This window comes from Gordionus sp. m RMFG-2023, chromosome 2 (genome assembly GCF_954871325.1).
Source record: "Gordionus sp. m RMFG-2023 chromosome 2, tfGorSpeb1-WG-v2, whole genome shotgun sequence".
NCBI lineage: Eukaryota > Metazoa > Nematomorpha > Gordioida > Chordodea > Parachordodidae > Gordionus > Gordionus sp. m RMFG-2023.
The window spans coordinates 54,611,315-54,755,493 of NC_088776.1; the positions used below are offsets into that span (position 1 = coordinate 54,611,315).

The 144,179-nt window shown below is 25.8% G+C and overlaps 3 protein-coding genes and 8 long non-coding RNA genes across 18 annotated transcripts; 5 read left to right on the forward strand and 6 right to left on the reverse strand.

Annotated features, from left to right (window-relative positions):
- Nucleotides 1–12,786: 12,786 nt before the first annotated feature.
- Nucleotides 12,787–17,150, forward strand: LOC135924739 (uncharacterized). 2 transcript variants are annotated; one of them, XM_065459844.1, is made up of 7 exons: nucleotides 12,787–12,861; nucleotides 12,960–13,121; nucleotides 13,704–13,849; nucleotides 14,387–14,610; nucleotides 14,804–15,140; nucleotides 16,465–16,598; nucleotides 16,830–17,150. In XM_065459844.1, the coding sequence occupies exons 1-7, from the start codon at nucleotides 12,814–12,816 to the stop codon at nucleotides 17,144–17,146; spliced, it is 1,368 nt and encodes a 455-aa protein (XP_065315916.1). In that variant the 5' UTR covers nucleotides 12,787–12,813; the 3' UTR covers nucleotides 17,147–17,150. The 2 variants fall into 2 exon arrangements, with proteins under 2 accessions (XP_065315916.1, XP_065315917.1); XM_065459845.1 differs by having other exon boundaries at nucleotides 14,807–15,140.
- A 2,847-nt stretch (nucleotides 17,151–19,997) lies between these two features.
- Nucleotides 19,998–36,141, reverse strand: LOC135925101 (replication protein A 14 kDa subunit-like). Of its 2 annotated transcripts, XM_065460278.1 has the most exons (6): nucleotides 36,085–36,141; nucleotides 21,277–21,318; nucleotides 21,103–21,208; nucleotides 20,980–21,054; nucleotides 20,723–20,840; nucleotides 19,998–20,076 (listed from the first exon to the last, which is right to left on the reverse strand). In XM_065460278.1, the coding sequence occupies exons 3-6, from the start codon at nucleotides 21,190–21,192 to the stop codon at nucleotides 20,009–20,011; spliced, it is 351 nt and encodes a 116-aa protein (XP_065316350.1). In that variant the 5' UTR covers nucleotides 21,193–21,208; nucleotides 21,277–21,318; nucleotides 36,085–36,141; the 3' UTR covers nucleotides 19,998–20,008. The 2 variants fall into 2 exon arrangements, with proteins under 2 accessions (XP_065316350.1, XP_065316349.1); XM_065460277.1 differs by lacking the exon at nucleotides 36,085–36,141 and having other exon boundaries at nucleotides 21,103–21,278.
- On the forward strand, nucleotides 21,434–35,858 carry LOC135925100 (E3 ubiquitin ligase RNF121-like). 2 transcript variants are annotated; one of them, XR_010571530.1, is made up of 10 exons: nucleotides 21,434–21,495; nucleotides 21,537–21,604; nucleotides 21,644–21,785; nucleotides 29,467–29,621; nucleotides 29,673–29,916; nucleotides 30,668–30,795; nucleotides 31,118–31,219; nucleotides 31,446–31,610; nucleotides 35,624–35,702; nucleotides 35,743–35,858. XR_010571530.1 is itself a non-coding variant. In XM_065460276.1 (9 exons), exons 1-8 carry the CDS (start codon nucleotides 21,472–21,474, stop codon nucleotides 31,564–31,566), a joined length of 984 nt encoding a protein of 327 aa, XP_065316348.1. In that variant the 5' UTR covers nucleotides 21,434–21,471; the 3' UTR covers nucleotides 31,567–31,610; nucleotides 32,236–32,341. The 2 variants fall into 2 exon arrangements, 1 of the variants encoding a protein (XP_065316348.1); XM_065460276.1 differs by lacking the exons at nucleotides 35,624–35,702; nucleotides 35,743–35,858 and adding an exon at nucleotides 32,236–32,341.
- A 2,134-nt stretch (nucleotides 36,142–38,275) lies between the features above and the next one.
- Nucleotides 38,276–42,648, forward strand: LOC135924659 (uncharacterized). Its single transcript, XR_010571352.1, has 4 exons — nucleotides 38,276–38,337; nucleotides 38,379–38,506; nucleotides 38,937–39,033; nucleotides 42,168–42,648. It is a non-coding gene; the product is annotated as an uncharacterized LOC135924659 (long non-coding RNA).
- A 1,845-nt stretch (nucleotides 42,649–44,493) lies between these two features.
- On the reverse strand, nucleotides 44,494–48,069 carry LOC135923732 (uncharacterized). The gene is made up of 2 exons (XR_010571267.1): nucleotides 46,913–48,069; nucleotides 44,494–44,802 (listed from the first exon to the last, which is right to left on the reverse strand). It is a non-coding gene; the product is annotated as an uncharacterized LOC135923732 (long non-coding RNA).
- Nucleotides 48,070–55,157: 7,088 nt separating this feature from the next.
- Nucleotides 55,158–57,035, reverse strand: LOC135923731 (uncharacterized). Of its 2 annotated transcripts, none has more exons than XR_010571265.1 (3): nucleotides 56,956–57,035; nucleotides 56,751–56,892; nucleotides 55,158–55,286 (listed from the first exon to the last, which is right to left on the reverse strand). It is a non-coding gene; the product is annotated as an uncharacterized LOC135923731 (long non-coding RNA). The 2 variants fall into 2 exon arrangements; XR_010571266.1 differs by having other exon boundaries at nucleotides 56,751–56,879; nucleotides 56,956–57,009.
- Nucleotides 57,036–93,008: 35,973 nt separating this feature from the next.
- LOC135925480 (uncharacterized) lies at nucleotides 93,009–94,483 on the reverse strand. The gene is made up of 3 exons (XR_010571652.1): nucleotides 94,419–94,483; nucleotides 94,244–94,360; nucleotides 93,009–93,210 (listed from the first exon to the last, which is right to left on the reverse strand). It is a non-coding gene; the product is annotated as an uncharacterized LOC135925480 (long non-coding RNA).
- A 3,263-nt stretch (nucleotides 94,484–97,746) lies between these two features.
- LOC135925478 (uncharacterized) lies at nucleotides 97,747–103,689 on the forward strand. Of its 2 annotated transcripts, XR_010571651.1 has the most exons (4): nucleotides 97,747–97,763; nucleotides 97,804–97,906; nucleotides 97,976–98,108; nucleotides 103,336–103,689. It is a non-coding gene; the product is annotated as an uncharacterized LOC135925478 (long non-coding RNA). The 2 variants fall into 2 exon arrangements; XR_010571650.1 differs by lacking the exon at nucleotides 97,747–97,763 and having other exon boundaries at nucleotides 97,789–97,906.
- Nucleotides 103,690–107,878: 4,189 nt separating this feature from the next.
- LOC135923540 (uncharacterized) lies at nucleotides 107,879–111,252 on the forward strand. 2 transcript variants are annotated; one of them, XR_010571244.1, is made up of 3 exons: nucleotides 107,879–108,018; nucleotides 108,078–108,242; nucleotides 110,968–111,252. It is a non-coding gene; the product is annotated as an uncharacterized LOC135923540 (long non-coding RNA). The 2 variants fall into 2 exon arrangements; XR_010571245.1 differs by having other exon boundaries at nucleotides 108,091–108,242.
- Nucleotides 111,253–124,363: 13,111 nt separating this feature from the next.
- On the reverse strand, nucleotides 124,364–127,329 carry LOC135925102 (uncharacterized). 2 transcript variants are annotated; one of them, XR_010571532.1, is made up of 3 exons: nucleotides 127,176–127,329; nucleotides 126,956–127,107; nucleotides 124,364–124,655 (listed from the first exon to the last, which is right to left on the reverse strand). It is a non-coding gene; the product is annotated as an uncharacterized LOC135925102 (long non-coding RNA). The 2 variants fall into 2 exon arrangements; XR_010571531.1 differs by having other exon boundaries at nucleotides 126,956–127,120; nucleotides 127,176–127,318.
- Nucleotides 127,330–139,279: 11,950 nt separating this feature from the next.
- On the reverse strand, nucleotides 139,280–143,279 carry LOC135923100 (uncharacterized). The gene is made up of 2 exons (XR_010571130.1): nucleotides 142,958–143,279; nucleotides 139,280–139,612 (listed from the first exon to the last, which is right to left on the reverse strand). It is a non-coding gene; the product is annotated as an uncharacterized LOC135923100 (long non-coding RNA).
- Between the last annotated feature and the right edge of the window lie 900 nt (nucleotides 143,280–144,179).

Genomic DNA, 144,179 nt, shown 5'->3' on the forward strand with positions numbered 1-144,179 from the left:
TTTATTATTTTGACTAAAATCTTAATCGGGCCGTTTTTTTAAACGATCCAAATCAGACTTTTAATGATATTATGCATATAGATGGAGTTTGAATAGTTTTTGAGGTGCGTCATTTTCAAAAGAGGGGTTTTAAATTTTTTTTTTTAAAATAAGAATCTATTTATTTTTTGTATTGTAATTAAAATATACTGATTAATATAATAATATATTGCAATAATAAACGATATTGAACTAAGTTTTATTAGATATTTATAATTAAATTGATGTTCTACAAAAGTTATAACATATATTAAAATAAATAATAAAATTTTGTATTACTTTAGGAAAAATAAAATTATATAAATTATTATATTCCCTTTGTGGGCTATATATCTATAAATAACAATATTAATTATATTGCTGGGTAAAGGTAGATATAAAAATGTACATGATAAAATTTGATATAACCAATTTTTAAAATTGGTGACTAATCTCTAAAAATGGGGTGATGCACCCTAAGCATCTAGCTAGTTAATATGTTCAGTTTCTCGTAGCTATTATAACTATTAATTTTAAACTTCGTTTTAATATTTTAACTATGCCTTAAATCTTGCTTTCTTATGAAATTAAAGGGAAAGAAAGGCGAAAGGAAAGGTAAAAGAAAAAGGGATTGGAAAAGTGATCGATAAAGAAAGTGGGAGAAGAAGGTAAAGGAAAAGAAACTTATTTATTATGGCAGTAAAAATTAATAGTTGGTTAATTTTAGTTTATATCAGTGATGTTGATTTATAACAATGGATTATATGTCATTATTTATTATTTTTTTATAAATATAAATGGTTAAAAATTTTAGAGACTTTGGAAGAATTTATAAACTGTAAAATATAATCCATAATATTTAATGTTGGAAGTAAAATAAAAATCTTTAAAACTTAGGTTAAAATATTTTAATATTATATCATATCATTTAGTGTAATATACACATAGCAATATATATATTCTCTAATAATATTGTATAAATTCCAATGTTTTGTAATAAAATATATATATATAAGAACCAAAATTCAATGGTGGCATAGATTTTTAAAGAAATATTATCCCAGATTTATTTAAAATTATAATTTAATAATATTAACACAAACATGTTTAGAGGAAAAAATGCGGACGAGTTGATTGAAGTTAGAATGATATGAAGTAAAAGATGTACTAGAGGTTGTTTAAAATATAAATAAAACCTTATTTTTTGATGGATCTAAATATGGATCATTATACAAATACACACTTGCTTCTACCTCCTTGTCATAACATGTTACCATTATATGTAAAAAATTTAAAAACATCTAACATTATCATACTTTTTTTGGACTGTTAGAAAACTTGATGATGCATTGGATCATGTATAAAATCCAATCTTTCTAAAAATATGTATTTATAAAATATGTAATAACACATCTATAAGGTAATAGGAAAAAAACCTCCGAAAAAAAACCCCATGGAAAAAAACATGGAGAAAAGTCACCGGAAAAAAAACCCATGGAAAAACAATTCAAAAAAAAAGAAAATCGTTATTTTATAAATCTCAATTTATATTTTTCTTCCCATTTTTAGAAGTATTGTTTTTATTTTTCTGATCTTTTCTCAATTTTTTTCTTCTCAATTTTCACTTAAATTTTTTTGTATAACCTAACAATAATTAATATTGATAAATAATTTTATAAGCGAATGCCACAATCATTAACAGCTATTACACTCCAAAAAAAACACAAAATACTTACGAAAAAATATTCGAAGTAATAATGTCTAAATGTCAAGAACGGTATTTATTTCCTGATCCATTATATATATACATGGAATTCGAAAAGTATGTTATGAGCGCGGTTAAAACTGTCATTGGTATGATTATTAATATGTTAAATTATTTCTATTAATTTTTCCAATTACGGGATCACATCATAATCAGAGGGTGCTTTTAACATTTCTGTCAAAGTACCCATAGAAAAATTTAAAAGCTAGGTCTGGAAAGCCAATACAGAACCGATAAAGCACTAAGCTTCTTTTATGGCATAATGGATAGCTTAGCATTTGTTCCTTTATGTGATATGGGCAATGCAATGGCATTCCTTAGATCGTCCGAGCAATGATAAGGATATTCTTGAATATTTCGATAAAAATTACATCAATGGAGTATCAAGGGAAGTCACAAGAAGCAATTCAAATACAATTCCATCCTTAAATACTATATTAACTAGACTAAATTTGACAAAATTTGCAATAAGATCTGTTTATTTTATTGATAAATCATTATTACGTATATACAAATTTAATAATTTACTATAATAATTATATGGATCGACATAGAATATTGAAGGAAATCTCCCTCGATATTTTTATTCCCAGTACCAATTTGAATATGAACATTTTTTTCTTGTTTAAGCATTTTTTATGGAGGGTATATGAGTAATCTGGGTTAAATTATATTTTTATAATATTTTTCTCTAAAATACTAATTTGTCTATAACTTATTAAATCCAAATAAAAATAAAAATATCCGATATTATTAGATCTTAAGTAAATTCGAAAAAAATTTCGGGTTTTTTTTCCTGGGGGTTTTTTCCGGGGTTTTTTTTCCGGGATTCATCTATAAGATATGTATATTTATTCATTATTTATATTTAAAAATAGATAACTTCATATCTCCATGACATTACGTAGTGAGTACATAACGCCACGATGACATGACGTAGCGAGGACATCGGAAAATTATATTATATGTATGCGAAAAAAGGGTCATGAAACTAAGCTGGATACAAGTAGATATGATACAGTAACAATATTCAAGGTAGTTCTTCAATTATATAAATATTTTCATTTTATCCATTTGATTTTTCATAATAGATGCCCTTCAACTTGCAATAATATTAAAAAAAGGGAATCTCAAACTAATCGATTCATTTATTCAACCCAGTCGAAACTAGCATAAAAGTAGAATAATTATTTTATGAAATAGTAATTGTTGTTGATAAAAAATTCGTTGTTTCGCCAATAATATTAAATTTAAGCTATCTAATTACAATTCAATTTTCTTTTATTTTTTTTATTGATTTAGAAGCTTCACAAATATATAATTTATATAATTCTGGTAGCAATAGTGATGATTCAGATAATTCCTCTGAACAAAAAAGCCTTTGATTTTTATAACTAAAATTTGTTTATCAAATTGAAACCTTAACACCCACAGGGAAAGAGATAAAGGCGGAAATCTATGACACTTTAGCTGAAAAGCAAGTTTGTTTTTTTGTTTTATTGATTATTATTAATTAATATTAATTAATATAAATTAATATTTATATTTATATTAAACATTTTATGCTATTTTATGATATATTAGCTTCTCGTAAATTCAATTGAAACAACTATTTTTAAAATAATGTTAATGTTATTAACAATTATTATCATATAAATGATAAACTCAATCAAAAAATTTTTAAGCATCAATGCAAGAGTATATATATTTTTTACAAAATTTAAACCTCGATGGAGGCTAAGGTAACAGTTTCGCTTAAAATTTTGGTGTAGTCATTTTAGAGTAGGCTCAAAAAATGCTGAAATCGATGTCATTTAATACCCTTTATTTATACTATAATAAAGCAGAAGCGGCAAAGATTTATAAAAATTTTTAAGGGAGTTAATTTTTTTCAAAGAAAATTTGATATTTAAAATAAAAATATTAATGGTTGCAATACAATAATATATATATATTAATTAAACATTTCAATGGGTTGTTTTCTTCTCTAACCATTTTTATTGTGTTTTTATTATTTAAAGCTTCTGAGAGGTAACGAGAGAGTTTTTTTGAAAATACCTGTTACTTATGAGAGAAAATTTTATGCTTATTATCTCTTCCAAAATCTCCGGCACAAAAATGAAAAAGAAGGGAAAATTTTTTTTTTGACTATTTATAGTTTTTTTTTAATTTTTATAACAACGATAAAGAAAAAAGAGATTCAAATTTAACATTTTTGAAAAATATTAAAAACTTTTGGAAAGGTGATTCATCCTTTTCTCAAAATATAGAAAGGGGGCTAAAAATAAAATAAAATTAACTAAAGTGCTTAACCTCACCTCCCCCCCCCACCCCCCGTAACCCACTTCACAATACATCCCTGTTGAATATTTTTGGTTTTTGAAGAATTTATAACTAAATATGTTATGAATAATTATCTCATGCTTTTGATAACGCTAGGATTTAAAAAGAAGCTAGTGTTACACGAGTACGGGCTCCTATAGGCATTCTAAGAAAGTTGGAGGTTTGTGAGCATTTTATTTAGGAATGAACTTCCCCAATATGAGTGCTGAATTCTAGATAAACTTCCTGAGAGATAATTGAGGATGTCCACAAATTTGATATTAAAGGGTTTGTAGCAAAAAGAAAATTTTTATTAGAAAAAAAACAAGTGGGATTGCTGTGTTTTTTTAAATTTCAAAAATTTAATCAAATTCCAAGTTCTTCTTCCCAAATATTTACGAAATAGGCTTTCAATCAACAGAAGTATTGCGAAACAATACATCAATACTAAAAGATGAAGGGGAATAGCAAGATATTGGATAAATATTATATTATGTAATAATCCATATTATATATTGATTTTTATATAAAAAAAAATACTAAAATTAATATTAATTATAAAAGTTTTAAATTTTATTGGAAATAATCTTATTACTAAGTTGGTGTTGATAAAAATATTTTCGATATCAAAATTATGGTAACAATACAGTAAAACCACTGCACGAATATATCTAATAATCTTTGTGAGAATTAAAGATTACTCCTAGATCTAAGAATTTATTTATATTATAAGGTATAGAGACTAATAAATTAGGGTTAAATCTGTTGATAAAATATAAATCAGTTCCGAAACGGGAAAAGGAACACAAAAAATGTATAATATACCTGGTTCTCTAAAGAATTTTCTTAGATTATTCATAAATCAAATTTTGGAAAAATTATTTTTCTTAAAATTTAATGAAATATTATCTTATATTGTCGGCGAAATATATTATTGATTTTTTGGAAGTTAGCAGCACGTTATTTAAAAAAAAAATATATACGATATTATATTAATTACTGGCAATGTGTTTTAGTCTCCGTGGTCTTATGTGCAATATCTTATTAAATTATCCTGAAAATTATAAGGTAGACATTTTGCTTATGTCGAAATACATTTCGGGGGAAATGAAAAATTTTTTTAAAAAAATAAAGCATTGAATAAATGATTTAAAGTTGAAAAACATCAAAGTAATTTGAAAACACCATTTTTTTTTAGTTTAAAGATAATTTTGGCGAAAATAAATTTAATATATGTGTAAGAATATCTATCCTAAAAAAAATTTCGACAATTTTGTGGTGATAGAGTTCTTAAGCCAAGTCCAAATGTTTTTAGAAAATATATTTTAGCTCGACCTTGTATATTATTTGACTATTACTCAGATAAATCATATCATTTTAACAGCCCAACATCTGGGCAAAAATGTGAAACATTTTATTAAACAATTTTAAAATAATTATTTTAAATAAAAGAAATGAATATAATTTTAAGTGTAAAATATAATCGGCATATAAAATTAATCTAAATATCTGTCACGTGGCAATCTATAGAATAAAAAAGTAAAGAAGAAGTTAGAGTATATATGTAATTTTTAAATGTTCTAAATATTACATTTTCCAACGGAGATTCCGGATGTCATATAACACGCGTCAACGCATTTTGTTAATTCGCAATCGCTATCGCAATATTTTGTTGTAAGTTTCGATTCGGTCAATCTCAAGCATACTCCACAAATGGATGGACAACTTATACGAGAAAGCTTGATTGGGGTATATTTGATGAATTTGAAGTACTTTTTGGATATATACCCAGTGTAATTAGGTTCTTTTAGTATATTCAAATTCAAGTCAGGCTCCTTCATTTCATTAGTATTCACTTGCACAGTTCCTCCTCGTTTTTGGTTTCTCAAGTCAAAGTCATCAACATTCAACTTTATATATTAAATGCATTTAAAATTTAAATTTCAATAATAATTGAGTATAACCTCCTCCTCCCAAAAAAACATTTCACTTACATTTAAAAAATGATTTGGAGAAATTGTTAAAATTAAAATAACAAGTTTATTACTATATCTATGATATAAATTCAACAAAAACATTATGCAAATAAAATTTAAAAAGAATTATTTTTTTAGAAAGAATAAGAGTCTGCTAACAATCAAATCTAAAAAAATAAGCTTAAATTATTTTGATATCCTGGGAAAATTAGCAAATTCTTAGCTGTGAGATAGATAGGCAGTCAAATCGTTTTAATATTTAAAACAGGGTTCATTTAAAACATTTTACCGGGGCTACTTTTTAGATATTTAAATTGCTCTAGCTAATAGTTGTTTTTATCAGCAAGAACTATTTAAAATTGATTCCATGTCAATTCAACAAAATTACTATTGCGAATAAATTTTTCGAGTAACTTTTTTTACGAATGTTTCAAATTGCTGTTGTAATATGGTTGGCAATTTTATAATATAACATTTAAATTGATTATTTTATATTATTAATAGTTTTTAAATTAGATGATTTAATTTTTATTTAACAAGAGACGGTTAAATTTAATTGACATACAATTTACCTTGATATTAACAAGAAAAACAAAATTACATATATTTATATATATTAATAATATTGATAATAATTCGATTTTGACTGTTATAATTTTAAAATAAAGATTAAATTATTACTACCTGGGCTTAATCACTATACCTGTGTTAAAATCTCTATTTAATTCGGGTCAAATCGAACCCAAGCAAACCCTACAATTGCGAATTATATTTTATAGTAACCGATATCGCTTGAGCGAATTCTTAGCGGCAACAACAATCCCGTAATAATTGTTAATGGTTTCTATATTAATATAAATTATTTATTTAAAGACCATATTAATTAAATAATATTTAAAAAAAATTAGTTTGAAAGATCGATGTGAATATAATTTTTTATGCTCCCCTGTCCTATGATTTTCATCGAAGCCTTTTTTTATAAGTATCGTTCACTAAGAACTCAAGCTTTAAGAATATGTTAGAAGTTCATTAGTTATGAAAGAGTTTATATCGATGAAATGTAAGAAATCATCCCACGAAAGGCTAATCCAATTATAAATTGGAATACAAATAATTTATTTCCACAATCTCACATTCTCTCTTTCTTCAGAAACAATTACAAATTAATTTTGTCCAATAGAATGTTTAAAAATTTTTTTAATTATAACTTTGTAGTTTTTTTAATATCGAAATGTCGAATGAAACCAGAAGGAGGTGAACAAAAATCTTCTAATTTATTAGAAACTATTATATCAGTAGTTATATCGATATGCATTATTTAAAAAAAACTACTTGGAAGGCATTCAAAAAATTTAAGAAAATCGGTGAAACTAGCTATAAAATATGTAATAATTAGACATTATATATAATTTAGATTTTAAGTGTTATAACTGTTGGAAAAATAAAATTTATTAAATATAAAAAATATTTTTATAACAAGTTTAAATCCCAGGGTCCAGATATAGGATCAAAAAATTTTCTTATAGAAATGAGATATAAAAAATAATAAGATTCACTTTTATTATTTACACAATAATTAGGGCAAAAATCTTTTAAAAAATAGTTAAAAAAATTCAACCAAACATACCCCCTGAATACTTATGAGTGGAAGAGATCAGGAAGAAAATGTGAAGTTATTTTTTCATCACATCAGATCAAAAATACATTTTTTAGCCAACTATTATTTACTTAATGGATAATGAATAAAGAAATATCCATTATAAAATTTCATATGATTTAAGAACTTATGTTATATATTGAATATGTTATTATTATTTTAATAAATGCAATACATTCGTAGTAAATAGCTATATGCGCTATAAAAGTTTCTTTATAATGAGTTAGCGATAAAAGGTTAGCTAAAATTTAATCATAAATTGTTCGATGTTTTGGTTTCGCGAAAAAATATTCTAAATGCGTTCACGATATTGTCTTCATTATAAATGTTTGGAGGAAAAAAAATTCGCGGATGCTATATTACCTTCGTTCTAGGAATATTACCTCGCAATAAACGACATTCGAGATTAAAGTATCGCTCAATTAATCCAATATGTTTAAATTGACTAAGGCTTTTGGTCGTATTCATTTTCTTATGATTACAGCTAATAGCTATAGTTAGTTTTGGTTAATAATCGGCTAACCCCTGACTTAGTTGGCTTAATTTAATCGTTCCCTCATTATAATGTGTGGATGTATAAATTCTAGTTTACCTTTTTTTTCACCGTAAATTTTATTGGAATGTTTTAGGATCTCCATTTAGCCTTTGGCCGAAAGGGGGCAGGGGAAAATTATTAAGCTTAAACTGATATTTACCAAAACTAGAACTTTTTCTAAGGAAAATAAAATTCTACCTCCCCCGATTACGTCAATACTTATTGTTATTTTTCCAAATATCTATCTGGATCTTAGTGTTGTAAAACGACTCAATTAGAGCCGATATTTAAAAATGGCCAACTCGATATTTTAGGGAGAAAATTTTTTGACTTAATCTCAAGATTTCGCCTAATAGATGTGCAAACCTTTTTGCCATCTATGACTGAAATCTTCAGGTTTTTATAATATTTTTTTGGGAAATATTGAGTTGGCCGTTTTTAAAAATCACCTCAAATCGAGCCGTTTAGCAACCTTACTAGATCTATGAACCTTTTTATTTCATTCAAAGCATAGCCAATTTAAGATATTTTGAACAGAACAGCTTTCTTTTATTAATTAAAAACAATTTTTAAATTTATAATATGTAAAAGTTTATTTGTTTAAGTAAAATTAATTTAAAAAAAATAAATCAAAAGCCAAATTAATATTAAAACAATTAGATGAAGTGGGGGGGGGGGGGGAGGAAAATTTAGGTAAATATGTAGGCGGACAGGTTAAAATTTTAAAACAATGTGCGGGTAGACGTTGAGCGTCACAACCCGCTCATTGCAAATGTAGACCTCTAGAGTATGCAATACATTTTTTATAAGAATTAGAACAAAATGTTAAATTTAAGAGATTTTATCGGCAAAAAAAGAAACATTTACATCATATTTTAATAATTATTGATTAGGTAAAATTTGCTAGAATTTCGAAAATTAGCTGTTTTTACAAACTTATTAAATATTTTTTATTGGAGTCAGGAAGGGAACCTTTATGATTTTGAGTTCATTTTACAAATAATTATTTGAGTTTCCGGTTTTATAAGATTCTATATATTTATTTTAAGTGAATTCCTAGCTATTATGCTATTATTATTTAATATTATTGTCCAACATAAAATTTATAGATAATAAAATAAAAAACAATATGCAATAAAGGAATATATGGTAAATCATTTATGCTATGTTTATACTTTTTTATTTATAATTTTTCTTAAGCATTTCAAAAATTAAAAGCAATAATAAGAATTTTTCTAAATATACTCTATAGGGGGCCAGAATTTTTTTTTTTTTGGGGGGGGGGGTGGCTTAGTTCCAAATTGTTTACCTGTTACTGTATTAAATTTTTTTGAAATAAAAAATTTAATTTATTAATCTTATTTTTATTGAACTAGATTTATGATTTAATTTGTAGATAAAATTTTTTTTTATAGTCTATTCAGAATATTATTAATTCTTTATATTATGTGTTTTTTTTTTATAATTTGTCGACTAGCATTATTGTATTTTAAATAGAAAATTACATTTATAATAATGCAAATTTATAATTATTTCTAAATTCAATTTTGATATTTTTATTGTTGAAAATAGAAGAATATAATAATGAAAATTGATTTTTCTAAAAAATGCAATCTGAAAAATTATTCTGTCAATGAATTTACTATTCAAACAATTGCATCATAGAAATAATTGTTTTATAATAAAAATAATGAGAAAATAAAGGGGGAAAAAATATTATAAAACGATTAGATTACTATCTTGATTAAAAGTTTTATGTTTATTTGCTAATAAGTAAAAATAAAACTACCACCCCCCTCCCCTTACCTAGGAAAAAAATATCATTAAAAGATTTAAATTATCCAAAGTGTTATTTAAAAAAAATATTGATGTTGATTTGAAAAATAATTTTTTCATGTTTATAAATACATTGATTAATTCCCGTTTTTTGATTATATATATATATAATATATATAAGGTTATACACTGATTAAATGAAATTTAAATTTATGCTTCAAAAAACAATTATAACTTATAAAATACTGAGCAAAATAAAAAGCAAACATATATATTTTGCCAAAAAATCAAGGTTATAGCCAGGAATTCCTTGCTGGAGGGAAGGGGACAAATGCTTACTTAGGGGGGGGGGGCAATATTATTGAACTAAAACAAATAGTTAGGCACTCATAAAAAAAAATTTCTATTTCAATTCAAAATTTGTAAATGTAAATATGAATACTAAATAATACTCGACGATTTATATTTTGAAATTCTAACATAAATAAATGCTAAATTATTACTTTATTTACGTCGATATTTCATCGATTCTCTAGTTTCTGGATAGAACTCTTTTTAATGTAGAGAATGAGGTCTCACAGAGGCCGTTGATACACATAAGGTAATGCTGCTGAGTAGCATATATACAATTCTTTAGATGCAAGATGATATTTTTTTTATACATAATATTTACGATAACCTCTGCCGTTAATAATCCTTTTTCTATTTTTTTAAATGATATAAACGTTTCCACATTTAAGTACAATAATGATTAGAATGAGGCTATTTTATTTGATATAAAAATAATCAGGTTTACGGGGATGACTTTAGAACATGGTTGAGATAATCATCTTATGTAAATTTAGCGATCTACAATAATTTCGTAACTCTTTTTTATAGAACTCCATTTGAAGTCTTTTTCACAAACAAATTATAATTTTATATTGCTTAAAAAATCTTAAGGATTTGTAAGTGTTTTAAAAGTAAATTTGATGATTTTTGAGGGATGAGATTAAATATTGATTTAAGTTTTCGGCCAATTTTTATCAAATCAAAAGAATTATCATTTTTAATTTTTATGTATATTAATTGTGGAATTAATACACTTTTTCATCCGCTCTAGTAGTACCTACTGACCCTTAATACTTATTTAGGGAATCTATTAATATTTCACAAATTATACGCATACAGGATACCTTAAAATGCCTACAAAAATTATAAATGCATGATAAATTTAAAAAAAATACAATATTAATATATCAAAGAACTTTTATTAATTTATTTTGAAGCAATGTTTACACACCCACATCCTAGTTAGAGATAACGTTTATACCATCACATGTCTGGCTAATTATATTCGGTGAATTAATATTTAATTCAGATGCTTGAAAATATAATTAATGATGCTTTCGGCATAAAGACATTGTAAATTTATGATTCTTATTACTTAAATTTTTCCACAAAAAAATATAATGAATAATTATGCTCTGGTTAAACCTGATGCATCATTTGTCTCATCAGCCTTAAGACAAAAAAAAGCATTTAACTTTTATTATATGTTATATATTCCAACACCATATATCAATAGATTAGACTACTTGAATTTGGGTGATGTATATTCTGAGTTTTTTATTCATTTCATAATTTTATTTTATTCAGGATCTTTTTGGATGCTGTATGAAAATATTGCTATATAAACTATGTTTTCAACTTTTGCAGCAACCGTAATTTTTGTTTACCTGCCTACGAAAATGTAGCTTCTGTAGGCTTACAATCAAATATTGATTAAAATAATAATGATAACCGTTTATTTGCCCATTTATCAGAATTGTTGTTAACTCAGTTTTTCTATTTATATTAAGATTTTTATTATGCCATATTGTTATTAAATTTAAATGAGCTCTTTAAGCTTTCATTATATGGCAGTTCCTTTTTGCAGCTAACGCATTTTTTAATTGCTGAATCATTTTTGTTCAAATTCATTACTTGGATGCTAATGAGGGAATAAATATTTTATATTTAATATTATTATTATTGATATATTGTTGTTTATTAATTTGTATAAATTAAATAATATTTGTTTAAAAATTATGTTGTATTTTTATTTTGATTTACTTGTTAATTAAAATTTAATGACTAATATTTTTTTAAATTTGGGAATCGAAAAATTTTGGCGGCCATTTGAGGTCCAAAAATTTTTTCGAGAAAAAGAATTTTGATTTATAACGTTTTTTAAATTAATTAACTGGGTGTACACTTCCACCTTTGCTATAAAGGTTTAATTTATTTTGATATATTTCTAACATATTATTTTAATTTTATACTAATACTAAGTGATTCATATTTTGAGTTATAATTTATGAATTTCTTAAATTTTAAAATTAATGATATATGTCAATAAATGTCTAAATATTTCTATTGCTTGCTTTATTGTAAATAATACATGTGTTTTTAACTTTAGCAAAAATTTCGATGATTATAAAGAAATTTAATGTAGGTATTATGATAATAATGCAATACTTGATTAATAGTATAGACATTAATGAATTCAAAACCCATAAAATACTTGTCTATTTTAAAAGATGATATTTTAAAGAATATTACAAAACCAATTTTAAGCTTACCAACAAAAAGTGATATTAAGTACAATTATTATTTATGGATTTTAATTATACATATAATATAAAGACAAAAAAATATACCATTATCTGTAAGATTGTTAGCTAGTAGATTAGCTATAAAATTTGACAATGAAAAACAAGAGCAATTATTAGTTTTAACTAGTATGCTATCAAAAATAATCAAAGCAAATCAAAATTCTTCATTTAGAAAAGTAAGATATCTGGTTTACTATTTATGAGATAGATTCTATTAAATAATGAACTATTATATTTTATTAAAAAATTTGTATTTCTACTAAAATTACTTCAGTGTAACAAAACTCATGAATTAGACAGAGAAATTGACCAGAAATTTTGGCAAAAGCATTTTATTACAAAATTAGCAAATGATTGTAATTATATTCCAATTCCATTTGAAACATTAAAAGCTTTTCTATCCTATCCAATCACATTAAACAACTACAATATAAAAGTATTTTCATGAATATTAATTATTTTTTAAATAAAAATTTATTATCAAATTATTATATTAAGTTTTCAAAAAAGGAGTTAGATTTGAGGCTTCATTAAATTTATCATATTTCTAAACATGCAATAGATTGCATAATAGTCATTCATAATTGTGGAGGTGTTTTGATTAATTAAATTACATATTTATTTTGTATCATGTATGATTCTTTATTTAAAACATGATACTATTTGTTATTTTTTTTTAACTTATTTTTATTTGGAAGAATATCTAATCTAATAAGTTCTGATTTAAATTTACTAATGTTAGATATGTGAAATTAAAATACAATAATAACAAGTTATGACAAATTATAAATCAAGATAAGTTGTTATTTTCAAATCAAATAATATTAATATATTTATTATGATTTATTTTTAAATTAATATTTATATTTATTCTAATTAATATTTAAATTTTAATTATCATTTTATTAAAGGAAACAGCTTAATGTGTTTTTTTAAAAAAAATTTTATCCTGACCCCTGGGATGTTAAGTTCCTAGAATTGTCTTGTTTTTATAAATTTTTTAAAAAAAACTAAAAAGATAAGATTAAATCCAGACAAAATGAAAACATTGGTGGGTTGGACTCTCGAAAGCCCTGACAGAATGCTAAGTTACCTTAAACAGAAACACGATCTTAATACTTCTTTCTCCTATTTAAAAGGCTTATTGAATCTAAAAGTGGCTAGGTATCATATATAATGTATTATATATACAACATTTTATGACATATAAATTCTAGTGACTGTATATGAAGTTATGTTCCAATATCTGTTTTTTTATTGCTCTATGATATACTGAATAAAGATTCTCAGATGTCTATGGGAGCAAACTATTTGCCAAAGAACAGAGATATAAGTGTTTTGAAGTTCAAAGTAAAGATCTGCAACACTGGCCTAAATATTATTAGGCCCGGCCTGATTTTTGTCATAACTATGAACCAAAATTATTTTAAACAATTAGGTTCACCTAAGACAAAAGTAAATTCATCTGAGGGGGAGGTCAGGGTGTGCCTTAAAGATAGTTTAAACCTTTATAAAAAAATTAAAGAAAAAACCTGCATGAATATCGAGATAATAATGACATTGTTCAATAAATATTACATTATTAAGGTAATGTAGTGACATTTTTAACCCAGATAATAGAATTGAAAATAAAATTATGAAATATTATTAAAACTTATTTTGCATCACTTTTGCATGCATTCTAAATATCTTACTTAAAAGGAACTCTCATATTTCTACCACGAATAAATGCAACCTTTCATACCCAAATGGCTATTTGATCCTCTACAATCCTACCAATAATTCTGATGGCAGTGCAAATCGTTTGCTTCATATCGAATCCCCCGAGCCTAATATGCCCGAATCTCATTACTTAGAACATCATTTAAAGACGTTCATATTACGAGACTATCTTTCAGTCACGTCATCATCAACCTTTTCAGATGGTTTTTTAAAAAATATTTCTTACTTGCAAAATCAATTAATCTAACCGTAAGAACGATTATAACACTATAAACTTAGGAGGTACTATAGTATTATGAGTAATTAATATTACTGCTTAAATTTTATTTGTATCGATATATCTTTTTGTTTAATTGTATTTTTTTATGACACCTTTTATTTTCTGCGCTTTAAAAGTAGCAAGATGGCGGCTTTGGAGATACGTACCGGAAGTAAAGTGCTCCCCGAGCAGACAATTGCTTGCATATATATCGGGTATTCTCGGTATTTCGGGTTTGCTCGCTAATACATACACCTCAGTTTTACCCTTTCTTCCCTTACCTCTCAACGACCTTCTTTCCCTTGCCAATTTGGTTTTTACTCTCAAAATTCTCACCTTAGATAGGCTTGCCGGTATATTAGCTTTTCTTTCCAGCCGAGTAACGTGGACCAACCATGTGGAAGGATGCAAAATGGTGGCCGAACAATTGGATATTTCTCCTTTGGAGAAAGATACTAGCAACCAAAATCCGAGGTTACTTGAATTGGAATAATGGATACATAATTAAATTTGCGATAATTTAAAGTCTATCATATTTTTATTAGAGGGTCGCGGGTTTAATTCTTTTATCAACGACCCATCCCCTTACCCCCACACTAAAAATATTCACGCCCTATGCTGGAAGTTCATTTTTTTTAACCCGGACTTTCCCATTCACGAAGGACAAAATTTTGATCACACTCTTCATACCCGAAAAATTCCTAGATTATTTTTAAAATATAATTCCTAACTTTTTAAAACTTATTTTGTTATAAAAATTTCAATAATTCTTCAAAAATGATTTAAAATCGTCTACATTTTATGTGGTAAAGAATTCACCACTTACACATTTATAAGTCAAAATTTTATATTAAGAATGTCAGTTGTGTTCCTCTGGCTAAATAAAATAAACATTTTCTAGATGCCAAACTTTCTGCTGCTATAAAAAAATTTATTTGCTAATTTTCTCAAGATGAAATTTGAAAAAGTTTAATGAAAATCAAAAAAAGAATAAATAACACGTTGTTTTGGGAGTAAAATTAAAATGCCGCTTATTTTGAATTAAATGTCCAAGGAAAGAAGTTTACTTTTTCAATTATATTCACGCTCGCAACGTTACCCATGCCATTGGGATTTTAGGCCGCATCCACACCTCTAATTCTTACAAGATAAAAGGCGAAATTTAATTATGTTCTCTTTTATCTTAACATTCCTTGCAAGAGTGTAATATAGCGCAAACTCTAATCTATGAATTAATTACAACTAACCATTTGGAGTTTACGAAATTAAAAAAAATATAAATAAAGAAGGCCTAAGAATTACATATAAATTTTAGAAAATTGAAATAATAAATGATTAAAAAATAAGTTAAAAGAAAAGAATGTATGTTTAAATGTAATGTGACTTAATAATCCATTTGTCTAAATATGGCGTTCCTAAATGTTGCGAATTACTGGATAATTTAGGAAAGGGAAATAAAATAGACAGATTTGGAATAGTGTACTTGATTAAAAGACGAATTATTGGTAAATGAAGTTAGGGACAGTTGGTTAGATTTAAGCGGAGTTCTGGCCCAATTCGGGTTTAAGAATTTTAAACTCTTTTTAGCGGAAATTTGATAGCAGGAATTAATAGAAAACGGATTTTCTAAAAGAGGTCGGACACACCCAACATCTTGATTTAAGTGGTGTACGATATAACCCAGATCAGTTATTCTAAAGAGTCTAAGCAAAAAGGCTTTTTTAAAAAAAAAATTATCGTACCTTAATGAGTCTTAATTATTGTCACACATAAATTTACTATAAATTATTTAAAACAGTTTATACGAAGATGAAAGCTTGATTTTGAGCAAACTTTTGGTCAAATGTGTACAACAGCGATTGAACGAAAGTCTTCTTTTATATATCCACGTTTTGAACGCGACTCAAAGTGAAAAAAAAGAAAGTTACACGAGTTAATAATTAGATTTTTTTACTTTTTTATGTTTCTTGGTTAATTAATTTTGCTCAATTATTTTATACTTATTAAACACAAGTTTGATGTTAACCATAATCCCAATTGACAAAATTTTGCTAATCTTTATAATGATTGAAGTTTTTGCCATAACAATGTAGACTAAGTTGTTGTCATAAAACGCTATTATAAATATAATGGGATTATATAATTTATCTTTTATATGAATAGCAATTTTAGATGACAAGCTTTACATATCTCAAGCCACTGTTGAGTCTCAAATCCAAAACTGGCTAGATGATCAAATATTAGTTAAACCCGATAATCATCAATCTTCCGATAGTCCTTCCTTAATTGAATTTGATAGCGATCATTTTGCCCTCAAATTTTTGGAATCCTTAGGAATTTTGGAGACTAAACCAGAGTATTTACACAACGATAATAAAGTCACGAGCCAGGAGAATTTAAAATTTCGTAAAGTTGAGATCAATTATTTAAGAGCTATACCAATATCAGATGCCATAAAAATTGTATCTCAACAAACGTAGGATTTTATAGCCAAAATTATTTTCTATTAATTTTATACCATACCGGTTAAATTTTGAGTATCGATCTTTTGAATTATGACACACTTTTTAAACCGTAATTTTTTTATAGTATTATATTAAATTGCCAAAGTATTATTTATTATATTGGTTTTATTTTCATATATATTTTTTTTTACAAATCAGTAGCATTTTAATAAAATATTGACTTCGCCTGCTATTATTAATATATAAAAAGTCGATCGGTGTCTTATTTACCATTTTAAATAAAATGGATTATGCTGTTAAACGGCTCGATTTGAGCCTATTTTTGAAAACGAAAAAGTTAATATTTTTACCAGAAAAAATATTGCCTAGACATTTCGATAATACAAATCTTTTTACCATCTATGAGCAAAATCTTCTTGCTTGCATAATATTTTTTTGGATAAAATGTTGAGTTAGCCGTTTTTAAAAATCGGTTCAAATCTAACTACAAAAATAGATGGGGCTGATTTAAGAAAAAACAAACTGATACGATATTATAATTTTATTTTATAATTTTATAAAAAAAATTTATTTTATACATAATTTTCGTAATAATAATGATAAAAAAAACGAAATCGAAATTGTAAAGTTTTTGAAAAAATCGGGAAATTTTTTAAAATATGGGGTAGCTATAAATGTGATATTATTTTTCTCGGGTTGATTAAAATGCGAATGCCTCAGGTAAACCGTAAGTATTGTTAAAGTGTAGTAACATGTAATAAGTTATCTCGCCCAACACGCAACAAGTTACATAGCATAAGTTGCCTTATTTGAAACATGGCTAGTAAAGTTGGGTAATGGCGAAATGCCGGCTAACTCATCAGGCGCCTGCCAGAGAAATAACGTTAACATTAAGGCATATTAATTTGTTATCTTCCAAATTTGAGGTGCTATATTTTTAAGAAAAATTCCAAGGCCAAAATGATGGCTTTCAGCTAAAGACTCGGTTAACAAATTTTTTTAGCCGGCTAAAAAAGCTAAACATATAGTAAATACCCAACCAAGTGGCTAGTTATAGTTACTCAAATTGTAATACTTAATTTTTTTCTTCAAAAGATGATGGAAAAATATATATTAATTTTTTATAATAATATTAATTTTTAAAGCAATATTAAAAAAAATGTATATATTTAATAGTAATGTTTTGATGGAACCGTTGCTTCTATAAGACACATCGCCACTGTAATATTTTACATACAATATATACCGAAAAATCAATTATATAATGGAGTAATAAATATTTTTAAAGGAAAACAACAAATAGTCATTTTTGGTAAAGTCAATATACAATAATCTCTTTCTCTTAGTTGTAATTCCGATTTCTAAGAATCTAGCCTATCACATTCAAGAAAACAGCACTCACAAAATCCAATACAAGTTTTGCCCACTTTAAAGTATAAATATGATGTAGACAATTTTCCATAGGTTGAAATTTTAAATTTAGAAGTACAGACTAAATACTAATTTCGTAATTAATGGTCGTATAATAGAAGGTGTAATTTTTTTAAAAAATTTTGGCATTAACCAATTATAATAATTTATTTGAATATAAAGTAAATTTTGAACCTTTTTAAATGCATAATTTGCATTTGATTTTTAGTTTGGAGGGGGAGGAAACCATCCTCATGGTTATGTCACTGGTTCAGGTTTAAGACTCATACAGATTATGTTGCATTGTTAAATGGCCCGATTATTAGCCTAAATAATAAAACATTAGGCTAATGTTTGATTTTTATAAAAATAATTTATAGATTTATTAATGGTAAATATCAGAGACCTGCAGAGGTACCATTTGTATGGCCCGGCCAAGATTAAAAAATTTTCGGCCCGGTCCGAATATTAAAAAAAAATTTTTTAGGCCTGGCTCGTAATTTTTAAATATTATAATCGACCTGGTATATTCAAAAAATTTATTATTTCGTATTTTATCATATTTTTCGGCGAGTATTATCATTAAATAAGCAAGGATATTAGCTAATATTGTTAAACGGCTCGTTTTGAGGCGATTTTTAAAATTTCGATACTATATGTCTAGACCTTTTCTCCTTCTATGAGCAAAATTTTCATGCTTGCATAATATTTTTCTGGATAAAACACTGAGTTAGCCGTTTTTAAAAATCGGCTCAAAACGAGCTGTTTAACAACACTATTTATTTTTTTTCAGATATTTAGTATATTACAAATTGATACTATAAAAAATTTGTGTAAATAAAATTTTGAGAATATACTATGTATTTATAAAAAATATAAGATATATTATATAATAATGTATTTAATCCTTTGCGTATTTATTCCATGGCAGGAAAACTATAATTTTATTATGTAATAGATACTATGAGTGTTAGCTAGTGTTAACTTTCACCAAACATTATATTAATCATAACTATATATAATCATTATAACCATATCTAATTGACAAATATAATAATTCATGTTGTATAAATTTTTAAAAAAAATACGGTTTTCAGGCCCGACCCGGGTATATTTTAAAAATTTAAAATACAGCCTGGCCCTGGTACCCAGGCTGGGCCTGCAGGTCTCTGATAAATATTAATGAATAAAATTATATGCTTTAGGAAATATTAAAAAAACTGGATCGAAGTGTGTGATTTATTATTTTTGCTCAACAAATATCTTTATATTTTGAAATTAACTTTATATAATACATAGGAAATAATTTGTTTACAACCATGATATATATGTAATATTATTTTACTACAATAAAATATAATTTTTATAAGTTAAATAATAGTTCTTTTCTTTTTTAAATCCAATTTTTATTTTCATATCATTTGATTTAAAAGATGAAAAATGTCAATTTTTTTTCCTTCCATATTCTTATTTTGTCACATAAAAATTTGGGAAATTATGGGCTAAATTTATTGCTTGATCATAGGTACTAAAATCTAAAAAAAATATATAACAAATTTTGGGATGTGGAAAATAATTTAAACCTAAAGATAATTATTTTAATTCGTAGAACTTGTTGCCTTTAATGCCCCCCCCCCGACTGAAATAGCAATGATAATAATAAACCCATTATTAATAATATCTGCCCTCTTGGCAATGATATTAATATTTGCAGTGAGTAAATATTGTAAATGTTGAAAAAATAAAAATAGTTTCACTGGTAATAATATTAGCCTCCTCAGTTGGCCAATGAAATAAAATATAGAAAAAAAAGGAAATTAGCTACTTGATGATAATATTGAATCAGAAAAACATGATTAATATTTAAAATTGTGCAAAATTTTAATAAATTTTATTCCTTATTTATTCAGAAAACAATATTTCTAATTTTCCATTAAAATTTAACTTTTTTTTAAAAAAAATCAAATATATAGATAAGTTAAAGAAAACCCAAATGGTTAAAAAAAATTTTCATATCAAAATTATGTCATAAATCAATTATAGGTTTTTTTTAAAATCTTTTTTTGAAATATATAAATTTAAAAATGTTTTTTCCACTGTTAATCTTATTAGAAGCCTACCTTTTAACAAGATATTTTATGTATGTATTCAAATTGTAGTAATAGAGAAATTGTTTTATACCAAAAGCTTCATGTCCATCTTCAACATCATCTAAGCAAGTAAAAGAATCACAAATAATGTTACAGTTAACATCTACCATACCATATATTTCACAAATATTTTTTGGATAATTCAAAATCTATATATTAAAAAAGCTAAAAAATATAAAATCAACAAAAATGAATGTATAATTTTTTAAACTTATTAGCATGAAATATATGAATATTTATTTTACCAAAATCTAAATGCATGCTTAATCAAATTAATTTGTAATAAACCTGATCTTTCATGATAACTTTTACACTTTTTTCATCACTAGAAACTATATAACAGGCTCTTTGAGATTTGTCAATCTATATTTTAAATGATAAAATTAAATATTAAAACTTAAATTATTATACATTAGTAACTCTTCCCAAAAGGCATACCCTTTTGCCTTTAAGTTTAGGCAACATTTGAGAATTGCATCTTATTTTGGCGCCTTTATCCATACCAACAACTTATATGCTGCGATTTATCGTATGTTTTTAAATCGAATAATTTATTTTAATTATTGTTCCATCTTTTATATATACATTAAATTACTAATCTTCTTTATTGAAATCTAGTTATCATAGCTATAATATAAGTATAATAAAATATATTGAGGTTGATTAAAGGTGAGAAAAATTTACTTGAAAAAAGTCGGAAAATCAAATGTCCCTTTAATTTTACACCTTTAAAATTTAGCAACGCTTTAAAGATCGGTTTAAAAAACTGTGATCTCAAAAATGAAGATATTAAATGCACCAAAAGTTATACAAATATGATGTAATTCTTATATATTTATATACAGAATGTCAATATTAGTATTTTTGATAATATTTCCCTTTATCAAAATGGTTCAAATCCGATTAGTGCACAGTAATAACATTATTTACCATGAAATCTATAATATAATAGAGACAAACATTTAAAATGGCACATAGAACATCAAGGTCACGAAACAATGCATGCCGAAATGGTTCTTATAATAATAGTTACCATGATATTGGCTCAAATAGCACTTTTTTATTGGAGGCATTTTTATTTTAAATCTTATCAGGTACATTAATAACCTATAATTTAAAAAAATTAATTTTCATACTTGACCAGGATTTATAGCTCTGTATAAAATTTTGCTTGTATTTTATATATCATTTTAAATTAAAATTGAGCAGTTTATAAAATATTCATAAGATTTTTCAAATTGATAATTTTAATTATTTTTTTAAATTGGCTTGGCACAAATTTTTTTTCACCTGATCAGGATATTTAGAATCATATTATTTATCTATCCATTCTAGGCTGTGCCTGCAGGTCTTTGATATATATTTAATCAGTTATATTGTGTTCTTTTCAAAATTATGAAATTGCATTAATATAATTTGTTCTCATTTATATGAATATTTATGTCATTTACATTTTTATGGATATTTATTTCATTTGTATCAAAATGTTTTATATTTTGGATATTTCATTTCTTTCTTTAGTTTATTTATATTTTATTTTTTTGACTTTCTTAAAAAAAAATCCATATTTGACCTTAATCAATAAAGTTGACAAAATTGATAATATCAATATAAAGGGATTTTTTAAAATTACTACTGGTGCAATGTCTTGTATAACACTCTTTCTTTCTCATCATTTATATTTCTTTTAAATGTGGACCCACTAATTTCCCAAGCCTGGCTTAGCCTGAAATTTTTCAAAAAAAAATGTCAAACATGATCCCGAACAAATTTTTTTTTATTTGGTTCAAATCGCTTAACTCATAATAAAAATTATTTTTCCGCCAGGCTGAATTTATTTAAATATATAAAAATTTATTTATTTTTTTTATTGTAAAAAAAATATTCTACAAATAAAAAATAGTAATGCTTTGTTTCTTGCAAGTTTAAAATATATCAATTTATGGTATCATATTTAAAAATTTAAGCCCAATCTAGCCCAACTGATAATATTTTATAAATATTTGGGTGGGGTAAGGGCCAGACTGTGATTTGCATATCTATAACCTAAAGACTAAACACATCAATTATGTTTTCAATGAGAGAGGATTCTCCTGTTATAGATTTGGGTAATATATTTTAATTCTAGTTTTTATAGTAATCTTAATAATATCTCAGATAAAACAATTATTTTTTCTTTTTTGAAATTAAAATAAGCAGGTTTTGATGAAATATAAAACAGTGTTATTAAGATACTATAAAGAAAGTGACATAAGAAAATGCATTGGAAAGATGATGAAAACGCAATTATTTTTTAAAGATTGAAAATGTTAGCCTTGAAGTACATATTTAGAGCTACAGAAGATCAGTTTGCAGCGAGTGTGTCATAACTGAGACTAAATATGGAGCTAAGAACGAGAGTAGTCTCTCCCAAAGACTCACTTGTGCAAACTGGCATTAGCCCTTAATAAGGCGGATGTAGGATATGAAATCAGCCAAACGATATTTTAAAAAATTCCCCCAAAAAAGAGCAAAGGCCTGGGATACGGAAAAAGGCGTTAGGTATAAGAATCGTCATAAAAATCACGATAAAAAATGGATTCTTTAGCCGATATATATATATATGCATACGTAGCGATGCAAAATCTCTCCATTTGAGGCGATTGGTATACGATAAGGAGCTTGGGCGGCGGTATTTGAATTTTTTAAAAACAATTCTTTCCCATGATAAAACATTTTACTTAACTGAGAACAGACCTCGATTGATTGAAGTTGAATATCGAAATTTTTTTAAAGAAAAGCGAAAATAAAATATAGCTAATAAGACGAAATAAAAGGAATATCGGAAATATAAAAAAAATGTTCCGATGCAAACAAATGAATGTTTCATATGAAACGCCAACGAAATGTATGAATGCAATTTAATAATTTTCTGAATGGGCATAGTAATATCATAAATCGTTTTAATAATCCCGAATAAGACTAGGAACCGAATCGTATAATTTTAAAAAATCAGGTCTGCTCCCATTTTTAAATTGATAAATTTAAATCTCAGTTTTTCGAAATATTGCTCATATTTGTCAAAAATATCCGAAATAACTAAATTATTTATTTTTAAAAAAATGGGTTCGGATAGTTAAATAATCAAAAATAAAAATCCGGGCAGGGTACTGGTCAAATAAATCTAACCCGACCCGGGACTAAAATTTTGATTTCAACACGCCTCTCAAAAATATTTTATACACCTAAAAGTAGTTATTCCCGAGTACTCCGTTTTTTTCAGCTATTAGCTAGGCAATCTTTAAACGAAATCTTTTCATTAAAATCTAGAGAAATAAAATCTTTATTATTCCGAATTATAATAATCATCCACTTCTTTAAAATCAAATTACAGGTATAAGGTGAATTACATATCAAATCAACAAAAAACGGTTGATTTTCAACCCGACTCCCTCAGATTTTTTTTAAATTTTGTATATTGGTAAAATATATCTTAACTGAGAAAAAGAAAAAAATGAAATTTTACCTCCCAACACTGTTTATCCGCTAAAATATAGGAACTTAAAGTGGGGAAAAAATGGTAAATTTTTGACGAAATGCACCTCATTTATTTTCTTATATCTCGAAAAATAATTTAAATTATATTATATAGCTTAATAATAGTTATTTAATATGATAGAAATCTGTTTAAAATCTAAAACCATATATATAAAACCGTATAAAGCCATAGAAAAAAGGGGCATTTTTTTCAAATTTTTTTTCTTTTATAGATAGATATCTACAAAATTTTAGACTGGGTTAAACGTTGGTCTAGGAGTTGTGACCCTTTATATGGCTAAAATTGATCAAATTTAACATAAATATCATCATGTTTAAATTTAATGAAAAATAATAAATGTTTATTTAAAATTAAGTCTAAATTATAGGCTCTTACTTTTTTTATTATCTTTAACAAAATATTTGAGAGGTGGGTGGGATAATTTGCCTTATTTAACACTGGTTAAATTTTCTCTCGAAATTACTTAACAAAATAATTCTAAACATATTTATAACTTATGATTACATATAATACTATCAGAAATTTATAATATTATTTAAAATATATCATATATTAAATAACCTGAAGAATTGAATAAATTTTGACTTTTATTTTATTTTAGCCTAGGGTAATAAAGTACAGAACTTCTGTGTTCTAGAAATACGCTTTACCCCAAAAACCAGCTTTAAAGGTGATTTTCCATACCAAGATATTTATTATTGCTCAAATATATAATTTACACCTTGGATATTATTTCTTGCATAGATAAATAAATCCATTGTTGCCAATATGTGATTTTCATACAGACGCTGCAAGCTTGCTTGAGCTGCTAACCGTTTTGTAACACCCCCTAAAGTGTCTCAAGGACTTTTACCATGTGCGGTTGCAAAAAAATGTCATTCAGCCTTTATCCTATAATCATTTTCATGATTGTATAGATTAATGAATATTTTTTTTATTTCTATATTGTGTTACTGCCCCATCAGAAAAATAATAAATCTTGGCCACTCTACTAAATCTTTCTTTCAAAAATAGGTTCAATTTTGTTTGAAATAAATAAAATGCACGTGTGTTGCGCTTTAAACAATCTGATATAACCACAAAATTTTCATATTTTAAAATGTCTTCTATACGGTAATAAATCATAAAAGGGTTGATAGTGGCCCGATTATTGGTCGAATGAAATCTTTATGCATGGTCCAGCATTACAAATGCATAATTTTCTTAAAAGTTGGCAATAATTGAAAATTATCCAACATATGAATTGGATTTTAATAATTTTTGAAATAAGGATAGTTGTGAAGCTATAGGAATGAGGAATCAAATTATTTATTTTTTTGATTAAATAACCTAAAAATTATTTTGCGGATTTTGTTAGCGTTTCAAGAAATGTTACATAATCTATTGAATACGCTTCTAATAAATAGTCGTTCTTTTATTTTTGATTTATGCTAAAATAAAAGATTTAAAATTATTTTGTCTAGTAATTTCGAGAGAAAATTTAACCAACACAGCCCCCCCCCCGCCATCCAACTCTCAAATAATTTTTTTGAATAATAAAGTAAGGGCCTTTCATTCAAACATAACTTTTAAATAAAAATTATTACTTAAGTATAAATTTAAATATGATGATATTATATATGTTAATTGATCATAGCCATATAAAGGGTCATAACTCCTATACCCACCTTCAACCTAGTCTAGAATTTTGTACAATTATCAGAGACCTGCAGAGGTAACATTTGTATAGCCTGGCCCGGGTTTTTCTTAAATATATTTTATTTATTTTTAATTTTTATAGCTAATAATGGCAATTTCAAATATTTGGTTTTAAAGTATACGGCCCGGTCCGGATATTTTTTTTAAAAAAATTTAGGCCCGGCCCATGTACCCAGGCCGAGCTTAGGGCCGGGCCTGCAGGTCTCTGACAATTATAAAGCGATCTGGTAACATCTACAGAAAAAAAATTTTGAAAAAAATACTTTTTTCTATGACCATTTCCTGTTTTGTATTTCCGGATTTTGGTATTAATTGGGTTTCTATCATATTTGTTTTTATGTCATATAAAGATCTATTACTATATATATTTACTCCAACTTAATTTATACTTGAGATATTTGAAAATTAATGAAGTGCATTTTGTCAAAAATATACCATTTTTCGCTCTTTAACGTCCATATCTTGGCAAATAACTGATTTAAAGAAATAAAATTTCATTTTTTTCTTATTCATAGTATATACTACCAATATAAATTTTAATAAAATTCTAAGGAGGTCGGGTTTATATGATATGCATTTTTCACCATATATATTTCAGAGACATGCAGAGGTACCATTTGCACGGCCTAGCCCGGATTTTTTAAAATATAATATATTTATTTTCAATGGGCTCGATGGCATACGCCCCATTTTTCTCCAGGACATCACTTCCCCCTCTACATGCTCACAAACATCCGTTCTCCCCAAATTAACAAACTTATGCAACAAAATTTTAAACGGTGAGGTTCCAAATTTCGTTTCACCTATCCTCTTTGGTGCCAGGCTAATTGCTCTTCAAAAACCTAATAATGATATCAGACCCATTGCCATTGGTTCTACCTTTCGCCGATTAGTAACCAAGATGATATCATCTCGAATTAAGCATGATGCTTCACGTCTCCTAAGTCCCTTCCAACTTGGTGTAGGAATCCCTGGTGGCTGTGAAGCTGTTGTACATTTGTCCAGTTTATATCTTGAAAATTTACCTTCTAATGTATCCTTGATAAAAATTGACTTCTCTAATGCTTACAACACACTCTCCCGGAACTCCTTTTTGAGTTCCTCAAGTAATCTTTTTCCCAGTTACACTAAGTTTTTTTATTCGTGTTATCAACAGCCCTCCACTCTTCTGTTTGATACCTTTAAAATCCCTTCCGTCGAGGGCATTCAGCAGGGAGACCCCCTAGGTTCCCTATTCTTTTGTTTAGGTATTAATGACATCATTAAATCCATCAATTCGGTCTGCTCATTATCCTTGCATTCCTGGTACATTGATGATGGTATCCTTGGAGGATCCAATGTTGAAGTCAATAAAGCTGTGAACATCATCAAGGAGGCCGGATCAGCTATAGGACTCTCCATTAATCCAGAGAAATAAGAATTTATCCCTATCAATACAATCGAACCTAATACTAATAAATTCAAACTAACGACTCTTGACGGTCTCTATCATCTGGGAGCCCCTGTTGGTGGTAACTCTGCTATTTCTTTCTTTCTTCAGTCCACTTTGGATACTTTATTAGAGCTGGCAGATTTATTTTCTTTTCTTCCTTCAGTCCACTTTGGATACTTTATTAGAGCTGGCAGATTTATTTTCTTTTCTTCCTTCTCATAAAGCCTTTTTCCTGGTGAAAAATTTTTTCAATATTCCCCGTATTCTTTACGCACTTCGCTCAACTGCCATATTTAAATTCCCCATTCCACTTGGAGTTTATGATAATGGGATCAAAATCCTTATCGAAAACATTCTAAATCTTAAATTCCATGAAATTGCTTGGACACAAGCTTCTTTACCCACAAAGATGGGAGGTCTGGGCCTCAGATCTCCATCTGATCTCGCCTTAACAGCCTTTATATCCAGTTGCCTACTAACTAAAAACATAATAAATCCCAATTCTTTAAAACCCGACTCTTCTTTTAATGATGCAATCATCGAATGGAGGACACGAATTTCTGCGGATCACCCTCTTCCTGAGTCTAATAAGCAGAAGGACTGGGATAGGCCTATTATTGCACTCTGCGTTGAATCACTCCTTTCCAGAATTCAATTATCTGACCGTCCCTTATTTTCTTCTTTGCTTAATGGTTCAGGCCATGAGTTTCTCGAGGCCATTCCGTCTATTAATCTGCAATTACAACTAAATAAAAACGAGCTCACACATGCTATCGGTATCCGTTTAAATTGCCTTATTACCCAACCCCACATTTGTTCAGGTTGCTGCTCCGCAGTTTTGGGCAATGGAAGACATAGTCTTCATTGTCGCTCATGTAAAGGTCGAATTGTAAGACATAATCTATGCAATTCGATCATTCTTAGAGCTCTTAGATCTGCTCAAATCCCCTCCACTCTTGAACCATCCGGTCTTTTCAGATCTGATGGGAAACGGCCTGACGGTATTTCGCAAATTCCTTGGAAGCGCGGTCAATTCCTGATCTGGGACTATTCTTGTATTGATCCACTCGCTCCATCAAATCAAACAGTCAATATACTCGAGAAAAAGGAGACACTCAAAATAGCGAAATATTCCGAAATCTCTCAAGAATATATTTTCATCCCCATTATTTCCACTACCCTTACTACTTTTGGGAAATATGCCTTATCCCTTTTCAAGGAACTCGGCTCCCACATTCGTCAACTAACCGGTGAACCCCGCGAGGGCTTCTTCTTAAGGCAAAGGCTCTCCATCGCAATACACAAGGCTAATTATATTAGCTTCATAGGCAGTCTCTCCCCACAAGATTATCCTTCCTAACCTCAATAAATTTATTTTTATTTTTTTTTAACACCGTCACAAACATATCCTCCAATACTATATTTATTTATTTTTTTAAAATGTTTTTTTTTATATGTATATAAATATATATACAAATATTAATTATTATATATTTTTTTAAATTAATATATATATTATGTTAATTTTCATAATATGTTTGATAACTTATGGATATATTGGTTAATGTTATATTATTACTTTAGTCAAAAAATATAAATGAATAAATAATATATTATAATTGTAAATATATATACAGAAATAAAAGTTCATAAAGTATTATGATATTTTTAATTTTTATAGTTAATAATAGCGATTTAAATATTTGGTTTTAAAATATAAAGTCTGGCCCGGGTATTTTTTTTAAAAAAAATTATTTTTAGCCTCGTCAATGCCTGTATATTTTTAAAAAAAAATTTCAAGCCCAGTCCGGGTATATTTAGATAAATTAAAATATGACCCGGCCTGTGTACCCGGGCTTAGGGCCGGGCCAAACATGTCTCTGATATATATATCTCTTTCAAAATCAATTATCCATTCAATTCAATAATCTTATTAACAACTATAATTTAATTTAAAACGATATTTAAATATAAAAATAAAAATCATAATCATCTTATTAAAGATATAAACATAAGAAAGACAAAATCTATAAATATGACCGTAGGCAATCAATTTAATGAGTAACATTTGAATAGATGTTTTATCACTCAACAAAATTTGATATAGATGGCCACCACTCTGGGGATGTGGGTCATACCACTCGTCATATCTGTCTATAGATTATACCTTAGATACGTAACGGTCCATCTTATTTACAGTATCGTTACCCTGTACATGATCTTCAAATCAAGACAAAAGCCTATGGACAGAAACATTCCAAGGTTGTATTACCAATTTTAGTAAATTATACTCCTTTTATTTTTGCTATTTAGATTGGTTTACACTTGGTTTTATATCGTTTTCAAAATATCTTACGGCCTGGGGATCATAGGATATTCCGGGCTTTTAGTGTGGTTCTTTGGATTGAACATAATCCTGATGTTGCCCATTACTTGGATATATTACTTCGTGTTGGCCTTGTATTATGGCACCTATTTCGGCGTTTTAAACAGGGACATAGCTGAGATCTGTAGTGATAAGATATTTGTCGGTTCCTTATTGAATATCCAAAATCGAGTTAGAATGTTTTTTTTTGAAACTCATAATTAATTTTATTTGATGGGACATGAAACATTTAATTTAAAAAAATAATTTTATAATCTAAGATAAGAATTAGGAATATGCCTATTCCTATTTAATTACGAGATTCTATTGCTATTTTATTAAGATCAAATTAAATAATTATTACCTTTTTTTTCAATTATAATTAATTTTTTATTTCCAAATTTTCTCCATGTCGAGAAGTAGGCTTTAACAAATAAATATTCATTTAAAATCAATCATCCTTTATAAATGGAAGTCATATTATTGCAGTTTAATGAATAATCTCTTTGGTCATCTAATATCTTCTCCATGTTGAGAAGACTATCATCCCTCTCTAATAAAGTCAAATCATATAATTGCGGTTTTGAATTAGTAAACCAAATGATTAATTAAGCTAGTTTCACTCTTTTTTTGCTAATTTGTGAGTACAAATCTTATGCTCAATTTTTTTTTGAAGAAATGGTAAAATAATTTTTAAATCCATAGTAATTTAATTTTAGTTTTTATTTTAACTGGAAAATAATTAATGATAAAATATTAAAATTCCAATTTTTTAAGTTGTTTTTTTACTAGGTTTTTATATAGTTTTTAAAAGAAATTTAACATAATATTTATGAATAATCATGGGAGAAGATAAATTATAAAGTATTCAATTATGGGTAAGATTTAGCAATGGAATGATTCTAAAAAACTTTGCATTTAAATTAGACCCATAATTTATTAGAAAACAGATGATGCCCAAGGCAACGACAAAAATACATGCTTTATATGCGGTCAAAAAATTTTCCAACTTATAATAAACGACGATCGACAAGCCATAGAAAAAAGTTTTAGATTGGAATGTGGCCATGTGTAATATATTTTGATAATATACTTAATTGAAAACTTAGAAAGAAAGAAAAAAGATTTTCAAAGCAAGACCTATTTTTCTGATAGATTTCCTAAGAATATTTTAAGAAAACTTGATTTATTTTTTTTTAATTAAAGGGAGTCCGATTTATATTTTGCATTATCTGTTGCTTGGGAATGATTTTAAAAAACTGTTTTAAATGTCTATGATGATATTTTGGTATTATTAGAATTTTAGCTGCCGCAGGCTAATGCAGAAAATACGCAGGAGGCTACATTTTAAATTTAAAAAAATAATATGTTTTAATTTTAAATATGAACGCAGATTCCACGAATTTTGTATCAGGGGTTGGTGCATAGTGGGGAAAAAGCAAACTTGTCCCCATTGCAAAGAGAAAGTTGACCTGAAAACGCTCTTCCCAAATCCGTAATATATCGTTTTATTTGAAATTGTATTTATTTTTTTGCAAACCTCATTTAAATTTAGATTTGGTATTCTACAGCAGTATTTTATTTTTTCCTTCCTTATTACATTTATTATTTTTAGACCCAATAAGATCAATTCTTCCTTAAAGAATTGAAAGGGGTATTTTAGTTGACAATCTTTCCCATAAAATTCACCTCTCTTTTTATGTCAATCACTATATATAAAGGTGGGAAAGACTACACGTAATGTACAGCAAAATGCTGGATTGGGTCAGATACTTGATAGCATGGCAACCACTTATCACCCTGCTCATAGAAGCCATTAATCATCTCTTGCATCTTAAATAACTCTAACCTTACTACTCCGTTCAACTTATTTATATTTTATAGAGGTTTATTAAAATATATTAATATTTTACATTAAATTTAAAAAATATACATTTGATATATAAAATTATGTTAAAATAACATGTCAAAAAAATCATGTAAGCAATTTGTAACAAGACATAAAAACTTTTTATAAAAAATATTTAAGACGGAGGGGGTATGCCAAAAAGAGGCTCTCATAACACGGTGATTTGAGTTGATTATAACATTTTAAAATAGGATTGACTCACACCATTAATTTGAGAAATACTTTTTTATCTAAAATCTTTAAAAAAAGGATAGTCAGGGTCTCATTGGAAATAACTATTTGTATAGAGTAAATATCTGAAAAGTCACGGTACTTTCTAATTTTTGACCTTCCGGCTATAATAATCGGATAGATCTATGGGTTAGAGAAAAATTGGTGGGAGACACAAGTAAAATCCCAAATAAAATGTTTTCATTTTAAACCAAATTTTTGTGAGACCACCTGTTCTTTTTTTATCAGGCAGGGATAAGTGAACGGCAGGAGGTTTTGTAGCCAACCCTAATTTGTTCGAGATTTAGAGTTAATAGGACTGAACTCATCCTTCAGAAATATAATCTGACCATTTTACTTTTATAACAATATTTTAATTATTAAAAAATAAGAATGTGATCTACTCATGAAATTAATAAGCCTGGCGCAACATCTAATTTTTGATACCATTACAAATATATAATAGTTCTGCAATATTGTTTGAAAATTTAATCGACCAAACCTTATTATAGCCAAATAATTATATCATTTGTTCAAATATGAAATAGCGTTAATATTGTACCCGTTGAAAAATTGAAAATATTAGATAAATATTATTTAAATTTATTTATTATATTAAAATATATTAATTTGGAAATAATATTATATTATAATATTCATTACAATGTTAAAAAAAATTATTATTGTCAGCATGAAACAAATTTCAAAATTAACCCATATAATATTTAAAATAATCTGGAGGCAATAGACCGAGATCACTTCCTCTCAAAATATAAATTTTTACTCCTCATAGAATTGTCTCACCTCCGAAAAATACATAAAGGTCAATTTTCCTTTCTCTTTCACTCTACATTTAGAGTTTTTTTTTATAAAGACAAAATCTAGAAAACTGCAAAGATTAAGTATAATTTAACCGGAAAAATTTTTTTTTTAAAGTTTTCCTAAAATTTTAAAAAAATTTAAAAAGCAATTAAAAAAAATATTAGGTTCTTTTAATTAAATACTCTAAAAAATTTAAACTATAATGAAAATATTTCTTTAAAAGGCGAAAGAATACGAAAAAAAATGTTTGAGACTTTAATAAATTCAATTTCAATCAAAGAATTTTTTAATTATTTTCATAAAAGATAAGGTAGTAATAATGTAAATATAATTTAAAAGATATTTTAAGGGATTGTATTAAAATTATAATACAATCCTGCAATTAGCAAGATCTTATCTTTCATGCTATTCTATTCAGGATATTGTCTTTCTGATATTTATAATGCGGTGTAAAAAATCTTCTTCTCATACAAAATATTTCTTATATAGTCTTCGCCAATTAGCAATACTGCAATGCATTTATTCTAGTATTGTTTAAGACCCTATTTGGGTTCATTTTTAAAAAAGGCCCAATTAAGATTTTGACCAAAATTATTTATATAAGCCTCGAGATTAGGAAAATGGAGGTTTAACTCTTTCTCATCTATGATAAAAATCTCCCCAAATCGGGCCTAGTTTGTTATAAATATATTCTTATCCTAAAAGATTTCCCAAACATGGACTCAAAATAATAGTTTCACTATATAATCCATTCGATTTATTATAAATTCCTCAGTTTATTTTTTAAAAAGTGTTTCAATATAGAAGTTTTGCAATAGTAGCTGTCGAATAATTGACTGACTTAGTCATGCCTATGATATCATGTCAACTATTTTTATAACAGAATTTTTGTTTTTCATATGATATGATATGATGATGAATGATGATTTATTGGATTCCGATAGAGATATCATAAACAAAGGATGCAAAGAATATTGTGAACAATATTCCAACTTGTTAAACTCTGATAATAATGTAAATTATGAAAATTTATTATTTTATTTTTTTTAAGTTTAAGGAACTTTTTGATAAAATGATTAAAATTAGTCACAATTTTGAAACATTCAGAGCCCATCTTGAATCAGTAAATTATATAAATTTACAAGTAATCAAGTTAATATTTAGATACAAGCTGACACTGATTTGATAGCTAACAAAACTATACCTTCAATACATTCTCAATTATTGCAATTGAAACCAATTTTTGAGTTTATTGATCAGTTAGAGGTTTAAATGTTTTTTATGACATAATTATAAGTAATTTTTTGTAAACTTATTTGCAAATATGTTTATTTTTATTATATAGAATCAATATAAAAATTCATTATAGCCAAATCATCCAATTACTTCTCATCTATACAAATTTGTTAAATTTAAAATATAGTCTATCAAACAATTTAATCTATAGAATCATATATGCTTTTATATGGAAATAGGCATTTATATTATAGAGAAGGGATTACATGACTTATTAAGAAGTTTAATATAAAGGGAGTAAATAAATATAAAGGTGGTGGTTGAATATAAAGGTGGGGATGATACTTTTGATTTATTTGCTAATTTATATCTCACTTTTACATTTTTTAAGCAAATTTATTAGTTTTTCTTAGTAATTTGTCTAAGCATCAATTACCTCTACAGATATCTTATATTTATCAATATCTTGTCTCAAAAAAGAAACTATACTGTTTTTGATTTATCTTGCCTTTTAAGGGTATTGATAGGGATAATAATATTACCTCACTATTACTACTTTAATATAAGAGTTATCTAATAGACCAATGGAAATTTCAGCTGAAAAAAGAATTTAAAAATTTAATTAGTTTTAAAAACTTTTTATTTAAAAAAATTTTCTACATAAATATTAGAACTAAAAATTAGATGAAAATAAAAAATAATTTAAAAACAACATGTTTCTTTTTTGAATAGTAATGCAATAACCTTGTTTTTTTTGGAAAAATTAATGACATTTATAACACATTACAAAGACTTATTTTAAACATGAATATAATGAAGAAAGGACTTAAAATTTTAATGAGTTGTAGATGTTTGTAAAAAAAAATTTGAATCTGATATAAAAACGTTATAATTATAGAAAATTTAGTGAAAATATCAAAACCTTACCCCTATCTATAAGACATTAGAAAAATGTCTGGCATTTGAAGAAAATGCCATGAATTACAAAATACCTAATATGAATTCGGATTTAAGGAATATTCACAAGAAAAAAAATTATTTTAAAAAATTCACATGAATGTTCATAAAAGTGAATAGATTATTGATATAGTCAAAATAAAATTTTATATTCTCAATTTCAAACCTAGGAATAGTCTAATCACTACTATGTGTAAAAAAAATAACCCAATAAATCACATTCATCTTATTGATAACTTATGGTTATGCAAAATTTTAATTATTTATGTAAATAATTATTTGGTAGTGCTGATGGAATATTTCTTTTATCTCTTTATCATCCATTGATTGTACTTTATTTATAGATTTATGGTAAAATAATATTAGAATAACTAATGTAAATCTATAAAAGGAGTCAAGGAGGCACTTGATCCTACAATGATTCCCAATTTTTTTTAAAAAAATTATAAACAGAATTTTATTATTTAAAATATTTTGTCATTTTTTTTACCCTCCCACTCCAGAAGCAAAATTGTATTTACCTGGATAATCATAGTTTTTAAGTAAAATAGAAAAGGTTTGGACTTATTTTGTAAAAGAATATAATTGTATAATAGCTAATTTAACTTCATGCTAAGCATTATATAATTTTTGGCTAAAAACTAGGATAACCATTTTTAGTGAAAATAGTCTAGAAATTGGATATTTACGTAACCTCGGAAGGAATGATTATTCTATTGTTATAAAGATTTAAATGAAATTTATTTACATCTATTAAACTTTTAGAAAACTGTAGCCCAGAAAAAGGAATTTTTATCTGATCTAGAAAACAAATTAATGCTTGAAGAATCAACTTCCAAAAATGGTATTCAAAATGACCTTAATATATTTATGTTTTGTTTTAGGTGAAAATATATCTATGATCCAAAGTCTAACAAATATCTTTAAATAAATCCAGATTATATTTTTATAAATTTTTGTAAGATATTTTATGTATAAATATATTTATTTCTCTATGTAAATCACACTTTTCTAATTTTATTTTATATAATATATAAATCAATTAATTTCTTTTCATTTTTTATATTTAAAAATAATTAAAATTATCTTAATCCTTAGTTTACTAGGGTTAGTTTTTATTTAAAAATTTTATATTATATAGAATATCATTACATATTTATATAAAGTAGGACGATATGAGTTTTCCCAAATAGAACATAATATTGCAAATTTTCCCTCATATTAACCTTTATCCCTCCATTCTTTCACAGTTTCGTGCAATCACGAGGTATCAAGAAATAAAATCGGGATTATAACGATATTTTAAAATAATGATGAGATTTTTTAAAAAGTAAAATGAAGGTATAAGGCCTCATTTATAGTAAACGCGTTATTTTTAAGTATTGCACGTATTTAACGCAGAGTTATGACAGCAGATCCAGTTTTGAAAACTAATTTAAGATGAATCAAAATGCAGATAATTATTTTATTTAATATTTAAGAAATCATATTTTATTTTTTTCGAACTCGCTATTATTTTTATAATCGTATCGCATATTTCTTTATCAAACATGTTTTTTAATTTTATCATAGCGTTATCATAATACTTAATTTATAAATTTATACCTGTTTATTGGTTTATGTAATAACGCTGCGTTAAATAGTGTAACGCTTGAGGATAACGCGTTTACTAATGCAGTAAGATAAAATTAATGATAAGTCGATTTGTATAGATTTAATTCTCTGTACATTTTAAATTAGATAGTTATAACAAAACTAATTAAAAATAAAATGATTCTTTGTCTTATACTCAAAATATTTTAGATTTTCAAGGATCAGATATTCTTTAGTTAAAACTTCGATCTCTAAGATGATAATTATCATTTAAAAATTTGGTTAATATCTTCTATATAGTCGACTTAAAACCTGTTAATAGGAGCCATTCACCACTACTTGAGATTTCACTTTATTCTTTAAAAAACAGAAGCGGCGATAATTAATAAAAATATCTATGGTAGTTATAAATTTTTTAAAGATAATTTGATGTTAAATGGTCAATAATATCTTGCATAGAATATTTTATTGGGCCAAGAACCTCTCTAATTGCGTGGAGTTGGCGCCATTGAAATAAAGTAAAAATTTAAAAGTCTATCATCTCTGTCGATAGTTTTTTCATTTTCTTCTCAACCAGCATCGTCTTTATTAGCTTTGCCTTAATGTTAATATGATTAGATCTGATTTTTTATAAATAAGCCATTATCGCCTTGCTGAGTTACCAACGGCCTAATAAATTGGTTAGGTGATGCTACATATTTAATATATGAATTAAATTATAATTCAATGTATAACATTTTTATAATGTAATTTGACACTCATAGTTCCATCATTGTTAGTATAGTTTAGTTCTTAATTATTTTTATCCCACCCTTATATAAATTTGTGTATTTTTCATTCATCGGAACAGTCTAGGGATTTATCAATTAGAATGTAAACAAAGTATAAAGTAAGAAATGTAAATAAGTTATAAATCAAATTTAGTTAAATTGTACTTGTCATGAATAAATATTATCTTGTCGATAGTAAGGCATAAAAATGTTATTATATATAATTATCCAGCTATTAAGAACAATTTTTTGATCTCAAATCAGCAAGTCTAAAAGTTTTTAGCTTTTTCCAAATGATTATGCATCCTTAGATGTATGTTAATCGAATAATATGGCATTCTAGATTGCTAATATAATAATTCCTTGGAATGGAATGTTTACCAGTTTAGCTATACATGTATTGGATTCTTGTGAATCTCACTGTCTATAATTATTTATATGTTTAATTGCCTAATAAATTGCAATTATATAATAGAATTCATTATTCTGAGACAATTTTGATCATGTCGCTAATTTCTAATGTTCAAAATATGTTAAATTAGTTTTTATTAATAAAAATTAAATGAAAATTATTATATAAAAAGTTATTTGCAGCTAGATAATTGGTAACCTATGACAAATTTTTTGCATATTTTATTCTTAGACATGATATCTGAGCTATCAGATTTATTAATGTATATAACTTCACTAATAAACATAATTAAATTTTTTTTACCAATTTTGTAGGAAAGTATTTCCTAAATCTCTCTGAATCAATTTAGCTATTTAAGGATTATGTAAAGTTATTTCACTATTTTATAGAAGTTTAAAACATGAAAGCCTTATAATATAGATAAATATATTTGCATTATGTTTATGTACTATAGGAAATAAAAAATATAATTATAAATTAATACAATTCATAATTAAAAAATGATAAGTTAATATTAAATATAATTAAATCATATTTTAAGAGTTTAATGCGTAGCAGTATAATAGTGTAACAATTTATAAAAAATATTAAAAATCAAATATTATGCAAAATACCTATCAATAAATATAAAAACGGTCAATCAAATTTTTTTAGACAGAATTAGATGTATCTTTCATTTTCTCTCAGAATCAGATCAAATAATGGTAATAATATCTAAAATATTTAAAAATTTTCATATATTTAGAAAACTAATAAGAATAATCAGAAACATAAAAAATCAAGAAAGGTCACTTTAAAAAAAGATAAGCATAAGAATACGCGATGTGAAAAGCTTATAGGAATTCCTCCTTGGATTATTAATCAAAAATTAAAGTATCTTTTAATTCTATTTTTATATACAAATATTTATATTATATTACCTATCTGAATTTTATTATAGTGTTCCATATATATCTTTCTTAAGTTCTAGATCTAAAATTATTTTTTAACCTTATTATTTGGATTATATGATAGTTGTTTTAGAGTTCTATTTCATTTTAGTGTGTCTAAAAATATTCTTTTGAAAAGTAATTAGTTATAAACTATATTCTTTGAAAGATATTTTTGGGCATGTACAAATTTTATCAAAGGAATTTAAATTAAATTGCATTTTGAATAAAGAAATAATTATACTAAAAAAAATTGCTTAAATATAATATTTATTTTCACAAAAAAATATCACAATATAATATTTATATGCATCAAAAAAATTTGAATTTAATATTTTATCTACTTACATTACATCTTTATATTATTATCACAGAACAAATCCAAATGCAAATATCTCCTTATCTGGGAAAAAACAAAGAAAAATTTTAAAAATACAGAGAAGAAAACTTAAAGCAGGAAATAATATGGAGGTTTTTTTTAATGTATAATATTTGAGGTGATAGCCTTTATACAGGTTTAAAAATATAAGTAATATCAAAACTTATTAATTAAACTCCATTCTTATTTTTCTTAATTAACTTGTATTTTTCTTACGTTATTTAACATCACCTTGCATTCACCTAGGTTAGTATAACAAGTAAAAAAAATCTATACACATTTTTTTTGGCTTGAATATTCCAAATTAAAAACATTTTTAAATTAAGATTTTAGCTAAATAAATGTAGGCTTAGATATGTTTAGTTAGAATATCAATTTAGTCATTTTTAAAAGCTGGTTAAATTGACATTTTTATCTAACACTAAGGTTAAAATTTTCCAAAATTAAAAAGTAATCATTTTACTTAAATTTCCAAAAAATTTTAAATTTTTCTATGGTCCAAAACCTTTCTATACACCCCCCCCCCTTCCCTCTCCCTCTCCATAACAATTTTATTATATCAAAACTATCTTTTCAATATAAATTGCATTTTGCCCCTATATGTTTGTTTTTTTATAATCCAATGCAAATCGAATCATTGTCTTTTGCATTTTTTTTCTTCAAAAAATGTATTAAATATGATTGTGTGAATTTTTTTGTGTTACATAATATAAACAAAATTGTTCTTTTTAGCAAACATAAATGCTCAATTTGGAAATATTTTTTTTTGTATTTTACTATTGACATCTGTTTCAGCATTTTCTCATGCTCTAGATCTCATCTTGCTTTTATTTCCTTTTTGGAGCCAAAGTATGCAATGGGTGTATTTTTAACTGCCCATTCATTGTTTCAGAAATTAAGTAACCCACCCATAGTTCATAAAAAATTAACCTGCCTGCCTATTTATTAACAAATTTTAGCCGGTGCCCAATGTTTTGTTTGGTTCTCTTTAAATAAATTCTTACTTAAACTTAAAATATACAATATTATGAGATAAAAATAATTTTTAACAAATATTTGACTGTTCTGTTCATTTTGACATAAAAATATATAAAACTAACCCATCCACCCAATATTTAAATTTTTATTCTACTCTCTGTAGGCTTCCAAATAGATCACTTATACCATATTCATGTGGTATTAGAATCTTTATCAAATTTTGTCTTCATTTTGATCTTTTTTATTTTATTCACTCTTAATCCATAGTTTGATATCAGAATCATTATTTATTCACGACCTTCCTCTCCTCCCCATCAGCGGCGTTGGAAGGTTCAATTCTTTATATAAAAATATATAAGCCCTCTAAAAATTAATAATTTTTTTTTCCTATTATTTTTATCGTTTGTCCCTCCCCCATTTGTAAATGCTAACGACCCCCCACCTCAACCACTAATTATCCCATTCTATGCTACATGCATAATACTTTGATGATGATCATAGGCAAGTCGCATAAGGAAATTCTCTTTTAATCATTCACAATATTGATGAGCCCTTGGGAGTCAGTTCGAGTTACATAATTTCCCAACACTCATTTACCGAATATTAATATGATAATATGTGTTTATGTAAACAGTGTTTATTTGGACAATATGTTATTTTTTCAACTATCATTATTTGAAGGCATTTAAAAATTTGAATCTGATTTTACTGGAAATATATTCCATCATATTTGGAATTCCTACTCTATGAATTTCAGACAATTTTCCACGAAGTTTTGAACTTATTAAATTTATCTTAGTTTTTCGCAGATTTTTTTATAAAAATTATAAATGACTTAAAGATTAACAGCTATAATTCATAAGATTATTTCTATTGGTATTTATATATCCGGAAAAATAAAATTATTAAAATTTAAAAACGCGCTCAAAAAGGGATTTAAAGTTGAAAAAATAATGCATTTCCGATATATATATTTAAGAGACATCTAGATCTTCAGAACTCAGAGCTACAAAATAATAGGACTTCCGTCAAAAAAAAATTTTTTACGGTTAACCCTGAAAGGTTCGATTTTAAAAAAAAAGTAAATTTAAGTTATAATTAATTAATCATTTGTAAAAATTATATATTGGATCATATTCATATTAAACAAAAGATATTAAAAAACCTTTATTCATTTTTTTAAAAACGTTATTTAAATGCCGTAAACGAGTAAATATCGATTATTTTTTTTATAATGGATAAATTCTCAATCACAAATAAAAATCACTTAAATTGCATCGTTGCATTTTTTTTAAAGCCCGATCCGGGAAAACATTTATTTTTTAAAACGTTGGCGATAAAAAAAAACTTTATCAAAGTTCTACTATATATCCATTCTAAAAATCTGGAACCGCCTTAAAAAATTTTACCTTTGAAAGTTTCTTATGTATGTTTGTATTATTGGCATATAGAATTTATTTGGGATTCGGAAATTTCTCTTTTTTTCAATCATTTACTCAGAGCGCCGGAAATGTATTACAGCATAAATGAGTAAAATTTATAACCACAGTGTAAATTTCGGATAATTTTTCCCTGAACTTTTGTACTCGGTATAGATTTATAAAAATTTTTTGTATAAATTATGGAAGACACAAAAGTTAAAGACGAAAAATTGCCTAAAATTTATAGGTTATATGACGTACCCCTTCTAAACATGCTGGATATGCATTTTCGTTCAAATCAGATTTTTTTAAAAATTGAGAAATTCTAAATTGCCATCCCGTATATTAATACGACATAAAATATATATACTATTTTTAAGGGCTCACTTGGAGACTATTTTATTAGCATTTATTTATTAAATTTAAAAGAAAAAAAATAAGGTTTTTTAATATGCAGCACTATCTTCAACATATCGTTGATATTTACACTTCTAACCAGATATGGTATAATAATTTTCCTTATAACCATACGTATATCGTTTAGGTATACTATAAATTAGGGTGTTTAGAAACCCCGGTCGATTTTTAAAAACAGCCTAATTAAGATTTTAGCCAAAATAATACTATGTTCGAGATTTGGCGAATGGAGGTCCAAACTTTTCTGCCATATGTGAACAAAATTTCCAGATTTGCATATTGGCTAAAATCTTATACGGTTCGTTTTTAAAATATCGATCCTAATCAGGATTTTTAATAGGCCTATCTATAAGTATACATTTAAAATAAATGGTTATATTTATATTATATTTATAATAATTAATGTTTAGATTGTCTGAAAAAAATGGTTGAGAATTCACAACTGGTTATTTGTCTTACTCATTCGATATTTCCTTTTTATAGATGTTTATTATTATATATATATTGTATTTGATTGATGAACATAATAATTAATAACTACCATGTCATTCTTGTATTTACACCCTTGCTTGCTCCGGGATATAAATCGGCGCCGGCTAGTTCTTTTTTTCATGGCGTATTTTTTAAAATAAACGTAATGAATTTATTATTTAAATGTATTTTAATAATTATAGGTCACTCTCAGTTTCACCATTATTTGAGATCCGGAATTTTATCCGTGTTCAACCCTAAATAAATTATATATTTTTTTTCATACAAAAAAAAAGATTTACGATAAAAATTGTACTCAGTCACATCAATAATACTTTATCGATTTATTGGTAAATATCAAGTCTAATTTATATATTTTAGCGTCAATGTTTTTCAAATTTAAATCATTTTGTTCGTATGTATTCCAATATGTTTAGAAAACCAACCTTGTAATTTTTAGAAAATTTATTCGTGAATTTTTGAACTCAATAGATTTTATGCATAAATTTTAAAAGACCCAGAAGTTAATAGCAAAAAATGTCTAAAATTCGCAGGGTAGTTATTTTATGCTGGAATATATTTCTGGTAAAATCAGATTTTTAAGATTTCATTAGCTTAAAGTTTATAAAATAACACATTGACGGTAACATATATAAATACCTGAGATCTGTATAGGTATCATTTGTACTTAGACCCTATCCGTGTATTTGAAATCTTTTTAGGCGGGGTGTTTAAAGAAATTAAATGTAATAAATTAAAAATTAAATTTAGTTAAATGATAATTGTGAATAAATACTATTTTATCAAGATCGTTAGGATATATATTTTTTGGTATTAAGTGTTAATTCGTTAGTAGAAAAAACTCTTTCGCTGATATGATGGTTTCTGTTGTGCAAATGATTTTTTCTAACTAAATTTGCAAGTTTAGAAGATTCCAGTGGCTTTTTTCCAAAAGGATTGTTTATCATATTCTTGTGCAGTATATGTTGACCAAGTAAAATATAACACTCCTGCTCAAAATTTTTAATGCCATTCGAATTCTTAATTTGAATGCTTTGAAGTTATATTTGTAATATTTATTCTTGATATTTAAACCTTATCAATTTTATTCGTCTTTTCAATATTTCAACCTAGAAATACAGAGAGTCTAATTACAAATTGAAGTAGTGTCCTGTAAATATTCAGAAGAATTTGTATCAAGTTAATATATAAAACCCTTAAAATAAATTATCATATTCCTCATCTTTTTTAGCCAATTTTAACTTATAGCGGGTTTCCAGATCTTCCAATTTTTTTACCCTTGATTATGCCAAAATACGCCGCTTATTAATTTACGCTTTCTTCCGATTTTTTATAAAATAAATTAAAATGATTAATCACAGCCATTTTTTATTTTAATTCAATGATACATTTAAAAGGAGTCTTTATCCATGTTTTTAGAAAAAATATAATTAATATTTTCGCAAAACTTCCTTATTTAATTTCCCTTAATTTTAAAATGAATTATTACAATATATCATAGTAGTTATCTGATGCTGAAAATGATTCTTATGCCAATGTGAAGTATAATATAATTTCTTATAAATTGATAAAGAAGTTAGAGCAATTCTGTATTAATTTTTATAATTTTATAAATCTATATAATTTTTGATAAGTTTAAGAAAATTATCTCCTAGTTGGATATTTCTTTTCCAATTTGATTCCATTAATTTAAATTGTATATAAATTACAGAGATTTAAAGAAAAGCTTATTAAATATAACAAGAATTTAAATCGCAATATCTAAATACTCTGAAATTCCCGAGATTAGAGAAGATAAAGTAAATAGTTGAAATGCGCATTAAATAATATGCAATAACTTGAGATATCCTTAAATATTTGTTAATTGTTAAACGAAAATCTCATATCCTCACGACGGAACTGGATTTTTTAAAGATATTAATCGTTAATATAATATCAGCCAGAGGAGTCCTTAACAAGGCATAAATATATTATTTAAAAAATAAGGAATTATCAAGAATATCCAACCGTTTTAAAACCAGTAATTTATGTGATGATAATATCAGCCCGGTAACTCAATTGGGAATCTTTTCGGGTGGTGATTTTTCTAAGCTATGAAACTAACTATTCTTTAGGTAATGTTTTTTAACAGAGACGCTAATATAGTTTAAATTTCTAATATAGGTATAAGAATATTTTTATTTTTTTACCGGAATCAAATCTTTTTATACAATTAAAATAACTCAGCGAATAAAAATAAAAAAGGATATACATACATTTTTATTTTTAAATATTAATTTTACCCGAATCACAAATAAATTTTTATAGAACAAATAAAATAACCAGCTAATATAATATATTATCGACAATCAATAAATTTCTCTGTGATAGCATCTTTAAAAATAGCTTCGCATGCTCCCTTACAATAGTTCGGTTCGCATTCTACCAAAGTTGTATTGCTGTTACAGGTGATATTCACGCAGGGGTTACAGCTCTCGGTCTTATATTTATCGCAAGGTGAGGAATATACGAGTATTGTGATATTAGAAGTGTCTCCATCGTAATTACTACTCACTATTGACAAATAAAAAAGTTGACATATATATAATGAATGAATGAATTGGTTTTAAAAAAAATTTTACGAAGCAAAATATTTATATCCATTTTTAATAGTATAGTTAAATAATGTGTGCTAGATTATCAGATTTTAAAAACCTCACCAAAGATCTTCGGTTTCAAAAACGAATTGAATATACGAATTATATTGATATTCATAATCGAATTACTTGAATGATTTATTTTTAAAAATTAAAAACTAGCAAATATAATATATTGATTGCACATTATCAATATTTTTTTTTAAATAATTCAGTGGAAAGCCTCTGCCCAATATGAGTGGCCAAATGCAAGAATCCAGTAAGTAAATCTGACGGTCATTGTTTCCCATGCATCTTTAGTAGTGAAATTCAATTCGACATAACGGATGCTATGCTCTCATCAAAAGGTTTTCCTATAACTTTAGGACCCCCCGTCAGATCTCTTCACTGATGAGAGACATCTCGATGGAATTACACGGCGCTGACTACCTCTTACTCTCTAACATCAATAAAGTCATTCTAAAATTAACAAGGACTTTAAAAATAATAAATATGTTGTTTTAGAAGATGAATATAAGTTCAAACCATTTGTTGCAACAACTCTAAGTTCATTTGGTAAGCATGGGCTTAGCCTAATTGAAAAGCTTGGATGAACACTGAAAATTAAATCAAAATTTTGGAAAAGGCATATATTTACTTAAGCGCTTTGGAATTAAGAAATCTAATATTATTTGCTTTATGGGTTCTTTTCCTAAGTAGCCGGGCAGACTTCGACAACTTTCCCTCTTCTTCATCTTAATCATCTCTTTCTCTCCTTTGTTTTTTTTTGTCACCAGCTATTCTAAATGAAGTTTAATAAGTTTTGTAAATTACAATTTAGTTTTATCAAGATTTTTGATTCTATATTTAGGTGTAAAAAGGCAAGTGGGAATTTGGTAATTTCATTGGTATAGCATTAAAAGTTACAAAGTGATTTGGGAATTTCAATGGAATAGCAAGATTAATAAATTTTATATATTTTAGATGGACAGCACTTTAAATTTATTCATAAACATCAACAACAATGGAAATTTCTTATTTAACATAGACATTTAAAATCAGCCTTTCCCCTAACCAATAAAGTAATTTAATATTTGCGGCGAAGTATAAAAAATCACCGCAAATTCTTTCTAACTGTGAATGTAGGTTTAGCGAAAAATATATATATTTTTTTAAAAAACCCCACCCTTCAATTAGCATAAGGAGGGATATTATGCTTAACGCAGAATTAGTGGGCATTTATCAACGCGATTTGACACCTGATCGAATTTATAAAATCTTTCAATGAGCTTAATTTTTTTTATTAATATATTAATTATATTTTTGTAATCATATAGTATATTCATTTTATAAAAATATGAAGATTTATAATTTCGATCAGCTGTTAAATTACATAGCGCATACTCTCTCTCAAGCTCGAATAATTCGTACAATTTGTTATTCAAATTTATCCCAAAATATAGAAATTCGTTTTCAAATCATGGACCGCGTTAGTCGTTAGCTTAGGATTATGTAACAGAGATAAGGCTTAGTGATTATATTAGATGAGGAATACTTTTATTTAACACCAAACCCACTATATTAGGAAAATCTAACAAAAACTGAAAAATAATTTTAAAACTATGAAAACAAATTAAAAACTGGACAAATAAAACTGAAAGTAAAAATGTAAATTTCGATTATCCTACTGTGCAATTAAATGATATTCTTCGTTTATTTGGATATAGTTAAGAAATTAAGGTTTAGTTAGCTTATTGGTTAATTTTTCTAGCCCCAGAATAAAACAACTACACTAAAAAGTAGTGTTTAAACGGCTCGATTTTTAAAAACTGTTAACCCAATATTTTAGCCATAAATATTACGCAAGTCTTGGAGATTTTGCTCATAAGTGGCATAATGATTAGGAAATTCTATTAACGAAATCTTGAGGCTTGCGTTATATTATTTTGGCTAAAAGCGTAAATAAAGCCATTTAACTAAACTACTAATAATCAACATATTTTAATATTTCCATTAATTTGATAAATAAATATAAATAAATATTCTACGTGTTGTTAATGTATTTTGGGAGCTATAGTTGATAATCATCACCTTAATATAAAGTAAAAATTTGTTGAATAATATAAATATTTTCTAAGTTTAAACTATTTTAAAAAGAAATATAAATATAATATCTAAGAACTTACAAACATAAGAATTCCGAAAACCATATGAAACTTGAAGGACATATATATTTTTCAGAATTGTTAAATAAATTATATTAAATTTTTAGATAGGTGAATATTAATAATAATAAGAAATAAATTTTTAACCTAAATCTCCCCGCCCCTCCTTCCTAAAAATATATCATAACGTCAGCAGATTTTATAGAGAAGTAAACAAAAAATATTTTGATTTTTCTAAAAAAGGTAAATATTTATAGTTTTTTTTCCCTTTTTACATTCAAAATTTTGTTCAGTTTAAAAAGTCAACATATTAAAAAAATATAATAAAATTTAAAAATTAAAAAAAAATCATTTAATGGGCATGTCTTGCACCCATATATAGAGCACATGTGACCGGCATATTTCCAAACCGAATTTTTGTCACATATATAAGCTCTCCGCCATTACCCCAGTGTTGTAGGGAATTTTAGGTTATATCAGCAACTTTATTGAGAAACATTTTAACGAAACTTTTACAATTAATGTCGTTTATCGTGAATGCATTTTAGAGCGAGGGTAATATGGCAGCAATTTCGCAAATCTTTGTTTTACCGCAAAACATTTTCAGCGAGAACCGTAAATTGTAAGAGAATACATTTTAGTGAAACTTTTATAAAAAACCCGATTGTAGCGAAAATTGTCCCTTTATAGCGAATCCTTTTTTTTTTACCATGAATGTATCGCGAAGTCATTTATTAAAAGAAAAACAACATATTCAATAATAATTTATCCACATTTCCTTAGATCATATAGGCAAAGTGTTTTTAAGGTACTTTTGTTATTCATTGTCTTAAGTAAACCTTTATCTGATATAATAAGAAATTAACTCTCACTCATGTCGTTGATACGGCGGGGGATTATCCCCATTTACCCCCACCACCTTCTCAACATATATTTTTAAAATTGTGCGCTTTATGCAATTTTGTAAATTTTTAGTAAATATTCTGAAATGCTTAAAATTTTTTCTACTCACTCAATATTAAAAATACTGCAAGCTAAGAATTTTTACAGTTTTTTTTGAAAAAATTTTTCTTCAAAATTTTATTTAATTTTCTCAGAATTTTTTTTTTACTAAATTTTCCTCGTTAATTTCTTTTTTTTTAAAAAAATTGTTTCAATTATTGTGTAAATAATAAAGACGAATCTAATATCTTATTATCTTATAACGTAGTCACAGTCCTACCCATAGTGATTGTGTAAATAATAAAAGCGAATCTTATTATCTTATCACGAGTCATAGACCTGCCACTAGTGAGCGAATGTGAATCATATGGAGGACAACCTACATATATTGTACAGATTGTTTTTTCTCGAGGATACCAACAAACTTTGTAACACAAATGTAATAGTTAAAATTAAGAGTGGAACTACACCCCAAATTAAAATATTAGAGTGAATATAGTTGAAATGAATGGGAGAAAAAGAAGGAAGTTATTTCTTCCAAATAAAAATAGCAATTTATTTTTTAACCTATTAAATCAGTAACTTATTTTTCTAGAAAATTATTGTTTCCTGGTCTAAACCCCGCGAAATTAAATTATATTTAATAAATTTTAATTATTCGAATAATACAAACCTAAAATTTAAAAGTTTTATAGAAATTCATAACATTTTTTGTAAGCTTCCATAAATTATTTCTTTTTACATAATTGTTTGACAGATTATTAATAAAATGGATTACATATATTAAAAAAGCAATCTAAATACAACTTTTCTTATTTCAGATACTTGTTTAATTTTAAATATATTTTATCCAATTAAAATTTTTTACTTGAGTTAAGCCATTATTGGTATGGTACGATTAATATAAAAGAGATAAATTTAGGATATTATATATTACTATATGTTGACTTGTCAATATCTATCAATAACCTTAAACTAACAATGATAATGGTCAGGGATAAAATGGTGTAAGTAATGTGTTTAGAGTGGAAAATAGGAGGGGTGGTCAATTGGAACTGGGTCAAATGGGACATGTTTTAAATGTGGAAAATAAAGCTACATAGCAGAGATTGTAATAAGAAGATTAATCAAAGAGCTTAATCGAATGGAACCTGTTTCACATGTGTAAAATATGTTCACATAAGCAGGAATTGTAAAAAGGATAGTTCAAAGAGCATTACCAATGGTTTGTAAAAGATGTCGAAATAAAGGGCATAGGGTAAAGAATTGTTATGTTCAAGAGTATAAATTAATGGAAAACATAGAATAATGGTTTGTAAAAGTTTCAGAAATTCGTGGCATACGCGAGATTAATGTTCATTGAATAACTGAGCATTCCCAGCAGAATATTTGGCTTTGGATGCATATATTAAAAATGAAAGGGAAGAACCGAAAAAGTATATAGGAAAGAAATAACATTTGTAATATCACATGCTTCAAATGTCAAGATATTGAGCATTTTGTCAAGGATTGCCCAGTAGGATGACTGTATGATGGAAAAGAGGCTATATTGGGGAATTTCACTTCAGGAGATTTTCACGAACATGTAAATAATTTTATAAATAAGAATGATATGAGGTAAGAGAGAAGGGATTTAATATATATAGTTAATGAAAAATGCATAAAAGAGATAAATTTGAAAAGTGGTATGATATCAAATTTAATTGTGGAAAATAATGAAATAAATCTGAAAGGGGATCAGATACGTTGTTAAATAATAATTTAAAAGAAATTGATGTAAATAATTTTTTTTTAATGAAATAGATATTTTGAATGATATGAGTTCAAATTTGGTCATAGATAATAATATGAATTTTATTCATTTCCAATGGTAAACGTGAATGTAGGAAATAGAAAACTTGATTTTGTTAGATACTAGAGAGAAAATCTGTATTAGATTAATAAATAAGTTATGGCCAAAATAATGAATAATAAAAGATAAAATGACGGTTAAATAATTATATGGATCTGATATGGTAGCTTTAGGAAAAGTTAATATACCAGAGGTAGAAAAAAATACGATTCAATTTATGGGTTTTAGAGGAAGAAGTAGAAATGGTAGAACTGGATAGTGAAAATTGAACCATCTAATATATTTATGGAATATTTTTGGAGTAGAAAGTAATGAAAATATAATACCAAAAGAAAATAAAGAAGTCTATAACCAAGAGGAAATTGATACGAGGAGGTCGAAATGGGTGGAAATGAGAAGTTGAGTAAGGGGATTTAGTAGACCTGGGGTTAGGTAAGGACCAAACAGTTTAAATGTGATAAATGTTAATAAGAATATAGGTGAAGGATTTAAGGAAATGTGAGATGTAAGGCAATAGTAATGATGAAAATAAATATATATAAAAATAGCATATAATGAAATAGAAGTTGAAGTTGATAAGATATTTGAAGAGGGAAATAATGATACAAGAAAACATGTGAATAAAATCATCAGTCGGAAGAAATAAAATTTGAAAGAGATAAATGGCCTGTTTTAGAAATTATCCCGGCGCAATTAATAAGGATAAAATTTGAAGACAAAGAGTAATGGATGAAATTGAAGTAATTTTAAATTTGTTGCAAAGAGCAGTGGCAGATTTGAAAAATAAATATGGGGAAGTTTTCGATAAAAAATTAGGTCATTTGGTAGATTACGTTCCCCAGTATTATGCAGTGCGCGGAGTGCCATTTGGGGAGCAGAAATTGAGGGGGAATTAGATAATTGGTACTTGATGGCATTATTTGTCCTATTGGATATAGCGAATGGTCGTCATTAGTTCCGGTGCCCAAAATTAACTGCCATTTAAGAATTTGAGCATTAGAGCAACTCTTAATCTGTAGGTAATTTTAAAAGGGGCGAAATATTTTTCTAAAATAGATTTTTCGTGTGTTGGTGAAGGAGTCTACGAGAATATTGTTGACAATAACGACATTTAAGGGATTATTTATATTTTGTAGACTTCCACTTAGATTAATTGTTTCGGCATCCATTTTTCAACGTACTTCTGGCAGCTGTTTTTCAAGGTTTAGAAGAGGTATTTTATGTTAGTCACGGGAATAACGGTGGAACAGCATAATAAAAGACTGGAGTAAGCTGATATTAGAAAAGTAAAGAACCTATGTATGTTTTTAGTTATTTGGAAGTATAATTTTGGACTTAGTTGTAACCAAAAAAGGAGTGGGTGTCTCTATTACATTTAATTGAAGAAATGAAAAGACCTATAATATTTTTCACGAGAGTAAGAAGCGAGATATTCAGTGATAGAACAGGAGGCTTTAGGGGTTATATTTGAATAGGCAAAAATGTAGAAAATATTTAATTGGCAAGAAATTTTAAGTATATATAGATCAAAACTCTCATTCATTTTTTTTTAAATAATTAATGACGACTTCATTGCTGGTTATTGTTAGTGGGTAGTTTTGATTTGCAATTAAAGTATAGGCAGAGAAAATATAAATCATTTATCTGATGTTTTATCGAGGTTAGGAGTTAATGAAGAGGTAAGTATTAATATTATGGTGAATGATGAAGCCGGTGAAGAGTCATTAATTCTTACATTAACGTGGAGTTTAAAGGGTAGTCCTGATACGTGGAAAGAGATATAAGAATATATTTTGAAAGATAGAGAATTGGCTTTGGCAAATTTATGATTGACAGGAAGAAATCTTTGTAAAGGGGATAAATATAAAAATATAGAGGCTGAATTAATAATAATTGATGATTGTCTCATGAAAGGGAATAGAGCTGTCATACCCCGACGATTAAGAGATAGGGTTTTAAATATGTTACATGAGGGTCATCAATGAATAGCCAGAATGAAGCAATGGAGAAAGGAATGTGATGGCCAGAAATGAATAAAGAAATTATAATTTATAAAAAAGTTGTGTGGTTTGCAATGCCAGGTCCAGCATGCTCCGGAACCAAAAAAAGTGATATTTGACCAAAACCTAGAGGGCCGTCTAAAGGGTACTTGTAGATTTCTTTGAATGGGATAGAAAAAAGGTTATTCTGAGTGTTGATTTATTTGAAGAGGTGCATGGTTTAACCACAGTAATAGATATAAGACATTGTGAGAAAAAATTTTCGAAATTTAGAATTCCTAGGATTATGGTGTCTGATGGAGGGGCGGCCTTTGTAAGTGCCGTATTCAATAATTTATGCTCTAAAATAATGCGAGACATATAATGGCGCCACCGTTTCATCCTAGCTCGAATGGGCAGGCTGAACGGATGGTTGCGATTATAAAAATTGGTTTAAGAAAAATAAAGAAAGTAAAGGAAAGCTGTGGGTAGGTCATTTGTATACAACAGTGCGGGGGGAAGGGATGGCAGGTCCCCGCCTGAGAAAATATTGGGAAGAAAAACTAACATGTTTTTGGATATGTTGAAACCAGTTTCGACATTTTTAAAAAATATAAGTAACTCTGAGTTGAAATATGTAATTAATCAATAAGTGTGGGTTCTGGTGTATGGCAAAGGTAAAAAAATTAGAGAAAGAAATGGTCATATGTGGCAAATAAAATACTTAAGGTTAAATGTGAGGACACAAAGCATAGATCAATTGAGAATAAGAAAGGTATAAAAGTGTAACGAAAAAAAGTTAGAAATATATGTGGGAGAGAAATAATTTTATCATATTTATGAAAATAAGTTAAAAGATGTGAATAATATACCAATAAAAAATTGTAGGGGAATTAATAGTGAAATTAGAAAGAATATAGAAAATATAGAAAAAGTCAAAAGTTAGAGAAGAAAGCAACTGGTAAAATCTCAAGAGCATCGTTAAAGGGTCGAGAGTTTTATAATAAGTAACAGGACATGGGAATTGAGAAATTGATAATTTGTTGTTAAAATTAAAGCCGAAAGTTTAAATTAAAAACCAAAGTAACTTCTGGATTACGTGTTTGTTCATTTTGATATTTTATGTGTTAAGCCATGATAATGTATTTAGGAAGTCGAGTCAATATATATATATAAAGTAGGAAATTTAATTGATTTTAAATATAGTTTCCGGAGAATAAAGGGGGTCAAATGGCAAATGTCAAAAAACCCGGGAGAAAATCGAGATTAATATAAAAAGTGGTTAATTGATGTTAAATTGAAGTCAAGTTAAACTATGGGGATCAGTACAAATAGTCCAGGAGAAAATTTGGATTAAGGAGGTAATCGCAGAGTAAGACATTTTTGAATTGCTTATGGTGTAAATCAGTTGAAATAAAATGTTTATTGCATTGTAGAGAAGTTGTATTGAAATAATAAAATGCGTAAAGGGGGGGGGGGAGAAATTAACACGTAAGTTGTGAAGAAGATGAAATTGAGGAATGAGGTTAAATTGTGGTAATTTGTTTTTAAAAATAAAAATGAGTATGTAGTAAAAGTAGTAAAATGGAGGGTTATAAGAAAAATTTCGAGTAGCACAATTAATTATGGGAAATTGGTAAAACAAGAAAAATTAAAAGATTTAAGTAAATTTTGTGAGGAAAAGGTGGGGTTAGGAAATAAATTTTGTGTTTAAAAGGAACGCAAAAGTAATTTATTTATAGGTAATTGGTAAAACAAAAATAGCAAAAGAAAGGAGAAACAAGAATTTGGAAAATTGAGGAAGGTTATATAGAGGCAATTGAAATTTGTGAAGTATGTGGATATAGGTTAAAGTGAAAGGAAAATGATAAATAAATAGGAAAATAAAGTTGAGTATTTTTGTTGAATAATAAAAATGTTTATTGATTAGAAATTTTACTAGAAATACAATTAAAGTTAAAAAAAAATTTTATGGAAATTTAGGTAGTTAATAAAATAATTTTATTCCAATGGAAACGTTCTATACTAAATCTGCCAATAATATGATACAAGTGAACACCATAAGTATGCTGAATCCGTTAACTGACAAATGGACCAGGGGAGAAATACGGAATGATTCGAGTAGGTATTAGAAGGGCACGGGTCAAATCCTGACAAGATGGGTCACGGCGTGAGTGTGAATAAATTTTAAATTCTTAGGCATGACTGGCGCGAAGGGCCTTCCCAGTTTCTGCCGGGCGTGATTTGGCGTGAACATAAATTTCCCGTGAATCACGGAAATTTACATTTTTAAAATTGTTTTTTTTTAAGAATATAAATTTGCAATTTTATATTTATAATATATATTTTTCAAATTTAATTTAGTTCTTTTTATAAAAAGAATAATTTTTTGGGTTTCGCATTTTATAAACAACATTTTTTTTCCGTTATCGAATGAAAAATAGGAAATCTCTCAACTCTCGTACAGCAATAGAAATTTGATGATAAATATTTAAATATCTTTTATTTTCATTTATCTTAACTATATATATACTAATCATTTGCACTCAAATTAAAATCAGTCAAAATTTATAGGAAGAATAAACATCTCAATAACTTATTGTTAAATTTTTTTCATATTTACCTACAAATCTAAAATACTCCTAAATTAAAATTATTTAATGTAAATGTATAGATAATAATATTTTTCCCTCAGATTAACAAGTTTATTAAAAAAAATAGGTACATTTAAATATTAATTTGTTTTTTCTCTATATCTGTTCTTAAGATATTATTTTTTAAGCTTTTTAAATGCCTCTTAATTATTTTCGTATATATTAAAAGGTCTGACTAACAATACAAAATTTTTTAAATGATTTATCACATAATAATCAAATATATAAACTCATTATTAGTTTAAGTTTTTATGAATTATTTAACTGACCCTAACATGGTAAATCGTTACTGGAAATTTTGCATTGTCTTGCTAATGCCATTTGGCTCATTTTTATTAATGTATATTGCAGGGCCCCTCTCCCTTATGCCTAAAATGATGAAATCCATCAAATATAAAGTTGCTCTACTGACAAAGTATATTAAAATTTAATTGACAAAAAGAGTGACCCCACCCCCTCCAGTCTATTTTCAAATCTTAAAAATGCAATTGCACTATCCCTGTGTTACATAAGGTTCTATGTATAATATACCCCTAGGACATAATTATTTCTTAAATTTATTCAAAATTATATAACTTTTTAGCAATAGCGCCAATATGATTTTTATTGAAAAAAAATATATTTGCTATTTAGATTCAAACTTTCACAAATAAATTCTTTTTTTTAATCTTAATAATAAAAAATGTTAGAAAAAAATGGTATAATAATATTATTTTTTATTTGAATGGTTTTTTGGTAAAACTTTACAAAAAAATAATTTATTCAATTTTTTTAGTCAATGCATGGAATATATTTACATCCATCTTTATAGCATTCGATAGTACGACATTCTATAATATTTTTATGATTTAAAAGATATATATCAAATGCAAAATGTAAACCAAAAAAAATATACAACATGAGTATTTTGTTTTTACAATTTTTTTTTTTACTAATAAAAAAAATTGGAATATGGAATCTATATGATGATTAAAAATTTCTCACTTCTTAAATCAAGGGTCATTTTCAAAATTTAAAAAAACTGATTACACCGGAATTGTATTACAGAATGTGTAGATTACCATACCTATAAATTCGACACATTTTTCGCCAAAAAACTTTGGTTTATTTTTTAAAATTTATTTGGAAAATCGATATATAAAAACGGATAACAATTCTATGCAAAATTTTGTGAACTTCATGGTATGGGCATCTCTATACATGTTAGAATATATTTATACTAAAATCAGATTTTTAAAATTTTTGAAAATCGCTTACAAATTTTTCTTTTGAAATAATTAATTATCAAAAATTTTATTTAAGATATAAATTGATTTCAAATTCAAAAAATTTTGTCATGCCAGAATTTTAATTTTTATTAAGTTATATAATAATTTATATATAAATAAAATTTTATAGAGTATTTATTTTGTCTAGAAAATTTCAATCATGATTTGTAAATTTAAAGATTGAGGCTTGCTATACCATGCACATCAGTTAATTTTAATAAATTTTTTTTAATTATAGATTACTGGATATGTAAAATTACAAATCCAATTAAATGACATATGATCCTACATTTTATATTAAAAATTATCTAAAATTATGTTAAAATTTGACAAATTCATATTATAATTAGGATACTATAAAAATATATAAAGACTGAACATGAGCCACTAGACTAGCTAGCTCATTCAGTACACAATCTGTCTTATTCTTGAGATATAATAAAAATTTTATATCATTTTTATATCAAATTTTAACAATATTAAATTAAGGTATTAAGTAATTTTTATATCAAATTTTAGCAATATTAAATACTAAGGTATTAAGTATTTTTATATAATTTAATGAAATATTAGTTATATTAAATAATAACTAAATGGCAATGATAAAGAAATTAAAAAATTATTTTTATTTATATATTTTTGAAGAGATATTATGAAACCAGCTCATTTATTAGTGTAAATGTAAACCAAATATTTAAGAGATTTCACAGATGAAGAAGAAAGAACTATAAAGTGTCAAATCCATAGCAAAACATTTTATGGTCTTTCAATAAAAAAGAGATATAAATTTATTCTTGATTATTTTAACTTTTCGAAATTTTAAATATATGATTATGATAAAAATATTTATAAAGCAGAACAAAAGAGTTATAGCTAATTTTGCAATAGTTTGACTGTCCCCAGTCTCCCCTAGCTAATATAAATATAATTTTTTTTAAATGAATTTAAGATTATCAGCTTTTAAAAAAAATATAAGATATCCCCAAATTTGAAAAATAAATAAAATAAAATTTTTTAGATAAATACTAGTTCTCAATCTATCTATTCTAGGTGTGGGTGTATTCTCCTCAATATCTGCTTTAACCATAACACTTAATAAGGCCATCATGATAAAGGTTATAGCGAATAATCGTTTATAGTTCATTTATTGAAGATCTATAAATGATATCTAAGAAAAATATTTAAATTGTAAAGAATAAACCATATAGATATATTATAACAAATAGCATACCTTAGTAATTTCTTTGAAAAGATAATTCAAATTTTTAAAAAAGGTTAATTTATTATTTTGACTCTTTTATATATATAAATAATTCAATTGTTTAAAATTTGGCAACTGTAAAATTTCATGATTCACATCAATGTGTCAAATTAATACTTTAAAACTTTTTATTTTCAAAGAAATACTCTTTCAAGGCTATCTCAAAATTTTTATCTTATTAAATTTTTTCATCTCCTTATATCACTTTTTTTTTATTTTGATATCCTGGATAATTAAATAAAACTTGTCATGCATTGTCATATTTATGAAATCAATATTATTTTATTTTCTTAAAAGATGATTAGATAGAGTAATTTCAATTTATTTCTAACAATTAAATAAAAGATCATATTAACAATTTATAATTAAACCATTATCTGAAACTCTTGGGGTAATGTAAATTTACTATTTAAGAGTGCTTTACAAACCTAAAGTTAAGGTTTTATAAAAAAAAAAAGAGCTAAAACACATTTTGGCTAAAAATACTACTTAAGAATCCAGATTTCGCATATCGTTGGCAAAAAGGTTGTTTATTTGGATCAAATCTGGAGGTTATGGTAAAAAAGAATTTGTTTTGATTCAGCAATTTTTCAAAACGCGTCGAAATTACGATTCTCGGCCTTACAACGATTTAGTAGTTTTTCAGAAAAATAAAAAAAACCCCATCCAAAGAATTGCAGTTTGTTTTGTTTTGGTTACATTAGTATCATATTATCTTCTTGTAGGGGTAAATCTTGTAAGCATGGTGATGCAAAGCGACACTATTAAAGAATGCCGTGATAATTCTAGAAAGATGCATAAATTAACGGGTTTATGGATTTTTTTCACCGCTAGTTTGCTTATAATTAAGAGAAAAAAAAATCTTTTCCGATATTGTTAAATTGATGAACTAAAAAACAATTTTTTCCTACTCGATCACAAAGAAAAATTATCCTTGATAAATTTTTTTCAAACATGTTGCTCGATTAAGCTATAAAGTCAGTAGAGACCGGGAATAGTGTTATCCCGGGGCAGGTAATTTCTTCTCAAATTATTTTTATAATAATAGACTTTGAGATTTGAAATTTAAGTCAAATATGTATTTTAATATGGTGCTTAAGTAAGTCTAGTAATATTTTACTGCTAAGAGTAGAACTAACACTTTTAAATAATTTTTTTTTTATAAAATAAAAAAAGAAGGAAGCGCTTATGACACTCAATGCTAAAGGATCATAATTCTTAAATATTTAATTTTTATATTAATAACAAACTTAAAGATTTTTTTTTAAATATTAATTTCTACAGTAAGATCTATGTAAAGTATAAAACTACTTTAAAAATTTTGGAAAATTTACATCTTCTATTTTTTAATAGCAGTTCAGTTTTTAATGGACAATATAGCCCTGGTTTTTCTTACAACTCTCTTAACACTTCAGATAATTTACAAAGCATTCTGTCTTCTTCCTTACGACATTTTTAAACCACTTAAACGATTAAATAGCTTAGATATTATATCATGCTTTGCAAACAGAAGATCAAGAAGTATAAAATTTTTAGCTATAAAATTTCTGATCTCGTTATACAACTTAGTTGTGAATATATATATAACTCGAATCATTTAATTTTTAGTGTATTTTGTTATTATATGGATATTTGTTAAAGCATTACGCGATAAACATAACTCAATAATGATTTTAAGAGAGGATTTTGTTTTCTGTTTTTTTTAGTTTCTATAATTATAAATCTAAGTTCGGCTAATATTACTATCCTTTATTCTTCTTTTTTCTAAAATTCACATGGTCCTCTCTGAATTATTTTCATCAAGTGATAATTTAATATACATATATCTAAGAATTGAATTTACCAGTCAAGTGAATATACCATTCAAATGTATCTCTTTATTATAAAAAAAAAATGTTTTAAGATAGACTATGTAAATGAGTATATTTCGATTTATAAAATTTTCACATGTTATTGGGTAAAGAATTTTTGTATCTTTTAGTTTATTAATAATTTATTATTTTATAATGAATGGAAATGAATATATGAAACCTTAAATTATGTTATTGTTTCAATCTTCAACCTTCGGTTCAATCTTCTACTATGGTGCTCAAACACTCAATTTTACAATCACCAATTTGATATTTTTGATATTCGTACAAAATTGATATGATAACCGATCCTATATTTAGATTAAAATTTATTTACCATTCTAATTTTGAAACCTATGTCAAAATAAAATAGATTACTTCAAGTGATAATTAACTGTAAACTATATCGGCTATTATATTATTGGGCAGAGATTGGGAACTAGAAGCCACTTGTTTAATTCTATTTAGCTCTCTTCTTGCTTCAATATCTGCAATGTCTGGTACATGGTTATGTTTATGATTGTGGAATATAGGGATTCCGTTCTTAGTTCTTGCACGTCCACTGCATTCGTCCACTGCATTCGTCCACTGCATTCGTCCACATTGAATTGAATACATCTCCAATAGGTTGTTTGGTTAGATGTTTTTTCCTTTTGAAATAAGTAAAAATCAAGAAGTAGTAACAGATTGTTTCGACTACTTAAAATAAATTCCGCCATAATTTAAAAAAAATTTATCAAAATTTAAAAAGAAAATAATTAAATTATTACTTAAAAAAATAATTAAATTATCACTTAAAAAAATAATTAAATTATTACTTAAAATATTCTAAAATGGTCTTTAGTGACAAACATTTACAAAATAAACAATTATAGAGAAACTTTTATAGAGAAAACAATTACAGAGAAACTTTTATAGAGAAAACAATGATAGAGAATGTCGTTTATATAGAATAACATAACATAGATTGTTTTCAATTGATAAACACTTTTACTGCCATAAAAATATTTTGATAACCACATAGAGGTATACGATTAAGGTTTGTCGCTTCTTGACAAATATCTTTTAACTAAAGAATAGATTATCCGTGTGTCACATCTATAATTTAAAATTTGTAAACTTCGAAAATTTTATTTAAACATGATATAAGATTATAAAACTTTCTGAAATTCAAAAATAGAGTTTTGCATTGTGTCAATTTTACTCTATTTTAATGCTACCAAATATAATGATATAAAAAAATTAAATTTTATCTATTGGACCGATTTCTTTCAAAATTAGTATCTCTTTCTAAAAAACTCACTTTATTTCAAATGATGAACAAATTTAAGAAAGTTTAACAAAAAGATAAGTAAGATATTAATGTATTAAATAAATGATGGTAAATTGAGATGTAAGATTGGTCTTTTGTAAGTATTTCATACATATGGAAATATTTAATATTTATAATAAAAGTTAACACATAGTATATGGCCAGTCAATACATACTATGTTTTGACTGGCCAGAAAAACAATATGCACACCCTAAGTAATAATTACACAAATTTATATAAAAATGTTATATATTATATAGATTAACATTTTTTATAATGTATCATATTCTTTAAATAAAATTTTATAAGAAATTCTCTATAAAATCATTCTCTATAAAATCATTCTCTGTAAAAACATTCTCTATAAAATCATTCTCTATAAAATCATTCTCTATAAAATCATTCTCTATAAAATCATTCTCTATAAAATCATTCTCTATAAAATCATTCTCTATAAAATCATTCTCTATAAAATCATTCTCTATAAAATCATTCTCTGTAAAAACATTCTCTTTAATTGTTTTCTCTGTAAAAGTTTCTCTGTAAAATACATTCTCTATAAAATAATTCTCTATAAAAAAATTCTCTTTAAACGACATTCTCTTTAATTGTTTTCTCTTTAAACGACATTCTCTTTAATTATTTTCTCTGTAAAATTTTCTCTGTAAAATTTTCTCTGTAAAAGTTTCTCTGTAAAATACATTCTCTATAAAATAATTCTCTATAAAAAAATTCTCTTTAAACGACATTCTCTTTAATTGTTTTCTCTGTAAAAGTTTCTCTGTAATTGATTTCTCTGTAATGGTTTCTCTGTAAGGACGTGGAACCGTTTTCTTTACCCCTCTCTTGGGGGGTTTTTGGGCAAAAATTTTTACTTTTCAAAAAATAAAATTTAAAAAATATGATCATATTTTTAAAAATTATAAGGAGCTTTTATAAAGTTAGTAATAGGTATCGATTCATATAGAATTTAAAATAATTTGCTTTTGCTAAAAAAAAATAATTTAAGCTATGTCATAAATTTGAAAAAAAATATTTCAAATTCAAACTTTTAGAACAGTTGAACACAAATGAAAATAAAATATTAGATTTATATAAGCTACTTCTAAAACTAAATTCGTTTCCATCTCCCGCCTCATTTACTGCAGGATCTACAATATCAGCTTCAATCATAACACTTAATAATATCATCATGACTAAGGAAATAGTAAATAATCGTTTGTAGTTCATTTATTTAATATGTGTAGAGGGAGAAAAATTATTTTATTATACATATAAATTATATACATATTATTATAAAAAATAGTAGACCTTAAAAAAATCTTTGAAAAAATATTAAGGATTATTTTTAATTTGTTAACTATAAAATTCAATGATTTACATAAAGTTTAATTATTATTTAAAAATTTCTTTAATTTCTTAGAAATACTCTTAACTCAAGGTTATCTCAAAATTTTTATCTTATTGTTTAAATTTTTTCATATCCTTAAATCAATCCAATTTTATTTTGAAATCTTGGACAATTACGAAAAACATGTTATGCAATATCATATTTATGAAATCTCTTTCTTTATATAAATTGGTATAATTTAATGGTTTACCAGTTATCCAAAAATTTGAAGTTTTAATTCAATAATGGCAAATTTGAAAAGATCTTATCAACAAGAGCTAAAACACAATTTTGGCTAAAAAACATTACTTCAGAATCCAGATTTGGCATGTAGAAAGGTTTAGCTTTCTATTAACCAAATCTCGAGGCTTAGTATAGTAAAAATAAATTGGCCAAAATTATGATTTAAACATTTTTCAAAAAGTCTAAATTTACGTTTTGCATATTATACGACCATTTAGTAGTTTTTTAAGAAAAATATAAAAAAAACTTACCAAAAAAAATAGTTTTTGTTTTTATGTTACTCTGGTTTAGCATGTTGTTTTTGCATAGGTGAATCTTATAAGAAATATTAAAGTGCAGTGTTGCTTATAAAAAGATGCACAAATTTATTAATCTATTTAAAATGCATAAATTTTTTTTTATCTATTTAAGATGAATGGTTTCAAGGATTTCTTAAACAGCGCTAGCTTGATGATGAATTAGAGAAGAGTTGGAAAATTAATTTTTCCAAATGACTATTAATTCGATGTGAAAAAAACTAAGAAATATTTTTCTATGAAAGAGAATCATATACATGATCCCTGGGTAAATTGTTATTGTTATTTTTTTCTCGATAAAGCTATGTCAATAAAACACTTTTAATACATTTATATTAAGCCATTTTAGCCTTCTCTTTGATATATTGGCATTAAACCAATAAACGATTAAATACTTCGATATTATATCATGCTTTACAAACAAAATATCAAGGAAGATAAATTTTTTAACTGTAAAATTTTTAATAGCGCTATACAAGTTGTTGATGTGAATATACACTATATCATGATATTTAAATTTATCGAGTATTTTAAAATTATAGGCATATTTGTTCAACAAATCACTTGAGCGATAATGATTTTAGGAGAAGACTTTATTTGCCTAAGTCCCTAAAATTCGAAGTACGGCAAATATTACTATCCCTTATTCTTTCTTTTTAAAAAATTTCATTTAGTATTTTAATCAAGTGATAATTTAATATGTATTTAATATTTAGGATTAAGGCTGTGCCGATACTTGATATTCGTACATAACCTATACGATAACAGATCAGATATTTAGATTACAATTTATTTACGGAACCAATATCATAAGATTACTTTCATGCAAAAAATAATAATTAACCGTAAACTATGAGCAAAACAAAAAAAAATTTGATATTTTTCGGTTTTCATAGCCAAAGCTTGTTTTTTTTTTAATTCTCCGAACGTAATCTCATTTAAAATGTAGCAGTATTTATGATTGATATATCTGAAGTCTCATTATTAGCTACCTTTTCTTTTAAAACATTACATACAATGGAGAATTGTTGAAAAACTTGACGCGAATGTGAGAGGGGGCAGGGGGTGCTACGATATTTTATATGTTATCAAAAAAAGATGTAAATTAATAATTTACTTCTTTTTTTTATCACGATATATGATTAAATAGTTAGCGTCAAAGTGTTTTCCGACAATGCATTATTTTTATAACTTTAAATCATTTTTTGAGCGCGTTTTTTTAAATTTAAAATTTGGATTTTACCAGAAATATATTCTATCATGTTTGAAATACCTATCTTATGAATTGTAGACAATTTTGCCGATAATAACCTTTCAATTTATAATTTATATAAAAAATGTTTAAAAAATCTAATATAAATTATATTAAATTTGAAAGTTTATGGAAAAATTGTCAGAAATTCATAGGGTAGATATTTTAAACATGATGGAATACATTTTCGGTAAAATCAAAAATGATTTAAAGTTGAAAAAATAACACATTGCCGGAAAAAACAGATTGACGCTAACATCTATATTTTAAAAATAATATAACAATTTCATTACTATCGATATCGATAACTATAAAAATTATAAAAATATTTAAATTTTTTTTAAAAAAACTCATAAATCTTCTCATTTCATCGTTTTCATTGGGCTCTATTTGCTGTATTTTTCTTTAAAAAGATTTTATTCACCCGCGATGATATTTTTCCTTATTTTGATACATGCATATTGAATCCTTCTTGATATTCTTCATCGATATATTTTCGAAGCTCATCATATTCATTTAAATTGAATCTTTGGCAGATTCTTTTTATTTTCCCTCTAAATCGCTCATCTATATTTATATGCCCGTTTCATTTTGAATAAAATATATCAGAGACCTGTAGAGGTATCATCTGCAACGCTCGACCGGTTCAGATTTTTTTTAAAAAAACAATTTGGCCCGGCTCTGACTTGGCCGATGTACCCGGGCCGGGTCTGCAAGTCTGAATATATCGGAAAGAATTTCTAAAATAAATTATTTATTAAAAATTTTATTTAGGTATTATTCTCGTTTTCAAACTATTCATGGACGGGACTGTACAATGCTTTCTGAAGAAAATATAATCTATTAACAAAATCTCAAGGCTTGCGAAATATTGGTTTGGCTAGAATCTTACTTTAACATCGACTAAAATAAAGCAATAATTTTTTTTTTAAAAATTTGAATTCCTAATTATTTAAATTAAATATTGTAATAATTTATGTATAATGATGATGAATGAAATTTTTCATTATTTTAAATATCATAATATTTTTTAAAAAATCTTATAAAACTATAATAATTATAATTCGAATACGATTAAGGTTTATTATTAGCACGAACATGAATATTACGATAACTGTTAATTATTTAATTTTTTTATAAAAATAATTGAATAAAAGTTAGAGAATTTAATAAATCTCAAGTTGTGTAATTTTTAGAAGAAAAGTATATTAGCAATTATTAATTTATATTTTATAATAAGAAATGGGCTTTATATTACTCAAAATGGGAGAAAAAATTAAATAGTTATAAAAATATTTTGAATAGAATATAAATTGATCAAACTTTAAAATATTTCGAATTTTGAAAAAGATACTTTTTTGCATTACCGCATTCAAATGCTGATTCAAAGCATATATTTTGGCCTAAATTAAAAATTTCTGGAACGTAATCAATATTTTCTTTATTAGATTTAGAAAGTGGAATTAATGATCAAACATAATTTTAAAAATATTTGCAAAGATTTTAAGGAATATGCAACAAAAAGTAAATAATATTAATACCATAAAATCTTTTAAAAAATTATGACTGAGAAATAAAAATAATATATTAATATTTTCATAATTTGTGTGTATAAAATTTCTTATAAAAATTTTTTAGATTATTAAATTTTTCGGGTTTGACTAAACTGCAAATGCTAAGGTAAACTGCAAATGCCAAGGTAAAATGCAAATGCCTAGGTAAAAATTTTTGATATATATTCTATTAAAATGAAAGTAACGAAATACAAAAATTCTATTAGAAAGAAATAACGAAATACCAAAAATCTATATATATATTTTTTTTTCCTTTTTTTACCACTTTCACCCTTTTAAATAGTAATTATAGATCTTTTCTTCCTTACTTCTTTAATTATTATTTAATGAATCTTTTCTTCTCAAATATTTCTTTATTCATAAATTTCCATAAAAATAATAAGTGATAGTATATACATAAATTTCCCTTTTAAAACAAAAATAAAGATTCTTTTATTTTGTTGCCACTGTATTTTTCTTTTTCCACATAAATATCCAAAATACATGGCTAACAACAGGTTCGTAAATATATATATAATGAATTTTTATCATCTTAATACAACACTAATAATTGGAGTAAGATTCATTTTCTTATGATATGTATAACTTATAAAAATTATATTATTAAATATAATCAATAAAAAATGAATAGATATTAATAGTTGTATTTCCTTTTATCTCATAAAAAATAGTTTAAATCCTTTAATAGAAATAAATTAAAAATAATTATAATTACATTTTAAATTTCATTAATATGAAATCCGCAAGTTGGCGTATTATTATTTTAAGAAAAAAAATATAAAAATTTTTTTTGTTTTAGTATATTTGAAAATCATATTATCAGATAAAATAAATAATTCTTTAAGTATTAAAACACAAGATAATGAAAATAATCTTTTACATTTAGTATCACAAGAGATACAAAATAAAAATAGAAATAATATAATTGAGGAAACTGATAAAATAATTAATCCGGTATTAACAGAAAATAATTTAACATTTAAGGAAGTAGAAATATCGGGTCAAAATATTTTACATTCAATTCTTAAAGAATTGCAAGGTGATAAATCACATATAGGACAAACATTTTCGGACAATGGAAAATATAATCATATAGGTAAATCTTTAGAGAAGAAGATAAGGTCAGGGGAGATTATAGATCGAGATAACACAACAAATATTTTACTTACTTGCTGACAAACGTAAAAATTATTATTGTCTCTTTGGCCCATCATTGCCTAGATGTGCAGGATCAAAATTACAAACAATACCTCTCATAGTTTTCTTTGCACATTACACATACCCTCAAACTTGTAACAAGCAATTTTGTTACATCAATTTAAATATTCATAATCCTATATACATAGTTTTGCTAAGAAATTTTAATTTTTATAATACAAATATTCTTATGTTAAAAAATAAAATAAAACAATGTCAACAATTTGTAACATCTGTGCTAAACTAATTAAAGTGACAAAGGGCAATCTTTTATACAAACATAGTTACAAAGGGTCAACATGTCCTTCCTCTCAAAAATCTCCAACCAATGAAATTATAACAATACCCAAACCCTTATTAAATATTATTGAGCCTCATCCTCCCCCCTATTAACACAGATTTTCTTGAAAGATTTTTTCAATGGAAAAAAGGACCCACTTTAACACATCTACCAAATAAATCTAGAAACCTAATTTCAAATTTTGTTATTAAACTTATCACAAAAGTTATTGATAACTTAAATTGTTTAAAATCATGGGAAGACTTATTAACCTTCTCTCACAAATGTCTTATACGTCCCGCCAACAAAGAGGCCCCATTACATGAACAAATAAAATCAAACATTGATAATTTTGACACTATTCAAATGATTAACTACAATCATAATGTTAAAAAGCAAGTAGATGATATAACACATAAATGCAAAATAATATCAAATAAAATAGATTAAGGTGACATAGGTGGTGCAATTAAACTCATTCCTCAGATAACCATCTTTCTCCTATCAATGAAGAAACATTACAACTATTAAAACAACTACATCCTGAAGCTTCTACAGATAATCTACCCATCTCTCCAATCCACCAGACTGTAATTTTTACCAGTGATGAAATAGTCAATGCTATCAATTCTTTCAATAAAAACTCAGCAGGTGGTCTTGATGCTTTCAGACCCTCCTATTTTCAATACTTAATTAATTCAAAAAATCCTTCCCATAGTTCTGTCATCAAGGTTTTAACAACTTTTTGTAATAACATAATAAATAATGATATTCCAATTCAAACTCACCAAATCCTTTTTGGTGCACGTCTAATTCCTTTATCTAAGCCAGATGGTGGTACCCGTCCCATTGCAGTAGGCTCCTTTTTCAGAAGATTAAGAGCCAAAAATCGTAATCGAACACATCAAACATGATGCTGTCAACATTTTAAATTCTTATCAACTAGGTTTTGGGATCAAGGGTGGCTGTGAAATAGCGGCTCATACCTTAAGAATTTACTTAGGAAACCCACCACCTGATTCTGTTATATGTAAACTAGATTTCAAACATGTCTTCAATAGCCTACATCGTACCTCATTTTTAAAATTCTTCTATGAAACTTTTCCCTGTTATTCTAAATTTATTGAATCCTCATATGGTTTTCAGATGTCTTTGACATATGGATCTTATCAGATTTTATCCCAAGAGGGCATCCAACAAGGGGATCCATTAAGACCTCTTCTTTTTTGTTTTGGAATCCATCATCTCATCTCCCAAATTAAACAAAATTTCAACCTAGATCTTAATCTATGGTATTTAGACGATGGGACCATCTGTGGCCCTTCAGCTAATGTACTAATGCTGCCTTAAAACATGCTGGAAATCAATTCCCAAGCTAATCGGCCTGGGACTCAACATAATATTTTAAAACAGACTTATGTTTCTTAAATAATAAGCCACATAAGTTGGAAGGCTACAAAATCGTCCCCATTAGCTAATGTGACCAAGTCGGAAGATTTTTTCCACAAGATTTTTAAACAGCTTTTACAGTATGGAGCATATTCTAAGTCTCCTTCCAGCTCATCAATCTTTATTTTTAATTCGCAAATGCCTGTACATACCTAAATTTATGCACATTTTCCGATTATCATCTTTTTTCAAAAACAATGAATTCATATCTAAAATTCAAAATAAATTTAAAATATTTCTGGGAAAAATTTTAAACATAAATTTAAACTCATTCAATTGGTCACTTGCTCAGCTACCTTCTAAACTAGGCGGTTTAGATTTTTTTCCGCTCAATCTTTTATCCTTATCATCTTTCGTATCATCTAGATTATCTAACAATTCTATGATTTCTGGCTTCATATGCCCTACCGATCGTTTATTAGACGACGCTATTGACAAATGGAAGGCAAGCACACCCATTAACACCGTATTACCATCAATCATCACACACAAAAAAATTTTCACACCTTTAATCTCTAAATACCAGACAGATATATCAGTCAATCCACCTTTAGATTGCATTCAACTACTCCAATTATCTGACAGACTTGGTGGTCATGAATGGTTAGAATCACTCCCTAGTCGCAACCTTGGTAATCTCTTATCAAATGAACAACTGAGAGTAACCATTGGTTTACATCTAGGTTGCGATATAGTACAGCCTCATGCCTGCATCAAATGCAAATCACCCGTTGATTCAAAGGGTAGACATGGCTTAAATTGCATTTTTAGTCAACGGCGACATCAACGCCACTCAGCTGTACACCATATAATAAATAGAAGCTTAACAGCTGCACACATTCCAAACAATCTTGAACCATCAAATTTATCTCAAGTAGATGGTTTAAGACCTGATGGTATGACAACCATACCTTGGGCCCTCGGCAAATCACTCATATGGGACTACACGTGTGTCTCATCATTCCCTTCAAACGTAAATTTCAATTTAATAACACAGGCTGAAATTAAAAAGATAAACAAATACAAAAATTTTAAAAACTTCTTATTCACTCCAGTAGTGACTTCTACTAACGGGCATTTTTCGCCTTCAACATTTTTGTTTTTAAAAAATCTTGGTAATAAAATACGACTTTTCACAAATGAACCGAGAGAATTCCTTTTTATTCGACAAAAAATTCAAATAGAAATTTTTAGACACAAAATTATGGTTCCTTTTTGAGGACTCAATTATAGAATTTTATTTTTAATTATATAATTATAATAAATTAAAATATTTTTAATTAGGTTTTATGTAAATTAAATAAAATAATAATAGTCTTTAAAAAAAAATTTAAAAAGGTGTTTGACGCGTTTCACATGTTTGACTAAACTGCAAATGCCAAGGTAAAATGCAAATACTTATTGTCTTAGTATGTTAAAAATATATATATATATAGTGTTTGCAACGGCCCGGTCTGGTCCGGTCCGGTCTTATCAGACTTTTCGGTCCTAGGGACGGTCCCGTCCAACAACACGGTCCCACGGTTCGGTCTGGTCCGACCGAAGACCGATTTAAGAATATAAAAGTTTACTATAAATTGCTTTATAGTTAATGTGTATGTACATGAACATATAATATGATTATTTAATGCCTAACACTTTATAATATCTAATTCATCGTTTACTTTTATATTCTTCCGTTTCATTCAATTCAATATTCATAGTTTACTTTTTATATTCTCCCGTTTCATTCAATTAAATTCAATCGCCTTCAAGTATTTTAATTTAGTAGGGTAGGTAGTATTATATTTTATTTTTAGATATGGAAATTGAAATCATAGAAGTTGATATTGAAATGCCACACTCTTCAAGGGGTGAAAGAATGACTATTATTGATGAAAATCAAAAAAATTCATCAAATTCTTTAAAAGATGTTAAAGAATTATACAATTATTTTAAAAAAGACTGGTCATAAGATTTGTAAAATCTGTTTACAATCATTTTCAAATACATCAAGCACAAGTAAATTAAGCATATATACTATTAGCTGGCAACCAATATTAAAACCCAATATAAACAAAATATTGTATTGGTATTGGGTCTAAAATATTGATATTGGTTTAAACAATATTTTCTATTTCTTGTATCTTGTATTGGTTTAAATTGTATTGGTTTAAATTCAAATAACTAATTAAAAAAATAGAAATAAATAGTGATTATAAAACCCTTTCATTATCAATATAATGAATTGTTATTATGCCCATAAAGGGTATTATATTTGGAGAGGACCAAATGTCCATTGTTAAGGAAAATTTAGATGTAATGTTAGAAGGAACGTACAGATTTTAAATTGATAAAAAGAACTATGTTAATGTTTCATAATTTCTATTTTTAATCTTTTTCTAGAAAGTAATTTTCTAAAGCTAATGATAAAATAACAAAAAAACGCAATAGAATGAATCCAACGATGGTTCAATCTATGATGGCACTTGAATCATGGATAAAATAATTAAATTATTTATATACAATTTATTTTATAACCAAATATATATATCAAAAAAATTAATTAAATATGTAAATCATATTCATATTGATATAATATATATTAAATAAATTTGTATTTTAATATTCTTTTGATTAGGCCTTTGTGTATAATATAATAAAAATGAATTGATGATATAATTGAAATATTAATAGGGAGTTTAACTATTCATTTTTAATAAATTTAAATGCAGAATAAAACTTTTGTAGCTTTATAGAAAATTCTTTTTTAGGTGGGACCGGACCGCCTGGACCGGACCGGACCGACGGTTCCACGGTCCGGTCTCATTTGACTTAACGGTCTATCGGTTCGGTCCCATTTTAGAAAAAAAAGACCGGACCGTTGCAAACACTATATATATATTCTCATTAGACGTCAATCAGATGGATTGTAGACATCTGATTGGAGAAAAAAACTATTATTATTTAATGTAAAAAAAAGAAATAATAATTATAGTAAAAATTTATAGTTATAGATTTGTATTATGGATATTGATCATATTGTATTTTTCGGATAATTTTTATAAAAAATAAAGAAACTTTGAATAATCTTATTGTGGTTTTTTTATATATATATATATATAATTCGAAAAATATATTCAGGAATAAAGAATATACATAAAAAGTTGGAAATATATTCAGTAATCAAAAGATTATTTTAATGTGTTAATACTTAAAAACTTGTCTTAGTATGTAAAAAAAATAGATATATATATATATAAGCTCCAAATGTCAATCAGATGGATTGTAGACATCTGATTGGTAAAAAAGAATTATTATTATGGAATGTAAAAAGATAATAATGATTATAATAATGTATTTTTTTGAAAATATATATTTTTGTAAAAATTAATTCATTGAAAAATTTTTGTTAAATTTATAAAAAAAAGAAGAAATAATAATTATATAATTTTATGAAATAAAGAAATTTTGAATAATTTAAATAGTATTTTGTTATACTTATTCTATCGTTTAATACAATTCAATATCAACTATGGGTATCCAGTTTACACTTAAAAAGTGTTGACCGTTCTCCCAGGATTCGAACCTGGAAATTCAAGGGTATTCATTATTTTAAGGTAAAAAATAAAACTTTTTTTTATTTTACATATTATAGGTTACCTTAGGACACAACGCAATAATAACGTTTTTGTGGTTTAAATTTTTTTTTGTGAATTTTAATTAACAAAGTAGTTTGGAAAAATATTTTTTGTCTTTTTGTAATAACGTAATTTTAAAGTAGAAATTTGTAATATGCGATGGTTGTTTATTTCGATAAGTATTCTGAGCCTACTTTTATTAATAAAATTGTCATCTTTAAGGATATGGGTTATAAAATCTTGTATCAGAACCTTAATGAATTGGATATAGGTCATCACTTAGTTACATTAGGATTAATAATAATTCTATATTCAATATATATACTTTTAAAATTTTTATGTGGAAAATGTACTTTGGTTGCGACCAAGGTATATGGTAATTGGAAAAAGGACACTCTGGTGTCTGTTAATTGTTTTAAAAGAATTTCGGACTTGGAAAGTAGTTTAAATGCAATTTTAAATGAAATCAAAAACGGCAAACCAGGAATGGTTGAAACGATGAAAGATAATATTGATGATCGTTTGGAATTTATGGAGAGATCAGTGGTTATCCTCCAGGAATTAAAAGATATAAAAGAATCTATTAAAGATATTTATAGTGATGTATCCAGGTTGATTAGTATGAATAATCAAGGGGATAAGAAACAATTCGGTGATAGAATTATTTCGAATGGAAAGAGTTTTCCAAAAATTATTGCTGACATAATTTGTAATCGGTGCGGTTACAAGGGTCATTATGCCAAACCTGTATTGTAAAGGAACAGAATTTTAGAATGGGTTTTCCATTGCAAAAATCTAGTGGAGAAAATTCCAATGTAAGGAAGATTTCAGGCCTAGATGTAAATAAAGTTGATTCGTTGAAATCGGATTTGGATGGGTCTCGTTTATGTTTTAAATGTAAAGAGACGGGACATATAGCTATAAATTGTGCTTTACACTGACTATATGATACCAATGTAATCATATAGCAGTTGGAATACAGGGAAATAAAAATTTTAAGAAAGTATATTATAATAGAAAGAGATGGGATTCTCGTAATCTTAATGGTTTTAATGAAAATGTTTGTTATCATGAAGATAAAGTTAAAACGGATTATAGTTTTAATGTGAATATAATGGAAAATAATGCTTTTAAATGGGAAAGATTTCCTGGGAGCATTGTGAAATATACAAATAGAAAAAATGTTGATAATTTTAAATGGGAAAGATTTCCTGGGAGCATTGTGAAATATACAAATAGAAAAAATGTTGATAATTTTAAGTGGGAGAAATATCCTCGGGATATTATGAAAAAATATAGTTATATTAGTAAAAAGCCTCGAAATTCTGAGTTGAATTTAGGAGGAAATTTAAATTTTAATGAAATGCATATTTCAGAGGGAATATATAGCGATCAGCCCCTTAAAACTTGTGAAATTTTAAGGACTGATGGAATAAATAGACTGAGTCAATGTCCTAGGGTTAACTTGAGAATTGACTGCAGGTATATTGATATGCTATTTGACACTGGTGCGAGCATTTCGATAATGTCTTGTGAAAATTTTTATAAATATTGGCCTAATGGCGTGATTATTAAAGAAAATATGTGTTTAAAACAGTTCGATGGTTCTGAAATTGAGGTTTTGGGTAAAACTCAATGGTATGTAGTTTTTAATGATACTATCATAAGTTTAGATTTATGGATAGTGGGAAAAGCAGTGGAAACTATTATGGGGTGGGATTGGATTACCACAATTGGACCCTATAATAATTATTGGAATTTATTTATTATTGATAGCGGATTAGCTAGTGATAAAGGAGATTTAATGGCGGATAATATCCGAGATGAACTTCAGAAAGAAGGGATATCTAAATTATTGAACGATGAAAATAGGATTGTCGGTAATGATAATTTTATTGAAACTCCTGAAAGGGTAGGGATCAGTTCTGATCATACGGAAATAAATGGTAAAATTGATAGGGATCAATTTATGGAAATTGAAATCGATGGATTAAAAAAGATCGATCTGGCTATACCTGTTTTGGTTAGAAAATATGGTATAATTTTTGAAGAAAAATTAGGACGTTTAAATGATTATCATGTAGACGTTAAACTTAAAGAGGGTTTTTCACCCATCTTTTTGGCTTGTCGAAGAGTTCCTTTTGAGTGGAAAAGGGAAATCGATGAAGAATTGGATCAATGGGTTAGAGATGGCATCATTATTTCTGTGGAATATAGTGAGTGGGCCACACCATTGGTACCTGTTAGAAAATCGAATGGAAAGTTAAGGCTATGTGCTGATTTCCGTGTAACGTTAAATAGATGGGTAGTGGAGGTAAAATATCCATTGCCTAGGATTGAGGAAATTTTGGCCAGTTTAAAGGGTGCCAAGTATTTTTCAAGGTTGATTTTTCTTCGGCTTATTTGCAGTTACCTTTGAAAGAAGAAATTCATAAATTATTTACAATAACGACTCCGAAAGGATTATTTGCCTTTTGTAGGCTACCGTTTGGATTAAGTGTGTCAGCGCCGATATTTCAGCGTACTATGGCATCAGTTTTCCAGGGCCTAGAAGGAGTTTATTATTATATGGATGATGTGTTGGTGACTGGTATAACACCATAGCAACATAATCAACGTTTGGAAGAGGTTTTCAAGCGGATTCATGATAAGGGTCTGAGGGCCAGCAAGGAAAAGAGTGTTCTTGGGGTAACGGAAGTTATCTACTTAGGACATCGCATAAATGGAATGGAGGTGAAACCTCTGGAAAAAAATTTAAAAAATATAACGAATATGAATCCGCCAACCAATAAAGCGGAGTTGCAATCATTTTTGGGAATGGTAAATTATTATCATCGTTTTGTGGAAGATTTTGCAAAATTGGCATCTCCATTGTATGGTTTATTAAAGAAAGGTGTTCATTTTGTGTGGAAAATTGAACAGAAAAATGCTTTTGATATTTTAAAAGGAAAAATTGGTGAGGAACCGATTTTGGTATGTTTTAATAATGATTTAGAGATCATATTGGCAGTTGATGCATCCAACAAGGGGGTTGGAGGTGCATTGTTACATTTAATGGATGGTGTGGAAAGACCCATCATATTTTTTTCGAGAGTTTTCAGGGAAGTGGAAACTAGATATTCGGTTATTGAACAAGAAGCCCTAGCGGTTATCTTTGGATTAACCAAATGTCGGGTATATTTGATCGGTAAAAGATTTATAATTTACACGGATCATAAGCCGTTAATTCATTTATTTAAAAAAGATAATAAAGAATTAATGCTGTCTCCCCGGTTGCAACGTTGGTTGTTACTGGTGGGAAGTTTAATGTGGAAATCAGATATCGCAGGGGCAAGGAAAATTGTTTGCCTGATATTTTATCTAGGTTAGGATCCAGTGAAGGGGATCTTGACGGTAACAAAAGTATAATGGTGAATGAAGACAGGGTATTAATTTGTTCTTTATCACATATGTTAAAGGGTGGTCCTACGAATTGGGAGGATCTTAAAAGCAATACCTTAGGGGATAAGGAATTGGGTCGAGTAAAATTATTTTTGACGGGACAAGAACCGTGGAAAAATAATAGTAAAGTTTATAAAAAAATTGAAAAGGAATTGTCCGTAGTGGATGATTGTTTGATGCGGGGTAATAGAGCCGTGATTCCGTTGAAATTACGGAGTAAAATTGTACGATTGTTGCATGCAGGACATCAGGGTCGAGATAAAATGAAATCTTGGGCTCGTGAATATGTGTGGTGGCCTGGAATGAGCGATGATATTGAAAAGATTACAAGGAGTCGTATTCCATGTAATTCGTGTGCCGTTATGCCCCGGAAGGAAATAGGCAGTTATTGGCCGAGACCTGAAAGGCCATGGGAGCGTGTTCACGTGGATTTCTTTGACTTAAACAAGAAGTCGTATTTTTTAGTTGTTGATGCATATTCTAAGTGGATTGAAAATGAAGAGGTTCATGGATTAACCACTAGAATTGTTATCAAATTGTTACAAAGGTTATGGGCTAGATTTGGGATTCCAAAGACAATAGTGTCTGATGGAGGTCCGGCCTTTGTTAGTGAAAGTTTCAAAGGTTTTTGTAATGCGATGGAAATTAAACACGTATTAGCTCCACCATATCATCCCAGTTCCAATGGACAGGCGGAGAGAATGGTAGCTATCGTGAAAAATTGGATTAAAAAGGCCAAACAAGAAAGTAATGATGTTTGGATGGCCCATTTATATTATAATAATTCCAGAAACCGAGAGGGAATTACTCCGGTAGAGTTATTTTTGGGAAGAAGGACCAGAATGCCGTTGGATTTCTTAAAATCCAAAGATGGAACTGGTGTACCTTCGGTTGATAAGATTGTAATAAAATATCCTGTGGGAAGAATTATATGGGCCCGTTTGTTTGATAACAAAGGGAAGAAATGGGAAAAAGGTCGTATAGTAGAAAACCTTGGTTCCAAATTAAATGAAATTTTGCTAATAAATGGAATTACGGTAATCAGACATAATGATCACGTAAGGTTAGGAGAAAGTAAGAAAGAATAAAGATAATATGAAAATGCTTAAATATTAATCTTATCTGATTATTTTCCCAGAATCTTAGATTATTGGAATCATATAGCATAATGTGTTAAAGATGAATAATGAAATTTATGGTAGTAATATAGCATAATATGTTAAATGTGAATAATGAAAATATTGATTCTTTTGGGATACTCTGATAACGATACTTGAGTAGTATTGGGAGTAAGATACTATCATAAAGATAGGGGTAGGCTTCTTTGTGATTAAGTGTTAATGGAATCCATTAGAGGATGCTTAATTGAAACTTTGAAAAGCCTGGAAAACAAAGGGATTTTTATATTTCGGAGGGAGAACTCAACATCCTATAATTATACGGGATTATAATTGAGTCTCGGGGTATTGAAGGGCAAAGACAATTTTTTTTTGTTTTCCCCTGAAGGAAGAGATTCCTTTGGTTATTTAAATAATCACGTAATTGATAAAATTAGTGGAGTACAAAACAAAATAACTTAATGAAGTAGTTGAATACTGAACAACTGGGGGTGTTTTGGTAATTTATGCTTTCGGTTAAATGGTATTAAAGTCCATTGGTGGAAAGTATTTTATTAATTTATTTATTATTTTATATACTCGAGTATCCTCATTGTAGAGTGATGGGAGTATAATATAAGTTATTAAATGGTATAACGAAGGAATCGTTTATGATTATGTTATATACCGAGCAGTTGTTTTTTTTGTTTTCAAGGAAAGTAAAGAAAAAGTTAATAAAAAATGTAAATTTTTTTAATGGATGGTCAGTGGAAAAAGAAAAAGAAAGTTATGTTTTTTTTTGTTTTCACGAACGGTTCACTTTGATGTGAGTATGGTTATAAGTTAGGAAAGGAAAATAAATAAAAATTACAAATTGTAGTAAATAGGTTGGGATTTGTGATCAATAAGTATTTATATTATTTGTTGTTAAAATCCTGAGTTGTTGTGAAAGACAAAAGGAAAGATAAAGAATAAATATTGGTTATAATATTTTTTTTTCTCCCTGTGAAACAAAAGAAAAAAAAACATAAATTAGTTTGCATTTTTGAATAAGATTATTTTTTTTTCCTCTTCTTTAAAATGTTGTCTGATAAAAAAACCATGCAAACCTAACACAAATTAATACATCTCCAGGACCACTATCTTCAGATCACGTTGATCCCTAAGGTTATGGATTTGAATAATAATGTGGATATTCGCCCAGTGGAGAATCCGTCCACATCAAGCAATTTAATTATTAAGAAAAGGCGGTGTTTCAATTGCCAGACTGAAACGCATTTGAAGAATCAATGTCCGGCGTTGTTTAAAAAGAATTGGGTACCGTTGGGGGCACAAGACACGAATATTCGGGGCACACAACAAGGGATGACTAAAAGATTGGCCAGAGAATTCGTTGATAGTGAGATCAGTGGACCAAGAAAGGATAATTATCAGCTTACGCCGGCAAAGTTAGTAAACAAAGAGGCCAGCGTCAGTGGAATGGATCACGTAAATATTCGGACAGTGATGGAGCAGCATCGAGCAGTGAGTATGATGGGTCCAGTAGCGCTTGTAGCAGTTGAATCCAACCCGTTGACGGTAGCGACCGGTATGCTGGCATCAACTGATCAGGATGAAGAACTATGGGAGGATCTACTGTTAATGTAGCTCAGATAGCAGGTTAAAGAAGGTGTAAAAATTTTTTTTATTGTAGTATAGTAATTTCTTATAAAGATTTTTATTGTAGTATAGTAATTTCTTATAAAGATTTCTTATTGTAGTATAATAATTTCTTGTAAAATCTGTTTTATATTATTGTAGTATCACCATCGTTTTTGTTAAAGGAGTGTCACTGACCCATAAAGGGGTGACATGTCTTAGTATGTAAAAAAAATAGATATATATATATATATATAGATATATATATATAGATAAGCTCCAAATGTCAATCAGATGGATTGTAGACATCTGATTGGTAAAAAAGAATTATTATTATGGAATGTAAAAAGATAATAATGAAATAATATATTTTTGTAAAAATTAATTCATTGAAAAATTTTTGTTAAATTTATAAAAAAAGAAGAAATAATAATTATATAATTTTATGAAATAAAGAAATTTTGAATAATTTAAATAGTATTTTGTTATACTTATTCTATCGTTTAATACAATTCAATATCAACTATGGGTATCCAGTTTACTTATGTAAAAATTTTTGATATATATTCTATTAATTGGAGTAAGATACATTTTCTTATGATATGTATAACTTATAAAAATTATATTATTAGATATAATCATAAAATAAATGAATAGACATTAATAGTTGTATTTTCTTTTATCTCGTAATAACTAGTTTAAATCTATTAATATAATTATCTTAAAAAAAATATTATAATAACATTTTATATTATAATAATATAAAATCCGCTAGCTGGCGTGTTATTATTTAATTTTTTCATTAAATAATAATACGCCAACTTGCGGATTTAATATTAATGAAATTTAAAATGTAATTATAATTATTTTTAATTTTATTATACTAAAGGAAAACTCTTTATTATGAGATAAAAGGAAATACAACTATTTTAATGTCTATTCATTTATTATTGAATATATCTATGAATATAATTTTTTAAAGTTATTTATAGAATAAGAATATAATTTTTTTAAGTTATTTATAGAATAAGAAAATTGAACCTCGCTCCAATTAAGAGAGAATATAACAAAAAAAATTTACCTATTTTTACCTAAGCATTTACAGTTTACCTTGGCATTTGCAGTTTACCTTAGCATTTGTAGTTTAGTCAAACCGAAATTTTTCCGCATTTTCTTTGAATGAATCTGGCAACTCTGGTTATTGTATCATTTCTCATTTTCTTTCTTTAAAATTAGTTTACCAAAATTTCTCCATACCCACATAAAACTTTAGAGAGTTTCTGTTATTTCATAGTTATTAACGGTGTTTTGATCCTTTCAGGAATGATAATATAAATTGGAAACCATTTATAAAATATTATATAACATCAGGCGCGTACGCAGCGGGGGGGGACAGGGGGACAAATCCCCCCCCCCCCAAAGCCAAAAAATGCAGATGCTGGATTATATTTTTCAAAAATATTATTGTTAATATTAATTTATATTTGTTAATATTTATTCTTATCATATATATATATATATATATATATATTTAATTACATTTATTTATCACATTCATCTCGATTTCAAGTTTTCCTTGGCGTAATTTACCTATTATTTTCAAATTTTAGTGGCGTAATATTTATCTAAATTTCTAATAAAATAATAATTATCTCTGAAACTCCTTGTCTAACAGGGAGAAAAAAATTGCTTGTCCAACGAGATCGAGTCTCCGCCACAGTAACAGCTATTTTGGAGTTAGAAGAGCTGATTATTAATGCTATTACTGAAATATCACAATGGCTTGAAAGAAATATTTCCTCAGAAGCAAGAAAATTATTGGATTCAATACTTATTCCAAATTTTTTTTCTCATTAGAATGTATTATTTAATTATACAACTATTTTATGTAATACTTTTCAAAAATATAACATTGACTTGATTAAGAAAATGAGAATAGGGGGAACTCAAGGAAATAGAGCTAGTGTTGTTGAAGAATTTCATATTTTATATGTTATTGTTGAGTCAAAAGCAGAGCTATACGTGTTAAATATTTGTCCCCCTCGACTTGCAGCAAGCAAGCTCATCATCAAAACATTAATATAGGATCAGTAGAAGAGTATTATAAAACAAATGTCCCCTCTCCCAACCTTTTTCTTATGGTGATAGAAAAAAAATATAAATATTTGTTATATTTTTATCATGAAGATGTTAAAATATCTTATGATGCCTTATTAGCTGAATAACTATGATTAAAAGATTAACTATGGTTGATACAGTCCCAAAAAATGCTATGGATGCTTTTTATTTCAAACACATTTTAGATTATACTCCCAATTATTAAAATGGTTATATATATATTAGCAGCTCTTTAGTAAACTAATGAGAGAACATTCACTTTTTTAAGAAGAATAACAGAGCCTTGCAGAGGTACCATTTGCAGGACCAGGCCCAGATTTTTTTTAAAAAATTTTTCCGGCCCGGGTTTTTTTTAAAAAAATTTTCAGGCCCGGCCCGGCTAGCCCAGCCCGAATTTTTTAAAATAAATTATATTTATTTTTGATATTTATAGCTAATAATGGCGATTTATTTGGTTTTAAAATATACAACTCGGCTCGGATATTTTTTCTTAAAAAATTTTCAGGCCCAGCCCGGGTGTTTTTTTAAAAAAATTACGAGCCCGGCCCGGGTATATTTAAAAAAATTAAAATTCGGGGGCCGGGCCTGCAAGTCTGTGAAAAACATACCTATGAAATACAACATCTGAAAGTAGATTGAATGATTTGGATCTTTTGAATATTCATAGACATTTAACGCCAAGCAAGGATTGATAATTGAAAAATTAGCTCAAAACATACAAAATACAATTATTCCTAAGAAACTTTTTGTGTATTAATTTATATTTACAACATTTAAATTTTTTATACTTTATATATTTTAAAAGCTTAAAAAATTCAAATTTCAATTTTGGGTCATTTAAGTGATTCATATCGTGGGTTATATTCACTTTATATTTTATGATTCACATTTAAATGCCGGTTTATATATATAATTTTTTTAATTCACATTAGTTTAAAATTGTGTATTAGAAAAGTTATTAATCCTAATAAATTTATGCTTAGTATTTTTAATTAAAAATATTATTTCTTAAAAAAATTTATTATCCCCCCCCCCAGACCAAATTCCTGCGTACGCGCCTGTATAACATGCCTAGATAATCTTTACAGAAACCACAAAATATTAAAATCATATATATTTATTTTCGAACATTGCAATTTACTACATAAGTTATATATAATTTATATTTGAAACAGGAGTTATCATTTATGACTTTATTTATTGTTGTTTTAACAATGTCAAGATTTTAAAAATTATTTTTAAAAGCTATATAAAATAATGAATTTTGATGATTGCAAAATATTTAATAAAATATATATACACCAATGTTATTTTATCCTCTTTTATAATCTGTTTTTATAATTGGTATGCATCGTGATATGGCTGGGGTAGATGGTATCCATATATCACTTATTATTTTTAATTTTGATTTAAATTATATTTAATTAAAATATAGATAAAAAAATATATAATCTTTTGGTGTAACAAAAAATTATCGCAAATTTTTTTCCACACCTGAAAGTGGTTTATCCGTCAGAGTCAATTAAAATGTATTGTATTAATGAATGATTGGAATTGAAAAAGGATATACATACATAGATTAATAGATGTAGCAATAAAAATTTTAATATTCGAATTTAAATTTTTTTAATCATAATAATGGATATAAACTATTCAAATTTATAAATTGAATATATTTTGAACATTTTCAGACGTTAGGCGCGGAAATTCAATTGGGAATCTTATCGGCGTAGCGATTTTTTAAAGATATGAAACTAACTCAATTTTTTAGGGAATGTTATATAACAGAGACGCTAAGATATATTAATTTCTAATATAGGTCTAAGAATCTTTTTTTTATTTTTAAATATTATTATTTTTTTACCCGAATCACAAATCAATTTTTATAGAAGAAATAAAATAACCCAGCTAATATAATATATATTGACAATCAATCAATTTTTTTGTGACAGCATCAGTAAAAATAGCTTCGCATGATCCATTACAATAGTTCGGTTGGCATTCTACCATAGTTGCATTGCTGTTACAGGTGATATTCATGCATGGGTTACAGCTCTTGGGCTTATATTTATCGCAAGGCGAGGAATAATCGAATATTATGATATCAGAAGTGTTTCCATCGTAATTACTACTCACTATTGAGAAATAAAAAAGTTGACATATATATAGAAAGAATGAATGAATTAGTTTTAAAAAAAAATTGTCACGAAGCAAAATATATCCATTTTTAATAGTATAGTTAAATAGTGTGAGCTGACTTTGCTATAAATTATCGGATTTTAAAAACCCCACCAAAGATCTTCGGTCTGTTCAAAAACGAATCGAATATACATATTATATTGCATAATCGAATTACTTAAATGATTTATTTTTAAAAATTAAAAACGGGCAAATGATATTAAATTGAATTTATATAATTTAGTGGAAAGCCCTTTGACCCAGTTAGCAAATCTGTCGGTCATTGTTCTCCATGCATCTTTAGTAGTAGAAATTCAATTCGACATATCGGATGATCTGCTCTCATCAAAAGGGTTTTCCTGTAAATGAGAGACATCCCGATATGATTGCACGGATTCATTGAATTGACTTACTTCTAGCGTGGGAATGTTGACCAATTTTTACAACAACCCTAACATCATTTGGTAGACAGAGGCTTAGCCAAATTGAAAAGATTGGAAGAACCCCAAGGATTAAATCAGGAAATTTGGAAAAAAGCATATATTTACTTCAGCGCTTTGGAATTGAGAAATATAATTTCATTTCCTTCATGGGTTCTTTTCCTGGGTAGCCGGGCAGACTTAGACATTTTTCCCTTTCCTTCCTACTTTATAATTTTCTCTTTCTTTCCCTTTCCATTTTTTCTATCACCTATCTTCCCAGCTGTTCTAATAAAGTTTAAATAAGTTTTATAAATTTTACTTAGTTTTATCAATATTTTGTACTATTTTCAGGTGTAAATAAGGAAGTGGGAATTTGGTAATTTCAATGGAATGGCAAACAATAAATTAATAATATTTTTATAATCTTATATTATATGAATTTTTTTAAAAAAATATGAAAATTTCATAATTTCGATCAGCTGTTAAATCGCATCACGTCTACTCTCACTCTCATTTAAATCAAATAATTCGTATTCAAATTAATCAAACGATTTACCATTCGATATTATTACGTATCGACTCAAATTGAATTATCTCAAAATATCGAAATTCGTTTTCGAATCATGGACCGCGTTAGTCGTTAGCTTAGGACCATGTAACAGAGATAAGGCTTAGTGATTATATTAGAAGAGGAGAAATACTAATTTTATTTAACACCAAACCCACTATATTGGGTAAAATCTAATAAAAAATGAAAAATAATTTTATTTGAAACTCTAATAACATGAATTAAAAACTGGACAAATTGATTCAAAAGCTGAATTAATTATTATAAAACTGTAAAACTAATTATAAAAATGTGAATTTCGATTATCCTACTGTGCAATTAAATGATACACTTTTAGTTTATTCAGATATAGTTAAGAAATTAGTATAATCGGGTTTAGTTAGCTTACTTATATCTATAATTCGGTTAAGCTTTCTCTCCATAATAGACGATAACAAATTTAACTATATTAAAAAGTAGTGTTAAAAAACTCGATTTTCAAAAACTCAGTATTTTAGCCAAAAAATATTATGCAAGTCTGGAGATTTTGTTCATAAATGGCACAAAGATTAGCTTTCTGTTAACGAAATTTCGATGCTTGCATTATATCATTTTGGCTAAAAGCGTAAATAAAGTCATTTAACAAAACTACTAATGATCAACATATTCTAATATCTCCTTTAATTGATAAATAAATAAAATAAATATCCTACTCGTTGTTAATGTATTTTGGGAGCTATAGTTGATAATCATCACCTTAACAAATGTAAAAATTTTGAAAAATATAAATATTTAATTTAAAAGTTTAAAGTTATTTTAAAAAGACATTTAAATATGGTATTTAAGAACTTACAGATATCAGAATTCCAAAAATCATATGAAACTGGAATGACATTTTTTTTAAAAGAAATTGGTAACTAAATATTAAATTTTTAAATAGGTGAATATTAATAATAATAATAATGTTTAACCTTAACCCCCCACCTACCTTCCTTCCTAAACATTTCTGATAGTATATAAAAATATTTTGATTTTCTATGAAAAAAAAGGTAAATATTGATATTGTTCAAAATTTTTCAGTTTAAAAAGCCAAAATATGGAAAAAATATAAAAAATACAATATAATTTACAAACTAAATAAAGATCATTTCATGGGTATGCCATGCACCCATGTATAGAGCACATGCGACCGGAATATTTCTAATCCGATTCTTTGTCAAATATAGAAACTCTCCGCCATTGCAACAGTAGGGATTTTCGGGTCATACCAGCAAAAGAAACATTTATAACGAAACTTTTACAATGAATGTCGTTTATCGCGAATGCATTTTATAGCGAAGGTAAAATAGAGAAAGCAATTTCGCGATTTTTTTTTATCTCAAAACATTTTCAACGATAACCGTAAATTGCAAGAGAATACATTTTAATAAAAATTTTATCGTATACCCATTATGGCGAAAATTGTCCCTTTAAAGCGAATTTTTTTTACCATGAAAGTATTTGCGAGAAGTCATTTATTAAAAGAAAAAGAACATATTCAATATTAATTTATCCACATTTCCTTGACGCGAAGTGTTTTAAAGATCTTTTGTTAATTATTGTCTTAAGTCAGCGTGCGACCTTTATCTGATATGATAAAAAAATAACTGGCCTCTCACTCATGTCGCTGATACGGCGGGGGAATTGCCCCGAACAATTTACACCCCCCCCCTCCTATCGATATTTTTTTTAAATTTGCGTTTTATGCAATTAGTAGTAAATTTTTAGTAGCGAATCTCATATCTTTTTATCCTATATGTAGCAGGTGGTCACAGACCTGCCCAAAGTGAGCGAACCTAAATCATATGGATCCTTAACCATTATATAATTTTGCCGATTTTTTCTTCTCGAGGATACCACAAACCTAAATTAAGACTGGAATTACACCCTACCAAATTGAGTGAGTATAGTTGTAATAGAAGGAAAAAAACCAGGAAGTGAGTTATTTCTTCCAAATACAAATTACAATTTTATATTTTTATTAATATTTTATAATCAGTCATTTATTTCTTTAGAAAATTCTTGTTTTCTGGGTCTAAACCCCGCGAAATTAAATATTCAATAAATTTCAATTATTCGAGTAATACAAACTTAAAATATAAAATATATTATGATATATTTTAAAAGCAAGTTTTGTGGAGATTCATATACCACATTTTTTGTTGGTTCCATGAATTAATATTTTTTTCTTTATAAAAGAAAGGTTTACAATTTATTTTGAAAAAACCAATCTACCCCAACCCATACTCTAAAACCTTTAAATAACTCACAATCTCTAACCTTTAATCATATTCTTACTCCTTATTTCAGATACCTGTTTAATTATATATATATTTCCTCGAATTAAAAAAAATTCCATTGAGTTAATAGGTATGGTATAATATAAAAGAGAAATAAATTCAATCACGAATTTATGTTAATTTTTACTGGGTATTTTTTTTTATTATAACTGTACTGCCAAATTTGGTTATAATATATATATTTAAAAAATCGTGATTTTCGAGAAGCTTCTGTGGCCAAGTCGTTAGGAGCGTCGTTAGCCAATTCAATAATTCTCGAGGGTCATGATTGACACATAAGCATGGACACTATTAAGTTAGCCGTTTTCTATAATTGGTTTAAATCGAGCTATTTAACAAGACTTTTAAGATACCTTAATAATATAGTCAACACGTTTGTGAAATGAAAAATGAAACCCTAATTTAAGTGTATAATAGCGTTATTTTTGATAATATTTTTTAAAAATATTGGCAAACCTCAAATTGGTGATTAAAGTATAATTTTTACTATTAACGTTTATTAAAGAACTAATTTTTCGAAAAATGAAGAACTTGGCCTATTTTTCTATTCAAAATTTTTATTATTATTTAATTTTTTTTATGGATTAAAATTTGTTCAGTGAATAAAAATTGAAATATAAATGATCGATTAGGTTCCAAAGTATTGAATACCCGTTCTGATAATCAAATTTATCTTAATTTATTCAAACAATTCTTTAGCTTTAATTTGCACCTAAGCAGTTCAAGATTTTATAAATTTTATCTAATTGACATATGCTATTATGGTAAATAAAAAATTTGACTCTTGCAGTGTCTTGCTAAGGACACTAGAGCCCCTCTCACTAATGGCTAAAATATAAAATGATTTAATTATAAAGTTGCTCTAGTGATGATAGATATTAATAATTTATTGACTTAAAAAGTTACCCTCACCCAAGTTCTTTTTGAAATTTCAATAATACATTTAGACCGCATAGTGTTGGAAGATTCTGTGAATATTATATATCGCTCTAGGGTACAAATAGGGGAGACTGGGGTTAGTTAAACCGATTTATACAGAATTGGCTATAGCTCCTGTTATTTATTTTTAGATAATATGAAAAATAATATATGATTAGATACCTAAAACTATCCTCTATGGGCCATTCCATGTCAAATCGATCAAAAAAGGCCCATTTTCGACCGACCCCTTTTAAAATTGTTAAAAATTTCTGGAATTATTTAGAAGGGGAAATAAAAGAGAAAGCCGTTTATTTTAGCTCGCTAGCACACCTGGTTCTTGAGATATAGGGGCTTATAGGTACAAAAAAGAGCCAATTTGGAATCTGTAAAATTTTTAAAATGCTTATATCTCAAGAACTATTTATAGTAAAATATAATATAATATATCATATTGTAGGTAAATAAAATCTCTAAAGGACTATCAAAATAAAATAAAAATTGAAGCCAATTTGAGTCTTTAACTTCCGGTTTACCTATAATGCTTTACCTGTATTTTTAAGCAAAAAAGGGAGTTTGTTTTCGAAATTTTTTTATTGCTTTTTATTTAGACACCTTTTATAAATATATGTATGATGTCAAAACCTTGGCGACGCTATCGACTCTTCCAAAATATACATTTTTATCAAAAATCGTAAAAAAAAATAGATGGCGCTAATGTTTAAAAAAATATTATTTCTAAAAATGAAAATATTTATAAGTTTATAAGAAATGCGATAAAATTTTCCAGTTCTGCTCCCCCCCCCACCATCCTTAAATTTTTTTTACATATTTTAGATCTCTGCTTTACTACTATAACAGCTAGTGTTGTTAAAACGCCACGAGTCGCGACCCCGACCCAAAGCTCGGGTCGTTTTATTCGACTCCGACTCAATGTTTGGGTCGTTTTTTTCGACTCCGACCCAAGTCCAAGCCGAAAAAAACGACCTCGACCCAAACTATGGGTCGTTTTTTACGACTTCGACTCAAAATTTGGGTCGTATTTTTCGACTTAAACTTGAAGTTTGGGTCATATTTTTCGACTCAAACTTGAAGTTTGGGTCATATTTTTCGACTCAAACTTGAAGTTTGGGTCGTATTTTTCGACTCAAACTCAAAGTTTGGGTCGTTTTTCTGACTCAGACTCAAACATCGGGTCGTTTTATTCAATCCGACCCAAAATATGGATCTTTCTTTTTAAAGACGACTTAAAGTTAGGGTTGCTTTTTTTCACCCCTAACCCAATATCTAGATCATTTTTTTCGACCAAAAGTCAAATAACATTTAGTATATATTAATATTATAGGCGGGAAAGTTACTTAAAGCTTCTTTAAATTATAATGCTCTGATTAACTATTCATCATAGTTATATTTTAAAATTTTTAAGTGATGTACCATAGAAAAGTGCCATTTGTCATGATAATTATTTTTGAACTTTTTTAATGAAATAGATAAAAATATATATTGTAGACATGTTAAATCAAAATTTCAGTGATGATGTACCATAGATAAGTGGTAATTGTCATAATCGCTATTTTTGAACTTTTTTGAGTTTTTTTAAAGCAAATTGCTAAAAATATATATTCTAAACATGTTAAATTAAAAATTCAGTGAGGATGTATCATAGATAGGTGACAATTGTCATAATCGCTATTTTTGAACTTTTTTCAATTTTTTTAAAGGAAATAGCAAAAAATATATATTCTAACCATGTTAAATTAAAAATTCAGTGAGGATGTATCATAGATATGTGACAATTGTCATAATAGCTATTTTTGAACTTTTTCAAATTTTTTTAAAGGAAACATCTTAAAATATATATTCTAAACATGTTAAATTTAAAATTCAGTGAGGATGTATCATATATAGGTGACAATTGTCATAATCGCTATTTTTGAACTTTTTCAAATTTTTTAAAGGAAATATCTAAAAATATATATTCTAAACATGTTAAATTAAAAATTCAGTGAGGATGTATCATAGATAGGTGACAATTGTCATAATCGCTATTTTTGAACTTTTTCAAATTTTTTTAAAGGAAATAGCTAAAAATATATATTCTAAACATGTTAAATTAAAATTTCAGAGAAGATGTAGCATAGATAGATGACAATTGTCATAATTGCTATTTTTAAACTTTTTCAAATTTTTTTAAAGGAAATATCTAAAAATATATATTCTAAACATGTTAAATTAAAAATTCAGTGAGGATGTATCATAGATAGGTGACAATTGTCATAATCGCTATTTTTGAACTTTTTCAAATTTTTTTAAAGGAAATAGCTAAAAATATATATTGTAAAGATGTTAAAATAAAATTTCAGTGAAGATGTACTATAGAAAAGTGACAATTGTCATAATCGCTATTTTTGAACTTTTTTCAATTATTTTAAAGGAAATAGCAAAAAATATATATTCTAAAAATGTTAAATTAAAAATTCAGTGAGGATGTATCATAGATATGTGACAATTGTCATAATGGCTATTTTTGAACTTTTTCAAATTTTTTTAAAGGAAACATCTTAAAATATATATTCTAAACATATTAAATTTAAAATTCAGTGAGGATGTATCATATATAGATGACAATTGTCATAATCGCTATTTTTGAACTTTTTCAAATTTTTTTAAAGGAAATATCTAAAAATATATATTCTAAACATGTTAAATTAAAAATTCAGTGAGGATGTATCATAGATAGGTGACTTTAACATGTTTAGAATATATATTTTTAGCTATCTCTTTTAAAAAAATTTGAAAAAGTTCAAAAATAGCGATTATGACAATTGTCACCTATCTATGATACATCCTCACTGAATTTTAAATTTAACATGTTTAGAATATATATTTTTAGATATTTCCTTTAAAAAAAGTTCAAAAATAGCGATTATGACAATTGTCACCTATCTATGAAACATCCTCACTGAAATTTTAATTTAACATGTTTAGAATATATATTTTTAGCTATTTCCTTTAAAAAAATTTGAAAAAGTTCAAAAATAGCGATTTTGACAATTGTCACCATCATCCTCACTGAATTTTTAATTTAACATGTTTAGAATATATATTTTTAGATATTTCCTTTAAAAAAAATTTCAAAAATAGCGATTATGACAATTGTCACCTATATATGATACATCCTCACTGAATTTTAAATTTAACATGTTTAGAATATATATTTTTAGATATTTCCTTTAAAAAATTTGAAAAAGTTCAAAAATAGCGATTATGACAATTGTCACCTATATATGATACATCCTCACTGAATTTTTAATTTAACATGTTTAGAATATATATTTTTAGCTATTTGCTTTAAAAAATTGAAAAAAGTTCAAAAATATTGATTATGACAATTGTCACCTATCTATGATACATCCTCACTGAATTTTTAATTTAACATGTTTAGAATATATATTTTTAGATATTTCCTTTAAAAAAATTTAAAAAAGTTCAAAAATAGCGATTATGACAATTGTCACCTATCTATGATATATCCTCACTGAATTTTTAATTTAACATGTTTAGAATATATATTTTTAGCTATTTCCTTTAAAAAAATTTGAAAAAGTTCAAAAATAGCGTATATGACAATTGTCACCTATCTATGATACATCCTCACTGAATTTTTAATTTTAACATGTTTAGAATATATATTTTTAGATATTTCATTTAAAAAAATTTGAAAAAGTTAAAAAATAGCGATTATGACAATTGTCACCTATCTATGATATATCCTCACTGAATTTTTAATTTAACATGTTTAGAATATATATTTTTAGCAATTTGCTTTAAAAAAACTCAAAAAAGTTCAAAAATAGCGATTATGACAATTACCACTTATCTATGGTACATCATCACTGAAATTTTGATTTAACATGTCTACAATATATATTTTTATCTATTTCATTTAAAAAAGTTCAAAAATAATTATCATGACAAATGGCACTTTTCTATGGTACATCACTTAAAAATTTTAAAATATAACTATGATGAATAGTTAATCAGAGCATTATAATTTAAAGAAGCTTTAAGTAACTTTCCCGCCTATAATATTAATATATACTAAATGTTATTTGACTCTTGGTCGAAAAAAATGATCTAGATAATTGGGTTAGGGGTGAAAAAAAGCAACTCTAACTTTAAGTCGTCTTTAAAAAAAAGATCCATATTTTGGGTCGGATTGAATAAAACGACCCGATGTTTGAGTCTGAGTCAGAAAAACGACCCAAACTTTGAGTTGGAGTCGAAAAATACGACCCAAACTTCAAGTTTGAGTCAAAAAATACGACCCAAACTTCAAGTTTTAGTCGAAAAATACGACCCAAACTTCAAGTTTGAGTCGAAAAATATGACCCAAACTTCAAGTTTAAGTCGAAAAATACGACCCAAATTTCAAGTTTGAGTCGAAAAATACGACCCAAATTTTGAGTCGGAGTCGTAAAAAACGACCCATATTTTGGGTCGAGGTCGTTTTTTTCGGCTTGGACTTGGGTCGGAGTCGAAAAAAACGACCCATATTTTGGGTCGAAGTCGTTTTTTTCGGCTTGAACTCTGGTCGAAGTCGTAAAAAACGACCAAAACTTTGAGTTGGAGTCGAAAAAAACGACCCAAAATTTGGGTGAGCTCTGTTCGAGCCGACTCGGCTAAGCCGATTAACAACACTAATAACAGCGAATGACTTTTTGGCACGATAATGTATAACAGCTGCATTAAAAAAGAATTTATATTAGACATATTATCGATTATATTTTACGATAATAATATTTTAAAAAATTAAAAGTTTAAAACAATCTCTCTTTCTGTTTAATATAATTTTTTTTCCGATCAGATTAATTTTAAACAAGCCATATTCTAGGTTCAAATTAAATAAAATTTTATTCTATATAAAAGATGGATATACCAAATATTAAAATATCAAGATGTTGTAACCCATTTAATTTACAAAAACATGCATATTATCGCAAAAATCTAAGAAAGATTCAACCTTGGATGACCAAAAAAAATTTACCAATCAATTTAAATATGCTAATATGCTCTTCATGCCGACAAAAATTAGCAAAGCTTCCTTATAATGACAATGATATTGATTCTCCTCCTCATATAGTTAATCAAGAGGCAATTGAAAACATTAATATATCCCTACAATCAATTGGGGAATCTCCCATTAAAATAAAACGCTTACGTGAAAAGAAATATCCAAAGAAAAAAATATCTAGCGTGAAAAAAGTTTTAGCGACTAAAATTATACCATTATCTTCATCAAATGATAAAAAATTCGATGAAATTCTCGATACCTTAAAAATCAATTTCCCACAGCTTTCGATAACAAACAAATATAGATTATTAACATTATTACCATCAAATTGGACAGTAAGAAGAATTATAGAAGAATTCAATATTTCATATCATATGGCGATAAAATCTAAAAATTTAATAAAAGAAAAGGGGTTTTTTTTAACACCTAATCCTAAACCCGGCAAAACAATAGATGCCGCCACCGTTGATATTGTCAAATCTTTTTATAACAATGATCAATATAGTAGATCGATGCCTGGGAAAAGGGATTTTGTAACCATAATAAAGAACAGTGAAAAGATTCAAGTCCAAAAAAGATTAATTTTAATTAATTTACGAGAGCTATATCTTAAATTTAAAGATATTCATTCAAATATTAAAATTGGATTCTCTAAATTTTGTGATCTTCGTCCCGAGAATTGTGTATTTGTTGGCAGTAGTGGTACCCATTCAATATGTGTTTGCTCCATTCATCAAAACACAAAATTAATGCTGTTGAGTTTGCCCAAAATTACTTTAAATGAAGATTTAATTAAGATTACATATAAGGATATATTACCAAAAATAATTTGTAATCCAGCATTACCAAAATGTTTTTTTGGTGATTGTGCTCAATGCCCTGGATCTTCTAATTTAAAGGTTCCTTATAAAATTTAAGAATATAATTATCTTATTAAAATTATATTATTTGTAAAAGTAAAAATTTAGTCCAACAAACACCAATAGCGGGGAGAGGCAAACCACTTCAAGGGGCTTCCTAAACCATTGGTATTTTTAGGCCATAATAAATAAAAATGCATTTTTATTTATTAATAATGATACGTATAGAATAATTTTATTGTTTTATTGTTCAAAATATCATAAAACTTATAAATAGAAGCTAGTTTTATATAAAAATTGAAACTTAATTTTGGTTAATTTAATAAACATTTTAGACTTTAAAAAAATAAGAATCTTAAGGAGTGATTAAGATTTCTTAGCATAAATCCTAAATACCAATCATAAACAGCCATATTACCTTTTCAAGATTTTGAAATTTTTTTCATTATTAACTGCCATAATTGACAAGTATGGTTTAGCAAACCCCGCTAGCTCTAAAGTGACAAATCATATTATCTAGATATAATAAATACTCATAAAACTTTCCCAAGTTATAGAAGAGTGTTTAAACTTTGCTATAAAATTTAATTTACATATAAATGATTATATATTTTGATAAAAATTAAAATTCTGTCATGTAAAAATCTTTTGATAATTTCATCAAAATTTTATTTCTTAAATAAAATTTTTAATAAATAATTATTTCAAAATATTAAACTAATAAAAACTAAATTATGATAAAATTTTAACCCTCTGGTGTATTTAATTTTAAAATGAGATTAAATGGATTGCTTAAAATTATGTTATCACACTTTAGCAATACGTTATATTTTTTCAGCACCAACATGATTTTTATTAAAATAAAATCATATATTTATTAAATATTTAAATTCAAACTTTCACAAATAAATTCTTTTTAATGCTCTTATATGATTTTTTCTCAAGCAATATATAATGGAAAAAAATGATAGGATAAATGGTATACAAACATGTTTTTTTGCGTAAATTTTACATTTAAATAATTTATTAAATTTTTTTGTCCCAGTCGTCCCAGCATTCACAATAATAGCATCCGTTCCTACGCCTTATTTACGACAACGCAAACTGCATACAACATGATGGCACAACCCTATAATATATTTATGATTTAAATAACATTAAAATGCAAATTCCCTAAAATATATAAAATATAAGTGTTATGTCAAGAGTTGTTTTTTTTACCTATCTAAAAATAAATAAATATATGTCGTAATTGAAATTGGAAACTCCATGGGGATTAAGATTTTCTCATTTAAATTATTTACTGAGCCATTTCAATTTTTTTTAAATCTGATTCCACTGGAATTTAATTCCTGAATGCATACCTAACCTATAAATTTCACAACAGTTTTGCAGAAATTTTGATATATTTTTTTATATTTATTTTCAAAATCTATATATAAAAAAGGATATAAATTAAAAGTATTTCGGCAAAATTGTCTGATATTTACGGTGTCATTTTGTAATTTTGTATCATTCGATATATTTAGAAAATACAAATCCAATATAATTTTATATTGCCCTATCCTCATTTTATATTAATAATTATCTAGAAATATACTAAAATTTTATGGAAATTTCACAGCTGGGCATGATTGATATTTATAATTTATGCTAAGAAATCAAAATCTCTAATTTCTATATATAATTACAATTAGCTTAAATCTAAAAGTATTATGATATTTTGAACAATAAGATCATTCTATACATATCATATTAATAATAATAATAATAATAATATGCATTTAAATTCATTATAGTCAAAATATATTAATGAATTAAGAGGCCTTGAAGTGGTTTTCTTAACCCCTCTATTGGGTTTGATCAAAATTTCCACAAAAATAAAATTTCAAAAATATGATTTTCTTAAAAATATTTCAGAGGCGTTTTTATAGAGTTCGTTATAGGTATCGTTTCATATAGTATTCTTTATAATATCCTAATGAACAAAGGAGTTATAGCCGATTTAGTAAAAATCAATTTGACTAGTCCCAGTCTCACCTTGGTAAGAATAAGAATAAGAATTTTTTTTTAAATAGAATTTAAAATAATTTGCTTTTGCTAAAAAAAATAATTTAAGGCTATGTCCTAAATTTGAAAAAAATATTGCAAATATAAGCTACTTCCAGGAAATCAGTGCCTTCCATCTCCCTTAAGGAAATAGCAAATAATCGTTTGTAGTTCATTTCTTTAAGATGGGTGGAGGGTATCTAAATAAAATCAATGTATTTGCTTGACTCCTTTATATATATAAATAGATTGTTTTCAATTGAGCAACTTCAAATGATATGATTTTACCTAAAGTTATATTATTGTTTAAAAAAATTTCGTAGAACTGCTCCTAATTCGAGGTTATCTCAAAATTTTCTTATTGTTTAAATTTTTTTCTTATTCTTACAAAATCAATTCAATTTGGTTTTGAAATCAAGGACAATTACATAAAACATGTCATGCATTATCATTTATGAAATCTCTTTCTTTATATAAATTGGTATAATTAATAAATGTGTTTAAACCAATTAGGTCAGATGATTTATCTTATTTCATTTTCCTAATAGGGATTCGTTATAATTCCGTTTTTTTATTTCATTTATTAATTCTATAAAAGTGGAATCGGTTCCAAATAATTAAATAGGATAATTTTAATTTACTTCTAACAATTAACTAAGGCTCTACATCAAGATATTTAAAGTTTACTTCAATAATATAAAATTTTAGAGGATTCTATAAATCGTTTTTTATAGAGACCATTATCTGAAACTAGTTAAGAGGGGGGGGGGGATACTTTCAGGATTAGTGTTGTCAAAAGTTAGATGTTTTTATATAAAAAAAACATAGAGAGAAAATACATTTTTAACTAAAAAATTCTTAAGAATTCAGTTTCTCATTTAGTTGGCACAAAGGGTTTCTTTCTTTTGTTCAAATCTAGATGCCGCATAAATTTTGATTTAGCGGTTTTTCAAAAGGTATCGAAATTATGGTTTTCGATTTTAGACGCTTTTGTAGTTTTTAAGAAAATAAAAAAAAACACCCAAAGAATTGTAGATTGTCATGTTTTTGGGTTACTCTGGTTTAGTATAATTTTTTTTGCATAAGTAAATCTTGTATGCAAGATGATTCAAAGTGGCAATATGTAAGAATGCAGTAAAGCTATGCATTAATTTTTGGATTGATTTGAGATGACTGGTTTTATGGATTCCTTAATCAATTATCTTGCCGATGACTCAAGAAAATCTTTTTTTTCAGAAATTTAGTTAATTAGATGGGAAGAAAACTATAAAACATTTTTCTATGAAAGTGAGGATCAATATAAATGATCACAAAAAAATTATCGTTATTAAAAAAATTTTTGAACGTTGCTCGAACAAGCTATATATCAGTACAACTCTTTTTACACTTTGTTAATAAGTTAGATATTTAGGAAAGATTTAATGTTATCAGATACTTCTATTATATTTTTAAAAAGTATCTTAGGTAAAAAATACTTTTTTTATAACTACTGCGCCTATCATCTTTCATATAATTTAAGATCTCTAATTCAATATCATTTACTCAATTATTTGAAAGTGATGTGAAATAAAACAAAAGTAATCACATCTTCATCAATTGAAGAATTTGCTTACATATTTATTACAATATTTTTTTCAAAATAATGAAGGCTTCATATATTAATAAATCCTGAGTTAATTTTTTTTTCTTTTTCATTATCAATCCTACGATTTTTAAAGTAGGGATGAGAAATAATGGCCAAAATGAGGTTTTAAAGTTATGATCAAATTCATATATTTTTAAATATTTTATTTAAAGAATTTTCTACTGCAATAGCTAATGATTTGGAAAAATGCAGCTCAGTTTAAATTAAATTTTTGATTTTTTTTAAACAACATTTAATATTGGAACTTATTTCCCATGATAGGTTTATTTGGCCTTGTATTTTGTCAATCGATAGGGGACAATATATGGCAACATTCTTCTAAATTTTGCATTTCAATATCTCTTAGTTTTAGAAATCACAATTTTTCACATAATTTTAGTAATTTGCTTTCAAATTTGCTCATATCTTTCAAATCTAATAAAATAAATTATTAAGGAGAGGGGTTGGGGTTTCCTCTAGTGAATTTTTTTTTCTTTCATGCATACGCTAATTAAGTCGGATTGTTTAAAATTTATTTACATTTATTTTGCATTAAATCTTAAATAGGGCCATGCACCCGATCCCATGTTATTATGTTTAATTTAAAATTACCGATATTTTAAAATCAATTATAAAAAATAGTAAATAATTGTTACATGTTGGTAACATGTAATATATAATAATGTTTTATTTCAATTTAAAGTTTAATGTTTATAAAGGCATTAATGTCATATTATTGTCTAAAGCGTTAATATACATGTCCACTTAAATGATTATGGTTAAATAATGTTTAATTTTGATATATATACGTTATTTCGGAAGAAGATTACCTAAAATATTATCGATGATGCTTATATTGATTAAAAAATGATATTCAAACAATTAAAATTTTTGTCTTAAAAAATACATTAATTATTAATTTATATAAAAGAATTCAAATTAGATAAATAGTAAAAATAAAATATACATTCTCAATCAATACTACCACTTTCTAAGTTCTTATCAATCACTACTACTGAGCACCGAGTACTAGCTAACTCATTAATAAAAATGACCAAAGAAATACTATATAATAATATACAAACCCTTTTATTAATTAATAATATGGAAAAAAATAAATATATAAAAATATTTATAAAAACTTGCAAATATTATTATTTAAAAAAAGATAACTACCTAAAAAATAAGCGAATTCTAATTTTTTTTTCTGATTTTTAGCCCTTTCCAAATTTGAGGTAAGGCTCAGACCCCCCTTCCCTTTATTTACAAATTATTTAACTATATTTTAAAATACTTTTTCGATCTTATTACTGATATAAAGATTCAAGAAAAAAATTTATATAGTCAAAAATAATTTTCATATTTTTTATAGATATATAGAAGAAAGAGAAGCGAAAAGATATTTTCTTAATATTTTATATTCATTATTATTATATAAATTTGTATAAGTAGCCGTCGCTTATGCTTCATTAAAAGAATAGAGTCTGATTCACCATGTTTTAAGCCAAACTCTAAAAAAAGCTAAACCTATTTTTTAAGCGAAACCTATCATCTTAGCCTCGATCAGAGTTTAAACTTAAAAGATAATTCATTCTAGAATCTTGCCTCAAGAATTATTGAATTTTTTTCGACTATTATGATTTAGCCGATCTAAAACCACTATAGGCAAAAAATTGTCCAATTTTAACATAAATTTTTATATGTTTAAATACGAATTTGAAATTCAAATAGGTAGGTTATTAGTTGGTTAGAATAAATCAACGTTTAATATGAAAGAATTAATAAATTGTGATATTATTTAAACAGGATTTGGGAAAAAGTTTTTTAAACATTCATTAATTATACCAATTTATATAAAGAAAGAGATTTAATAAATATGAAAATGCATGATATGTTTTATACAATTAAAAATTTGTATTGTTTTAAGGATATAAGAAAATTTAAACAATGATATAAATATTTTGACATAACTTTGAAATAAGATTGTCTCTTTAAAAAATAAAATTTAAGTAATTTAACACATTTATATAAATCATATAAATTATACAGTTGCCAAATTGTAAACAATCAAATATTTTATATAAGGAATGAAATAGTCAAACATTATTAACATTTTTTTTAAAACTTGAAATTTTTCAAAGATTTTACTAAGGTATGCTATTTGTTATAATATATCTATAAAATTTTTATTAAATATATATAATAAAATAATTTTTAATAGATACCCTCTAGACATCTTATATAAATGAACCAGAAACGATTGTTTGCTATAACTTTGATCATGATGGCATTATTAAGTACTATGGTTAAAGCCCACATTGATCAAGAAAATCAGCCGGGAAAAGGAAAGCGACGTAGATATTATATTTCATCATATTTTTCAATCTAATGTTCAAATGTTTTTGTTAATTTTTTTTTGCTTAATTTATTATTTAAGGAAAAGCAAATTATTTTAAATTCATTGTAAAATTTTATTTTTTATTGGCTAAGGGAGACTGGGGATAGTCGAACTGATTATTTGCAAAATCGGCTATACCTCTTTTGTTCTTTATTATGAACAATATATGAATCGATACCTATTAATTTACATTATAAAAAGGCTTTATAAATATTTCTAAGAATTTGATCATATTTGATATTATATTTTTTTCAAAAAAGTTAAATTTTGCTCAACAGGCATCAATAGCATGCAGGGTTTCGAACCGAACCGAACCGAACCGCCAAACCGGAATGAACCGTTATAATTTTCTGAACCGTAACCGTAACCGAACCGTTATAAAGAAACTATAAAAAGAGCGAACCGAATCGTTATAAATATTTTAAACCGGTTCAAAACGGTTTTAAAAAATAATTAAATTTAAACATTATTAACCTAAATTTGAAATTTGAATTTTCCTTGGGGAAATTTTTAAACTCTTTATTTCTTTTCAAATTGAATTTTTTTTACATGTCAATTAATACCACCAGGTTTATTGTTTTTTCTTTTCACTTTAATAAATACTCAATACTCAATTTAATAGAGATTAGGCGAATTACCAGTTAATTAGATAAGAATCTTAAAATCAAACAAGACTATTCTTTAAATTGAGAGAGAGAGAATTATTTATTTATTTATTTATTTATTTATTTACATTTACACTTTAGTGGATAATTTCTTGAAATAATAACTACTTACTGATTAATCTTCTAAATCTTATAGTACCAAATAAAATTTAAACAGATGAAATTCAATTGGATAATTATAAAATGATAAAGTATCCATTAAAGTTTTAATTTAATTACAGTTGTTTTTGGAATTTTAAACAGCTTTTCTATTTCTTTTCTTCTTATTTTATATCTTATCTTTTTGCTTCTTTCTTTTCTCTATTAAATCAAATTATTTATTAAAATGGTATTAGTAAGCTCCATTCACTTATTTAGTTTCATCTGTGTACAAGGTTTGTTGTTAGTATCTTTGAGGAAAAAATCGGCATAATTATATGAAGGGTAGGCCTGCATATAATTCACGTTTTTGAAGGAGATCTTGTCAGATAAGATAAATAAAAAATTATACTGATTCTATTAAGAAATTTATTTATTCTATTTTTATAATAAAAGATTCTGATCTATTCATCATCATATAGCATATTAGTATCTATTAAATGGTTCGGGAAAAGTCAAATCCTGTGCGATCATATTTTAAATTAGATATTGTAAAAAATCAATCTACTTGTAAACTAGAAAACTGTGGTAAAGTTTTAACCGGGGACCATGCAGCAAATCTTGAACGACATATAGAAAGATTCCACGATAAGGAATTCAAATTATTAAAAAAAAAAGAAGATAATTTGACTATTAAAAAAACAATAACAAAAAATGCAAATAATCATAATACAATTCAAAATGCTTTTACCAAAACTAATACAATACAAATTAATATTAATAAAGACACTTTAATCCGCTCCTGCACTGAGTTAATCACAGTTCATGGGAGACCAATAAAATCAATTGATGACAAAGCATTTAGAAATATTATAGATCCGATAATTGTAGGATTGGGTGGTAATTTAACCATCAATTCTGAAAATATACGCAATAATATTAAAAAAATGGCATTTGATTTTTCGCAAAATTTAAAAAAAGAAATATACCAAAAACTTATATCGTTAAAATTAGATATTGCAACTCGATATGATAGGTCCATACTGGGGATCAATATTCAATTTATAGATAATGGAGAAATAAAATTAAGAACGTTATGCATGAAAGAGATAAAAGAAAGACATACATCAGAATATCTAAAAAAAATTATTCTAGATGTTCTAAACGAACATGAAATAAGAATTGATCAAATTTATACGATAACCACAGACAATGCAGCTAACATGATTAAATTAATCAAGCTGTTAATACATCATGATGAAGAAGATGATGAAGATGATATCCTTAATGATTATTTAGATAATGATAATTTAAATAACAATGATGATATAATTGTTAATGAAAATGAAGAACCTTTTTTTAATATTGAAAGTATTAATCTTGTACCTCATACGAGATCCATGTTAATGGGCATTAGATGTGCCTCCCACACATTTCAATTAGCAATTAATGATTGCATAAAAAATTCAAATGAAATTGTTATTATTAATAAAGCAAGAAACATTTGCAAAAAAATAAGAAATCAGACTACAATGTCTATTTTGTCCAAATTAAATTTAAAAAAGCCACTAATAGATTGTTGCACAAGATGGAATTCAATCTATTTAATGTTGGAAAGATTATTAGAGTTAAAAAACTTTTGCCAAGAAATATCGGCCCAAAGTAATGATCGTGAAAAATGTTTGTCAGAGAATGAATGGAAAATAATTAGTGATATATTAAAAGCTTTATATCCATCTTATATTTTGACAAAATATATACAAAGTGAACAAATGACCATGGGCGATTTTTATGCAGCATGGATCAAATGTATCATGCAAACTAGTAAAATAGACACTTCATTTGCCAAACTTTTAGTTTGTACAATCAAACCACGAGAGATTAATTTGAAAAATGAAGTTTTTTGCTCAGCTATATATCTCGACCCAAGATATAATGTATTTTGATCATTTGAAGAAAAAGATATCGCCAAAAAACATCTTTATAAAACTTGGAACTTAATCCAAAATTTAAATAATCAGAATATTGAAAATGTAGATACTATTCCTACGTGTTCACATTCGAAAGATAACTTAGATGATGATTTTGAAGATTTATTAATGTCGCATGAAAGCCTTAATAAGAATAGTTCTCAGGGCATAGAAAATTATAATAAATGTGTAGAAATAGAGTATATAATTCGGTCATTTGATAATATAGAGAGATTAGAAAAAGATGCAAATCTTTTGAATTATTGGGAAAATGTAAAGAATAGTATGCCAGAACTTTATAAGTTAGCTATGGTTGTGCTAGCAGTTCCAGCTACGCAGGTATCCGTAGAAAGAGCATTTTCTAGCCTTAAGTTTATACTCTCTGCGCAAAGAACTAAATTAAATCCTGAAATATTAGAAAATATTTTAGTTATCCGTTCCAATTCTCTTTTTAAAAATAAATAATATAAATTTATTATATTTATGTGTTATTTTATTCCTCATTGTATTTGCGCATGTTTGTGTTTATCTTATTTATGAAATAAAAAGAATTGATTTGTCTAATTTATATTTACTAAGTTTAATAAAAATATCTATTAGATTATCATTCATGGTTAAATTAAATAAGAAATTATAAAAAGATTTTTCTCTAAAATTAATATATACATGGTTAATGATTAATTTTTTTTTAAAATTAAATTTATAAAAACCGGAACAAACCGAAAAGAACCGTTATAAATTATAAACCGAACCGAACCGATATGATTATTTTTTTAAAAAACCGAAATGGAACAAAACCTTTATAAAATTTTAAACTAAAAACGGGAACGAACCGAACCGTTATACTAAACGGTTCGAAACCCTGATAGCATGGTAAGAAAACCATTTCAAATGGCTTTTTAAACCAATAGTTTGTAGGCTCTTTTATTTATTAATAATGATAAGTGTAGAATTGTTTTATTGTTATATTGTTGAAAATATCTTAAAACTTTTAATTATAAGCTAAATATTTATAAAAATTGCAACTTAATTTTGGATTTAGTAAGTATGTTGGACTACTATAAAATAAGGACCTTAAGGAGAGATTCTGATTTTTAATAAATCCTAAAATTACCAGCATTGAAATTTCCTTTCCAAGATTTTGGAATAACTTTTTCTTATTAACTGACTTATTCTTCATTATTATTGATTATTGTATAAAAATTATAAAATTATTAAGATTATATATTAGGAATAAGATAGATTATATATTAAAATTTGCCTTTTATTTGTCTAGTGGTTTTTGTTGATTTACAGTCTTCATATATCTTTATAGACTAATTTTATTATAATATAAATTCATCAAATTTTAGATGATTTAATGTAACATATTGACGATTTAATTTAAACACATGCATATATAATTATATTATTTCTTTTGTTGTACATTGGTAAAGATTATAATTATATATGCATGTGTTTAAATTAAATCGTCAATATGTTACATTAAATCATCACAACACTGTACTTCTTGATAATTAATAATATAAAATGGGACCATATGTAATTTTATTTGAGACCTGCGCTCTTCATTTACTAATCATGATTACAAAATAAATACTCATAAAACTGTCTCAAATTATAAAATAAGGTTAAAACTTTGTTAAAACATTTAATTCATATGTAAATGTTTATCTTAATAAAAATTAAAATTTTGTCATGAAAAAATCTTTTGAATTTGACTTCAAAATTTTATATATTAAAAAATTTTTAATAATGAATTATATCAAAAGATCTTTTGTCTATAGATACACACTAATAAAAGCTATATTAGGATAAAATTTAAACCTTCCTGATAATTTAAAAATAGGATTAAGAGGTGTACTAAGCCCCAAAGTTTACCTAACACCAGTCTTCCCTATAAATATATTTTATATAGGTCATATTAGGATTTTAATATGTATTATATAAAAAAATATTTATGTGAATGTGAATATATATGACATATTGAAATAAGGATTCAATGGGGAATCGTGAATTTCTCAATTTTAAATAGTAACTGAAAGTGATTTTCAAAATTTTCAAAATCTAGTTTATTAGAAATGTATGCTAACATGTAAGAGATACCCACAACATATATTTTAAAGTTAGACAATTATGTCTAACCTTTAAAATATTTTTAATTAATATTCATTTTCATATATAGATCTTCATATTATATTTTTAAAAAAATATACTAAAGTTACTGGCAAAAATTATGTGAAATTTATAGGTTTATTCTACACATGCTAGTATACAATTTCGGTAAAATCTGTGTTTTAAGATTTTGTAGCCTTTCATATAAAAATTGAGAAATTCTTAATCCACATGGTTTTATCATATCCCAAATACTACGGGCAATAAAAAACTTTTAACAACACTTATTTTGTATATTTTTTAGGGTATCAATTTGCATTTGATATATAGTTTTTAAAATCAAAAAATATTAAAGAATGCCCTGTTGTGAGATGCGATTCATATTGTCGTAGAGTCATGAAGGACAATGGATGCTATTACTGCGACTGCTCAAGGACGCCACAACAACATAACAATAAATTTTAATAAATTATTTAAGTATAAAATTTGTGCTAAAAAATATGTTTATACCATTTTTCCCATTCATTTGTTTTTTATTATAAATTTTAAAAGTACAATATGATTATTAAAAATAATTATTTGTGAAAATCCGAATTTAAGTAGCTATTAAATATATTATTTTATTTCTAAAAATTATGTTGGCGCTGAAATTATAAGTGACATTGCTAAAAAGTGATTATATTATTTCTAATAAATTTGACAAATTATCTTTACTGGCTTTTAATATATATAGAATCTTCTAACATAGGGGTATGGTGCAATTGCATCGTTGAAATTTCAAAATGGACTTCGGAAGGGGGGGGGGGTGACACTCTTTTGGTCAATTAAAAATTAATATACATCGTCAGTAGAGCAACTTCATTAATGAATCATATTATATTTAAGTCACTAGAGAGTGTGGCGCAGTATGCAATATCTAAAATTAACTAAATTATATTAGTAAGACAATGCAAAAGTCTAATTTTTCCATCTTGATTTACAATGATATTCATAATATCTTGAACTGATGCAGGGTTTTCTATGTGTTTATAAGAGCTAAAGGATTATAGGAAGAAATAAAAATTAGGGTAAGTTGTTTAACAGTGTGGGCATTCAGTACTTTAGGAACTAGAAAATACATATATTGTTAGTAGATCATTAATATTTCTAATTTCAATTTTTATCCAGTGACAGATTTCTTTACATTTATTGATAAATTTGTTTTAATAGCATAAATACTCATAGTTCTTAAAAATTAGTAATATTAACAAAATTAACTTGCTTAATAATATAGGATAATTGAAATCTGGCTAGCAGCAATGCAGAACAAATTAATTGAGATGACATATTACCCATATCTTTCTTTGAACTAAATGACAATATATTATTCGAAATTTAGTAAAACTGTAAATATGCCCAATAATTCTGGATTTAATTAAAGTAAACACAAAACAAAGCGTTATGTAGATTTAAAAATATTATCGGAGAAATGATGCTATAAAACAGCATCGGGGTTAGTCGAACCAATTTTTACAAAATTGGCTATAGCTCTTGTTGTTTTATAGATAATATAAAAAATATAATATGATTAGATACCTAAAACTATACTCTATAAAGGTTCCTTATAAAAAATCTTAAAAATATAATCATTTTTTTTAAATTTATTTATTGTAAAAGTGAAAATTTTGTTCAACAAGCCCCAATAGCGGGGTGAGGCAAACCACTTCAAGGGGCTTCCTAAACCATTGGTTTTTTTAGGCCATAATAAATTGAAATGCATTTTTATTTATTAATAATGATATGTATAGAATAATTTAATTGTTTTATTGTTCAAAATATCATAATACTTATAAATTGAAGCTAATTATATATATAAATTGAAACTTAATTTTGGCTAATTTAATAAACATTTTGGACATAAAATAATATGAATTTTAAGGAGAGATTAAAATTTATTAGCATAAATCCTAAATAACAATCATAAACAGCCATGAAATTGCCTTTTCAAGATTTTAAGATTTTTTTCATTATTAATTACCATAATTGACGTGTATGGTTTAGCAAACCCCGCTAGCTCTAAATTGACAAATCATGATTGAAATAATATCTAGATTTAATAAATACTGATAAAACTTACCTAAATTATAGAAGAATGTTTAAACTTTATAATAAAATTTAATTTACATATAAATGATTATACATTTTAATAAAAATTAAAATTCTGTCATGTAAAAATCTTTTGAAAATTTCATCAAAATTTTATTTCTTAAATAAAATTCTTAGTAATTAATTATTTTAAAATATATTTTGTCCAATGAAAACTCTATTCGGATAAAATTTTAACCTTCTGGTGTATTTAATTTTAAAATGAGATTAAGTGGTTTGCCAATCCCCGGGGTTTACCTAACCCCAGTCTCCTTATCGTCAAAATCAGCTACAAATACTGCTCACATTTTAAATGAGATAGCTAAATTTTGCGGAATAAAAAAACAAAAAACATCTAGCTTTAGCTATGAAAGCGAAAATTTCAGTGTTTATTGTTTTGCTCATAGTTTACAGTCAATTATTTTTATTGCATGGAAGTAATCTAATTTAACATTGGTTCAAAGTTAGAATGGTTAATATATTTTTCTAAATATCTGGTCGGTTATCCTATTGGTTATAGATGATTGATTTGTGGATCGGCACAGCCCTAATCCCTAATCTTAAATACATTTTAAATTATCACTTGATTAAAATAATTTATAAAGGACCTAGTGAAGTTATCTAAAAGAGAAAAATAAATTATGGTAATATTATCTGTACTTAGAATTTTACTGTCTTAGGCAAAACAATTTTTAGAGACCATATTCAAAATTTAGGTTGGTTAAGTTTATATCGATTTTTTTCCATAATATTAGTTAAACTCTAAGAAAACAAAAAGTCTCTTAAAATCATTATTAAGTTATGTTTATCTATGCAATGCTTTAACACATATGAATATAATTACAAAATACACTGTTAATTTAAATAAGGCGAGTTGTATATATTCACAACCATGTTGTATATCGATATCAAAAATTTTATAGCTAAATATTTTATCTTACTTAATATTCTTTTGCAAGGCATGATATAATATTGAGGTATTTAATCTTTTAAGTGGATTTAACAAAGAAAATATATTAAAGAAGAAGCAAAATGGTTCGACTAATATCTGAAGTGTAAAAGGGGTGTATTGGAGACCGGGGATATATTGTCCATAAAAAATTGAAATGCTATAAAAAAAATAGCTGAATTACATTTTTCAAAATGTTTAACCTTAGCTTTAGATCCTACTGTAGAAAAAATCTTAAGTTTTTTATTAATATAAAATTTATAAAGGAAAATTTAAAAATTAAGAAAAATATCAGGGGTGCATATTATTCTTTCGGTTGCTTGTCATATCGCTTCTTTCCTTTTTTGATTTTTTAAAAAATTTTTATATAAAAATGTTAAATCTAATGAATGAAAATAAATTGTCAAACCAGGTTAATTTATAATATATATCACCCTGAAGAACTTGTTGTCACTTAAAACTAGTGGCTTTTAATGTTCTTATAAATTTAGTAGAATATATTTTATTGAAAATAATCATTACTTAAAAATGGCTAATACGAACCCCGCCAAAACCTGCCCCATATCTTCACAATTAATTACAAATTAATTTGAAGATATTAAATTCATAAATATTATCACTATTTTTATACATGAATTTATGTCTTTTAGAATTGATATTTAGTCTGAATAACATTTATAAAATAATTTCTTAGTAAAAAAATGTAAAAAATTAAAAATTTACTTTTGATGTGTTAAAATTTAAAATTGCATTTAAAATGTTGGGTGAAATATTTTTAGACCTTCTAAAGCACCTTATTAAAATACATATTTGGCGTAAATTTCAAATCTAAATATTTATTAGTTTTTAAATAATTTGTGAAGAAATTACATGTACCGGGATAACACTATCCCCGACTGATAATAGTTTATTCGAGCAAAATCTTAGAAAAAAATGATAATTTTACTTGTGATCGTGTATATTTCTCTCTTTCATATAAAAATGTTTTCTAGTTTTCTTCCAATCGAATTAACAACATGATTAATTTTTTTTTTCTCAAAGTCATCATAAACCTAGCGGTGATTAAGAAATTTATAAAACAATTCTTTTTAAATCGATCCAAAAATTAATTTTTATATAAACCTTACTGCATTCTTAAATATTGCCGTTTGATCCATACAAGATTTACCGGTGCGATAAGAGTAACCCAAAAACATAACAATCTACAATTCTTTGGGTTTTAATATTTTTCTGAAAAATTACCAAATCGTCGTAATGTCGAAAATCAAAATTTCGACGCTTTTTGTAAAAATGTCTAAATCAAAATTTTCTGCAAAATCTTTTTTTTTACATGAGCCTCGAGATTCAGTCATAAGAAAGCAAAACTTTTCTACCAAACATATGCCAAACTCGTTTCTCAAATAATATTATTTAGCCAAAATTATGTTTTGTTCTCGATTTTTTTAAAAGCACCTAACCTTCTTGTTTTTGACAACTTTACTCTTAAATATTAAATTTTGGCCTAACGAGTTTCAGATTGGTTTCTATGAATAACTGTTGATGAAATCTTTTAAAAATTTCTATTATTGAATTTAGATTTTTGGATGTATAGCAGCTTTAGTTAATTGTTAGAAATAAATGCTACTTTTTTAACCAAATTTATTAATTAGCTATATATATTTACATGAAGAAAGAGATTTCATAAACATGATAATAAATGATGTGCCTTATATGATTGTTCAAGATTTCTAAAAAAAGAATGAATTGAATTAATAATAAGAAAAATATATTAAGGTAACCTTGAATAAACAGCATTTATTCAAAATTATTTTTCTTAATTAATTTTACACATTTATATAAAACATAGAATTTTACAGTTGCCAAATTGTAAACAATCAAATTTATATATATAAAGGAGTGAAATACATGCAAATACATTTACATTATACTTAAAACTTTTTAAAATTTTTACTTCATATAAATAAGGTATGCTATTGTTATAATATATCTATCTATATAATTTTTTTCCTATATGTATAATAAAGTAATTTTTCTTAGATACCTAATACACATCTAAATGAACTACAAAGGATTATTTGCTATTTCCTTAGTCATGATGGCATTATTAAGTGTTATGGTTGAAGCTGATATTGAGGCGCATCCTGCAGAACCTGAGGAGGGACAAGGAAGGCACGGATTTATTGAAAGAAGTAGCTTAATATTCAAATATTTTAATTTAATTTGTGTTTAAATGTTGGAAAAGTTTGGATTTGTAATTTTTTTTTCAAATTTAGGACATAGCTTGTTTTTTTTAGGAAAAGTAAATAATCTTAAATTCATCTTTAAAAAAATTTTAATATTTAGGGGAGACTGGGGCTAGTTGAATTTTCTAAATCCACTATAACTTTTTTGTTCTTTTAGATATTATAAAGAACACTATATGAATCGATAGCTATTAATATACTCTATAAAAGAGACTTTTAAATATTTTTAAATATAATCATATTTTTGAAATTTTCCTTTATTTAAAAGTGAAAATTTTTGCCCAACAAGCTCCAAGCGGTAAAGAAAACCATGAGGCTTTATAAATTATTGGTTTTTATAAGCTATAATGAATTGAAATGCTATATCATTTACTAATAATGATATGTATAAAATAATTTTATTATTTAAAATATCATGATACTTTTAAATTAAAGCCAATAATTTATAAAAATTTAAACTTAATATTGGTTATTTAATCTTTGAAAATATATAAAATATGGACATTAAGGAGAGATTACGATTTCTTAGCATAAATCCTAAATACCAATCGCCCAGGCATGAGATTTATTTCCAAGATTTTGAAATATTTTTTTTCATATTAATTGCCATAAGATAGGTTTTATATTTTTATCCAAAAAATGTGGTGTAAACATTACTTCAAAAAAGAAAAGCGTTACTCGTTATGTCTGATAAAAGAAGCGCATTCCGTTACCCGTTACTTCTAGTAGAAGGTAACGAATAGCATTTTCTTCAAAAATAACACCGTTAGGAAGGACCTTATTTTTTTGACATTACTTTACAGCACCACTAAAAAATAATATATAAACTAATGAAGAATAAATTTGTACCTTTTTAATTGAAAGACCATAAAATATTTTGTTGGCTTTAATTATTTATAGTTCCTTCTTCTTCATCTTTGAATACTTAATTATTTTGCCTAAGTGAGTCAGTTTCTTGATATCTCTTTTAATATTTATGAAATTTGATCTAGATATACCTAAAATTACATTGCTAAATAAAATGTTAGTTTAGCTCTAGATAATTATTAATATAAAATGTAGGGAACACCAATAAAACTTTCTAAATTTATTAAAGAGTGTTATAACTTTGCTATAAAATTCAATTTATTATTAAATAAAAAAAAATAAAAATAAAAAATAAATGATTATAACTTAATATTGAAATTATGTTAAGTAAATATCCTTTGAATTTGACATCAAGATTTTATTTCTCTTAAATAAATGAATAATTAATTATTTTAAAAGATTTTGTGTCCATAGATACATACTAATAAAAGCTATATTGGCATAAAATTTGAGCCTTCTAGTCTAGTTAATTGAAAAATGAGATTTAGAAGTTTTCCAAGCCTCTGGGTTTACCTAACCCCAGTCTCCACTATATATATATATATATATATATATAAATAAATTATATCGGTAATATTAGGGTTTTATATTATGTAAGATAGTAAATTTTTTATGTGAATGTGAATATGATGAATTCCTTATCAAATCAACAATAAAAAAGTCGATTTTCAACCCGACCCCCTCAGGATTTTTTATTGGTAGTTTACATTATAAGAAAAAAAAATTAAATTTTACTTCCTTACACTACACCGCTTACTCGCTTATATATGGACGTTTAAAGAGCGGAAAAATGGTATATTTTTGACAAAATTCACTTCATAAATTTTCACATATCTCAAGTACAAATTAGGTTAGAGCAACAATTTAAATTTTATTGTATATCTTCAAATAGATCTTTATTATGACATAAACAAATGTGATAGAAACTCGATTTATACAAAAAGTTAGAAGTACAAAACCGGAAATGGCCATAGAAAAAAAAAATTTTTTCAAATTGCTTAATATTTAAACAAAATTCTAGACTGGACTGAACGTTGACTAGGAGTTATGACCCTTTATGACAAAATTTAACAAAAATATGTATTATTATATTTACCAGGTCCAGTTGCAAATATATGCCATTCTGCATTTATCTCAACATAATTTTCATACTTGAGTTTTTTATTTTAATATTGATCAACTTATAACAACCAAATTTAATGTTTAATTATGCAGTCGTTCTTTTATTTTTGATTTACGCTAAAATAAAATATTTAAAATTATATTTCAAAGTAACTTCAAGAGAAAATTTCACCAAAGTGTCAAATAAACCACATTGACGCCCCCTCCCCATTAATCGGGATTCCAATACATTTATTTTTATATCCTATTAAAGATCTACTATTGAGCTATATAATAAAATTAAATAATTGTACTAACCTAATATAATTTTGAGATATTTGAAAATTAGAAGTGCATTTTATCAAAAATGTACCATTTTCCCGCAATTTAAACACCCATATCTTGGCTAGTAAGTGGGAAATAAAACTTCATTTTTTTCTTAGGCATAGTGTATACTACCAATAAAAAAAATCTTTAAAATTCTGAGAGAGTCGGGTTAAAACTTTGTTTATTTTGTGCGGGAATATAATTATTGTGAAATCGGATTTTAATATTTTGAAAATGGCTCACTAAAATATTTATAAATTGAGAACATTAATTTTTAGTTGGGTAAGAAAAAATTTTTAGCAATAAAAACACTTATGTTGTATATATTTGGTTTCAAGTTGGTGATATATATTCCTATAAATCAATAATATTATAGTGTGCCCTCGTGTGACATGCTCACTTTCCTGTAGCAAATATAGACGTAGAAACGGATGTTGTTATTGCCAATGCTGGGATGATTGGGACAAAAAATTTTGATAAATTATTTAAGTGTAAAATTTACGCAAAAACATGTTTATACCATTTTTCCTATTATTAATTTTCTATTATATATTACTTGAAAAAAAAAATTATATAAGAGCATTTTTTGTGAAATTCTGAATTTAAACTGCTATTAAATATATGATTTTATTTTAATAAAAATCAGTTGGCACTGAAAAAATATGAGACATTGCTAAAAAGTGATAACATAATTTTAAATAAACTTTATCATATTTGTACCTTAGAGTGATATATAATATAAACAAAATATTCTAACACGGGAACACAGTGTAATTATATCGTTGAAATTTTGAAAGGAACTTGGGTAAGAGTGACTCTTTAACTCAATAAAATATTAATAATATCATTAGAGCAACTTTATAATTAAATAATTTTATATTTTAGCTACTGGGAGGAGATCTGCAGTAAATACCTAAAATGAACTAATTGTCCTCAGAAAGATACTGTAATAGTCTAATTTTTCTTTCTTGATTCACCATGAAAGGGAGTCAGTGTATAATTCATAAAATCTTGAACTGCTTATATTTTTTTAAGAGCTAAAGAATTGGTTAAAGAATTTAAGATTATGATAAATTTGATTATCAAAGCGGGAATTCAATACTTTGGAACCAGAAAAGGCATATCTTGTTAATCGATCATATTTATTTCTAATTTCAAATTTTATTCAGTAAAACAAATTTTATTTTTTTGTTTTATAAATTTGTTGTAAATGTCATAAATACACATAGTTCATAGTAATTAGAATTTCCTTGCTTTGGAATACGGTATTAGAATCTGGCAAGCAACAATGCAGAAATTGTAAATCCAGATGATAAACTACCGTTATTTTTCTTTCAAACGATTGACAACAATCGCCTTCTATAAATCTTCCCTCTCTATTTGACAATAATTCTGGTTATTTAAAAGTAAGCAGAGAGAAAAGAATTATGTATATTTTGAAGTATTTCACATCGAGATATATTTTGAGGCATCAGCGGTAATAATTTAGAAAATGTGTACTAAGAGAGGAATATAGTTGAAGCAATTGTATAGGAAATTTAAAAATTTAAACAAAACCACTTTTCTTACTCATTATAATAATTTGACATTGACACTTTCCCTATTAAAGACATTCAGAAAGAAAGAAAGAAACTAGGACATTTTTTTAAAACTTCTTCATTTTTGGATAGCAATTTTAATTTTCAAAAAAAATAAAATAGTTTTAAAATTAATCGTTAGTGTACTATACAAAAATTTTATCGCCAATTTGAGGTTGGCCAATATTTTTAAAAAATATTATCAAAAATAACGATATCAACTTCATGCTTAAATAATTAGAGTTTAATTTCACAAACGATTTGAGTAAAGTTTTCTTAAACTAACTTTATCAATTTTGCTAAACGTATTCAATGTAACTCAATATTTAAGAACATGAAAAAATATAAGTGCGAACGAGATTATTTTCCACACTTTTAATATTTTATTCAGATAGTCATATCAAAAAATTGGAAAATAAAAGATTTCCTTCTAGATTTTAAAATTCCAGGATTACAATTATGCCATAAAATGTTTGAATATTTTCAATTTTCTTGTGCGTGTATACAAATATCCGAAAAGAAATTGAAATTGTTTTTATTATTCGTATTTTACAAATATTCGATTTAAGACGATTATTATTCTATAAAACTTATTTTGTAATTTTTATTAATAAAAATATAAATCAATAACAACTATTTTGAAAGTAAGCACTTTCGAGAGTGTGCTCAATTTTTCAGGTTTATATTTGACCATTCCTATTACAAAATTTGTGGTAGGTATTTAGTTCTGTTAAATGGCTCTATTTTTTTTTAAAAAATATATATTATTTTTGTCATAACTATTAAGCCTGAATATATTCATAAACGTAAGAAAAGGTATGGATGGTATCGAAATCTCGAGAGTTCATAATATTGTTTTGGCTAAAATCTTAATTTAAATATTCGTCCCTATTAGGCATTTAATAGTGATGTTAAGGTAACTAGTTACATTTTGGCTAAAAAATAACTGTAACTAGTTATAATTTTTAAAATGTAACTGCCAAAAGTAACTAGTTACTTTTAAAGATATATTTAAATAATTAATTTTATTTTAAATATGTTGTGATAAATTAATTTTAAATTAAATTTATGTGAAAATGTCTGATTGTTATAATTTCCCGTTCAAATTGATTTTCTTTTCTTAAATTGTTACATTGCTGCTAGGCTTCATATTTTTGTAAGCAAATTCAAGTAACAAATGTAGCACAATATATTTTTTTTCCGTCAAGTAACAAGCATTGGAACTTCATATCATACGTAATAAAAAAAATTTTTGCGATATTTTTATATATAAATAAATTGTATATTATTTTAAATAACTGATTAAACTTTGTTTATCCTTATTTTTTTTATATTAAATAAATGCATTCAATAAATAAATAATGCGCATATGAATGATGTATAAAGTAAGTAACTAGTTACTTTTGAAAATAACTGTAACTAATAACTAGTTACTTTTGTAAAAATGTAACTAGTAATTGTAACTAGTTATGTTTTTGCCAATGTAACTATTAACTGTAACTAGTTATGTTTCAAAAGTAACTTTTAACATCACTAGCATTTAAAAACGTATATTATTCACAGGTCAAATATGATTCGGTCAATAAATGTTTTTTTACTCTAATATTAACTTTATTTTGTATATAAATATAATATTATAATGAATCAATGTAATATTAAATTTCATAATATTTTTTTAATTAATTCCATAGTTAATGCTCCGCCCTCTATGGCAGTCTTGTTCCGATTCATATTCAATATTATTTTTCTTTAATATTTTTATCAATCGAAGTTATGATATAATTATGCTAATTTACATGTAAGTCTTCAATCGATTTTTGTTTTTCGTATAAATATTGCCCCAAACCGAACAATTTTTTTTTTTCTGAAGAAGTCGAACTAGGTAATTTTAGTAAAATATTAGCCACTTCTCTTAATGGGCGAGATGGGTAAAACGAATTCTACCAACCTGAGACCGAATTGCTTCTTATGGAAATTACCACTTTCCACTTATTATGGCTATTAAATATACCGCTCTTACTTCTGAAATCTATCTATCACTTGGTTATCACCCTTGTAAAATACTTAATTCTTCTATTATATCACATGCTTCATCAAATTCAGTCCTAGTAAAATGCCCCTTGATATTGGGAACCCAATAAATAAATATAGATCATTTTTCTCTTTTCAAACTTAACTTTAAATTTTTTTCTTCAGATGGAGAAAATAGAATCATGATTGTTATTATGTTTCCAAATTATGCATCTCGTTATGCCGTGTAATTAACCATAGTCGTATTGTTACATTATTTTTAAAATACAAATAAATTATTCATAATCGCAATATACAAAAAGTCGACTATATATATAACATATTTTTTGATAATATATAAAAAAATCCCACCCCCTTAAGTTCAACAATACACCCCCTGTATGTATGTTTTAAAAGAAAAAGTAGAATGAGACTTTAGAGTCAGAATCAGGTATAAATACTGCTTTCATTTTAAATGAGATGGCTAAATAGAATAAAAAATTCAAAGTGTCTTGTTTTGCCCATAGTTTATAGGTAATTGTTTTTTTTTGCATGGAAGTAATCTATTTTATTATGACATTTTCAGAGTTAGAATAATAAATATATTTTAATCTAAATATCGTTTCGGTTATCATATCTGTTATGTTTCGAATATCAAAAATAACAAATCGGTAATTAATTGGCGGAGCGGCACAACTCTTTTCTTAAGTACATATTAAATTACCACTCCAAATGAAGTTTAGAAAAAATAAGAATAAAGGATAGTACTATTTGCCTTACTTAGACTTTTACGGTCTTAGGGAAAACCATTTTGCTTTACCCCCCCCTATTATAAATTTAGGTTGGTTGAGTTTTTATGGATATTTTCCCCAAATTTTAGCTAATTAAAAAAATTGAAAATAAAATGGTCTCTTAATTATCATTGAATGTTTATCACGCAATGCTTTAGCAAATATCCAATAATTACAAAATAAACTGGACTCGTATCATGTGTTCACAACCTAGTTGTATAACGATATTAAAAAATTTTTAGCTGAAAATTTTATCTTTCTTGAGATTCTGTTTGCAATGCATATTATAATATCTAAGTATTTAATCATTTAAGTAGGTTTATCAAACCCAATAAATTAAAAAGAACCCAAAATTGGTTTGTAAAATATCTGGAGTGTATTTTTAGATTTTTAAAAATTTCTTTTATATATAAATGTTAATTCTATTAAATAAAAATGTTAATTCTATTAAATAAAAATGAATTGTCATATATATTAAATTTAGATTTTAGAAAACAGCTAACTTAATAGTGTCCGACCGAGTTGTTAAGGAGCGGCGCTCCTGGAACGCCGCTACAAATTTTCAAAAGCACCTGGAGCGCAGCTCCTTTTTAAAATTGAGAAGGGGGAGATAGCTCTTTTAGGGCTGGAGTGGAGGAGCGCCGCTCCATCGTTCCTTTAAATTGAATGTATAAATTAAATTATTTTTTAAATATTAATAATATTTTTTAATTAAATTCAATAAAAATGAAATTTTATTTTATTTAAATTTATCCATTATTAATTGTTTAGCCGAGTTTTATATTGGTTTTTCATCTAATCATTTTAAATATTAAACATCAAATTTTCCTTTTTATATTGAAAATTTTTTGGAAAATCTTGTAAGTCATATTAATATTCATTTTATAGATATAATAAAAAATAGTTTTAGATATTATGATTTAGAGATCATAGATGAAGAAATCGAATTTCCATTTATACAAAAAATATTTTAAACTTTCAAAGCAGCTTCAATCTAAAAAAGCATCTAAGAGTAAAAAATCTTTCTTTTATTTACAAATTGATTTGGAAAATATTTTTTGGATTCCATGAAATTTATCATCCAGGAAGATAATATATTGGACAAATATTTTTTAAATAATGATACCAAAATTACTATTTTTGATAAATTCCCTGAATTAAAAAATATCTTTATAAAATACAATACCCCGCTTCCCTCTAGTGCTCCTATGGAGCGCCTATTTAGTTTTGCAAAAGAGGTCTTAGGGGAGAGGTGTGGATATTTGTTAGTTTCTAATTTAGAAAATTTATTACTTTTAAAAGCTAATAAAAGGTTATAAATATTTTGATAGATTATTTAATATAAATAAAGCATTTTGATAAAATAAAATATGATTTTGTGTCCTATACTTTCTAAAAAAAATCAAAGGAACGGTTTTGGAGTGGCACTCCATTATTTGGAGCGGGAGCTAGCAACTTTTATAAATGTAGTAGCGGGAGCGGGAGCTAGCTCCTTTTAGGAAAGTAGGGAAGTGGGAGCTAGCTACTTTTAAAAAGGAGTGTTAACAACTCTAGTGTCCAAGCTTATGTGCCATCTGTTAGCAAAAACTTTAGGAAATATTAAGTTAGACAATATTAAAAATAGACTCAAATCGAGCGTTTAACCACACTATCTTAAACTAACTTTAACAATTTTGCTCAACGAATTCAATAACTCAATCTTTAATAACATAGAAAATATAAATGTCAATTGCCTCATTTTAAAAAAAAATTTTAGATAGTGATATTAAAAATAGAATTAATTAAATTTCGTAACTTACAAATAAGGAGAAATAAGCTTTTTATAAAGAAATAAATTGTGGTCTAAATCATTTTTTCGAATTTATGAAGTTTATTAATTTTTTAAAGTTAGAGAAATTAATAAAATTTAATAAATTTTAGCTTAAAGTTTATAAAGTTGCCAAGTATATACGAAAAAAAGTGTAGAAGCAACTATTTTTATATTTTTCAAATTATAATAAGAGACGTGCAGTTATTGTTAATCATAATGGGAACTCCAGATTTGTTAATAAAATATTTAATTCACAACATTTTTCCACTAACTCAATTTTAATTCACAAAAAAAAAATAGTAATTTAATTAATCGTTAAAGTAGAAATTATACCATCGCCAAATTTCTTATCTTAAACGATAAAAAGAAGAAATAAGCTCTATAAAGTAAAAATAAAATCCCAATTTTACAAAAGTTTTTTAAAGTTAGCGAAATTTACAAAATTTAATAAATTTAATCTTAAAGATTATAAAGTTGCGAAATGTTTACAAAAAAAATGAGTATAAGCAATATTAATTGATATTTTTGTGTTGTTTAACGGTTCGATTTGAGCCGATTTTTAAAAAACGGCTAACTCAATATTTTAGCCAGAAAAATTTTGTGTAAGCCTGAAAATTTTGTTAATAGATGTTCAAACCTTTGTGCCACCTATGAGCAAAATCTTAAGGTTTGCGTAATAATTTCCCTAATAAAAAACTGAGTTAGCCGTTTTTTAAAATCGGCTCAAAATGAGCCGTTTAAACAACATTAGTTTAATTAATTAAAATGGAGATTTTAAAATTTTAAAATTTTGAGGATATTTAAAAATATTTTAAGTTATAGCCTTAGGCTCGGGAATTTTTTGAAGGGAAAATAAGAGATTTCCTCTAGATTTAAATGTTTCAGGGTTAAAATTATGCAATAAATTGTTTGAACATTTTCAATTATATTTCGAGTGTATACTAAATATACTATTTGATAAAAAAAAAACGTATTTTAGGCTTATTCTTTTTAAAACGATTATTAATAGATAAAACTGAATGTGAAATTCTTATCCATTATAAAATAAATAAATAACTGAATATAATGTAATTGAAAGTGGGCACTTTCGAGATGTGCACAGTATTTCAGGTTGTATTCCATCAATCCCATTACTAAATTTATGGTAGGAATTTATTGTGGCTAAACGTCTCGATATTTTTTGAAAGCGGATAACACAATTTATTTTAGCCAAAAATATTAGACCTGAAAATTTTGATCATAGATGGAAGTAAGTGTTTGAACTTCACCAAATCTCGATAAAATGTTAATTAAAAATCGGTCAAATCGAGCCTTTACTCTTGCGACTTTAAAAAGCATATAAGAAGGAATGTATTTTTTATTAATATTCATACAATTATCGTAGTCGCGCTAATAATTTACCTTATACCAGCATCATTTGATTATTTTTTTGCATGGATGTAATCTCTTAATTATGACATTAGTTCAAAATTATAATGGTAAATAAATTTTAATCTAAATATCGGATTGGTTATCGGATTGGTTATCGGATTGGTTATCGTATGGGTTTTGTACGATTATAAAATTATCAAATCGTGATTAATTTGTAGATTGGCAGAGCCTCAATCCCTAATCTTAAATATATTTAAATCGTTTAATGAAAATAATTCATAGAGAACCAAGTGATTTTTAAAAAAAAGAAAGAATATGATAGTATTATCAACACTAATTAGACTTTTACGATCGTAGACAAAACCATTTTTGGCTTATTAAAAATTTAGGTTTGTTATATATTTTTTCCAGTTTTGTAATTAAGCTTAAAAAAGAAAATCTCTTAAAATCATTATTGAGTTATGTTAATCGCGCAAATACTATATAATTTAAATGACACGAGTTATATATTCACTACAAAATTGTATTATGATATTATTTAGATTTTACAAGTAGATATTTTAATATAGTACATTTCGTTTGCAAAGCATGATATAATATCGAAGCTTTCTAATCGTTTTGATGGGTTTAACAATAAATATAAAATTTGAATGGGGAGAAAGCGAGAAAAAGGATTTTGGGGGCGTAGCCCTTCAATTTTTTTTTACCCCCCTCCCTCTATGGATAAATTCTGACTGCTCTACTGTCTGTAGGATGAACTATCGGCACACTTAATAAATGTTAAAAATATAATTATATCCTTATCGATATATTGTCGAAGCCCATCATATTCATTTAATTTTGAATCTTTTGAAAATTCTTTTTATTTGCTTTTCAAGCGCAACTAGGTTCATAGGTGAAATTCTTATTTGAATAATTTATATATTTGAAAGAATTTATAATTAATAATTTCATTAAAATCAGGTTTAGGTAATTTATTCTCTTTGCAAATCTACCTATTAGACGGGACTTTATGATGCTTTCTGAAAAAATTATAATCTATGTAAGAAAATCTCGAGGCCTTAATATTGTTTTGGCTAAAATCTTAATTTAAAATTCGTTATCGAGCCATTTAACAATATTAATTCACAAAAAATAAATTTAAAAATTTCTTCAAATTCCTAATTATTTCTTGTTTATTATATATATGTGTAAATGAATTAAATTTTATATTATTCTATATATTTAAAACTTTATAATATTTTAAAAATTAATAAACCTAAAAATTATAATTTGAAAATATACGATTATGGTTTATTTTTAGCATGACATGAATATGATAACTATATATTGTAGTAATATTATATATTTTGTCTGCTTCTTGTCTAAAATAGAATATTAGAAGTCGGTCCTGAGAGGAATTGCTTTCTAGAATGGGTTATAGTTGTAGGGATTTAGTTCATTTAAATATAAAGAAGATTTTTTTATTTTATCAATTGAGTATAAAAATAAAATCTGTTACTATCTAACAATAATTTTCTCATGAGCTTTATATATCTTTTTTTATAAAATGTAAATCAATTACGGTCATAAAACATAGCTGCAATATTAACAAAAAGTTATATAAATTGAGTAATAATAAATATAGTACATATTATGTAACAGTTTAGAGCTATAAATCAAATATTAACATAATGGAAATTTTATAAATTAACTTTATTTTTGTTAATAATATAATAAAATAAATTGATTCAATATATATATACTAAAAAGACCTATATGAGATTATCATTTAACATTTTTATTAGTGCTTATTTCTAAAATACTATACGTAAAATAATAAACCTTTTGTATCATCACTTTTTCATTTTGGTATATTTTACATTTGATTATTTGTTTTACTATATAAGCCTTATAGTTGTACTAAGCTAATCCCTATCTTAAATTACAACATATATTATATTTGTAAAAAATAATTAGATATGAATAAAAATACACAATTCAATTCATATAGGTTTTTGAATGCCTAATAGTGACGAATTTTTATATTAAGATTTTAAATGCAACCCTCAGGATTTCGTTAATAAACATCCATACATTCTTCCATCTATGAACATCTAGGCGTAATAATTTGTGAAAAATAATATTATGTAAGCCGTTTTCGAAAAAATAGAACTCTTAACAACATCAAGTACCTTTTACAAATTTGGTAACAGGATTGGTCAAATAAAAATAAAGCCTTATAAATTTAGCACCCCTCGAAAGTGTCTACTTTGAAAAAAATTTTTATCAAAAATTATAAAATAAGTTTTATGGAGTTATAATCTTTTTAAATCGAATATTCATAAAATAGGAATAATAACAATTTAACAATTTCAATTTCTTTTCGGATATTTGTATACACGTACAAGAAAATTGAAAATATTCAAACATTTTATCACTTAATTGTAATCCTGGAATTTTTAAATTAAGAATGAAATCTTATATTTTACATGAAATAAAATATATTTTAAAAAATTTCAAAATTTGTAAAATTTATGAAACATGTCCAATCTTCCATTAGAATTATTTTTAAAAGTTTAGTTAATTTTGAAACGTATAATTCTTACAGTATTATTTTTATTTTATTTTTTTCTCTCTTTAGCTTTCACCTTTTCTGGTGGTAAGCTCCTTCAACATCTCTCTCCACTTTATGTTATTCATACAATCTCTTTTCTAATTTATACTTCTTTATATTGGCTCTAACTTTATGGCCTCATTGAAGTTTTGGTTTTATATTCATTTAAAACTTTTTATTTTGAATAATATAACACTTTATTATAGAAAAATATACTAACTAATAACCCGTCAAGAATGACGGGGTTGAGTGTATATGGTACTAAATATACTTTATTAATATATTTTATAAAAATATTAAAATTTAGAGAAAAAGAGGTAAATTTGTGAATCACACCTTATAAGATATTCTTAATTTAAAGTATGATGACCCGTCTTTCTAGATAGGCAAAATGAAAAATATATAACTAAGAGTAGTACTAGTGCTCCCGTTAGTATTGCTGATCAAAAATGACTGGGAATGAGAATAATTTTCTCCTTACTCTTATGATAGTTGTTACCTGTTATTTGAAAATAATATACAATTTTTATTCTTTATAACCCCCTCCTACCCCCCTTCTGGCCAAGTCTAATTAAAACTAAGTGTAAATGCTATGTTTTAGTTCAAAAAATATTAGAGCTTTTACTTGATATACATATCAATGTTATTGTTAAAATATTACTGATCACCTATGCCTAATATTTAATATTGAGAAAATTACCAAGCAAGGTCCAAGGCTGTAATAATTTTGAAAAAATTTCCCCAACCCCAACCAAGGATCATATAAATTTTGATAGTTTAGAACTGAAAATAAGCCTTGTTTTTTGATCAGGCCGACAGGCCTACAAAAAAATTGTTTTAGGTCAATGTCTGATCCATAGTTAATAAAAAAATTCCCAAGCGTCCAAACTAATAATAATTTGAAAAATTTTCCCCAAGGCCAGCCCATGTTTTTTTCTAAAAATTTCGCAACTTTATAAATTTTAAGCCAAGATTTATTAAATTCTCTAACTTTAAAAAATTAATAAACTTTTTTATATTCGAAAAAATGATTTAAACCACTTTTATAAATAGCTTATTCTCTTTTATCGAAGATTCGAAATTTAATGTTGTAGTCGAAGAAATATATATCGATTTTTTTTGTATGTTTGTATGTTAAAAGAAAGAAAAAAAACATATTATTGATTTTTGAGATGATATATTTTTATTTTCGCTCGCGATTTTCATTATAGTTTTTCATGTTTTTTTCCTCGATTTGGTGAATTTAGAAAAATTATAAACGATATATTTTAGTTTTTTGAATTTAGAAAAGCATAATATATATTTGTATTGAAATTAATAAAAGAAAAAAATAAAATAAAATAATTGGAAATAAAAATTTGTCTTGAACTTTGAAATAAAGATTTGTCTTAACCTTTGAGGATAAATTTGTCTTAAACATTTTTAGTGTCTTAAACATTTTAGGATCACTACATTTGGTGCCGTTCATATTTAAAGATACCTGGCGGAACACCATTGACTACCATTGTATAGATTAAAGGCCGAAAATTATTTAAAAAGTATTTTAAAAAAAAAATTCGAAAAAAAAGTATATTCTGGAATCTATGGAAACTTACTACATCAAAACAAATAGGACAATGCTGCAAATTAATTCGTTCGATATGTCCAATCCACTCGCCGATAAATGGCACAATGCATGGATCGAGCAACAAACTGGAGAAGATGCTCCGCCGACAACCTCGAATGGTCCTACGTCCTCGCAGGGTAGAGCCCCTTTACAAGCGAATTTTGCGACAGGTCCGGCAGCTATCCAATCAAGGCAAGTAGGAATGAGGGGGCTCAACTTAAATTGCTTCAATTGTGGGGGAAGAGGACACAAGGCCCGGGAGTGTGCGAGTGGAGCGAGTAATTCGTATACGTTCAACCAAGGGGTCAATCGTTGGGCTGGGGCCAACCTCGGAGAGTGTTCGACGAAGCAAGATTATTAGCGAGGGAAGCGGAAGAATTCGCTGAACGACATGTGCTATTCAAATTCCGCCGGGCAGCAGAGATTGAAAGAATGACATGTGGGACAATGCAAGATTTGGGAAGGAAAGAAATTCAAAATGGAGGAGAAAATTCGAAATTTATGGTTTAAAAAAATGTTAAATCTAATGTTAATGGAGCTGAGGTAGAAATGAGTGACTCCCTGGAGGATTTAATCATTAACGCGGCGCCATGATTTTTTTTGTCTAAGTGTTGTAAAATATTTTTTTGGTATATAATAGATAAATTTTAGTGTAAAATATTTTTTTGGTATATAATAGATAAATTTTAGAAAATTTAGTTTTTGTTGTATTGCAATTATTTTTTTAGCATGTACCTTGGAGTTTATCCTTAGAAGGGGGTACATGTTGTAGTCGAAGAAATATATATCGATTTTTTTTGTATGTTTGTATGTTAAAAGATAGAAAAAAAAACATATTATTGATTTTTGAGATGATAATTTTTATTTTCGCTCGCGATTTTCATTATAGTTTTTCATGTTTTTTTCCGCGATTTGGTGAATTTAGAAAAATTATAAACGATATATTTTAGTTTTTTGAATTTAGAAAAGCATAATATATATTTGTATTGAAATTAATAAAAGAAAAAAATAAAATAATTGGTAATAAAAATTTGTCTTGAACTTTGAAATAAAGATTTGTCTTAACCTTTGAGGATAAATTTGTCTTAAACATTTTTAGTGTCTTAAACATTTTAGGATCACTACAATTATATCTTTGATATATAAAATTTGGCAACTAATCTCATTCTCACTTATATTTCTTCACGTTCTTAAATATTGAGTTATATTGAATACGTTGAGCCAAATTGTTAAATATAGTTTAAGAAAACTTTGATCATTTGGAAATGTAATAAGTATTTAGTTGATAGCGTATTTTTTGAAAGTATTTTTTTTAAAAATATTGGCCAACCTAAAATTGGCAATGAAATCTTCGTATAATTTATACTATAAAAATTAATTCTAAAACTAAATTTTTTTTAAAATTACCTTCGTAAAATGAAAAACTTGGGCATTTTTAAAAAAATATCCTAGTTTGCTTCCTCCTTTAAATGTCTTTAATAGGGAAAGTATTAAATTAACTATAGTGAGTAAGAAGAGAAGATTGTTTAAAATTTTAAATTTCCGTTACAATTGCTTCAAGTATATTCCTTTTATAGTACAAACTTCCTAAATTATTACCGCTGATGCCTCAAAATATCTCTCGATGTGAAATACTTCAAAATATACATAATGCTTTGCTCTGTTTACTTTCAAAAAACATGAATTATTGGGCAAATAGAGAGGGAAGTTTTATCGATTTACAGTTTGAATTAGATCAATAGTCCTTGTTGTCAATCAGTTGAAAGAAAGATATCGGTAATTTATCATCTAGTTTGACTTGTTCTGCATTGTTGCCTACATGATTCCAATACTCCGAATTCCTAGGCAAGGGAATTCTAATATTTTGTCACGAATACTAATTACTAAGAACTATGAATATTTATGACATTCACACAAATTTATGAAACAACATAATGAAATTTGTTCACTGAATTAAATTTAAAATTAGAAATAAAAATGATCTATCAACAAGATATATAACACTATATGGTACAAATATTTGTTAAGGTTTATTTAAAATTATGTAATTGCTATCTAAATAATTTAGACTTTCACAAAAAATTTCTGTTTAATGCTCTCGCATAATTTTTTTTTTCAAGTAATATATAATAGAAATAAAATTGATAGAAAAAATTGGTTTAATCATGTTTTTTTAAAATGTAAATTTTATATTAAAATAATTTATTAAAAAATTTTGTCTCAGTCCCAGCAAGCACAATAATAGCATCCGTTTCTACGCCTATATCTAGTACAGTAATAAGAGCATCTCACACGAGGGCACACTATAATATTAATGATTTATAAGAATATACATCAACAACTTGAAACCAAATATATATAATGGTAAATCTATATCTAAAAAATGATTTAAAATAAAAGAATCTAAACAGTTCTTAGCAAAATTCTCTGAAATTCATGGTGGGGGTATCTTTGTACATGTTAGAATACATTTCTTATCTTTTTAAAATTTTAAAAATCACCTTCAATAAATGATATAAAATTGAGAAATTCTGTATACCCATGGAATCCTTTCCCAATACGATTATATATATATGGTGAATTATCCAATCAACCAGGGTTTCAACCCATCACCTCAGAATTTTTTTTTATTTTTTATATTGGCAGTATACACTTAATAAAAAAATGAAATTTTACTCCCTTACACCACTTACTCACTAAGATATGGGAGTTTAAAGAGTGGATTTTTGACAAAATGCACTTCATTAATTTTCAAATATCTCATGATTTGATTAGGTTAGAGCAATTATTTAAATTTTACTATATAACTTAATAATAGATCTTTAATATGACATATAAATAAATGCAATAGAAACACGATTTATACCAAAAACCGGAAGTACAAAACCGTAAATGGCTATAGAACACAAATCAATTTATATTTGTGTAAAATACTAGACTGGGCTATAAACTTTGGTAAAATTTTCTCTTGAAATTACTGGCAAAATAATTTTAAATATTTTATTTTAGTGTAAATCAAAAAATAAAAGAACGAAATGACTATTTATTATTTTACACGAATTTTAATAAATTATTATTTAACATTTTTTGAAACGCTAACAAAATCACCCAACTAATACGTAGATTATTTAATTGCAAAATTAAATACTTTGATTCTGCATTCTTATAGCTTCACAACAATCCTTAATTCGAAACTTATTAAAATCATGCTGGCGAATTCTTAGTTATTACTAGCCTTTCAGAAAATTATGCATTTGTAGATGCAGGACCATGCACAAGGATTCTATTGGGCCAATAAACAGGCCACTACTCACTTTTTATAATTTATTAAATTACCTTTAAGACTGTTTAATTATACATTAAATTTTGTTGTTATAACAGATTGCTTAAAGCAAAACGCATGTGCATTTTATGACCAAAGTGTTAACATAATTTTTAAATAAATTATTACGATATGATTTATTTAAAATTTATCCATTTTGGCATATAAAGAGTCATAACTCTTAGACCAACGTTTAGCCCAGTCTAGGATTTTGTACAAATTTAAAGCAGTTTGAAAAAAAAAACCTATTTTTCTATGGCCATTTCCAGTTCTGTTACTTCGGGAATTTGTTATTAATCGATTTTCTATCACATTTATTTATGTCATATTAAAGATCTATAACTAAGCTATACAATATAAAATTTATAAAGTGCATTTTATCAAAAATGTACCACGCATATCTTAGCGAATGAGCGATGTAAGGAAGTGAATTTTCATTTTTTTCTTAGTTATAGTGAATACTACAATATAAAAATAATATTTTAAATTCTGAGGGGGTAGGGTTGAAAATCGAATTTTTGCGTTTATTTGATATTCACATTCACATAAAAAAAAATTAACATCTTACATTATATAAAATTCTAATATTATCTATATAAAATATTTATATTTATATATAGTGGAGACTGGGGTTAGGTAAACCCAGGGGCTTGACTAAATCTCATTTTTCAATTAACTAGACTAGAAGGTTCAAATTTTATGCTAATATAGCTTTTATTAGTATGTATCTAGAGACAAAAAATGTTTTAAAATAATTAATTATTAAAAAAATTATTTAAATAAAATCTTGATGTCAAATTCAAAGAATTTTTACATGACAGATTTTCAATTTATATTATGTTATAATCATTTATATAAAAATTAAATTTTATAGCAAAGTTTAACACTCTTTTATAAATTTAAAAAGTTTTATGGGTGTTTCTATTGGGGCTTGTTGGTCAAAAATTTTTACTTTTCAAAAAACAAAATTTTAAAAATATGATTATATTTTTAAAAATATTTAAAAATCACTTTGATAAAGTATAGTAATAGATATCCAATCATATAATGTTCTTTATAATATCTAAAAGAACAAAAGAGTTATAGCTTTTTCGTAAAAATAGGTTAACCTAGCCCCAGTCCTAAATAAATAAATAATTTTTTTTAAATGAAGTTAAAATAATTTGCCTTTCTTAAAAAAATAAATTAAGATATGTCCTAAATTTGAAAAATAAATTACAAATCCAAACTTTTCGAACATTTAAACACAAATTAAATTAAAATATTTGAATATTAAGCTACTTCTTTCAATAAATCCGTGCCTTCCTTCTCCCTCCTCAGGTTCTGCAGGATGCGCCTCAATATCAGCTTCAACCATAACACTTAATAATGCCATCATGACTAAGGAAATAGCAAATAATCCTTTGTAGTTCATTTAGATGTGTATTAGATATCTAAGAACAATTACTTTATTATACATATTGAAAAAAAATTATATAGATATATTATAACAATAGCATACCTTAAATTTATGAAGTAAAAATTTTAAAAAGTTTTAAAAAAAATGTAAATGTAATTGCTTGTATTTCACTCCTTTATATATATAAATTTGATTGTTTACAATTTGGCAACTGTGAAATTCTATGTTTTATATAAATGTGTTAAATTAATTAAGAAAAATTAATTTTTTAAATAAATGCTGTTAATTCAAGGTTACCTTAACATATTAATCTTATTAATAATTCAATTCAATCTTTTTTAGAAATCTTGAACAATCATATAAGACACGTCATTCATTATCATGTTTATGAAATCTCTTTCTTCATGTAATTAGATATAGCTAATTAATAAATGTGTTTAATCCAGTTCCATTTATTTCTAACAATTAACTATAGCTGTATACATAAAAAAAATCTAAAGTTTAATTCAATAATGGCAAATTTTTAAAGATCTTCAATTTATCTTAAAAACCATTATCTGAAACTCATTAGGGGAAAATTTAATATCTAAGACTAATGTTGTCAAAAACACAAGATTAGATGCTTTTTTAGAAAAAAAAAGAGCGAAAACAGAATTTTAGCTAGAAAATATTATTACTTAGGAATCCAGCTTCGTATATATAGGGCATAAAGGTTTTGCTTTTTTTTGACCAAATCTTGAAGCTTAGCGATAAAAAAAAAATTTGGAATAATTTTGATTTAACCGTTATTACAAAAAGCGTCAAAATTTTGGTTTTCGACATTACGACGATTTTGTATATTTTCAGAAAAATAATAAAACCCAAGGAATTGTAGATTGTTATGTTTTGGGGTTACTCTTATTGCACATGGGTATGTATCAAATGGCAATATTTAAGAATGCATTAATTATATAAAAATAAATTTTTGGATAGATTTAAGAAGAAGTGTTTTATATATTCCCCTAATCAGTGCTAGGTTTATGATGACTTAGAGAAAAAAAATTATTTTCATGTTGTTGATTCGATGGGAAGAAAACTAGAAAACATTTTTGTATGAAAGAGAGAAATATACACGATCACAAGTAAGATTATCATTTTTTTCTAAAATGTTGCTCGAATAAGCTATAGAATCTGTCGGGGATAGTGTTATCCATGCAGGTAATTTCTTCACAAATTATTTAAAAACTAATAAATTTTGAGTTTTGAAATTTAGGCTAAATATTATTTTAATAAGGTGATTAAGTAGGTCTTCACCCAACATTTTAAATGCAATTTTAAATTTTAACACATCAAAAGTAAATTTTTAATTTTTTAACATTTTTATTAAGAAATTACTTTATAAGTGTTAATAAGACTAAATATAAATTCTAAATGATAAAATAAACTCAATAATATCATGTATAAAAATATTGACAATATTTATGAATTTAACATCTTCATGTGAAGATATGGGGCAGGTTGGCCGGGTCCCGTATTAGCCATTTTTAAGCAGTGATTATTTTCAATAAAATATATTCTACTAAATTTATAAGAACATTGAAAGCCACTAGCTAAGTGACAACAAGTTTTAAGGTGAAATATATTATAAATTAACCTGGTAAATTTTTACATATTTGACAATTTATTTTTCCATTTTAGAATAATCATTAAAGGAAAAGACGCGATGACACGCAACGCGAAAGGATAATAATTATCCTGGATAATTCATAATTCTTAATTTTTCCTTTTTAAATTTTATAATAAAAAACTTAGAGATTTTTTCTTAAATATTAATTTCTACAGTAGGTCTATGAAAAGTATAAAGCCAAGGTTAAATTTTGGAGTACATCTATGATTTTTTTATGAACAATCCCCACAACCCTTTTTACACTTCAGATATTTTACAAACCATTTAGCTTCTTCTTTAATATATAATTTTTTTGAATCCACTTAAAGATTAAATACTTAGATATTTTATCATGCTTTGCAAACAGAATATTAAGGAAGATAAAATATTTGGTTATGAAATTTTTGATATCGTTATACAGCTTGGTTGTGAATATATATAACTCGCCTTAATTAAATTAATAATATATTTTGTAAATGTATACATATGTGTTAAATTGCATGATAAACATAACTTAATAATGATTTTAAGAGACGTTTTTGTTTTCTGTTTTTTTAGAGTTTAACTTATATATTGGAAATATCGATATAAACTTAATCAACCTTAATTTTGAATAGGGTCGATAAAAATGTTTTTGACTAAGACAGTAAAATTCTAAGTACAGATAATATTACCATAATTTATTTTTCTCTTTTAGATAACTTCACTAGGTCCTTTATAAATTATTTTAATCAAGTGATAATTTAAAATGTATTTAAGATTAGGGATTCAGGGCTGTGCCGATCCACAAATCAATCATCTATAACCAATAGGATAACCGATCAGATATTTAGAAAAATATATTAACCATTCTAACTTTGAACCAATGTCTTAATAAATTAGATTACTTCCATGCAATATAAATAATTAACTGTAAACTATGGGCAGAACAATAAACACTGAAATTTTTAGATGTTTTTTGTTTTTTTATTCCGCAAAAATTAGCTATCTTATTTAAAATGTGAGCAGTATTTATAGCTGATTTTGACGATAAGGAGACTGGGGTTAGGTAACCGGGGCTTGGCAAACCACTTAATCTCATTTTAAAATTAAATACACCAGAAGGTTAAAATTTTATCCGAATATAGTTTTCATTAGTAAATATCTATGGACAAAATATATTTTAAAATAATTAATTACTAAAAATTTTATTTAAGAAATAAAATTTTGATGAAATTTTTAAAAGATTTTTACATGACAGAATTTTTTTATTAAAATGGATAATCATTTATATGTAAATTAAATTTTATTACAAAGTTTAAACATTCTTCTATAATTTGGGTAAGTTTTATCAGTATTTATCAAATCTAGATATTGTTTCAATCATGATTTGTCAATTTAGAGCTAGCGGGGTTTGCTAAATCATACACGTCAATTATGGCAATTAATAATGAAAAAAATTTTAAAATCTTGAAAAGGCAATTTCATGGCTGTTTATGATTGTTATTTAGATTTATGCTAAGAAATCTTAATATCTCCTTAAAATTCATATTATTTTATGTCCAAAATGTTTATTAAATTAGCCAAAATTAAGTTTCAATTTTTATATACAATTAGCTTCAATTTATAAGTATTATGATATTTTGAACAATAAAACAATAAAATTATTCTATACATATCATTACTAATAAATAAAAATGCATTTCAATTTATTATGGCCTAAAAAAATCAATGGTTTTGGAAGCCCCTTGAAGTGGTTTGCCTCACCCCGCTATTGGGGTTTGTTGGGCAAAATTTTTACTTTTACAAATAATATAATTTTAATAAAATAATTATATTCTTAAAATTTTATAAGGAACCTTTATAGTGGATAGTTTTAGGTATCTAATCATATATTATTTTTTATATATTATTAAAAAATCTGAAATATTTATAAACGACTTCATTATATTTCTAATATATACCTACAACAATGACATATATAATACCTAGACTAACGATTCAATTATTAAAAGTGTACATCAATGCAAGCTGGAGACCCCATCTTGGTTACGCTAATCAATATTTTTTAAACGAAAGCCTAATTCCTATATCTGATGCAAACTTTATTAAAGAATTACCGGATCATCGAGATAATAAGGAAGCAAGTTATCAATTTAATAGTAGTTTTCAACATGAGAATAATTGCTATATGTGTTACCAAAATGGCGGGTCTAGCTGATTTGCTTTTAACGACTCTTAAAAATGCATTTTAATGAATAAATCGTCAGTCTAGGTATTATATATGTCATTGACCTAAAAATTCTATATGAATTATTTTCATTAAGTGATAATTTAAAATGTATTTAAGATTAGGAATTCAAGCTGTTCCGATCCACTAATTAATCACCGATTTGATATTTTTGATATTCGCACATAACCCATCATATGATATTTAGATTAAAATATATTTACCATTCTAACTTAGAATCAATGTGATATTAAAATAGATTACTTCCTGCAAAAAACATAATTAACTGTAAATAGGGCAAAACAAGAAACACTGAAATTTTCAAGCTTTCATAGCTAAAGCTAGTTTTTTTTTTATTTCCCAAAATTAGGTTAGCAGTATTTATGGCTGATTTTGACTATAATATCTCATTTTTAGTTCACTCTAATTTTTTATACAACAAATATTTTAATCTTTTAATTATAACTTGTAATGTATAAATTTTTTGATTCGGCCTTTTATCGCTTCCGCCCATCATTTTTTTTTATGTTAATCTATTTTTCTTTAAAAAGATTATATTCACCTGCTTCTTTTTACATATTTTGATACAAAGATCGGAAATCCATTCCAATATCGAAGGTCTATTACTACTTATGAACATTAAATTTGACAAATTATTTACTCTTAAACTCGTTTTTTTATCTGCGATCAAAATCATTAGTTCAATTCACACTCGGTTGTAGGATAATTCCCATAGTTTAAGACATTTTTAAAAATTTTAATTAGTAATATCTTAATTCTTCTATAAGAAACAATCTGATTTCGGCCTCAAGTTGATTTTATGCGTTTTGCCCTCCTTGCCTATTATGAGAAGTGGTTAATATTTTACTAACATTACCTATTTCAACAACAGAAATCGATTGAAGACTTCTACAACATGAAAATTAGTATTTTTATATCATTAAGATTGATTAAAAATATTAAAGAAAAATAATATTATATACGAATCGGAACAAGACTCTGGTCAAAGAGGGCGAAATATTAACAATGGTATGAATTAAAAAAATATTATGAAATTTAATAATTGATTCATATTCAAAATAAACTTAATATTAGCGTAAAAAAATATTTATTTGAATTTGACTTTGACCATATTTAATCGGTCAAATGAACAAACCTTATATAAAACATGTACTGAGCTAATCCCTATCTTAAATTACAACATCTATTATATATATAAAAGCCGTGTCGCATTGCAAATCAAATTTAACCAATAGTATTCTTTTATAAAATATTCGTACAATAAAAATCACCATAGCTTTGTCCAATGAGAATATCATACTATATCAAACATTCATTCACATAAGCTAAACATCTTATACATCATAAGTATAATTTTTAACAAATTTTATTAGATAAATAAAATCTCCAAACTCTGAAGAACATTCTACAAGGGGAAGGGGTGCTTTGTGCCTTTCATTAGAAATATTTCTACAATCTAATATATATTTGCATTTTATACAATTATATATATCATTGCTACAATTTTTATTTCTGAACATATTAAAAAGGCAATTTTTATGCATTATTTTATCATGAATTTTTTTATATATAAATAAATATTTGCTTTTATATGATAGGGAATTAGAATAATATTCCCAATATTTCACAAAATATAATAATGATTTTGTCATTCATAAATTTTACCAATTTTTCTTCCTATACAAAAATAGATAAGTTAGGTGGAGGTGAAATATTCATTTTTCAAAAGTCTAATTTTTAATGAATTTTATTTAAATAAATAAAATCTCCATTTCCACAATTTAATATATATTTGCATTTATACAATTATATATATCATTGCTACAATTTTTATTTCTGAACATATTAAAAAGGCAATTTTTATGCATTATTTTATCATGAATTTTTTTATATATAAATAAATATTTGCTTTTATATGATAGGGAATTAGAATAATATTCCCAATATTTCACAAAATATAATAATGATTTTGTCATTCATAAATTTTACCAATTTTTCTTCCTATACAAAAATAGATAAGTTAGGTGGAGGTGAAATATTCATTTTTCAAAAGTCTAATTTTTAATGAATTTTATTTAAATAAATAAAATCTCCATTTCCACAATTTAATATATATTTGCATTTATACAATTATATATATCATTGCTACAATTTTTATTTCTGAACATATTAAAAAGGCAATTTTTATGCACTATTTTATCATGAATTTTTTTATATATAAATAAATATTTGCTTTTATATGATAGGGAATTATAATTTTATTCCCAATTATTTCATAAAATATGAAATATAATGATTTTGTCATTCATAAATTTTTCCTTTTTCTTCCTACTACAAAAATTGATAAGTTAGGTGGAGGTGAAATATTCATTTTTCAGAAGTCTAATTTTTAATAATTAAATAAATAAAATCTCAAAACTCTGGAGAACATTATACAAGGAGTGCTTTGTGTAATAAATATTCTCACAATCTAATAAATATTTGCATTTTATACAATTATATATCTTTGTTACAATCTTTAAAAAAATTGAAAGTGGACCAAGCAAAAAATTAATATAATGATTGATTTGGCTCTTAATGTATTATTTTAATGTTTTTTACTTAAATTATAAATTATAAAATAAAGTAATAATATCTAATAAATAGAAGTCAGCTGCTCATTTTGCCTGAAATACTGTATCACCTGCCTATTGCTTTAAAAAAATTTAATCCTCCCACTCACCAACCTAATGTCTTTCCGTCTATCTAAAGAATATGCGGGTTTATGTTAGGCACATCTAGCAAGAATAAATTTTCTTAGGTATTGCTGAATGTATAAAAATTTATTTAGGAATATTTTTTTATTGATAATTTTTACAGATTTTATGAAATTTAATATAATAAAAATTCATATGTTTCGAATATATATTTATATTGAAGGTAAATATATCAAGAGACCTGTAAGTACCAAGCAAAGCCTGCCCTGAATTTTTTTTTGAAAATATTTTGCATGGCCCGGTCTGGATATTTTTAATATTATATTGTATACAATTTTTATAGATAATAATAGCTATTTAAAATATACAGTCCCGACTTGTGTTTATTTAAAATTTTTAGGTCCAGCCCTGATATATCTTAAAAAAGTTAAAATATGGCCTACCTGTACCTGTATCAAAATATATTTTCTTATAATAGGAGCATCTTGAAGAATGAATCTATATTATGAGAAGATGCAAACTTATTCCCTGGGGATAACAATTCACCAAGGAGTGCTTTGTGGCTTCCAAAACCCTTAAGGAAGGATCCATTTCACAATCTAATAAATATTTGCATTTTATATGATTACTAGCTGATGTTTACCAAGAATTTGTATTCTCCTTAATTTGATGATGGATAAATTAAAAATAAGCCTATATGAGGTGTGAATCAGAAATTTACCTTATTTTGTGAGAGTTAATTCCAAAATTTTTGTTATTCTTATAATATCTATTGCATTTAATATGAACAAATATTTGAAATTGAATATACTTATTTATTAATTTCCTTATTTTTTTAATTTTTATTATTTATGTCCTCAATAAAAAAATATAATCTTGCTAGATGAGGTTTTACATAGTTATCGTGGAAACAGATTTTGGATTTGAACTTATTAAGAATGAGTCTTTTAAAATTGGCTTCAAGTTGTAGACCAATTATTTTAGGAAGAGCATTACTACAGTGTTCCATCATCAAGATATCAAAAATTTATATCCAAATTAAATTTAGATTTAAGATTATGAATACCAAGGTAAAATAAACGAGGACGTGTGCCTCCTGCTGGATCTTTTCGTCACAATTGACATGTGGGCTGAATAAAGGAGTTTTAATGTTACTGCTACTGAAATCATTTTTAAAGTCTACTTTGATTATAGCCATGTTAAGGAGGATTTTGGATATAAAATGGCATGTGAAGCTATTTTGCTTTCTCCCTTAACACCAACTCCTAATTGATACGTATACTTAATATGTTAAGACCCTGGGTTTTGACCAGTGGCAATTATTTTTGCTAATAATCTTTTAAATAGCCCATTGCAATGGGGTGAATACCACCATAGTGTTTGTGAGATAATCAGGTTTGCCCCCATAAGTGATTCGATTCTATGATGACAGGTCTTTTTTATTTAGGAAGGTTTTTAAAAGCATTTAAATAATTCTTTGAGATGTATGTATTATAAGAAGTCAGAGGACAAAAACCATTGCGACTGGATGTGGAAATGTTAAAGAATTGATATATATCATAACTCATAATCATATATTTTTTATTCCATATTTTTCATAATATATTTGACCTTTTCTCTAAAATTTTATAGAAATCTTGGAAGAATAAATACGGATAATCTATTCCTCTAATGTGACTATTCTGATTCATCCATCGTCAAATAAAGGTAAAATTTAATTTATCCATAAGGAGAAAATTCTGATTCCCTTTTGAATAATATAACTGCCCATTTCTTTATTATAATTTGAAAAAACATTAATCATTGCTCTTACATGTATTTTTCTAAATATTTTGCAACTTTATAAACTTTAAGCCAAGATACATTAAATTTTATTAAATTCTCTTATTGGAAATAATTTGAACCACTTTACTTATTAATAGCTAATTCTCTTCCTTTTTTTTGTGGAAGTTACAAAATTTAAGTAATTATATTTTTGATATCACTATCTGAATAATTTATAATGTTGAAAATAATCTCGTTCGCATTTATATTTTTCATGTTCTTAAATATTAAGTTACATTGAAAACGCTGAACAAAATTAATAAAGTTATATTAAGAAAACTTTAGTGTTTGAGAAATTAAACGCTAATTATTTAAGTGTGCAGTTTTGATATCGTTATTTTTGATAATAATTTCTTAATTTTAAAATATTGGCCAACCTTATATGGGAGATAAAATTTTTGTATAGTACTATAACGACTAATTTTAAAACTAAATTTTTTTAAAAAAATTGCTTTCCCAAAAATGAAGATAAAAAAATGTCCTAGTTTCTTTCTTCCTTTCTGATATCTTTAATAGGGAAAGTATTCAATTATTATAATGAGTAAGAAAAGGGGATTGTTTAAATTTTTAATTACCTATACAATTGCTTCAAGTATATTCCTCTCCTAATACATACTTACTAAATTATTACCATTGATGCCTCAAAATATCTATCAATGTGAAATACTGATAAATATAAATAATGCTTCGCTCTATGTTTATTTTTAACAGAATTATTGGGCAAATAGAGGGGGATGTTTTATCGATTATTTACAGTTTAAAAATATTTTGAACAATGGCCTTTATTATCAATCGTTTGAAAGAAAAATATCGGTAATTTATCATCTAGATTTACTTTTTCTGTATTGTTGCTTGCCAGATTCTAATACTCTTTATTCCTAAACAAGGAAATTTTAATTACTATAAACTATGTGTATTTATGACATTTACAACAAATTTATAAAACAACATAATGAAATTTGTTCACTGAATAAAATTTGAAATTAGAAAATGACTTTTCTAGTTCCAAAATATTGAATGCCTGCTTTGATAAACAAATTATTTATCTTAACTTCTTCAATTAATTCTTTAGCTCGCATAAACACATAAGCAGTTCAAGATTTTAGAATTAAGCTTAACTGACTCTCTCATGTAAATCGAGAAAGAAAAATTAGACTTTTGCAGGTCTTGCTAAGGATAATTATTTCGTTTTAGGTATTGTATACTGCAGTGTCCTCTCACTAATGGGTAAAATATAAAATGATTTAATTATAAAGTTGCTCTAGTGATGTTATATATTTTATTGACTTAAAGAGTTACCCTCCCTCACCCAAGTTTCTATTGAAATTTCAACGATATATTTAGACAGATCTCCGTGTTAGAAGATTCTGTGTATATTATATATCACTCTAGGGTACAAGTATTTGTTAAGGTTAATTTAAAATTATATTACCATATTTTAGCAATGTCTTATATTATTTAAGGGCTAACTTGATTTCTATTAAAATAAAATCATATATTCAATATCTATTTAAATTCTAACTTTCAATCTTTATGGGGATTAAGAATTTCTTAATATTTTAATATTTTACGATTTCACAGGAATTATATTCCAGCATATGTAGAACACCTAACCTATAATTTCACACAGTTTTCACTAGAAATTTTGGTGCATTTTTTTAATTTTTTTGGTAAATCTATATATAAAAAAGATATAAATTAAAATTATATAACAGTTATGCAAAACTGTGTGATCGGTGGGGGTATCTTTATGTTAGAATACATTGCTACTAAAAATTTCAAATTCACTTTCAGTAAATGATATAAAATTGAAAAATTCTGAACAAAAAATCTTTAATGAATAATTTCAAGAAATAAAATATTGATTTCAAATTCAAAGAATTTTTACTTGACAGAATTTAAATTTAAATTAAGTTAAATTTAATTTAATAGCAAAGTTTTAAAACTCTTTTTTAAATTTAAGTTTTATATAGATCTAAACTAATATTTTATTTATCAGTGTTATTTTAGGTTTACTTAGATCAAATTTTATAAATATCTTTTTTTGAGTAACTGTAACGCAAAACATTACTCGTTACTTTATTTTCTTAAAAAACATGTAAAAAACATATTTTATTGCATTATAAAAATACTTTTATTTATTTTTTAAATTTATAAATAATTTAAGCCAAATTTTAAATTGAAATCAACCACCAAATTTCTTGATTTTTATTTTATATTTTCTTTGTTAAATTTTCGATCAAGATTATTAATCTAATTAATATTGAATCATTCAATGTATGTAAATTTATATTCTTATTAATACTATAATTTATTTTATAAAGAATATTATGCCAATTTTACAGTTTCTTTTGATGAAAATGAGTAAAGCCTGCCTTGGCTCCAATATGAAACATTTTTTACATCAATAAAGAAAACTAAGTGCACAAAGTTTACACTTTATAAGGGTAAATTGTGCCCCAACTAAAATATTTTAACCTCAATTGAGGATTAAACATGGGCATCCTCCAAGCTGCGCAGCCATTTTTAATGAAAAAATTGGATATCTGATTATATGATTATAACAAGATCGAACTATTCCTATAACTCCGTGAAATTAATATAGTCTTATTAAGGAAAATTGCCACAAATTTGACGAATCTTGTGATAAATCCAAATTGCATAGATTTTTAGATAATGACAAGTCGTTCATTGATGAATATTATATGCTTTATATATAATTTTATAAGTTATGGAACTTATTCCTATGGCTCTTTCGATTTTAGAGAGAGAAAAAAATGCATTTGGGAAATATCACTCCCACGATAACTATTATAATATTTTAAAAAAAATGGTTTAAATAATTTCATTTTGTATGCCATTTATTAATGCAATTCTGCAAGACAAAGATAAAAGGTATGTACACTTGAAGTATTGTTCACAAATTATATTTTTATAATATTCTATTTCAATTGAATATAAATTTTCTGCAATAATTCACCCGTTATATATTTTAAAAAAATTATTATAAAAAAATATTATATATATTATTTTTTGCATAATTTTATTTATATTGTTTTTACCCAGCTATTGAAGCTTGTTGAGTAAAAATTTCACTTTTTAAAAAGCAAAATTTCAAAAATATGATTATATTCATAAAAATATTTAAGAGGCACTTTTATAAAGTTAGTAATAGATATCGATTCATATAGTGTTCATTATAATAACTAGAAGAACAAAAGAGTTATCGCTTTTTTGTAAAAATAGGTTAACCTGGCCCCATTATCCCCTAAATAAATAAATAATTTTTTTAAAATGAAGTTAAAATAATTTGCTTTTCCTAAAAAAAATAAATAAAGCTATGTCCTAAATTTGAAGAAAAAAATTACAAATCCCAAACTTTTCCAACATTATAACACAAATTCTTACCAATCCAATATCAGTCTATCCACAGATTAGGCGCCTTTAATTAGGCAAAACCTTCACCTAGCAAGAATAGATTGATACTGCATTGTTGCTTGCCAGATTCCAATACTCCGTATTTCTAATTCTAAGCAAGGGGATTCTAATTATTAGGAACTATGATGATTTTTTACAACAAATTAATAAACCAACATAATGAAATTTGTTCACTGAATAATATTTGAAATTAGAAATAAAACTGATAGATTAACAAGATATGCCATTTCTGAATAATTTAATTAAAAAGTTGCTCTAGTGATGATATATATTTTATAGACTTAAAGTGTTACCCTTACCCTCCTTTTGCAACGATATATTTACACTGATCCCCTTGTAAAAAATTCTTTGTATATTACATATCACTCTAGGGTAAAAGTATTTGTTTAGGTTTATTTAAAATTGTATGATCATATTTTAGCAATGTCTCATATTATTTAAGGGCTACGATGATTTTTATTATAATAAATTCAGAATTTCACAAATAAATTCTTTTTAATGCTCTTATAAGATTGTTTTCAAGTAATATATATTAGATATAAAAATGATAAAAAAAATTGGTTATAAACATGTTTTTTTATATGTAAATTTTATATTAAAATAATTTATTAAAAAATTTTGTCTTGGCTCCAGCAAGCGCAATATAAGCATCCGTTTCTACGTCTATATCTATGACAGAAAAGATGGCATCTCACACCATGGCATACTATAATATAAATGATTTATAAAAACGAATTGAAACCAAATATATACAACATAAGTGCTTTTTGTTTCTAAACTCTTTTTTTTTACACACTAAAAATAAATTAATATATTATGTCGTAATTGGACTATTGAATCTTTATGGAAATTAAGAATTTCTCAATTTATAAAAAACCATTTTCAAAATATTAAAATCTGATTTCACCAGAATTATATTCCGGCATGTGTGAAATACCTAACCTATAATTTCACACAATTTTCGCTAGATATTTTTGTGTATTTATTAAATTTATATGGTTAATATATATAGATAAAAAAAATTATATCACAGTTCCAGGCAAACTGAATTCAGGGTGGGGGTATCTCTATACATGTTAGAATACATTTTTAATCTTTTTAGAGTTTTAAAAATCACCTTAAGTAATTGATAATAAATTGAGAAATTCTGAATACCCATGGAATCTTTTCCCAATTACTATATATATATCTCAAATCAACCATTAACCCTTTTTTAAAAATTTTTATGGTAGTATACATTATACATAAAGAAATGATAGTATACTTTCTTACACCAGTTACTAGCTAAGATATGAGCGTTTTAAAAGTGGATTTTTGACAAAATGCACTTCCTTAATTTTCAAATATCTCAAAATTAAATAGATAGAATAGAGTGATTATTTAAATTTTATTATATAACTTAATAATAGATATTTAATATGACATGTATATAAATGCAATAGATGCCAGATTTATACCAAAAACATGAAGTACAAAACCGTTAATGGCTTATAGAATAAAAATCAATTTATATTTGTGCAAAATCCTAGACTGGGCTAAAGACTTTGGTAAAATTTTCTCTTGAAATTGCTTCGAAAAATAATTTTAAATATTTTATTTTAGTATAAATCAAAAATAAAATAACGATTATTTATTATTTGACACGAATTTAAAAGATTATTACTTAACATTTCTTGAAAAGCTAATAAAATCTGCCAACTAATTTATAGTTCATTTAATCGAAAAATTAATTATACTTATAACTTCACAACAATCCTTAATTCTAAACTTATTAAAATCCAATTTATATGCTGGCGAATTCTTAGTTATTACTGACCTTTCTGAAAATTATGCATTTGTAGATGCAGGACCACGCACAAGGATTCTATTGAGCTAATAATCACATTATTCACTTTTTATAATTTATTATACATTACTGTTAAGAATGTTTAATTAAATTATTAAATTTTGCTGTTATAACAGATTGTTTCATGTATTTTATATTTATTTTAATGAAATTGATCGTATTAATAGTTAGAGTTCATAATTTTTTAGATGGGGCATTTAAATATAAAAAAAAACTTTAGTAATCTCTACAATCATGAAATTTATTTTGGGATAAATGCATAGCGGCATTTATTTGCAACCGCATCTGGTAAAAGTCCCTGTGACAGTTTCGGGAGCGTTACTAAACACTTAGGACCTTGCAGCGTTCATATGATCATATATAGACAACAATTGATTTATATAACTATGCAAGAAATAATATCAGAGAAGTAAATCATATATTTGTTAGCCCTGATGAAAATTTAGGTATGAAAAATCATCTTAAAATTTATGTTAAATTTTATTATTTTGTCATATAAAGGATCAAAACTCAGATACCAACGTTTTCAGTCTAGAATTTATATAAATATTAAGCAATTTGAAAAAAAAAACCTTTTTTGTCTATGACCATTCCCGGTTTTTTGTATTAATCGGGTTTCTATCACATTTATTTATGTCATATTAAAGATCTATTATTTTTAAATTATTGCTCTAATCTAATCAATCTAATCTTGAGTTATTTGAAAATTAAGGAAGTGCATTTTGTCAAAAATGTATTTTCGCTCTTTAAACCCCAATATCTTAGCGAGTAAGCGGTGTAAGGAAAAGAAAATTTCAAAAAATTCTGAGGAGGTCGGGTTGAAAATCGATTTTTTAATTGTTGATTTGATATGGAGTTCACCAGTTCACCATACTTACATTCACATAAAAAAAATTAATATCTTACATAATATAAAATCCTAATATTACCGATATAAATTATTTATGTATATATATATAGTGAGACTGGGGTTTGGCAAACCCAGGGGCTTAGCAAACCACTATATCATTTTTCAATTAACTAGACTAGAAGGCTCAAATTTTATGCTAAATATCTTTTATTAGTTATGTATCTATAGACACAAAATCTTTTAAAATGATTAATTTTTAAAACATTTATTCAAGAAATAAAATATTGATGACAAATTCTAAGGATTTTTACTTGACAGAATTTCAATTTGAATTAAGTTATAATCATTTATATATAAATAAAATTTTATAGTAAATTTTTAACACCCTTTTATAAATTTAGAAAGTTTTATGGGTATTTATTTTGTTCCTACATTTTATATTAAATAATTATGTAGATCTAAATTAATATTTATTTGGCATTTTTATTTTAGGTATACCTAGATCAAATTTCATAAATAATATAAGAGATATCAAGAAACTGGCTTACTTAGGCAAAATAATTAAGAGAGTATTCAAAGTAAATCAAAGCTAATAAAATATTTTATGGTCTTTAAATTAAAAAGATATCAATTATTTTCTTCAATATTTTATATTGTTTTTTAGATAAAAATAAAAAACCTATCATATGGCATTTAATATGAAAAAAAACATAACAAAATCTTGGAAATAAATCTCATGCCTGGACGATTGGTATTTAGGATTTATGCTAAGAAATCATTATTTTTTATATTTACAAAGTGTTTATTAAATTAACCAAAATTAGTTTCTATTTTTACAAAATAATTAGCTTCATTGTAAAAGTATCTTGGTATTTTGTAAAATAAAATTATTTTATAATCATTATTAGTAAATAAAATAGCAATTCAATTTAATATAGCTTATGAAAACTTGATTTAAAAACCTCTTGAAGTGGTTTTCTTTACCCAGCTATTCAGGCTTGTTGGGAATTTTACTTTTTAAAAGCAAAATTTCAAAAATATGATTATAATCTTAGAAATATTTAAAAGGCGCTTTTATAGAGTAATATGAAATAGGTATCGATATATAGTCTTCTTTATAATATATAAAATAACAAGATTTATAGCGATTTCGTAAAAAGGTTTGACTAGCCCCAGTCTCTCTTAAAAAATAATAAATAGTTCTTTTTAAAAATGAATTTAAGATTATTTGCTTTTCCTAAAATAAATAAATTAAGCTATGTCCTAAATTTGAAAAAAAAAAATTACCAATACAAACTTTTCCAACATTTAAACACAAATCATAATTAAAAAATTTGATTATATATATAAGCTACATCTATCAACAAATCCGGGCCTTCCTTCTTCATCATCAGGCTCTGCAGGATGCGGGTATATATCAGCTTCAATCATAACATTTAATAATATCATCATGACCAAAGATATGGCAAATAATCGTTTGTAATTCATATTCAAGATGTTGATATCTAAGAAGAATTATTTTATTATATCTTTGCATACCTTAAAAAAATCTTTGAAGTAAAAATTTTAAAAAAGTTAATGTATTTGTTTGACTCTTTCACTCCTTTATTTATATTTGGCTAATGTAAATTCTATGATATAAATGTGTAAAACTAAACTTTAAAAATTTTTTAATTTTTTAAATAAATGCTTTTAACTCAAGGTTACTTTAACATTTTTATCTTATTCTTAATACAATTCAATTTTTTTTAGAAATCTTGAACAATCTTATAAGAAACGTCATTCATTATCATGTTTATGAAATCTCTTTCTTCGCCTAAATAGATATAGCTAATTAATAAATGTGTTAAAAGCAGTTCCATTTATTTCTAACAATTAACTATATCTGTACTTCAAAAAATCTAAATTTTAATAATGGCAAATTTTAAAAGATCTTATCAACAGTTTTTTATAGAAACCATTATCTGAAACTCGATAGGCGAAAATTTAAGACTAATGTTGTCAAAAACAAGAAGGTTAGGTGCTTTTTAAAAAACATAGAATAAAACATAATTTTGTCTAACAAACATTATTTAAGAAACCAGTTTGGCATATGTTTTGGCAGAAAGGATCTCGAGGCTCAGGTAAAAAAAAAATTTGCCGAATATTTTGATTTAACCGTTTTTCAAAAAGCGTAGAAATTTTGATTTTAGACATTACGATATTATAACTTAATCGAGCAATATGTTAAACAAAATTAAATAATAATAATTTTCCATAGGATCATGTATATTGATCCTCTCTTTCATATAAAAATGTTCTAGTTTTCTTTCCTTCGAATTAACAATGTTATTGGAAAGAATTTTTTTCTAACTTATCTATAATTCATCAGCAAGCTAGCGGTGATTAAGGAATCCGTATATCATTCTTCTTAAATAGATTCTTTAATTTATCTTTTCTCTAAGCATCATTGCATTCTTTAAAATTGCCGCTTTGCATTCATCTAGTGAAAGTCAACGGTCCGGCCCTATCGGTTTTAGACCGAGACCGGACCGATTTTCGGACCGATCTTTCTTTGAGGACCGTGGTACGGACCGG

What these genes read in the sequence shown, in the direction of transcription:
- LOC135925101 (XM_065460278.1), bottom strand. Translation starts at nt 21,192, where the DNA reads ATGGATAAAGGCGCCAAAATAAGATGCAATTCTCAAATGTTGCCTAAA. An exon ending in TTTTGGGAAGAGTTACTAAT is followed by an intron (nt 21,055 to 21,102) that starts GTATAATAATTT and finishes TTTAAAATATAG; the next exon opens with ATTGACAAATCTCAAAGAGC. An exon ending in AGATGGACATGAAGCTTTTG is followed by an intron (nt 20,077 to 20,722) that starts GTATAAAACAAT and finishes TATTTTTTTTAG; the next exon opens with ATTTTAGTACCTATGATCAA.
- LOC135924739 (XM_065459844.1), top strand. Translation starts at nt 12,814, where the DNA reads ATGCTATCAAAAATAATCAAAGCAAATCAAAATTCTTCATTTAGAAAA. An exon ending in ATCATCAACCTTTTCAGATG is followed by an intron (nt 14,611 to 14,803) that starts GTTTTTTAAAAA and finishes GCGCTTTAAAAG; the next exon opens with TAGCAAGATGGCGGCTTTGG. An exon ending in ACTAGCAACCAAAATCCGAG is followed by an intron (nt 15,141 to 16,464) that starts GTTACTTGAATT and finishes TATTTAAAACAG; the next exon opens with TTTATACGAAGATGAAAGCT.
- LOC135925100 (XM_065460276.1), top strand. Translation starts at nt 21,472, where the DNA reads ATGAAGATATTAAATGCACCAAAA. An exon ending in TATTGAATATCCAAAATCGA is followed by an intron (nt 29,917 to 30,667) that starts GTTAGAATGTTT and finishes ATAATTTATTAG; the next exon opens with AAAACAGATGATGCCCAAGG. An exon ending in AAAACGCTCTTCCCAAATCC is followed by an intron (nt 31,220 to 31,445) that starts GTAATATATCGT and finishes CTATATATAAAG; the next exon opens with GTGGGAAAGACTACACGTAA.